We start from the raw sequence: 143,085 nt of genomic DNA, 5'->3' as shown, positions 1-143,085 counted from the left end.
CTCTGCCAAGCTTTTTCCTCTCCAGCCTCCCCTCTATGTAGTTACTGATTTTCAACAATATATTTACTGTTATTACTGACTAAATTCAAGCCTCCATACCAGACAACAGAGAAGGACAAGAGTGATCCTTGCTTCCGAAGAGTTCATGGTTAACGTGAAAGAATGTTATGCAGGTGAACAATGACCAAGCAGCGTGGTCCTGGCTGTGAAGAGGTGAGCACATGATGGAAAACACCTGAGAGGCTCCTGCACACCTGCCTGAATGGTGCTGGGAAGGCAGTACAAGGCAGGTGGGCATGAGCAGAAGCACGGAAGCATGAAGGTGGTTTGCCTCAGGGACAAACTAGGAGAAGGGACAGCACGTGCAAAGCCAGGGATGGTGTGATTGTTTGGGAGCCTCAGACACTTTAGCACTGCTGGGTCTAAACTGCAAGAGGAGGACTTCCCTGGCAGTGCAGTGGTTAAGACTCCACCTGCCAGTGCAGGGGACACGGGTTCCATCTCTGGTCTGGGAAGGCTCCGCGTGCCATGGAGCAGCTAAGCCTGTGCACTACAACTGCTGAGTCTGCAAGCTCTGGAGCCTGTCCTCTGCAACAAAAGAAGCCACCACAGTGAGAAGCTTGCACACCTGCAACAAAGAGCCCCCGCTCACCACAACCAGAGAAAGCAACGAAGACACAGCATTGACAAAAATTTTTCTTAATTAACTTAAAAATACATATGTAATTTCAAACCTTTATCTATGAAAAAAATTTAAAAAATAAACTAGGAGAGGAGCAGTGCAGTGGATGGGGCTGAAAAACGAGGCTGAGCATATTCTCTGGGCCTCCAAAGGTGAGTGGCAGCCCTTTCCTACAGCAACAGATGCCCTGAGTGAGTTCATGGGACCCACGACCCAGCCTTCCTCACCAGCGGTAGCTGTGATTCCCATAGGTACACTGGACGTCTTCCCAGGACACCTGCAAGGACAGAGACAAACCAGGTTAAGTGGCCAGAGAGTGATGGTGCTGCCAGCTGCCCTCCCTCCCCTAGACAGACCAGTCTGACTACTCCCAGGCCTGGTCACCCAGTGACAGGTGCTCGGCACACCAAGTCCCTCAGGTGCATTGTCTACACTTGGTTATGCTGGGCCCAGATTTTGTAACTCTTTCTAGAGCTTCTTGCCTTCATAGGTTAGTCCAGAGCACAAGGTTGCAGGGCCCTGAGCTGAGAATTCCAGAAACTGGGACGCTAAGCTAAGCAGACCGTAGCAGAGCTGTGAACCAGATAGGGCTCCATGCAGTAAAGGGCTTCAAATTTCACAAAGGCCCCCCTGCCACAGAAAACAGGATCTTAGTGTGTCTGGGTCACAATGGCCTTCCAGTCCTGGCTCAGAACCCATTAGAGATGGAGAACCCACGGCAAGAGGCAGTTTGGGAGGACGCTTCTCACCCAAGAAACATTGGAGTCGTTGAAGCAGAACCATTCTCCATCTTCAGAACTCCGGATGTAGGCACAGTAGTGACCATAGTCAGCGTTCCCCACGTGGGCGATCACAGCAAAGAGCTCATAGTGCCCTCCACACTGAAGGACACAAGGATAAAGGGACCCCCATCACACCTCCTCTTCCGACCCTCTGCTTCTCAGTGCCTCTCTGCCAGGCACTGGTGCGCCCAGGGCCCCAGAAGACCATCTCTGACCACAAGATGCTCATACCTAATTACAGCACAGCTGTGAAGCGAGGTTTCACACCAGGTTTACAGATAAATCTGGGAAGCAGTCTCTACCCCAAAACAAGAAGGAATGGGCAGTTGAGAAAAGCTCCCCAGAGACAATGTGCTTAAACTACCCTGAAGGATCTGTGGAGGGCATGGTGGTGGGGGATGGGGTTGAGGGATGGGGCAGGGGTGCAGGGACCCACTGAGGCCAAGTCAGGAGTCAAAACATCCCAGCAGCGGCAGCCTTGGAAGGCTCTGTGCAGAGGAGCAGCAGCATCAGATTTGTGTTTGAGAACACCAGAGTGAAGGCATATGAAAATGGCTTGAGAGTCCAAGTGAGGCAGAGTCACAGCTGAGAGCGGAAGAAGTGGGGAGAGACTGACCACCAGCAAGAAGCACCACGAAATGACAACAAGCATTATAAACATGATAATTACTAGCTAGCTTCCAGCATTTGGCTAAGTCTTCACATACATTACTTTTTTTATCCTAAAAGTGAACTAATATTTTATTTTTCCATGATTTACATACAATATTTCCTGGGAGCTCAGCTGGTAAAGAATCTACCTGCAATGCAGGAGACCCCAGTTTCTGGGTCAGGAAGATCTCCTGGAGAAGGGAACAGCTACCCACTCCAGTATTCTTGCCAGGGTTGCAAAGAGTCAGACATGACTGAGTGACTTTCACTTTCAAATACAATATTCTTCTACATATTACATCATAAAGCACCCTCAAAGAAAAAAATTACTTTGCGTTGTGAATTAAATGTTTCTTATTCCTCCTGACCAATTAAAGAGTCATATCTAGATGCTGAGTCTATAATTTTTTTCTTTAGAAACCTAAGCTTCATATGCTGTAAGAAAAATAATGAGCATAAATATATAATTTATGTGCTACAATATTAATAGCATACTTGAATTGTTATATGATAGGTGATAGACAAATGTATATATAATGTAAAATTTGAAAAGTGATATTTCCATTAGCAACACACTCAAATATTTTATGACATACTTGCTCAAGTGAACTACTTCAAAACAAGCTTAAACATTATTATTCTGGTTCTTTGTTAGATTTGTATTATTTATTGCTTTGCTAAAAGTTACAGCTTTTTATGATTTTACAGTGCTTTTAGCAGTCTTGTGATGACAATTTTATTAACTGCAGACATACTCACACACCTATGCTGTATATAAAAAATATGCCTAAATATGTTTAGCCACTGAGAGAAAACTGTCTTCACATCTTTCATGAGAAGTGTAAGAATTAGAAGCAGGAAATACTTTGCACTTCACTTAATAATACACCTTCAGGGACTTCCCTGGTGGCACAGTGGATAAGAATCCAACTGCCAATGCAAGGGACACAGGTTCGATCCCTGGTCTGGGAAGATTCCACATGCTGCAGATCTAACCTGCGAGCCACAACTGCTGAGCCCGGCTGCTGTAATTACTGAAGCCCACGCATCTAGAGCCTGTGCTCCACAACGAGAGAAGCCACCACAATGAGAAGCCCACTCACCACAATAAAGAGTAGCCCCTGACCTCCACAACTAGAGAGAGCCAGTACAAAGCAACAAAGACCCAGTAAAGCCAAAATAAATAAAATTAAAAAAAAAAATAAGATGCTATGGGAACTTCCCTGGAGGTCCACTGTTTAAAATAATAATAATACATCTTCAGAACAAGACATTCAAGGCTCATAAGACAATATGGTACGTCTTCATATAACATGATGCATTCTGAAATGGATTTTGCATCTGATGAGAGCTAATGACTAAATAGGATTCTATGTTTAGAGATAAATGTGATTCATATGCACTATTTCATTTAATATCCACAACGAACCTGTACACAGGGTGTTGGCATCAATCCCATTTTGCAGACATGGAATCTGAGCTCAAGGAGTAGAGTAACTCACATCAGATTCAGAGCTTATCAAGAGGTGGGACCTCCACCCAAGCCTGCCTGGCTCTGAGGCGCCAGCTTTTGACTCCAGTACTGAGGAAGTGGGGGACAGATTTGTGCAAAGTCAAGGAAAAACAGTAAGTCACTCGGCAACTGATGGATACAGTGGGGAGGAGTAAGTAGGGGGCACTGCAAGGATGAACCCCAGATTCTTGGCTTGGAAATTAGGAAGATGTTGGTGCTATAAAGTTACGCATGGAACAGAGGTGTCTGGGGATGAAGACAGCGAGTTTCTCAGGACTCAGCTGGAGGTGGACACCCTGGTTTGGGGATCAAGAGTGAGACCTGGGTAGGGGACAGCGACTCGAAAGTCCTCAGTTTCAGATGATCGAAACCATAAGAATTAATGAGAAGACATTTGAACAATGGGAAGAAAAAGGAATGCGATGAAAATTAAATACCAATAAAAATGGGCAGGAAAGGACCCAGAAGCAGAGAAAGAAGCCCCAGGAGAGAGGCCTGGAGGAGACAGATTTGAAGCAGAGCAGAATCAGTAAGAGAGCATCATGGTAAGGGAAAGACCAGCATAGTCACCAGGTTTGGGGTAATTAACCCTGCTCCCTTTGGTCTCAGAAAAGCTAGATAAGAGATGATTCTCTGTGAAAAGGGAACAGTGGTGAGAGTCTTCATTTTGGGCAAGATCTCCACAAGAGTCAGGAAAATTGTACTTTTCTTTTCAATACAGTCAAATAATGTCCCTTACCTGAGACTCTGAAATGGGATTATGAAGGGGAGAGGATGAGGGTGGTACAAACTGTGAAATGAAAATATCTTCTGCCTATTAATAAACAAGGAATGTCACAGCCACCAGCGATTTCTGGCCTCCAAATGTGAATGAGGGCTCCCCAAAACTGAGGTCCAGCAGATGCTGCCACCCCACAGTGACTGCTGTGGGGGGGAGGTGATGCAAGAAGCCAGGCAAACGAGGAAACAGGATTGGCTGAGGTGCTCAGGTCGCTGAGCTGCACATGAAAGGAGTGAATCCAAGCCTAGAGGCTTGCACCCATACACAGAATGCCAAACTCCTTAGCTTCATACCTGATCTGTGATGTTCAGACTGCCTGCTCCCTCCATTGCAAACTTGTATGTAGACTGACTCCCTGGTGGCTCAGATGGTAAAGCATCTGCCTGCATTGTAGGAGACCCGGGTTTGATCCCTGGGTTACAAAGATCCCCTGGAGAAGGAAATGGCAACCCACTCCAGTACTCTTGCCTGGAAAATTCCAGGGATGGAGGAGCCTGGTAAGCTACAGTCCATGGGGTTGCAAAGAGGTGGACACGACTGAGCAACCTCACTTGTTCACTGCCCTCCTGCCTCCTTGGAGCAGTTTTCTCAGAGCTACTGAGACACTGTCTCTGGGACTCTGAGTCCTAAATATTCCCACCAAATAAAAAACTCTCTACTTTCAGGTTGTGACTGTATTTTTTAGTCGACAAAACAAAGCTTTGTCCCTAAAAGGGAGGGCTCAAATCATTCTCTGTTCTCACGTGAGGACATTACACTGGGTTTTTAATATTACTCTGGGGCAAACTCTGGATGGAACTATCAGTTTACAGGAAATACAAGGAGAGAGGAAAGCGCCAAACAAGACCACCAGCCAATTCTGGACGTACATAAAACCCTTCAAACAAATGCATCTCAAGGAAAAGAAAAGGGAGAGAACAATAAAGAAACAGAACCTATGGAAGAAAGAAAGGCCAAGGGAGGGAGGGAGCAAACTGAGGCAAATGCAAGTGTAGACTTTATGTGGATCTAGATTCAGACACAGCAAACAACTTACAGGACAGTCAAGAGATCCACATACCAACTGGATATTAGAGGATATTACATAATCATGAGATGAAACTGGTCATGTTTGGAAAAAGTGTGCTTCTTCTTTAGAGAGACATGTGCTGTGCGCTTAGGTGCTCAGTCATGTCCAACTCTTAGAGACCTCATGGACTGTAGCCTGCCAGGCTCCTCAGTCCATGGGGATTCTCCAGGCAAGAATACTGCAGTGGGTGGCCATGCCCTCCTCCAGGGGACCTTCCTGACCCAAGGATTGAACCCAGATCTCCAGCATTGAAAGCATTTACCGTCTGAGCCACCAAGGAAGCCCTAGAGAGACATAATGAAATACTGGCAAATGACATGCATGGCATCTGAGATTTGCTTCAAAATAACCCAGTAGAGGTTTGGAGAAGGAAGAGGATGGGGTGCAAATAAAGAAAGACTGGTTGTGAGTCTGCACAACTGTTTAGGCTGTTGGTAGATAGGGAGACATTATATGTCTCACATGTCTTTTCAAGGTAAAAGAATTTTAAGATACTTCATTAGGTAGGCTGTGCAAGTGGAAATAAGGAAACTAGAAGGAAAGAACAGAATCCTATGCCCCAAACAGGGAAGGAAACCCTATTATAATAGGAGCCACTCAAACACATGGTCAGGCCTCAGTTTTTCAAAAAAAAAACACAAACCCATAGTTCTAGAGCATGGATAGTAAAGAGCTCAGGGGAACAAAACAGACAGTCCAAAAACTGACCCATGTATATATGGCAATAAATGTAGGATTTTAAACCTATGGAGAAAAGATATTTATGTCACTTTTCTCAGAATCTCCCGACAACTTACTAGCTCGAGACAACTGGATTCAACTTTACTCTAAATCAATTTGGCCCCAAGTGCTGGCTCCTTTCTTATCCCCAAGGCAAGTGTAATCTGTCGGGAGAAGGAAGCAAGGCTGGTGCTGCTTAGCACCCAGGATGTGGGTCACCTGTGGCACACCCTATGTAAAAGGAAGGTTCTGAAGTATGGTTTCTTCTGTCAGTACTGGGAGATAGCTGTCCAGTCATTAGAAATAAAGTCTTCTGAGTCTTAACAGAAATGCAGCTGCCAACAGCAACGCTGGTGGGAATGTGAAGCTAACAGCCCCATGGCTGTTATTCGAGAAGAGTCTAAACTCCTTATTGAAAGATCAGTGTTTCTTAAATGTGTGACTATGTTTCCACGAATCACACTAAGCGTTTGTGAGTGTTCCTCCCTGTGAGTCCTGAGCTCGGCCACAGAGGAGAGGATGACGCCCCAAACCCAAAATGCATCTCTGGTGTGTGTGATGCTGGGCAGCTCAGGGGAAGGAGACAGACAAAGGATGTGGTGTCTGATGGGGTGGGGAGGGAGACAGACAAAAGACATGGGCTCTGATGAGGCCAGGGTGTGTGTGTGGGGGGTGTGTATATGTGTGTGTGTGCGTGTTTGTGTGTAAGGAGCACGAGGGCCCTCACCTGCTCCTCAGCACTGCAGGGCTCTCCCTTTGTCTCAAGGAGCTTGGTTAGATCCAGATTCTGGGGGAAATACAATGAGTGGCAGACTTTTTCTGCCCGCAGGTTTCTGATGGAGAATCTCATGAGGTGGATGGTCAGTGTCTGGGGCAGATGGGTCAGTGTCAAGACCTGGAAAAAACACAGTCACCGTGGAGATGAGTCCCAGGCACTTCAAACAGGTCAATTCCAAGAAGCACCAGGGCCAACAGGATGTTCTTCCTCCCCAAAAAGAAGGGAGTGAAACAGCACCCCTCCTTGGAATCTGCTGGGTCTCCCACAGAAGGCTTGAGCAGCCCAGGGTTCCACAGGTGTCTGTAGGGGACTGTGGAGTCTGCTCCCTGAGCCCAGGCGAGGGTGGGCCTGAGTGTGGCTCTTGTGCCCTCCCCACCCCTACAGTGATGGGGCCCCAGGAGCGCATCCACAGCTCTGGGCATCAGAAGCCCCCAGGATCCTGGACCCAGCCTGGCGGATTCCCTCCCTCAGCATGCCCCCTCCCCAAGGGCCCGCACCCCCCACCCCACAGTCCAGGGAAGCCTCTGATCAGCAGCGAGTACCTGCTTCCAGAGAGTCTTCCTGCCACAGCTCTCACAGAAGCACTTGTCTTTGCTGGACAGCTCCTGGGGCTGGAAGAAACAGTGGAGAGCATCCTCCTGCCCCAGAGAGCAGGGAAAGCCAGGGTTACTCCACCTGGGGTCACCCTTTTCCCCACAGACAAGGGTTCTCCTCAGGTTCCCCTAACATCAGCCCGCGTGGTACACGTGCCAGGATCTCAGAGAGGATCTACTTGTTGAGGAGCAGGAAGGACAAGGGGAGCGGGAGGAGAGACTTATTTTTCCTGCAAATCAAAGGAGAACTAAGCAGACCCATGCTTAGGAAATGGAAATCAGTTTTTGAAAGCCAAGGGTGCATTAAAGAAGCAAGGGAGCGCTGACAACATTGGGCTGCAGGGAATAGCAAACTCCCCAGGAGGAACCTCACCAGCGTTTTCAGGGGCTTCCAGTGCATATCAAAGACAGACAGGGGGAGGGCCAGCATGCTGCTGTTTCTGCTCATCTCCGAGGTACATTCAAGACAGACAAAGGACTCCTTCAACCGGATGGTGTAGAGGGCTTGCAGCCTTGCCACCTGCAACGTGGGGCGGGGGGTAGGAGGAAGAGGGGCAAAGAGAGCCCGAGTGAACAGGTCAGCCACGTCCAGAGCTGGAGACACCACACAGAGCTCCAGAAATAGCGGCTGCCCCTGCCCCTGCTCACTAAGGTGCAGAGAAGTCACAGCGGCCACACTGCACGACTGTGGTGAGCATTCTACACGTTTCCTCTTGGTTTCCATGTGCACAAGGACAGCATCCTCCCTTTCTGAGCTCTCTGTTCTAGGACTTACCAAGTCCACGTCTGTGATCTGGTTCTTGATCAGGTTCCAGACTGTGAGGTAGAGCTGGGCAGCATCATGCTGGACAAACACTGGCCAAAGAGAAAAGCAACTCCCAGGGAGGGCCCATGATGCGGGTCATGCCCTCCTGCCCCAGCTGCCAGACTCAGAATTCATACCTGTTAACACCATTTCCTTCATACCTGTTAACACCATTTCCTTTGTGATACTTATCACAATTTGTACTCAGTGTTTGGGGGTTTTATTTTGTTTTGGCCTGTCTCTTCTCTCAATTGTCAGCTCCATGGAGGCAAAGACTCTGTCAGTCTAATTCCCTTACCAACTCAATAACCAGCACATAATCAGTGAGCATTACTTATTAGATCTTCCACCTAGGGATCGAACCCGGGTTCTCCTCCATTGCAGGCAGATTCTTTACCATCTGAGTCACCCAGAAAGCCCAGATGAATGGTTAATCAATCCAAATTCCAAGCTAATAATCCCAAAACAGGGATTAACAGGCTAGTAGCAGGTTGAACTGATGCTGTCTCCAGAGAATTACTTTCAGCAGGCTGCCTTCCCCAGAGCCAACACAGAACATGAAGAGGGTCAAGTCACTTTGCCAGGCAGAGACGTCCTGCCTCATCTGCCCATTCCAGAACCAGGAGTCCCAATTCATCTGAGAAATACCGGGGCCCTGCCCAACCTATAATTTCCTTCACTCCTGCTACATGCAGGTACTGCACAAGCCTGTTCCCAGGAAACCTACATTCTAGCAGAAGGTGAGTATCCATGTATGGACTCACAATTTAGAGAAGACTTCCCCAGGCATACAAACTGTTAGGAAAACTAGAGAAACATGAGCTATACCTGGGGCAGCAGAGAGAGGGTCTCTCTAAACCCACTCCTCCACACAAGCAACAAAACCAAGAGTTTACAAAAATCTTAGGAATTCAGGAAAAACTGCAGAGCAGGGACTGCGGCTTCCTCAACTTGGCTGGTTCCCACACACTCTTCAATGCTCTGCAGAAGGCTTGAAAACGAGAAGCCTTGCAGTTGCCACAGGCGACAGGCTGGGGCTGGACTGGGCACCTAGGAAAGCCCCTGGCCAGGAGCATTCCCACGATCTGACCTGTTTGCAGCAGCTCCAGGGAAAAGCCCATTTAAAGGAGGTTGCTGTTATTTAACCTGACTCAAAGCTGAAAGCCTGTAATATTCCCAGGGTGTCTGTGGAAAATGCTCAGCGACAATAAACAACTCAGTTACCTAAGGCAACCATGCCAGCCGAGGCAAGAAAAGCCTGGCCAGAAACTCAAAGTAAAGATCTTACAGTAAAAACAACAGCAAGAAGAGACCCCACTGTGGGGGTTTCTGATGTTCAGTGTTGTCACATTATCTAAAATGTCTAGTTTCTAACAAAAAATTCCAAGACACACAAGGAAACAGGAAAATATGGTGCACACACAGGAAGAAGAGCAATCACTAGAAACTCACTGAGATGCCCCAGATGTACTAGACAAAGACTTCAGATTAGTTTATTACTGTATGTTCAAAGAACTAAAGCATCCAAAAACCCAAAATAACTAAAGAATGAAAACAATGTCTCACCAAATAAAAAGTATCAATAGAGAAAAGAAACACGTAAAAGACCAAATCGAAATTCCTGACTAGAAGAGTAGAAGGACAGAAGTGCTCACCAGAAGTAGTCAAGAGCAGATCTGAGTTGGCAAAGGAATCATCAAACCTGAAAATAGGTCAACGGAGGTTATCCAGTCTGAGGAATGAAAGGAAAAATGAATGATGAAAAATGAACAGAGCATCCACCGGGTTCACTGATGAATTCAACCAAACATTTATGGGAGGAATTCTTCCAATTCCCCAAAATCTCCTAAGATAGAAGCAGAGGGAATACTTCCCAACTCATTCTATAAGATCACCTTCGCCCTAATACCAAGCCAGACAAAAACATTCCAATAAAAGAAAACTATAGATCAATATCTCACATGAACACAGATTCAAAATCTGTAAGATAATATTAGCAAATAGAATCCAAACAATGTAAAAAGAATTATACACCACAACCAAGACTTATCCCAGGCATGCAAGACTAGTTCAACTGGAAATCAATTTATGAACCTATGACATCAACAGGCTCTAAAGAATATTCACATGAGTACATTAATAGATACAGAAAGTCATCTGCCAAAATCCAAAACCCATTCATGATAAAAACTCTCAGCCAACTAAGAACGGACAGAACCGTCCTAAGATTGATAAGGAACATCTTCAAAAAACCTACAGCTAATATCACATTTAATCGTGAGAAACTAGCAGCGTTTCTTCCAAGATCAGGAAAATAAACAAGAAAGTTCCCTCTCACCACTCCTTTTCAATGTTGTATTGGAAGCCCTAGCTAATTAGATAAGAAAAGGAAATAAAGGGTATACTGACTGGAAAGGAAGATTTCAGAATGTCCTTCTTTGCAGATGACATGATCATTCACATAGAAAATGCAAAATAACCAAAAACTGCTGGAACTAATAAGTGATTATGGTTAGACTGCAGGCTACAAGGCAAATATATAGAAGTCAATCACTTTCTTATATATCAGCAATGAACAAGTGAGATTTTAAATTTAAAACACAATATAATTTATATTAGAGCACATAAAATGAAATGCTTAGATATAAATCTCACCAAATATGTACAAGATCGATATGAGAAAAGCTACAAACACTGATGAATAAAATCAAAAGACCTACCTAATGGAGAGATATTCCATGTTCATGGATACAAAGACTAAAAATTGTCAACATGCCAGTTCTTCCTCCTAACCTGATCTCTAGACTCAATGCAACTCCATCAAAGTTAAAAAAATAAAATAAAATAAAATAATTTTTAAAAAAAGATACCAGAAAGTTATTTCATGAATATTGATAAACTTATTCCAAAGTTTACCTGAAGAAGCAGAAGACTCAGAATAGCCAACATAGTACTGAAGGAAAAAATCAAATAAAATCAGACGACTAATATCAAACTACAGAGCCTCAGTTATCAAGACAAAGTGGTATTACAAAAGAATAGAAAAATAGAAAGAGCCCAAAATACATCAAAATAAACAATGTCAAAAGATTGAAAGGTCTTGGGAAAGACTGAAGACAGGAGGAAAAGGGAAAGACAGAGGATAAGATGGTTGGATGGCATCATCGACTTGATGGACGTGAGCTTAAGCAAGCTCCGAGGGTTGGTTATGGATAGGGAAGCCTGGCATGCTGCAGTCCATGGGGTCACAGAGAGTCAGATGTGACTGAACGACTGAATTGACTGAAACAATTGTCCACTGCTCTTTCACGATGGAAACCAGCGTTTTCACCAAATGTTGCTCAAATACCTGAACATTCACATGAAAAAAACCAATCTGGACACAGACCTTATATCCTAAAAAAGAAGAAAATGAACAAAATAGATAACAGACCTAAATTTAAAATGCAAAACTGTAAATAAAACTCCTTAAGACAATATAAGACTAAATCTACACGGCCTTGGGTTTGGTGATTATTTTTTAGATATGACAGCAAGGTATAATCAATAAAATAAAGAACTGATAAGCTGGACTTCATTAAAATTAACAATTTCTGCTCTGTCAGGAGCATGAGAAAGCAAACTACAGATTGACAGAAAATATTTACAAAAGAGATATTTTAAGAAGATACAAAATATACAAAAAAACTCTTCAAACTCAACACTAAGAAAACAAACAACCTAATTGGAAGGGCTGATGCTGAAGCTGAAGCTCCAATAATGGAGCCACCTGATGCAAAGAGCTGACTCATTGGAAAAGACCCTGATGCTGGGAAAGATTGAGAGGAGGAGGAGAAGGGGGCCACAGAGGATGAGATGGTTGGATGGCATCATCAACTCAATGGACATGAGTTTGAGCAAACTCTGGGAGATACTGAAGGACAGGGAAGCCTGGTATGCTACACTCCATGGGGTCTCAAAAGAATCAGATATGACTGAGTGACTGAATAACAACGAAAAAGGAACCTGAGCAGTCTCCAGTGTGAATCGGAGAGAGGACAGAAATATGTGAGGGAGATTAAGAGGCACAAACTTCCAGTTGCAAAATAAGTGAAGCACAGGTATTAAATGTACAGTGTGGGGAACCGAGTTAATAGTTATGTAATATCTTTGCATGGTAACCAATGGTAATTAGACCTATGGTGTTCATTTTGAAATGTGTAGAAATACTTAATCACTGTGTTGTGTAACAGAAAAAAATGAGAATATTGAGAGACAAATGAAAATAAAAACACAACATACCAAAATTTATGGGCTGCAGTGAAAGCAAAGCTGGAGGAAAAATTCAGACTACAAATGCTTATGTTAAAAAAACAAGAAAGATCTCAAATCCACGACCTAACTTACAATGCATGGAAACAACCTACACTTTGATGGAGTCCCAGAAGATGAGAACGGAAAGGGTAGAAAACTTATCTCAAGAAACAGTGGCTGGGACATCCCAAATCCGGGGAGACATTCAGACATTGAAGTTCAGGAAGCTTGTTGGTTCCCAAACATATTCCTCTCAACTAACTGTTCTCTAAGAAACATCATAATACTGTCAAAAGTCAGAGACAGGAACTCCTGATGGTGCAGTGGATAGGACTCAGGTTCAATCGCTGGTCTGGGAAGATCTCACAAGTCACAGAGCAACTAAGCCCATGGGCTACAGCATTGAGCCTGTGCGACAGAGCCTGGGAGCTGCAGTTGCCGAGCCCACGTGCCCCAGAGCCAGTGCTCCGCAACAAGAGAAGCCACCACAATGAGAAGCCCACACGCTGCAAGGAAAAGTAGCCTCCACTCCCCCAAACTAGAAAAAAGGCCCACGCAAAGCAACAAAGACCCAGAGCAACCAAAAATAATTTTTTTTTAATCAAAGAGATCTTAAAAGCCATATGAGAAAAGAAGCCTATCACCCCAAGGGAACCCGCTTCATAAGGTATCAGTACATTCTCAGCACAAACCTTACAGACCATGAGAAAGTAGGAAGGTATATACAAAGGGATGAAAGGAGAAACTGCTGATAAACAGAACGTTATCCGGGAACGCTGTCCTTCAGAAATGAAGGAGAGACACAGGCTTTCCCAGACAGAGAAAAGCTAAGAGATCATCACCACCAGGCCTGCCTCACAAGGATGGCTGAGAGGAGTTTGCCAGGCTGAAGTGAGAGGATGCTCACTGGAATAAGGAAAGAAACTAGACCAACTGAGCAAGAGAGGAGTACCTTCAACACGTGGCGCTGAAACAACTGGATACCACGTACAAAAGAACGAAGCTGGACCCCTACCTCACACCATTCACAAAATTTAACTCTAAGAGAAACACAGGTCTAGATCTAAAAGCTAGATGTGGGAAACCTGGAAGAAGACAAAGGAGGATGGTAAGCAATTATTAACAGGTAGAGGATTTCTTTGGGGAGATGATAAAAATTTGCTAAATTTAGACTGTGATGATAATTCCACAGCTTTGTGAAATCCTAAAAACCTCTGAATTGTATACTTTTAAATGACTAAATTTATAGTATGTGATGAATATTTCATTTGAGTCTGTTTAAAAAAAAAAAAAACTAAGCTATTTAAGAGTTTCCTTTCGTAGAACATGGTTTCTCCTTACGAATCCTGTATTCTATTTCTTTAGGATGCTTTACCTGCAGCTGAACCAGCTTTGAGGAGACTCCTAGGCTGACTTACTCCACTGAGAGGCAGGAAAAGAGTGAGTACGAAAGTAAAACATGAATAACGAAATAAATGCTGTCCCTGCGAGATGAGGGTTGTTTAAGGTATTTCAGATACACACACAGGCGTCCAACACAAGGAGGGTTTCCTTCCTGTGCACTCAAGGGCCATGAGGCCCCTCATTTCCTCCACTCTCCTCTCTTCTGCTCCCTCCCCCTCACCCCTCCAAGAGCTCCCCTTCCCCTCAGAGCACCAGGCCAGGAGCCAGAGCAGGAGGACCGTCTTACTCGGAATGTTGTACTTCTGCAGACAGTAGGCCAGCTCTGTGGGCTGCACCGCCTTCTTCCGGCTGTCCTGCATCTTCTCCAGCAGCAAGAGCAGCTGGAAGGGGACACTCCTCCTCTGCTCCTCAGCTCCGCCTGGCACCGTTATCCTGCCGGGTGAGAAGAGCCACAAACCTCCCTGTCCCCACTGTTCTCAACACCAGGGCCACACTAGAGTCACCTGGGAGAACTTTCAAAAATCTCCATGTCCGGGCCACTCCGCAGATGGACCACATCAGGATTTCTGGGGGCGGGGCGCATTTATCAAAATTTTTATTTCCCGGATGACTAAAATGTACAGACAAGGCTGAGGACGGCCATGTCAGCAAATCAGCTATAGAGCATCCTCTCGAGACGGGGCACCCTCTCCCCACCCTGCACGAGAATCACACCAAGATGAAGGGCAAGAGCAGTAGGTCCTCGGTCCTCAGCACACACCCAGCCTGAAGTCCTTCAAAGGGAAACAGCAAGTAAGGTCTAGTCCTGGGAAGGACACGGGAAGGAACGTCAGTGTATTCTGGCAATGATTTAATTACAGGCAACCTCCCGTGTCCATGAAACGGGAAAAGGAGAAAGCTCAAGGCAGAAAAGAATGAGCGATAAGGTGTATTATGTGAATATGCACACATTGGCATGGTGTTCCACTCAGTCACTGCTGGCTGAGCCTCAACACTTCTTGGCAGAACCCACTGAAAAGAAGGGTTTTCACAGTGTGTGTACTGTGTGTATATATACTCTGTGTGTGTATGTGTGTGTGTGTGTGTGTGTGTGTGTGCTGTTTGAGAAAAGTCAACAGACTCATGGACCCGCCTACTGATACTACCCCAACTTCCTTTTAACCAAATCAGTGGTTCTCAGTCTGGCTGCATTTTAGAATCATCTGGGGAGTTTTCTGGAAAGTACCCATCTTGGGCCCCACCCTAGAAACCCATGCAGATCCCAAGTGAAACCAAATATCTGGAGTGGGATCAGCATTTCACATTTTTTTAAACTTCCTAGATGATTACAATGTATAGTTCAGATTGTACAAAACAAGATCTCTTCTCTGGCAGCTTTTGAAAGAAGACTTCTCAAAGTCCAAATAACTGAATAACAGAATAAACAAAAACAAAAAACAATACACACATTTATCTGCCTTAACAATGGTCTTACCTCTTCAGTATCTTGGCAAATCCCACATTTCTAACAAGCACCTGGATCAGGGAGTTAAGACAGCATGTCTGTCCAATGTTGTGTAAACCGACCGGGCCTGCAAGGAGCAGAGGGAAGACACTGAGAGAAAGGCCCTCCATGGAACTCAACAAACACCAAACATTCTTCTCGGCCCTCATGAGGACGTGAAATCCTACAAAGGACTCCCAGGGGCACAAAGAATTCACTAAGGAGGTTGCAAACAAATTGGAAACGAAAGAGAAACACCAGCCTCTGAAAAGTGAAACAGCAGCCAAAGTCTCCACCGTCCAGGAAAGAGACACGCCACAACGAGGGGCATCATTCGCTGTCAAACTGGTAACAGTGCAGCAGTAAGAGCAGAGGAAGAGAAGACTACAGACAGCATCTGGGGGAGCTCGGAGCCCTGCCCGGCAGCTGCCCCACAGCGCTGGGCCACAGTGGGCATCCACGGGGTCAGGGCCAAGAACACCCTCCCAGACAACCTATTCCAGACCCTGGTGCAAACACCCTACCCAGGCCCTACCACACGGTGGGAGGAAATCAAGAGAAAGCTTGGGGGACCCACCTCATCTGAACTTACTTCAAGAGGCTGCAAGCTACCGGGAACTTCCGTGGATGTGGGAAAACCAAGAGAGCATTTCTCTGACCCACTAACCACCAACCTCCCCTCTCCCACCCACCCTGTGCTCAGCAGGCCCTACAAGGTGTGTCATTTAAGAGGAAGGGAGTCCACTTTCTCAGAGTTCCTGGGGAAAGGGCTCTGGTATACATGCTAGGGCAACAAGAACCAGGAATCTGGTCCAGCAGGGCCACAGATGTCCACTCCCCACTCAGCAGAAGCCCCAGGTGTGCGGGATTAAAGTGGTCCCCATTTTTCCCAACAAGCCTATGTGCTCAGGAGCTCAACAGTCCCCACTGCACAGCTGCCAAAGTGGAGGCACAAGAGAGCAGGCCTCATGGACCACACGGCTCCACGGCTTCAGGGTCCAGTGGACAAGCAAAGCGTTTCTATGCAGACAAAAGAGCAGAAGCGGGGTCTTGGCTGGTGGGCTTGGGCTTCCTCTGCCTCGTCCTTCTCAATGGGCTCTGCAGAGAAACGTGCAGACAGCCAGGACCGGCAGGGGTCCCGGCACGTACCCATCAGTGGTTGCTCCAAGGTCCCTGGACTGACAGCTGCTGCAGGCGTCTTCAGGACAGCTAGACCTCACTTCCCAGAAGAGCGCTCATGAGCTGGCCTTGGGAGGCCCTCTGTGAAGAGGAAGAACATCTGTGTGACCAGTTTTGACTTCTAACAGTCAGTCTTAGAGGGTCAGTGTCTGGGGAGACCAGCCACAAAGCTATAGGGCGAAAATCGACAACTCGGCGAGCACCATCCCTGTGGTCCCTCATCCCCACTGTCTCCTCATCAGGACCCATGGCCACAACCTCTCCCCCTACCTCCGGGCTCTCTATTCAGGCAAACGGCTCCACATTCACCAAGGGTCCAGGCCATACACCTGGGTCTCCCTGTTGCTCAATCCCAGGCCCAAACCATCGCTGGAGGCCATCAGTGCCACTGCCCGAAGGCTGTCTGCATGCTGGACCGGAGGAAGCCTGTCCTGGTTCCTCAGCGGGGAAGCCAGGGTGCTGTTGACGCCCCACGGGTGCGGTACAAGGACCATCCGGATACCTGGCTCATTGTACCCTGATGTGGGAACAGCTATATTGCCTGTGGTGGGAGGTGGCGACACCCAGACTCTGGAAGGGCAGAAGCCCTTCCCCAGGCCGACAGGTGTTGGTGGTCAACAGCCCCCCACTGAGGCCCCCGAGGAATTCATCCCAGTGAAGACAGCTGGCCCAGTCCCTCTCCAGGGGTTGGACAATGAGGGGCATGACGGCCTTACCACCTGCCTGAAGGTGTGATAGCTCTGAAGGGTCACCCAGTCCCGAGTTCCCCTTAGGATCAGCTGAGGCTTCTGTTGCAGAGTCTGGCAGTTCGAGTCCCCTCTTTGCCCAGCCTGCTGTGTTCACTTCTCCCTGCCCCCCGCCCTGGTGTCTTCCCAAGGGTGCTCCCCAGCACACCTCTCCCACGATCATCTCAGCTGGGATGACACCATCAACGGAGGAGCAAGTCAATAGCAGGTCCTCAGTCTATTGAGTTTTCTTAGACAACACACACACACACACACACACACACACAGTATATACTCTTCTTCTCAACAGGCTCCACCAAGAAATGCCGACACTCAGCCAGCACTGACTGGTAAATGTCCTTGGGAACCCAAACACCACGCCCATGTGTGCACAGTCACATAATAAACTTTATCACACATTCTTTTCTGCCCTGGGCTTTCTCCTTTTCCCCTTCTGTGGTCACGGGTCACTGACAGAGGCCTGTAATTTTGTTGCTATATCAGCACACAAGAAAATTTGTAAAGTGCTTAAAATGACTTGGGAAAATTCTTGTAACATGAGATAGAAAAAGCAGTACATTATCAACCATTTCACAATGATTCCTAATATAGCAACAAACACTGTGGAATAATCTGGTTGTTTTCAATTATTTACCATTACTTAAAAAAAAAAAAAATACAGGGAATATCTTTAGGTATAAAACCTTTCTCTACCTATCTGATTTTTCCTCAGTCAAACCAAAGGTCACAGATACAACAAAACCACAGCTGTAAACAAGGTCACGTGAACCAGAACCCACTTCCTCCAGACAGCACAGACTTCAGCTACCTGTGCATCCTCTCCAGGTATACTTGGAATCTCAGGAGTCTCAGAACAGGTCCCAAGCACCGTACCCTGTCTGTACCTTCCCAGAGTGCACACAGGTGTCTGCAGGGCACTGCCCAACACAGCGATCCATGCACAAAGGTTCCCTTGTGTCTACAAGCAGACTTGATACGGAAGTGGGATCTACGCCCAGGCCTCCCACTGCCTCCTGCCTTTTCATCTCATGGAGTTCTGCTGATAGGGCTTCAGCTTTGCCGGCAGCTCAGGGCTCAGGCCTGCCCAGAGTCTAAGCTGAGGCCACAACCCATACTGTTTGCTCAATTATTCCCCTTGTTGTCGTTCAGTCACTCAGTCGTGTCCAACTCTTTGTGACACTATGGACTGCAGCACACCAGACTTCCCTGTTCTGTATCTTGCAGAGCTTGCGCAAACTCATGACCATCATTTCCCTATCCTGATGCAAATAAGTCTGTGGCTTTCTAACTTACCTGACCATCAGATACAACCAGTCGCTAAATCAGTATTTGGGAGAGATTCTTAGAAATATAATTACAAGGTCACAGTGTACAAAGTTAAGGGTTTGCTTTTAAACATTTATTTGGCTGTGCTGGATCTTAGCTGTAGCATGAGGGATCTCTTAGTTGCAGTGGACAGGATCTAGTTCCCCAGCCAGGATTGAACCCAGGCCCCTTCATGGGGAACACAGAGTCTTAACCACTGGACCACCATGGAACTCCCCCTAAGGTTATTAATAAACGTAGCTAAACGCCTTGCACCCATCTGCACTTTAGCCACTGGCTGAGAGGCCTATTAGGACTCAGTGTTTAAATGAAGTGACCTAAATTCCCTGATGTTCACAAGGGCAAGTTTTGTGGGAAAAGTGGGTCTGGATCTGAGTTTATTATGAAGGAAAGGGTATGGTTTAAAATAAAGGACACCTTGGGACAAGGCAGGTGATGTGCAAAGAAGCCCAATGGTTGGGGGAGGAGCATGTGGGAAGAGTGTGCAAAGGACTCTGAGCAAATCTGCATAGCTGAATCTAAGTCAGGACTGGAAAAAATGTAGAGTTTCAGAATTTGAAGTTTTATAAAAAGTTAAGTGGTCACTAGTGGTCAGGGAACTGCAAACCTTGACCATAATGAGATACCATTTTACACTGTTAAACTGGCATCGGTTAAGAATTCTGGGGACTTCCCTGGTGGTCCAGTGGTTAAGAATATACCTTCCAATGCAGGGGACACAGGTTCAATCTCTGGTCAGGGAAGATCCCCCACGCCACAGGACAACTAAGCCCATATGACACAACTACTGAGCCCGTGCTCTAGAGCCAGCACTCCACAACTAGAGAAAGCCTGTGTGCACCACAACAAGGGCTCAGTTCAGGCGCTCAGTCGTGTCCGACTCTTTGCGACCCCATGAACCGCAGCACGCCTGGCCTCCCTGTCCATCACCAACTCCCGGAGTCCACCCAAACCCACGTCCATCGAGTCGATGATGCCATCCAACCATCTCATCCTCTGTGGTTCCCTTCTCCTCCTGCCCTCAGTCTTTCCCAGCATCAGGGTCTTTTCAAATGAGTCAGCTTTTCGCATTAGGTGGCCAAAGTATTGGAGTTTCAGCTTCAACATCAGTCCTTCCAATGAACACTCAGGACTGACCTCCTTTAGGATGGACTGGTTGGATCTCCTTGCAGTCCAAGGGACTCTCAAGAGTCTTCTCCAACACCACAGTTCAAAAGCATCAATTCTTCGGTGCTCAGCTTTCTTTATAGTCCAACTCTTACATCCATACATGACAAATGGAAAAACCATAGCCTTGACTAGATGGACCGTAGTTGGCAAAGTAATGTCTCTGCTTTTTAATATGCTGTCTAAGTTGGTCATAACTTTTCTTCCAAGGAGTAAGCATCTTTTATTTTACAGCTGTAATCACCATCTGCAATGATTTTGGAGCCCAGAATAATAAAGTCAGCCACTACTTCCACTGTTTCCCCGTCTATTTGCCATGAAGTGATGAGACTGGATGCCATAATCTTAGTTTTCTGAATGTTGAGCTTTAAGCCAACCTTTTCACTTTCCTCTTTCACTTTCATCAAGAGGCTCTTTAGTTCTTCTTCACTTTCTGCCATAAGGGTGGTGTCATCTGCGTATCTGAGGTTATTGATATTTTTCCTGGCAGTCTTGATTCCAGCTTGTGCTTCCTCCAGCCCAGCATTTCTCATGATGTACTCTGCATATAAGTTAAATAAGCAGGGTGACAATAGACAGCCTTGACGTACTCCTTTTCCTATTTGGAACCAGTCTGTTGTTCCATGTCCAGTTCTAACTGTTGCTTCCTGACCTGCATACAGGTTTCTCAAGAGGCAGGTCAGGTGGTCTGGTATTCCCATCTCTTTCAGAATTTTCCACAGTTTACTGTGATCCACACAGTCAAAGGCTTTGGCAGAGTCAATAAAGCAGAAATAGATGTTTTTCTGGAACTCTCTTGCTTTTTTAATGATCCAGTGGATGTTGGCAATTTGATCTCTGGGTCCTCTCCCTTTTCTAAAATCAGTTTGAACATCTGGAAGTTCACGGTTCAAGTAACAAGGGCTCAGTGCAGCCAAAAAAATTTGTGACTGAACCAAGTGTTGGAAAGAATGTAGATAAATACAATCTCTTACACACCACTTGGGGGGTGTGTAAAATGGTACAATCACTTGGGAAAACAATTTGGCATCATCTAGTTTCACTTAACTTCGACCCAAAAATTTTTAAGAGAAATTCTTACGTGCGTCCCTGGAGACATATACAAGAAAGTTCACATCAGTCCTGTTTGTACAGCAAAAACATGGAAACAATCCAAGCACTTGACCCAAAGGCAGAAGAATGAGTACATGGGCTGTAATAGATGTACACAGTGAAATTATACTCCTTAGCTGCACCTGAGTGAACATGTCCGGAAAGGGTAAATCTTAGAAACAGTGCTGAGTCAAAAGACAATTCTTAGAAGATAATATATAATATTTCTTTTGTAATTCAAACTCAAGGAAAATGAGATATTACATTGTTCAGGCATCAATGGGCACAGGAGATAAAGCTTCTTAAATGGATAACTATGATCAAAAAGGCCATTACCTCTGACAGGGAAGCAGAGGGAAGAGACAAGCAGAAAGCATGTACTTGCCAGTAATGTTCCAGCTAGGGGAAAGGGGTTCATAAACATTTATTTATAATTCACTAGCTAATGAATCGGAGAAGGCAATGGCAACCGACTCCAGTACTCTTGCCTGGAAAATCCCATGGACAGAGGAGCCTGGTAGGCTACAGTCCATGGGGTCGCAAAGAGTAGGAAACGGCTGAGCAACTTCATTTTCACTTTTCACTTTCATGCATTGGCGAAGGAAATGGCAACCCACTCCAGTGTTCTTGCCTGGAGAATCCCAGGGACGACGGAGCCTAGTGGGCTGCCGTCTATGGGGTCGCATAGAGTCGGACACGACTGAAGCGACTTAGCAGCAGCAGCAGCAGCAGCTAATGAATTAATTGGAACTTGGAGTCAAGGGCAGTAGTCTGAGGAGACAAGACACAGGCATGAAGACACAGGTCTGACATGGGCATGAAGGAGTCATTCACATTGCATAGCCCAGCAGGGAACACAGAGCTGACCTACTGCTGACAAATCTGAATCACAGATCACTCCCAGGATTTTTCCCAAAGACACTCAGTTTAATTAATTTAATTAAGAAGAACCCTAACCTTAAAGGCAGATTCCCTCAGAGCTCTGTCTCCAGCGAGAAAAGCAGAAGCCGAATCATGTGGGTGTGTCAGCCCTGCCACCTAGTGGGATGCAGGGGAATGACCGTGTAGACAAAGGCTGAAGACAGACTGCAGAGCAGAGTACCAAGTAGGCAGACCAGAGCACACACTGAAGAACAGATAGTAAAAGACAAAATACCAAACCCTAGATCTGACAGAAAGACCAGTCATTCCCATCTACAGACAGAGCTCTGGACGAAAGTGGCACCGTATCCAAAACGCACGCTAAACACTGTATGAAGACTTCCATTTTTCAGATGGAGTAGGAAGTACCAGAGCATGGCTTCACTTTATTATTATTCAGCTAAGATCCATCCACTCTTTGGCCTCAGCCTTTGAGAGCCCAACCACCAAACGCCCACCTCAGTGTCCCTCCTGGTGTCCCTGCACTGGCACATGATTGAATGGTCATTGTGGTCACCCCCCAGGTGACCAGTGTAACAAAAAAGGGGGGTCACCTGGATTAACTGTTAATATCTGAAGATCCAGTTGCAAATGATCCACACAGCTTAGGGTAGAGAATCTCATATACTTTCTATGTTGAGACATTAAAGCATAATTTTCACTGCAAAAGAAAGATGCTGCAACAGTGAATGGTTTGGACCACTAATTATATGCATAAAATTATCTTAAAATATTAAAAAAGGAAAAGAAATTGAAAATACATGTAGTAAAGAGAGTGAATAAGTTTGCTAAATAGCTTACAGAGAATATTTTATCTTTTTTGGCTTACAACTTTATGAAAATTTTTTATTGGAATATAGCTGATTTACAAAGCTATGTTAGGCAATTTTATTAAATTTTAAAGTAATTTAGAATAACAGAGTTAGATTGTAACAATTCTACACTTTGCAAAATTGTTCAGTATGTCAGACTTCTCATATTAAACAAAATAATCTCTAAGAATTGTATTTAAATTTTAATTATGTAATTCCAATTAAGTCATGAGTCTTTCAAGAAAAAAAAAAACATATCTGCAAATTATTTTTTTTGCAAATACTTCAAATCTTGTGTAGATGAATTTAAACCAGAACATCAGTTTTACCAGTTATCATCAGGAGGAAAAACTCCAAAAATATCTACAAAAAAATCAAGAATAAATCATTTTTCAATCCAGGTATAAGAAACAATATTAAAAAATCTGAAAAGAAACCAAATGCCAAAAACACAGTTTGTTCACACTTGTCAAACTTCAAAAATCAGACTATACACATGAATCAAGCACTCTTTTTAAGATCTGTTCTACTTGTGGAGGTTAAAAACGCTTGTCTGAATGATGACTTTAGATGGTTACTCAATTCAATGGTTGGAAATAAAACGCTTGACTTTTGACAGTTACCTAAACTATGAATCCTAAGGAGAACCTGCTCTGGAAAATATGTTTCTAGAAATAAATTTTCTGAATTACATTCTGCTGTACACATCAAATAAACAGTGATCATTTTAAATGTGCTACTTCTGTATCATATACACCAAGCATCTGAACAGGCAGAAACAACCAGAGCCTATTTTAAACAGCATGATGGGTTAATGGTGAGTCCAGTCAGATTCTCTCCTAAGAAGTTTGATTGAAGAATATTTATAGACTGGAAAACCAGTTTTTTAAATGTCAAAGTCATACAGTTGTCATCAACAGTGGAGCAAACAAGGTGAAGGCTATGAATGGTTTGGCAGTCACAGACATAGTCAGGGCTGGCTTGATGAGTACACAACCTGTGTAGCTGCAAAGACACACACAGAAGTGCCCGGTTTGGTTTAATGCTCCCTTGTTGCAGTCTTGAAATTCTTCACAACTGTTTAATAAGGAGCCCCATGTTCTTACTTTACTAGGGGACCCACAAATTATATGGCAGGTCTGGCATACAGTGTTTTGTTCACACCCTTCAGTATGTGTCCAGGAGGTAACTATAGCACAGAAGAATGCAACAAGAAATACTGGTCAGAGAAAGACAACGAGACAGTTTCGCCATCCTTCATCAGAGATTTTGGAATGGTTTTGTCACAAACTTACTGTAAGATGTTCAAACACTACTGAATAGCAGACACTATGTGATTAAAAGGCTACTCAAACAATAACACACACACTCACACAAATACGCCCTAATGCTGTAGTTTGCAGAACTTAGCACCTGCAGTTTGTTCACTGGAAAGTACTGAAGAAGTAGCCACACTAAAAGCCTTGTTGAGAATCCAAACGCTTCTCAGGGGACACCAGCTATAAGATCCTCCCGTTCTTCAACCCCAGCAATATACTGAAATTGGAGTGCATTTCAGCACAGGCGAGAGGCAGATGGCCTCACCTGTAATCAAACATTGAGTTTAACATTCAGTCCTTTAGTGTTCTGCCAAAAGGTGTAAAAGCTTTTCTGAATATGTAGTAATTTCCAATGTGTTTTCTCAATTAATGGATATTGAGAGTATGATTCTTATCTGAAGGGGAGGTTTTCTTTCGTTTTGCTAAAATACTGGCGACCACTTATCTAACATCTTGTCACTAGAAAGGCAGGTCTCTGGACCAGTGGCGTACGTACCACCTGAAGTCTGTTAAAGAGGCAGGACTGGAATCTGCATTTTGACAAGATTCCCGAGTGAATGCGCCTACGGTCGCATTAAGGCTGAGAGGCTATTCTGGACAAGCACTGACCAAGTTCAGGCTTCAGGGGGCTGACCACCGGCACAGAGGTGTGCGTGCAGACCAGCTACCTTCAAGTCATTTCATGAAGACTGTTTTCAGTTCAGTTCCAGTATTGCTCTCCCTAAAGGGGCATGATTTCCCGGCTGCTTTATTTCCATTTAAGGCGTCAGCAGTGAAGATCTCATAGTGTCACCTGGGCAGACACAGACGAGGTGCAGAGCAGCAGCTCCTCATCCACACATGGCCACGGGGAGTGGACAACCACAGTCAGCCTGGGCGCACACTTGGCAATGCGCACCACACCTCAAAAACGACTCCAGTGGACAGCTGTCATTTCTGCAGCCCAGTACCCCACTTTTTGGTAGCAGACTCACTTTTTCTTTACAAAAACTCTCTCAACTTTCAGACTATGAAGACTGGGTGGAGCCCACACCCACTGCCTGGCTCAGAGGCCTGGCCTCACAGGGCTCACGGTGGCTGTTTCTGCAATGGTCACACAACCCAATCAGGACTGATAATAATCAGCCTTTAGACTTCTTAGATGAGATTTTAGGCCAGAAGATTGTAAATCAGACCATCTTTCCCACTACAGGAAGAAAAAACCCCAGCCAAGGAAAAGGGCCAATGACAGGTAACAGAACTAAGAGACGGAGAAGAAGACAAAGTCCCAAGACGGCCAGCTGAGGCCCTGGACCAACCCAGCCTCCAGATGCCTGCCCCCAGAGGTCTCCACTCAGAATCCCCTCTGCTCTTTTTAAAATTAGCCTGAAATGGGTTCCTGATACTTTTAGCTGAAAGACTACTGGTTAACATGACTCTGCTCCAGGACTCTGGCTTCAAGAAATAGAGATCCATACAAAGATCTATGTGAAGACTGTTCACCAAAATTCATTTTTACAGCCTATTTTCTTTATTTTACAAATTACATAGTATGAATTCAATTTTATAAAACATAACTACACACATAGAGAAAAAAAGACTGAGACAAAATATATCAAAAATGTCATTAAAGGGTAATTCCAATTGGTTACAAATCATTTTTGTCTTTCCCTGAATTATTTCTCTTGATTTCTTACAATTAATATGATTTTAAACAAGCAATAAATCATATAAGGCATAGATTTAAAATCTTTTAAGGGAGTCCTTCTTAGCAATAGTGTTTCTATTCTAAGATCCAAAAAATTAGTGAATTAGGAATGAGAAGTTTTACAATTTTTTCTCAATCCTTTTATAAAAGGTGAAGGGAGGAGAACATAATAAACTCAGAAAATGCTAAATATAAGTGGCATAATTAACAGGCTCATGTTAAATGGCTCAGATAACACTCTCTCTTTTCTTAGTAAATATTTTCAATAGTCATAAACAGTTGTTCCCCTTATGAGGATCAGCCTAGGAAAGTTAAACTGACAGAGAAATGATGGCGGTTGACAATTCCATGAGCAAAACCTAGGACTTTGAGACCACATCGAAGGAAATCTGATGAAACAGTAGGAAGGGATCAGCCTGTTTTCCAGAGACATTACTTTGCAGTCTGCCAGACCTTGAAAATAAGACAGTAAAACCCAGTGGAGGTATCATCTGGAGAGGTGAGAGGCCAGATCCCAAAGAGCAAGAGAGAGAGGAGGGAAACTTCAGAGCTAGTCACAGAGGAGACAGGTAGGTGGGGCAAAAGAAAGCGAAACTTAAAGATCTGAGAAGGATGGGGAAAGTGAGCTAAGCAAGTGGTGACGGGGGAAAGGAGAATGGATATATTTTGAGGAATATTTTAACGATGCTGAATTTTCAAACTCAATGCCTGACTGAAAAATGGGCTCCAACACAGGATTCTTAGGGCAGTGAGACTATTCCTATTCTGTCTGACACATGGTGGATACACGCCATTATACATTTGTCAAAATTCATAGAATGCACAGAACAATGAACCCTAATGTAAAGCACAGACTTTGGATGATAACGACCTATGTTCATAAATTGTAACAAACTGTTTACAGTGGAGGAGGCTGGAGGGGCAGGAGGTATATAGGAACTCTGTGTACTCAATTTTGCTGTGAACCTAAAATTGCTCTGAAAAATAGTCTCCTATTTAATAAAATTTTAGGTTCCAAAGAACAAAACTAACTTAACTCACTCTTCCTAAAAGTTTCACGCTTATAAATGGGAGATGTGGAGGACAGAAACAGCTGGCTTAGACTAGGCACCATTGTTGCCACAGAAACAACCGGAGACTTCAGAGAAACAGCGTAAGACCCAATGTAGGAAACCTGGGCTGGCCCGGGGCTCTAACTGGGCTCTTCACTCACTACTAGACTCTCTGCAAGGAAAACCAAATCCGTCCTTAAATGCCCAAAGAGGAACAAAACCTACATGCCTGGAATGTGATGCAAGCCTCACAGTCCAAATCAAACCCATCATGGCAACAGATTCAGATCTCATATTTCATGTTTGTGTGTGCTTCTCCAGTAATGGTAATGCACTGGGCACACAGACTGAAGCACTCCAGATGAAACCTCTTTGCAAGCTCATCACCATATTTAATATAAAAGCATCTATACTGTGCAATGAATTTTTATTGGTTAAAAAAAAATTTAAGTTTCTTTTTTTTCCAGTTCCTTGATAGAGATCCAAAAACCAGGATGGAGCTGTGTACCTGTTAGCTGATGGCCTGTCTGGTTCCTATGAGCACAGCAGACCTCCTAAATGTCCAGGCTGAAGCCCCCACCTCACCCTCACAGTGTGACACCAAATGCAAAGTATGTGTCAGTCGCTCAGTCATATCTGACTCTTTTGTGACCCAGTCATGTCTGACTCTTTTGTGATACTATGGACTGTAGCCCACCAGGTTCCTAGGTCCATGGAATTCTCCAGGTGAGAATACTGGAGTGGGTTGCCATTTCCTTCTCCAGGGGATCTTCCCAACCCAGGGATCAAACCCAGGTCTCCCGCATTGCAGGAAGATTCTTCACTGTCTGAGCCACCAAAAAGAAATAATTTAAATATGTGCCCCTATTTCAACGATTTCAAAGTATAGCTACCTCAATGCCGTAAAGCATGAAAGTGAAGGCTCTGCTTTAATTTTCAAAACGCTTTAAGTCCAGATTTTCAGGGGTCATAGAATAGAGTTTTAGGTTTAAAGGTCTAACTTCAGACTAAAATATTCTGATTTGCACAATTTAACAAAATCTTTAAAATTTCTCAGTCTGTATGCCACTGACCCAGCAATTCTACTTATAGGAACTCTCCACAAATATGCTCATATTTTGCACAACTATGACTATAAATGATACTGTTGTATCATCCATACCAGTAAAAACGGGAAAGAACCTAAATGTCCATGGAATGTTTAAACAGAAAGACGTACCTCTCATATTTTTCACCAGTTTTTAAAATGAGGTGGACCTACCCTATCTCTTGCCATAGAAACATGTCTATAATATACTGTTAGGTGGGGGGAAAGCAAACTTACAGAGCAATTTTGGAGTTGTACATATAAAAATTTCTGGTAAGGTACCCAAAAAAATGATAGCGAGTTAGCGATTAAAAGAAACCTTATTTCTATCTCACAGATTTGTCTGCATTTTTTGGAATTTTTCTTACAAGCTTCGACAGTTTTGCCATTTCTTCTTTAATTAAAGTCATGCAAAAAGTCTAAATCAGTACATCAGCGTGGGAAAACTGCATCGATCCAATACACCTATTAATGAATACAGACCATTATTATAATCCGCGGAACCCAAATAAATTCTGTCAGTATCCACGAGGCAATGAGCAGAGCCCCGCCTTACCTTCCGTAGAGAGAAAGTTTCCAGTAAGTACCACCAAACTTGCCTTAAGAGCCGCGAAGCGTCAGACCCGCGCTGCCAAGTCGAATGCGGAGGAAGTACAGCCACAGTGTGGGGCCCTCCAGGAGGCTGCGGGGCTGGCGCAGCGGGCGACGCCCGGTCCGTCCACTTCGGTCCCCGCGTCTGTCCCCGCGCCTCCCTACTCACCTCGGTCCCCTACTTCTGGCCCTCTGGGTCCCCGCTCACCGGGCGCCCTTTCACCAGCACCTCTGTCCCCGCCCACACCCTCGTCCCCGCCCCGTCCCCGCCCCTACCCTGGCCCTAGGCTTTCGTTTCCTGCGAACTGAAAGCGAAACTCAGCGGAGGAAGCGCTCCTGAGCTCGAAGTCCGTGCCTCCGCAGTTGGTTTCGTGTTTAAACTTGCGCGCGGTTTGCAGAACAAGGCCTAAACTGGTTCCTAGAATAAGCTCTTGTTTGGACATTTTAAGATCTCCATAGTCATTTGGAGGTGTTTTACAGTCGTTTGGCATTTCGTTATTACGTGACAGCATTTTTTTTTCTTTCTTGAAGCAATGATGTAATTTCTTAAATTGGGTATCTTAAAATTGGATGGCTTGTAGATTCGATGACATACGGTAGATAGATGCAAGACGTAGCCCGCTGTCCTCTGGTACCCCTGGGGCGGCACGGGGGCTGGTTCGGGGAACCCGCTGTGACGCAGAGCTGGTGGGGAACAGAAAGTGAACTGTTCCACCTTAGCACCTCACGTACACTGGGTCCCTGAGAAATGCCAGGCTCCCTACTAAGCTCTAAACCTAATTCAGTCTATATGACAGGTTCCTAGTAGAGGCCCCATTTTTATTTCAGTTTTATAGGCGAGAATACTAATTTCCAGAGAGGCTAAGTGGGACTTCCCGGATGGTCCAGTGGTTAAGATTTCCCCTTCCAAAGCAGGGGGTCTGGTTTGGTCCCTGGTCTCCCTGGTTGGGGAGCTAAGATCCCACATGCCTCACGGCCAAAACACCAAAACATAAAACAGAAATGATAAAACACAGTAAAATTGGCCAACATCAAAAAAAAAAAAAACCTTAAAAAAAAAAGAGGCCAAGTGACTTGACTAAGGTCACAAGATTACAAGGGGTGAAGCCAGGATTCCAGAGGGTCTTAACCCTAATTCCCACTGCCATCCCTTCATATGAAATGACAGGTCGCTGAAACTAGGGGCTCACCAGATGGGCATGCAGAGAAGTTAAGGTTCAAGGACAAATGGACAACTTGCTCAGTTGCTCAGTTGTGTCCGACTCTTTGCCAACCTATGGACTGCCTGTCCATCACCAACTCCCGGAGTTTACTCAAACTCATGTCCATTGACTCAGTGATGCCATCCAACCAACACACCATTCTCCTCACACCTTCAATCTTTCCCAGCATCAGGGTCTTTTCACAATGAGTCAGTTCTTCGCATCAGGTGGCCAAAGTACTGGAGTTTCAGCTTCAGCATCAGTCCTTCCAATGAACATTCAGGACTGATTTCCTTTAGGACGGACTAGTTGGATCTCCTTGCTGTCCAAGTGACTCTGAGTCTTCTCCAATACCACCCTTCAAAAGCATAAATTCATCAGCGCTCAGCTTTCTTTATAGTCCAACTCTCACATCCATACATGACTACTGGAAAAACCATAGCCTTGACTAGATGGACCTTTGTTGGCAAAGTAATGTCTCTGCTTTTGAATAAGCTGTCTAGATTGGTCACAACTTTTCTTCCAAGGAGCAAGCGTCTTTTAATTTCAAGGCTGCAATCACCATCTGCAGTGATTTGGGAGCACAAAGAAATAAAGTCTGTCACTGTTTTTACTTTTTCCCCATCTATCTGCTTTGAAGTGATGGGACCAGATGTCATGATCTTAGTTTTCTGAATTTTGAGCTTTAAGCCAACTTTTTCACTCTCCTCTTTCACTTTTATCACTAGACTCTTTAGTTCTTCGCTTTCTGTCATCAACATATCTGAGGTTATTGATATTTTTCCCAGCAATCTTGATTCCAGCTTGTGCTTCATCCAGTCTAGCGTTTCTCATGATGTACTCTGCATATAAGTTAAATAAGCAGGGTGACAACATACAGCCCTGCTGTACTCCTTTCCCAATTTGGAACCAGTCTGTTGTTCCACATCCAGTTCTAACTGTTGCTTCTTGACCTGCATACAGATTTCTCAGTAGGCAGGTCAGGTGGTGTGATATTCCCATCTGTTAAAGAATTTTCCACAGTTTGTGGTGATCCACACAGTCAAAGGCTTTGGCATAGTCAATAAAACAGAAGTAGATGGTTTTTTGGAGCTCTTGCTTTTTCGATGATCCAACAGATGTTGGCAATTTGATCTCTGGTTCCTCTGCCTTTTCTAAATCCAGTTTGAACATCTGGAAGTCCACAGTTCACATACTGTTGAAGCCTGGCTTGGAGAATTTTGAGCATTACTTTGCTAACATGTGAGATGAGTGCAATTGTGCAGTAGTTTGAGCATTCTTTGGCATTTCCTTTCTTTAGGATTGGAATAAAAACTGACCTTTTCCGGTCCTGGGGCCACTGCTGAGTTTTCCAGATTTGCAGGCATATTGAGTACAGCACTTTCACAGCATCAGCTTTTAGGATTTGAAATAGCTCAACTGGAATTCCATCACCTCCACTAGCTTTGTCCATAGTGATGCTTCCTAAGGCCCACTTGACTTCACATTCCAGGATATCTGGCTCTAGGTGAGTGATCACACCATCATAATTATCTGGGTTGTGAAGATCTTTTTTGTACAGTTCTTCTGTGTATTCTTGCCACCTCTTCTTAATATTTTCTGCTTCTGTTAGGTCCCTACCATTTCTGTCCTTTATTGAGCCCATCTTTGCATAAAATGTTCCCTTGGTATCTCTAATTTTCTTGAAGAGATCTCTAGTCTTTCCCATTCTATTGTTTTCCTCTCTTTCTTTGCATTGATCACTGAGGAAGGCTTTCTTATCTCTCCTTGCTATTCTTTGGAACTCTGCATTCAAATGGGTATATCTTTCCTTTTCTCCTTTGCTTTTCTCTTCTCTTCTTTTCACAGCTATTTGTAAGGCCTCTTCAGACAGCCATTTTGCTTTTATGCATTTCTTTTCCTTGGGGATGGTCTTGATCCCTGTCTCTTGTACAATGCCATGAACCTCCGTCCATAGTTCCTCAAGCACACTATCAGATCTAGTCCCTTAAATCTATTTCTCACTTCCACTGTATAATCATAAGGGATTTGATTTAGGTCATACCTAAATGGTCTAGTGGTTTTTCCTACTTTCTTCAATTTCATTCTGAATTTGGCAATAAGGAGTTCATGATCTGAGGCACAGTCAGCTCCCGGTCTTGTTTTTGCTGACTGTATAGAGCTTCTCCATCTTTGGCTGCAAACAATATAATCAATCTGATTTTACACAGCACGTAATCTTTGGAGATTGGCCTTTTCACTTAGCTTAACCCTCTAGAAAATCATCCAGGTTGTTGAATGTATCAGTAGTTTGCATCTTTTTATTTTAGTGGACTACAGTTGGTTTATCCATTCATCTGTTGTAGAATATCTGGGTTATTTTCAGTTTCTATTACAAACAAAGGTACTATTAACAACTTTATGGGAGTTTTGTGTGGACCTAAGTTTTAATTTTCCTGGCATTATGTCCAGAAGAACAATTTCTAGTATAATGATACATGCTTAATTTTTAAAGAAATTGTCAAAATCTTTTACAGAGTGACTATACCATTTTACATCCCCACCAGCAGTATGTAAGTGATCCAGTTTTCATGCAAATCTGCCAACACTTAGTGTTATCACTATTTTTCGTTTCAGCCATTCTGGTAGGTTTATAGTAATATCAATCACTGGTTTTTCATCTAGTTTTAATGTCTCTTTAGATTCCTTTTCTCTGGAGTTGACTTTTTATTGTCCTATATGATATTGGCCTTTTTAAAAAAGTATATCCTTCTTGTTTCCCAAAATGTTCTTTAATTTGGGTTTATCTGCTTGTTTCCTACTGATAGGATTTGGGTTCCACGTGATTGACAGCCATGCTATGTACATGATGTATCCTCTGTGCCTTTAGTCAGAGGCCATCCAGTGACCATTGGTCTTGCTCTTGGTGATGATAACATCCATCCCAGGTTAAGAGGATGCCCACCAGATTTCTCCACTGTAAAGGTAATCCCCTTTTAATGAGTAATCTGAAGAGAGATGCTTTGAGAATATGTAAATATTCTTTAACTCATGAGAATTATAAAACTGCACACAAACACTCCATCTAAACCCCTGAACAAAGAAGCTTGCTTTAAAAAAAGAGTAGAGGTAGGGGTGGGGGCTGGGGTGGGGGGTAGGAGGCAGAGCAGAGAGAGGAGATCAAACCTCAGCCTCTGGCAGCAAAGCCACATCCTTGGGACACCCAGCCTTCTTTTGAGTTCTTGCCTGAAAAAGCCTCAAGGCTGTCAAAATAATTTACTGTCTGTTCTAACTGATACCAGGTGGTATGCCCCAGTTTCTCAGAGCATTTATTTAAAAAGGCTTACAACTGAGAATCCTTTCTGTCCCTTGGAGATGTATCCATACCTCCTTCAACTCAGGAGTGTCTTTCTCAAGGACCTGAGAGGTCTCAAGGACCTCTGAGATGTGGACCTCTATCCCCAGTCTCTGTGGGGACAGAACCCTCTCTGGGAGCCCTGCCAGCAGCAGACGCAGCTGATTACATTTACAGACCACTGTCTGTGACTTTTCAGTTGAGCCTCCTCCCCACTCCACCCCCATTCTCTTCTTGAAAGACCCAGTCCCCTCTGTACCAGTCAGAATGGAGTTCAGCTCTTTCCCTTACTGTCAGTGGTTACCAAATAAAATCTGTTTTCACTGTTTAAAGTAATAGCTGCCTTTATCTTCGAATCCCTAATGATTCTGCTGTGGTTCTTCTACATTTGTTAGTTGGCATTCTGCTAAAAACGAGGGCTTTCCCTTCCCCTCCTTCTCTTTGCTTTTCAGTTTCTTTGGATGCAAAAACTCGTTTATATTCAATGTGTACTTTCTTTGTCAATTTTGGTGCTCAATTGGCCACTAGGAGCTCTGTCAAACTGACTCCTCTGTCTTTATGACATATTTCCCATCATTTTTTGAGCACTTCTTTACCTTCTGGCCCAAGATATTCCAGGATCATCTTGTAGTAATACTTTTCTGACTCAGCCCTGAAATCAGCCAGTTCTCCAGTGAATCATAATTTCTTTTAGAGGGGAATGGCATTTAGAAACCAAGATACAAGCACTAGATGTTCTCAATGCTATGGTATGCCATTGGTTCTAAGTTCTTTCAATGGCAGAGCTAAGAAAACAAAATCGAGGACTTTTCCTGTGGTTCAGGGGTTAAGCCTTTGCCTTCCAGGGCAGGGGGTACAGGCTCGATCCCTGGTCAGGGAGCTAGGATCCCACATGCCTCTCAGACAAAAAAAACAAACCATAAAAACAGAAACAATATTGTAACAAATTCAATAAGCACTTTAAAAATGGCCCATATCAAGAAAAAAAAATCCAAAGGAGCAAACATGAGTTCATATTGAAGACTCCAAAGTTGAAATATGATCCACTGTTACAGAGTTGTTCTGTGCTCTATCCTATTTCGTAATTGTGTATTCCATCTTCTACTGAGAACTTTGGCTCCCATTAGTGTCAATATATTTATTTCTTTGCTTAATCTGAGAGCACACAGTGGGAGTTTCAGAATAGCTACACTGTCTATCAACGACAAACTTAATAAGTTCAAGGTATTTTTTTCTATTTGTTATATCTTTACACAGAAGATATATAATCAAAATACTGTGTTCAGTGCCATGGATTATATTTTTTTCTTCTATGTGGTTGTGGTATTCATTTGATACACAGTTTAATGTATTTATTTCCAGTGAAGTAGTTTCAGGATTCTATCTATATCCCAGGTGACTCTGCTATGCATGAGAGTACAGGAAAATAAAAGAAGATTACCATTAAGGGAACATTTCATGCAAAGATGGGCTCAATAAAGGACAGAAATGGTAGGGACCTAACAGAAGCAGAAGATATTAAGAAGAGGTGGCAAGAATACACAGAAGAACTGTACAAAAAAGATCTTCATGACCCAGATAATCACGATGGTGTGATCACTCACCTACAGCCAGACACCCGGGAATGTGAAGTCAAGTGGGCCTTAGGAAGCATCACTATGAGCAAAGATAGTGGAGGTGATGGAATTCCAGTTGAGCTATTTTAAACCCTAAAAGATGATGCTGTGAAAGTGCTGCACTCAATATGCCAGCAAATTTGGAAAACTCAGCAGTGGCCATAGGACTGGAAAAGGTCAGTTTTCATTCCAATCGCAAAGAAAGGCAATGCAAAGAATGCTCACACTTCTGCACAATTGCACTCATCTCACACGCTAGTAAAATGATGCTTAAAATTCTACAAGCCAGCTTTAGCAATACGTGAACCGTGAACTTCCAGATGTTCAAGCTGGTTTTAGAAAAGGCAGAGGAACCAGAGATCAAATTGCCAACATCCACTGGATCATGGAAAAAGCAAGAGAGTTCCAGAAAAACATCTATTTCTTCTTTATTGACTATGCCAAAGCCTTTGACTGTGTAGATCACCACAAACTGTGGAAAATTCTGAAAGAGATGGGAATACCAGACCACCTGACATGCCTCTTGAGAAACCTATATGCAGGTCAGGAAGCAACAGTTAGAACTGGACATGGAACAACAGACTGGTTCCAAATAGGAAAAGGAGTATGTCAAGGCTGTATATTGTCACCCTGCTTATTTAACTTATATGCAGAGTACATCATGAGAAACACTGGGCTGGAAAAAGCACAAGCTGGAATCAAGATTGCCGGGAGAAATATTAATACCTCAGATATGCAGATGATACCACCCTTATGGCAGAAAGTGAAGAACTGAAGAGCCTCTTGATGAGAGTGAAAAAGTTGGCTTAAAGCTCAACATTCAGAAAACTAAGATCATGGCATCTGGTCCCATCACTTCATGGCAAATGGATGGGGAAACAGTGGCTGACTTTATTGTTCTGGGCTCCAAAATCACTGCAGATGGTGACTGTAGCCATGAAATAAAAGATGCTCACTCCTTGGAAGGAAAGTTGTGACCAACCTAGACAGCATATTGAAAAGCAGAGACATTACTTTGCCAACAAAGGTCCATCTAGTCAAGGCTATGGTTTTTCCATTGGTCGTGTATGGATGTGAGAGTTGGACTAAGAAAGCTGAGTGCAGAAGAACTGATGCTTTTGAACTGTGGTGTTGGAGAACTCTTGAGAGTTCCTTGGACTGCAAGCAGATCCAACCAGTCCATCCTAAAGGAGATCAGTCCTGGATGTTCATTGGAAGGACTGATGTTGAAACTGAAACTCCAATACTTTGGCCACCTGATGCGAAGAACCGAGTCATTTGAAAAGACCCTGATGCTGGGAAAGATTGAAGGCAAGAGGAGAAGGGGACGACAGAGGATGAGATGGTTGGATGGCATCACCGACTCAATGAACATGGGTTTGGGTGGACTCCGGGAGTTGGTGATGGACAGGGAGGCCTGGCATGCTGTGATTCATGGGGTTGCAAAGATTTGGACATGACTGAGCAACTGAACTGAACTGAACCATCAAAAATGACAAGGGGTCTTTGAGCAAAGGAGAGGCTGAGCATATGGTCCAAGGGGCTTAGAAGGACAAAGCTACATATGAGAAGAGGAAACAAGATGTATTACAGAAATTCACTTGAATTCTGAGCATTCTATGTGAAAGCAAGGACTGAAGATGACAGACTTGAAGGCAAGATCAAAGATGAGGACAAGTAAAAGATTCTGGACAAGTATAATGAAATCATCAACTAGCTCAATAAGAATCCAGCTGCAGAAAAGGAGGAATTTAAACACTAGCAGAAAGAACTGGAGAAACTCTGCCACCTCATCGTTATCAAGTGGTACCAGGTGTAAGAGGCATGCCAGGAGGAATGCCTGGGGCTTCCATGGTGATGGAGTGCCTCCACTGGGCCCACCTTTGAAAGTGAGAGGCCAACCTGAGCATAAACACGTTAGCATTGTTCCACAGTAAAAGAACACATTTAAGGAGCCACATTTACAGCAAATTCAGTGACAATCATTAAGGCTGAGTTACTATACTGAATTACTGGCTTTCTTATTACTTAGGGAATATGTGTACAGGGAAAGGAAATAACATTGCACACAATTAACACTGTTTTGTAAAATGCAGTGTATTAAAATCTGTATTTAAAGTTAATGCACAAAAAAAAAGCTTATTAAAAAAGAAAAAATTGTTTGGTCTTGTCAAAGTTTTAAAAGGAAAAGAAAAAATCGCTGCATGAGCTCAACAGAAGATGACAGAAGGAAGAATTGGTGAATTTGAAGATTGAGCAATATAAATTATCTAATATTAGCAGCAGAGAGACTATAGCCTGAAAAACACTAACAGAGTCTCAATGGCTTGTGGTTGTTCAGTCACTAAGTCATGTCCAACTCTTTGCAACCCTGTGGACTACAGCATGCCAGGCTTCCCTGTCCTTCACTATCTTTCAGACTTTGCTCAAACTTGTGTCTATTGAGTTGGTGATATCTAATTATCTCATCCTCTGCCATCTCCTTCTCTTCCTGCCCTCAGTCTTTCCCAGTATCAGGGTCTTTTCCAATGAGTTGGCCCTTCAAATCAGTTGGCCCTTCAAATCAGTTGGCCAAAGTATTGGAGCTTCAGCTTCAGTATCAGTCCTTCTAATGAATATTCAGGACTGATTTCCTTTAGGATTGACTGGTTTGATCTCCTTGCAGTCCAAGGGACCCTGAAGAGTCCTCTTCAGCACCACAGTTCCTCGGTGCTCAGGCTTCCTTGGGGTCCAACTCTCACAGTATGTACATGACTAGTGTGAAAGCCATAGTTTTGCTTCTAGGGAACTTTGATGGCAAAGGTGGTACTATTAATATGATGAAAGATCTAACATTTCTGTTATTGAGTTATAAAAAAGAGAAGAAAGTGTGAAAGTGAAAACTATTCAAAGGTATGACAAGTTAAAAATTTCCCAAATTTGGCAAAAGACATAAACCTGCAGATTCAAGTAACTGAGTGGACTCCCAAGATAAGCCAAAGAAATCTACATTAATATACATTGTAACTAAACTTCTAAAAACAAAAGAAGAAAATAATCTTGAAAGCAGCAAGATAGAAATCACACCATATCTAAGGGACTTCCTTGGTGGTCCAGTGGCTAAGACTCCAGGTTCCCAATGCAGGGGGTCCGGGTTCCATCCCTTGTAAGAGAACTAGATCCCACATGCGGAAACTAAAAGTTCAAATGCCACAACTGAAAGATTCCAAATGCTTCAACTCAGACCCAGAACACGCAAACAAAATAATAAATAAAAAAAATATTTTAAAAAGTAATATTAGAGATAATTACATTATATATGAGGGAGAGTAAAAAAGACTTAAAAGAAAGTTTTCTACATTTCATTTAAACTAGTAAAATGTCAACACCAGCAGACTGTGATACCAGTTTAATGTAATATCTAGGACAACTGCTACAGAATATACACAAGGAGATACACTCTAAATCACTACAAATAAATCAAAATGGAATTCTAAAAAGGGTACAAATGACCCATAGGAAGGCAAGAGAAAGAAAACATAAAAACAAAGAGCATTTAAAAAAGGGGGGGATAGCAAAAATTAAATGGTAGATATAAGCCCTAACATAGTAATACTTATATTAAATGTTTATGATCTAAATACAATATTAATTTATGTATTTGGTAATTAAAAACAGATTGAGTGGGTTAAAAAAAATGAACCAATAATATACTGCATTTAAGAAACTCGCTTTAGGAAATTCCCTGGTGATCCAGTTGTTAGGAATCACCACTTTCACTTCAGGGCCCCAGGTTCAATCCCTGATCAGGCAACTAACCCATGGTCATGCATCCCTGGCCAAGCTGCAAGCATGGCCAAAAAAAACAAAAAAGAAACTGACTTCAAATATAATGATATAGTGTATAATACTGCTTACATGTGGAATCTAGAAAAATAGTAGAGAGGAACTTATTTGGAAAGCAGAAAAAGAGTCACAAATGTAGAAAACAAAATTATGGTTACCAAGAAGGGAAGTGGGGGCAGGGGTGGGATGAATTGGGAGACTGGAATCGACACATATATACACTACTGTGTATAAAACAAATAACTAATGAGAACCTACTGTATAGCACAGAGAACTCTACTCAGTGCTCTGTGGTGTCCTAAATGGGAAGGAAATCCAAAACAGAGGGGATATGTGCATATGTATAGCTGATTCACTTTGCTATACAGTAGAAACTGACACAGCAGTGCAAAGCAAATATACTCCAATAAAAATTAATTTTAAAAATATAATGGAAGATGGTGGAGGAATAGGACAGGAAGACCACTTTCTCCCCCACAAAATCATCAAAATAACATTTGATGCTGAGTAAATTCCACAAAACAACTTCTGCATGCTGACAGAGGACATCAGGCACCCAAAAAAGCAGCCCATTGTCTTTGAAAAGAGGTAGGAAAAAACATAAAAGATAAAAAGAGAGACAAAAGAGGTAGGGGTGGAGATCTATCTCAGGAAGGGAGGCTTAAAAAAGAGAGAAGTTTCCAAACACCAGGAAACACTCTCACTGGCAAGTCTGTGGCGAGCCTTGGAACCTCAGAGGGCAACATAACTGGGAGGAAAAATAAATAAATGATTAAAACCCACAGATTACATGCCCAACAGTAACTCCCAGCAGGAAAGCAGTACAGACGCCTGCATCCCCCACTAGCAAGCAGAGGCTGGGCAGGTAGGCGCGGGCTGCATTGCTCAGAGTAAGGACCGGGCCTGAATGCCCCAAGGGCAATCTGAGGAAACTAACGTGAGATAGCAAAGCAGACTGTGGGATAGCTACCCAACGAAAAGGCGAAAAGCCCTAACCTAAGACACTGCCAGACCCTCTCACAGAACAAAGGACTGACTAGAGCTAGCCGGCTGTGGACTGGCCCATCCCCCGCAGGAGACAGGCAGGCAAGGGCAGCCAGAGCCGGAAGGGTGCAATCACGGCCCCAGAGAGGCATCATCTACCAAACTGCAAGCAGACTTCATTGCTAACCAAGACTTCTTGGGATACTGGACAGTCGACATCTGCCTGAGAAGGTGCGCTGGTTGTACACCCAGAAAACCGAGCGGCAGGGACGGGGGAGGCAATAAGTCATAGCAACCGCGCTCACCAAACACCTGGTCACCTGAGCTACTCAGACCTAGGAAGGGCACCAAACGCAGGCCCAACCGAGTCTGCACCTTTGAGGAGTACCCAAGTACCTGAACCTGAGCAGCTTAGACCTGGGAAGTGCATGCAGCCCAGGGCTGGCCTCCGACTGTTCCCAGCGGAGCAACCTAGAGCCTAAGCTGTGTAGACAGGGAAAGCACACATGCCGTGAGTGGGGGCACACCCAGTGTGGCCGAGACACTGCGAGCACTCCCCACACACGCCAGTCTTATTTGTTTGCAGCATTCCTCCCTCCACACATCACGACTGAACAAGTGAGCCTAAAGAAGTGTCCACCACCGCCCCCTTGTGTTAGGGTGGAAATCAGACACTGAAGAGGCCAGGAAACATAAGAAGCTAAAACAAACAGAGGGAACCGCCTTGGAAGTGACAGATGGAGAAGTCTTGAGGCTACTGTAAGAATAAGACTGAAAACCAGAGGCAGGAGGCTTAAATCCAAATCCTGAGAACACCAGAGAACTCCTGACTCCAGGGAACATTAATCGATAGGAGGCCATCAAATGCCTCTGTACCTACACTGAAACCAAGCACCACCCAAGGGCCAACAACTTTCAGAGCAAGACATACCATACAAATTCTGCAGCAACACAGGAACATAGCCCTGAGCTTCAATATACAGGCTGCCCAAAGTCACTCCAAACCCATTGACATCTCATAACTCATTACTGGACACTTCACTGCACTCCAGAGAGAAGAAATCCAGTTACACCCACCAGAACACCGACACAAACTCCCCTAACCAGGAAACCTTGACAAGCCACACGTCCAACCCCATCCACAGTGAGGAAACTCCACAATAAAGAGAACTCCACAAACTGCCAGAATATGGAAAGGCCACCCTAACACAGCAATATAAGCAAGATGAAGAGGCAAAAAAATACCCAGCAGGTAAAGGAACAGGATAAATGTCCACCAATCCAAACAAAAGAGGAAGAGATAGGGAATCTACCTGATAAAGAATTCTGAATAATGATAGTGAAAATGATCCAAAATCTTGAAAACAAAATGGAGTTACAGATAAATAGCCTGGAGACAAGGATTGAGAAGATGCAAGAAAGGTTTAACAAGGATCTAGAAGAAATAAAAAAGAGTCAATATATAATGAATAATGCAATAAATGAAATTAAAAAAACACTCTGGAGGGAACCAACAGTAGAATAACGGAGGCAGAAGATAGGATAAGTGAGGTAAAAGATAGAATGGTAGAAATAAATGAAACAGAGAGGAAAAAAGAAAAACGAATTAAAAGAAATGAGGACAATCTCAGAGACCTCTGGGACAATGCTAAACGCCCCAACATTCGAATCATAGGAGTCCCAGAAGAAGAAGACAAAAAATAAAAGACCATGAGAAAATACTTGAGGAGATAATAGTTGAAATTTTCCCTAAAATGGGGAAGGAAATAATCACCCAAGTCCAAGAAACCCAGAAATCCCAAACAGGATAAACCCAAGGTGAAATACCCCAAGACACGTATTAATCAAATTAACACAGATCAAACACAAAGAATAAATATTAAAAGCAGCAAGGGAAAAACAACAAATAACACACAAGGGGATTCCCATAAAGATAACAGCTGATCTTTCAATAGAAACTCTTCAGGCCAGGAGGGAATGGCAGGGCATATTTAAAGTGATGAAAGAAAATAACCTACAGCCCAGATTACTGTACCCAGCAAGGATCTCATTCAAATATGAAGGAGAAATCAAAAGGTTTCCAGACAAGCAAAAGCTGAGAGAATTCAGCACCACCAAACCAGCTCTCCAGCAAATGCTAAAGGATCTTCTCTAGACAAGAAACATAGAAAGGGTGTATAAACTCGAACCCAAAACAATAAAATAAATGGCAACGGGATCATACTTATCAATAATTACCTTAAATGTAAATGGGTTGAAAGACTGGCTGAATGGATACAAAAACAAGACCCCTATATATGTTGTCTACAAGAGACCTGCCTTGAAACAAGGGACACATACAGACTGAAAGTGAAGGGCTAGAAAAAGATATTCCACGCAAATATAGACCAAAAGAAAGCAGGAGTAGCAATACTCATATCAGATAAAATAGACTTTAAAACAAAGGCTGTGAAAAGAGACAAAGAAGGACACTACATAATGATCAAAGGATCAATCCAAGAAGAAGATATAACAATTATACATGCACCCAACATAGGAGCACCACAATATGTAAGACAAATGCTAACAAGTATGAAAGGGGAAATTAACAGTAACACAATAATAGTGGGAGACTTTAATACCCCACTCACACCTATGGATAGCTCAACTAAACAGAAAATTAACAAGGAAACACAAACTTTAAATGATACAATAGACCATCTAGACCTAATTGATATCTATAGGACATTTCACCCCAAAACAATGAATTTCACCTTTTTCTCAAGTGCACACGGAACCTTCTCCAGGATAGATCACATCCTGGGCCATAAATCTAGCCTTGGTAAATTCAAAAAAAATTAAATCATTCCAAGCATCTTTTCTGACCACAATGCAGTAAGATTAGATCTCAATTACAGGAGAAAAACTATTAAAAATTCCAACATATGGAGGCTGAACAACATGCTGCTGAATAACCAGCAAATCATAGAAGAAATAAAAAAGAAATCAAAATATGCATAGAAACGAATGAAAATGAAAACACAACAACCCAAAACCTGTGGGACACTGTAAAAGCAGTGCTAAGGGGAAGGTTCATAGCAATACAGGCACACCTCAAGAAACAAGAAAAAAGTCAAATAAATAACCTAAAGTGAAAGTGAAGTTGCTCAGTCGTGTCCAACTCTTTGCAAGGCTGTGGACTGTAATCTACCAAGCTCCTCCATCCATGGGATTCTCTAGGCAAGAGTACTGGAGTGGGTTGCCATTTCTTTCTCCAGGGGAATCTTCCCGACCCAGGGATCGAACCCAGGTCTCCCGCATTGCAGGCAGACGCTTTAACCTCTGAGCCACCAGGGAAGCCCTGCACCTAAAACAACTAGAAAAGGAAGAAATGAAGAACCCCAGGGTTAGTAGAAGGAAAGAAATCTTTAAAATTAGGGAAGAAATAAATGCAAAAGAAACAAAAGAGACCATAGCAAAAATCAACAAAGCCAAAAGCTGGTTCTTTGAGAGGATAAATAAAATTGACAAACCATTAGCCAGATTCATCAAGAAACAAAGGGAGAAAAATCAAATCAATAAAATTAGAAATGAAAATGGAGAGATCACAACAGACAACACAGAAATACAAAGGATCTTAAGAGACTACTATCAGCAATTATATGCCAATAAAATGGACAACTTGGAAGAAATGGACAAATTCTTAGAAAAGTACAACTTTCCAAAACTGAACCAGGAGAAAATAGAAAATCTTAACAGACCCATCACAAGCAAGGAAATTGAAACTGTAATCAGAAACCTTCAAACCAGCAAACCTTCAAACCAGAAACCTTCAAAATCAGCAAACAAAAGCCCAGGTCCAGATGGCTTCACAGCTGAATTCTACCAAAAATTTAGAGAAGAGCTAATACCTACCCTACTCAAACTCTTCCAGAAAATTGCAGAGGAAGGTAAACTTCCAAACTCATTCTATGAGGCCACCATCACCCTAATACCAAAACCTGACAAAGACGCCACACAAAAAAAGAAAACTACAGGCCAATATCACTGATAAACATAGATGCAAAAATCCTTAACAAAATCCTAGCAATCAGAATCCAACAACACATTAAAAAGATCATACATCATGACCAAGTGGGCTTTATCCCAGGGATGCAAGGATTCTTCAGTATCCGCAAGTCAATCAATGTAATACACCACATTAACAAATTGAAAAATAAAAGCCATATGATTATCTCAATAGATGCAGAGAAAGCCTTTGACAAAATTCAACATCCATTTATGATAAAAACCCTCCAGAAAGCAGGAATAGAAGGAACATACCTCAACATAATAAAAACTATATATGACAAACCCACAGCAAACATTATCCTCAGTGGTGAAAAATTGAAAGCATTTCCCCTAAAGTCAGGAACAAGACAAGGGTGCCCACTCTCAGCACTACTATTCAGCATAGTTTTGTAAGTTTTGGCCACAGCAATCAGAGCAGAAAAAGAAATAAAAGGAATTGGAAAAGAAGAAGTAAAACTCTCACTGTTTGCAGATGACATGATCCTCTACATAGAAAACCCTAAAGACTCCACCAGGAAATTACTAGAGCTAATCAATGAATATAGTAAAGCTGCAGGATATAAATTCAACACAAAGAAATCCCTTGCATTCTTATACACTAATAATGAGAAAATAGAAAGAGAAATTAAGGAAACAATTCCATTCACCATTGCGACAAAAGGAATACTTAGGAATATATCTACCTAAAGAAACAAAAGACCTATATATAGAAAACTATAAAACACTGGTGAAAGAAATCAAAGAGCACACTAATAGTTGGAGAAATATACCGTGTTCATGGATCAGAAGAATCAGAATAGTGCAAATGAGTATACTACTCAAAGCAATCTATAGATTCAATGCAATCCCTATCAAGCTACCAACAGTATTTTTCACAGAGCTAGAACAAATAATTTCACAATTTGTATGGAAATACAAAAAACCTCAAATAGCCAAAGCAATCTTGAGAAAGAAGAATGGAACTGGAGGAATCAACCTGCCTGACTTCAGACTCTACTACAAAGCCACAGTCATCAAGACAGTGTGGTACTGGCACAAAGACAGAAATATAGATCAATGGAGCAAAATAGAAAGCTCAGAGATAAATCCACGTGCCTATGGACACCTTATCTTTGACAAAGGAGGCAAGAATACACAATGGAGAAAAGACAATCTCTTTAACAAGTGGTGCTGGGAAAACCAGTCAACCACTTGTAAAAGAATGAAACTAGAACACTTTCTAACACCATACACCAAAATAAACTCAAAATGGATTAAAGATCTAAACGTAAGACCAGAAACTATAAAACTCCTAGAGGAGAACATAGGCAAAACACTCTCTGACATAAATCACAGCATGATCCTCTATGACCCACGTCCCAGAATATTGGAAATAAAAGCAAAAATAAACAAATGGGACCTAATTAAAATTAAAAGTGTCTGCATAAGAAAGGAAACTATAAGCAAGGTGAAAAGACAGCCTTCAGAATGGGAGAAAATAATAGCAAATCAAGCAACTGACAATTAATTTCAAAAATATACAAGAACCTCCTGTAGCTCAATTCCAGAAAAATAAACGACCCAATCAAAAAATGGGCCAATGAACTAAACAGACATTTCTCCAAAGAAGACATACAGATGGCTAACAAACACATGAAAAGATGCTCAACATCACTCATTATCAGAGAAATGCAAATCAAAACCACAATGAGGTACCATTTCACGCCAGTCAGAATGGCTGTTATCCAAAAGTCTACAAGCAATAAATGCTGGAGAGGGTGCAGAGAAAAGGGAACCCTCTTGCACTGTTGGTGGGAATGTAAACTAGTACAGCCACTATGGAGAACAGTGTGGAGATTCCTTAAAAAACTGGAAATAGAACTGCCATACGACCCAGCAATGCCACTTCTGGGCATACACACCGAGGAAACCAGAAATGAAAGAGACATGTGTATCCCAATGTTCATCACAGCACTGTTTATAATAGCCAGGACATGGAAGCAACCTAGATGTCCATCAGCAGACGAATGGATAAGAAAGCTGTGGTTCATATACATAATGGAGTATTACTCAGCCATTAAAAATAATACATTTGAATCCATTCTAATGAGGTGGATGAAACTGGAGCCTATTATACTGAGTGAATTAAGCCAGAAAGAAAAACACCAATACAGTATACTAATGCATATATATATATGGAATTTAGAAAGATGGTAACGATAATCTTGTATACAAGACAGCAAAAGAGACACAGATGTATAGAACAGTCTTTTGGACTCTGCGGGAGAGGGCGAGGCTGGGATGATTTGGGAGAATGGCATTGAAACATGTATATTATCATATGTGAAACGAATCTCCAGTCCAGGTTTGATGCATGATACAGGGTGCTCGGGGCTGGTGCACTGGGCTGACCCAGAGGGATGGTACAGGGAGGGAGGTGGGAGGGGGGTTCAGGATGGGGAACACGTGTACACCCATGGCAGATTCATGTAAATGTATGGCAAAACCAGTATAATATTGTAAAGTAATTAGCATCCACTTAAAATAAGTGAATTAAAAAAATAAAAATATAATGATACAGATAGGTTGATAGTAAAACTACAAAATATATGCCATGCAAACAATAATCAAAAGTAAGCAGCAGGGGCTATATTAATATCAGATAGATTTTAGAGCAAAGAAAATTATGAGGAACAGAAAGGAATATTATATAATGATAAAAGGATCATTGATTGTGTTAAAGCCTTTAACTGTGTGGATCCCAACAAACTGGAAAATTCTTAAAGAGATGGGAATACCACCTTACCTACCTTCTGAGAACCCCGTATACAGGTCAAGAAGCAAGGGTTGGAACCAGACATGAAACAACAGACATGAAACTCCAAATTGGGAAAGGAGTAGACAAAGGCTGTATATTGTCACCCTGCTTATTTAACTTATATGCAGAGTACATCATGCAAAATGCCGGGCTGGATGAAGCACAAACTGGAATCAAGATTTCTGGGAGAAATATCAATAACCACAGTTATGCAGATAGCACCACCCTAATGGAAGAAAGCAAAGAGGAACTAAAAGCCTCTTGATGAAGGTGAAAGAGGAGAGTGAAAAATCTGGCTTAAAATGCAACATTCAAAAAATTAAGATCATGGCATCTGGTCCCATTATTTCATGGCAAATAGATGGGTGGGGGGGGGGGAATGGAAAAAGTAACAGACTTTATTTTGGGGTTTCCAAAATAACTGCAGATGGTGACTGCAGCCATGAAATTAAAAGATGCTTGCTCCTTGGAAGAGAAGCTATGACAAACCTAGACAGCATATTAGAAAGCAGAGACATCACTGCTGACAAAAGTCTCTATAGTCAAAGTTATGGTTTTTCCAGTAGTCTTGTGAGAGGGATGACCATAAGGAAGTCTGGGTGCTGAAGAATTGATGTTTCCAAATTGTGGCGCTGGACAAGACTCTTGAGAGTCCCCTGCACAGCAAGGAGGTCAAACTAGTTAATCTTAAAGGAAATCAACCCTGAATATTCATTGGAAGGATTGATGCTGAAGCTGAAGCTCCAATATTTGGCCACCTGATGTGAAGAGCTGACTCATTGGAAAAGACCCTAATGCTGGGAAAGAGTGAGGGCAGGAGGAGAAGAGAGAAAGAGGATGAGATGGTTGGATGACATCATTGATTCAATGGATGTGAGTTTGTGCAAATTCCAGGAGATAGTGAAGGACAGGGAAGCCTGGCATGCTGCAGTTCATGCGGTCGAAGAGTTGGACACGACTGAGTGACTGAACAATAACAACAAAAAGGATCATTCTATCAAGATCTAGAAATACTAAACGTATGTGCACCCAAAAGTACGGATGCCAAATTTCTAAAGCAAAAACTGATAGAATTAAAAGGAGAAATAGACAAATCCATGTTTATAGTTTGAGATTTCTCTCAGTAATTGATAAAACAACTAAACAGGAAATCAGCAAGTATAACAGATACACTCTATAATGACAGCAACCAATAGGATCTAATCAATATTCATAGAACACTTTATCCATCAACAGCAGAGTACTATTTCATATGCACAAGACAGACCACATCAGGCCACTGGCACAACATACCAAGGTTGTTGGACATACTGGCAGTACTGAGAAAGAAATGTATTGTACTAAATGCCCACATTAGAAAAGAAGAAAACTCTCAGATCAGTAAGCAAACCTCACACCACAAGAAACTGTAAAAAAAAGAGAGAAAAAAAGACTTCCCTGGTGGTCCAGTGGTTAAGACTCTGACTGCCAGTGCAGGAGACATGGGGTTAGATCCCTGGTCCAGTAAGATTCCACATGCCGAGGGACAACCAAGCCCATTGTCCTAGAGCTCATACTCCACAACATAAGAAGCCCCCAGAATGAAGAGCCCAGGCACTGCAACTAGAGAAAGCTCATGCACAGCAGTGAAGGCCCAGCGCAGCCATTAATTAAATAATTTAAAAAACCAAAGCAAGCAGAAGGAAGGAAATGATAAAGGGCATAGATCAATGAGATTAGAAACAGATACCCAAGGCGGGGTTGAGGGGGAGGGTGGTGGGGGAATCAGTGAAATGGAAAGTTTATTCTTTGAAAAGATCAATAAAATTGACAAACCTCGAGCAAGACTGAAGAGAAAAAGAAGACCAAACTGCCAATATCAGAAATTAAGGGATTCAACTACAGGTCCAGCAGATATAAAAGCATAAGAAATATGAACAACTCAATATACATAAATTTGAAAATTTATTTGAACAGGACCAATTCTTTAAACTGCATAAACTACCTCATTTCACCAATATGAAGGAGATAATTTGAATAATCCTATAACTTATAAAGAAATTCAACTTATAATTTTTAAAACTTCTAAAAAAGAAATATCCAAGCTCAGTTGGTTTCACAGAATTACACTTAATGTTTTAAAAATTAATGTCAATTGAACATGTATATTATCATATGTGAAATAGATTGCCAGTCCTGGTTCAATGCGTGAGACAGAGTGCTCAGGGCTGGTGCACTGGGATGACCCTGAGGGATGTGATGGGGAGGGAAATGGGAGGGGGCTTCCGAATGGGGAACACATGTACACCCATGGCTGATTCATGTCAGTGTATGGGAAAAACCACTACAATATTGTAAAATAATTAGCCTCCAGTTAAAATAAATTAATTAAAAAAAAACATCAATTGTACACTTCCAAAAAATAGAAGAGGAGGAAACTTTTCCCAACTCATTTTATGAGATCAGTATTACTCTGATACCAAAATAAAAAACAGCACAAAAAGGAGAAAACTGCAGACCAATATCCGTCATGAATAGAGAGGGGAAAATATGTCACAAAATATTAACAAATAGAATTCAGCAATATATAAGAATTCTACACCTTGACCAAGCAGAATTTTATTCCAAGGATGCAAAGCTAGTTTAATATTCAAAAATCAAGCTAAGCCACCATATTAGCAGGCCAAAGAAGAAAATCACGTGATCATATCAACTGATGCAGAAGAAGCATTTAACAAAACTCAATTCCTACTCATGATTTAAAACTCTTAGAAAGTAAGAACAGAGGAGAATTTACATGCTGTATGATTCCATTTACATAACATTTTCAATGTTAAAAAATTATAGAGATGTATACAAAATTAACAGATTAGGAGTTGCCAGTTGGAGAAGCCAATGGCACCCCACTCCAGTACTCCTGCCTGGAAAATCCCATGGACGGAGGAGCCTGGTAGGCTGCAATCCATGGGATCTCGAAGAGTCAGACACGACTGAGCAACTTCACTTTCACTTTGCACCTTCATGCATTGGAGAAGGAAATGGCAACCCACTCCAGTGTTCTTGCCTGGAGAATCCCAGGGACAGGGGAGCCTGGTGGGCTGCTGTCTACGGGGTCACACAGAGTTGGACACTACTGAAGCGACTTAGCAGCAGCAGTAGTTAAGGGTGCTTAGGAGAAGGGCGAAAGATCTTTGTGGCAAGAGAACAGTTTTTGGTCTTGGTGGTGTATAGTTATACAAACCCACACATTATGCAATAACATAGACATTCACACTCGTCGTACCAGAGTCACTTTCCTGGTTGTGATGTTATGTAAACTGTGGTCATTAGAGGAAACTGGGTTAGGTGTACACTGAACCTCTCCGGGGGTTTGCCTGGTGGCTCAGCTGGTAAAGGATCTGCCTGCAATGCGGGAGACCTGGGTTCAATCCCTGGGTTGGGAAGATCCCCTAGAGAAGGGAAAGGCTACCCACTCCTGTATTCTGGTCTGGAGAATTCCATGGATTGTATGGTCCATGGAGTTGCAAAGAGTCAGACATGACTGAGCTATGTTCACAACCTCTCTGTACTAACTTTGCAACTCTCCAGAATCTACAACTATTTCACAATAAAGCATTTGGTTTGCTTTTAATTCATGGGCCTTTTTATTCAGTTCAGTTCAGCTTGGTCACTCAGCCGGGTCCAACTCTTTGCAACCCTGTGGACTTCAACATGTCAGGCTTCCCTGTCCACCACCAAGTCCCAGAGCTTGCTCAAACTCAGGTCCATCGAGTCGGTGATGCCATCCAACCATCTCATCCTCTGTCGTCTCCTTCTCTTCCTGCCTTCAATCTTTCCCAGCATCAGGGTCTTTTCAAATGATTGAGTTCTTGTGCTCGCTTCGGCAGCACATATACTAAAATTGGAACGATACAGAGAAGATTAGCATAGCCCCTGCGCAAGGATGACACGCAAATTCGTGAAGTGTTCCATATTAAAAAAAAAACAAAACAAAAAACTCAGTTCTTCGCATCAGGCGGCCAAAGTATTGGAGTTTCAGCTTCAGCATCAGTCGTTCCAATGAATATTCAGGACTGATTTCCTTTAGGATTGACTGGTTTGATCTCCTTGCAGTCCAAGGGATTCTCAAGAGTCTTCTCCAACACCACAGTTCAAAAGCATCAATTCTCCCGCATTCAGCTTTCTTTATAGTCCAATTCTCACATCCATATATGACTACTGGAAAAACCATCGCTTTAACTAGACAGACCTTTGTTGGCAAAGTAATGTCTCTGCTTTTAATATGCTGTCTAGGTTGGTCATAGCTTTTCTTCCAAGGAGCAAAGGTCTTTTAATTTCATGGCTGCAGTCACCATCCGCAGTGATTTTACAGCCCCCCAAAATTAAGTCTGTCACTGTTTCCATTGTTTCACCATCTGTTTGCCATGGAATGATGGGACTGGATGCCATGACCTTAGTTTTTGAATGCTGAGTTTTAAGTCAGCTTTTTCACTCTCCTCTTTCACTTTCATCAAGAGGCTCTTCAGTTCCTCTTCAATTTCTGCCATAAAGTTGGTGTCATCTGCGTATCTGAGGTTATTGATATTTCTTCCGGCAATCTTGATTCCAGCTTGTGCTTTTTCCAGCCCAGCGTTTCTCATGATGTACTCTGCATGTAAGTTAAATAAGCAGGGTGACAATATAGCCTTGGTGTACTCCCTTCCCAATTTGGAGCCAGTCTGTTGTTCCACATTCAGTTCTAACTGTTGCTTCTTGACCTGCATACAGATTTCTCAGGAGGCAGATCATGTGGTCTGGTATTCCCATCTATTTAAGAATGTTCCAGTTTGTTGTAATCTACACAGTCAATGTCAAAGACCCTTGTTACAATTATACAGTGGAAGTGACAAATAGATTCAAGGGATTAGATCTGATAGACAGAGTGCCTGAAGAACTATGGATGGAGGTTCATGACATTGTACGGGAGGCAGTGATCAAAACCATCTCCAAGAAAAAGAAATGAAAAAAAGCAAAAGGGTTTCTGAGGAGGACTTACATATAGCTGAGAAAAGGAGAGAAGTGAAAGACAGAGGAGAAAAGGAAAGATATAAGCATCTGAATGCAGAGTTCCAAAGACTAGAAAGGAGAGATAAGAAAGCCTTGCTCAGTGATCAATGCAAAGAAATAGAGGAAAACAACAGAATGATAACAACTAGAGATCTCTTCAAGGAAATTAGAGATACCAAGGGAACATTTCATGCAAAGATGGGCATAATAATGGACAGAAATGGTATGGACCTAACAGAAGCAGAAGATAGTAAGAAGAGGTGGCAAGAATACACAGAAGAACTATACAAAAAAATATCTTCATGACCCAGATAATCACGATGGTGTGATCACTCACCTAGAGCCAGACATCCTGGAATGTGAAGTCAAGTGGGCCTTAGGAAGCATCACTATGAATGAAGCTAGTGGAGGTGATAGAATTCCAGTTGAGCTATTTCAAATCCTGAAAGATGATGCTGTGAAAGTGCTGCACTCAATATGCCAGCAAATTTGGAAAACTCAGCAGTGGCCACAGGACTGGAAAAGGTCAGTTTTCATTCCAATCCCAAAGAAGGGCAATACCAAGGAATGTTCAAACTATAGCACAATTGCACTTATCTCACATGTTAGCAAAGTAATGCTCAAAATTCTCCAGGCCAGGCTTCAACAGTACATGAACCGTGAACTTCCAGATGTTCAAGCTGGATTTAGAAAAAGCAGAGGAACCAGAGATCAAATTGTCAACAACCACTGGATCATAGAAAAAGCAAAAGAATTCCAGAAAAACATCTACTTCTGCTTTATTGATTATGCCTTTTTATTGGGTTGCCTTAAATTTACCAATTAACAGGGAAAGTGATATGTCCATTTTGTTGAGATACTATCCAGTACTAAGGAATGAGTTTGCATTTGCTCAAGTCCATTCTTGGTTCTGAGTTTTAAGTTTTTTTTCTTAAAGACTTCTAAATATTTCTTGTTATTTCTAAGAATTTCTACTTCTGCTGTTGTTTTAAATGGAGATTTTCTCTTCTGCTATATCCTTAGCTGGTTGCTGCTTTTGTAAAATGAAGGCTGTTAATTCTTGGAAGTTAACTCAATATCCAGCTCCCTTACAGATATCCTAACCAGTCTTCTTTCATAGGATTTTCCAAATGTACCATCAAATTATCTACAAATAGAGATAGTTTTACTTCTTCATTTCTGATTCTTCTTCTAATTACTGTTCCGGATCTAATTTCTTTAGCTAACACTTCAGTACCATTTAAATCGTCATGGAAGGGGACTTCCCTGGTAGTCCAGTGGTTAAGAGTCCACCTTCCAATGCCAGGGATGCAGGTTCAACCCCTGGGCAGGGAACCAAGATCCCACATTCCAAGGAGCAGCTAAGCCAGAGTACCACAACCAGAGAAAGCCCACAGCCCAAAACGAAGAGCCCTTGTGGCTCAGTGAAGACCCAGTGCAGTGAAAAATTGTTTTAAATTTAAAAACAAATACACAAATCATAGTGGAGATACTTGGTATTCTTCACCAGTGCCTCTTCTTAATCTTGGTGGAAGGCCTTCAGTGTTTCCCTGTTAAAATGCTGGCCTTTAGACTGATAGAATTCCTAATATTGAACCACGATTGAATTCCTCTATTAAATCCCTCTTGGTTGTGCTATATTTTTTAATGTGGTATGGACTCCGTTTGCTGATATTTTACTCCTGATTTTTGTACTGACATCACGCGCTTTTATCCCCATTGTCAGATCACGGAAGCTGCTTGGAGAGACTATGTCCTGTCTCAGTAACCTTGAGCCAAACAAACAGCCTTACCTTTTAGACTTGAGTGTCTAAGCCCCCACTACAATAGTTAGATGGTCACCTATCTGGAGTTCCATTCTGCATATTCACAAAAAAATGTAGATAAGTGAGGACTCACCTTTAGCTCTTGAGGACACTGTGTGCGTGGTAATTGTGAAATGAAAACATCTCCTTCCATATTAATAACAAGAAATGTCACAGTCATCAGTGATTTTGAAGAAGGAATTCATAGGGCCTGGACTCCATCTTAGGCCTGTTCACGCTGATAGTGCTCGGCCACCTTTCCAATCGACTTTGAACTCTGTGTTTAGTGCCTATGAAAACGACAACAGAAGGCTAAGACCCCCTCCAGACAGGGGAACCTTGAAGATCGTATCTAGGTTACTCATCGCCTAAGAAAAAACATACACTAATCACCCCTTCCTCTAGACAGGCCATAAATTTTTCTGTATCTATCAGAGTGTAACCTCGGGTTTATTGATTATTGGCTAATTGCTTGACTGTTTAAGCACATGAGCACATAGCACGTGAATGATGGGGTTTTTGGGATTGTATTTTCCTTGGTTTATGTAAGTCTCAAGGAATTTGGAGTGGTGGGTTCAGACACGTACACATGGGGTATAAAAGATTTTCACAAATGCTGGTCGGGGTCCTTGGCTAAGAGGAGACTCTGCCTTGGGCCCGCCAGTGTAATAAACTGCACTGCACTACCTGAATTGTCCTTCTGGGTGAGTTTGTTTCCCAGAACATGTGGCTACAACAATTTCTGGCCTCCAGTGGCAATGAAGGCTCCCAAAACTGCAATCCAGCAGATGCTGCCACTCCCCGCAGTGATTGCTGAGGAGCTCCGAGCCCAGACCGCAGGCAAATCTGTGGCTGGCAATGCTCCTTAGGTCTGGGGTGAGAACCCCATGGGGATTTTAAAAATAAAAGGCCTTGAGACAGTGGCCTGGCCCAGCCCGCCAGAGGGCGGGGTGGGGGCCAGGCAGGGACACTGGGATGTCGATTCTCGATTCTCTGGGGCTGTCCACCCACAGGGAGCAACCAGGCCAGGAGAGGCCCCTATTCCCTGCCTCCCAGCAGTGCTGCCCTCCCAAGGACACTCCCTCCTCGCCTATCCTAAACGTCATCTCAGATATTTATTCAGCACTTACTATGTGCCAGGACTCAGAGACCCTGGGCTGGGAACCTCCAGCCTCTCTTTCTCCCAGCTATGCCGCTCTCCCCAGAGCAGCCCTTTCCTCCATCTCTGACCTCAAGCCGGATGATTTATTGAGCACCTACTATGTTTCAGGCCTGTTCTGGCCATCTTCCTTTCAGCCTCTCTGGGCTTTTCTCCTCTTGTGCTCACACTCTCCCAGGCCTCTCCCTCATCTCAGGCCATTTCCTTCTGCCTCTCTCCCTTCTGGCCACGTTAACAGGAAGCAGCCTGAGAGGTCAAGGGCTGCTGGGCCTCCAGAGTCTAGTGTCTGCATACACAGGGGCCGGTTGACAGAGAGGGGAAGTGGGGGTGAGAGGGTAACAGGCAGGAAGACCAGGGGTCTCCAAATGGAGGAAACAGGCTGCAAGTGTCACAGTTTTTATCTCTCTCTTAAGTGGCTGGAGGAAACAAACTAGTGTTGTATTTTTTCCCCTTATCTATACAAATTTAAAAAGAGTTTTCTCTTAAAATTCTGTGTTGCCATAATAACACCTGGTTCCACATGAACTTAACTTTCTCAAAGCTTGAGCTTAACTTTTCTCAAACCTTGAGCTAACCAATACATTTTTCTCATGGAAATGTTTGTCTTAAGCTAATGTATTATGTTAATGTATTATGCTTTTAATTAATGTTAAAGTATTACGTTTTTACTCTAGACTCTGTCTTCAAGTCAGTTCACCTAAAGGCTCAGAACCGACTTGACAAACCAGTATGCTATACTCATACATCGTTCTCCTAATCTATGTTAATGAAACTATATCTTTGTTTGGAAATCTGCCTTTCTTCAAGATTCATGTCAATGGTTTTATGGTCCAGGATGACTCACCTGTTACCAATGTTATCTCAATGTATGCTGTGCGTGAGGGGCCTAGTGCCATTCTCTGAGTTTTGAGACATTTCCTTTCTCTAATTAGCAGACTGCTAGTAGCTATGTAACATCCGGCTAAAGACTAGCAGGGGGGGGCACTCCTTCTGCCCCCTTCTGATGTCTATGTCAGAAGCTTTCTCTCCTTTATACTTTAATAAAACTTTATTACACAAAAGCTCTGAACGATCAAGCCTTTTCTCTGGCCCTGGATGGAATTCTTCTCCTCTGGAGGCCAAGAATCCCGGTGTCTTTTGTGGTTCAGCAACAACCTTTCAGGGGGGTGGACTTCCTGTTTATGAGAATAAGAAGGACTCCCCAGGGAGGTGCCTTGGACAGGTGTCTTGGGCACCCCCTGTAGTCTAGTCTAGACCTCAGTCTCTCCCTGCAGGGGCCCCCAGGCAGCCAGCTCAGGCCAGGTACTGCCCTCTCCCCACTGCTGGGGAAGGCCAGAAGGAAGGAGGACTGAGTCTTTTCGGAATAGCCAGGAATGTGAGAGTTGAGTGTCCAGTGTCCACAGGAACCATCCCTGACTCCAGTAACCCAGCCCTTCTCCCTGTCTGCGTGCCCTACCCCATTCTCCTCCCCATCTCCAAAGCCCTCCCCTGCTTTGCCAGTGGAAGGGCCTGAAAGAGTGGGGAAGGAGGAGGCTAGGTCTTATCCTACCCCTGTGGCCCCACTGGGAGCTGAAGGCTCTGGCTGGACCAGGCTCTGGAGGTCTCAGTCCCCCATCTCTGGGTGGGGGTGATGGACCAGTAACTCCATCAGCCTCATCTTGCACACACCATGTTTTCCCCTGAGTCCTCCATGCCGGGAAGGATGGGGCAGGGCCCCCAGGGGGCTTGGGACCAGGCAGAGAAAAGTGGTACCAAGATGTCACTTCACACCTTCAAGAAGTATCACCCTCTGTTCAAAGCCCCAAGTCTGAGGAGCTGGAGTGGGGGCAGACAGAGGTGGGGTTGGCCAAAGCGTTTCGGGGGAAGCAAATAGTCCCCACCCTCCTCACCTCCAGGCAGTCCCTGCCTGTGGTTGCCCAACAGGAGGTACTGATTGAGGGCCTGAGGGTCATGGCCAGTGAAGAGGCTGGGCAGAGGGAGACCTGACCTTATCGTCTTCCCTCACCTAACCCAGAAGAAGATCAGTGACACCTGTTCTCTATCTCACCTCTCCCACATCCCACTCTCTTGCTCAGAGAACCTGGAGATAGACCTACAGGATACAGCATCCTTAGTGCTCAAGGCAGTCATCCCCTACTGGGCAGTGGGTGCCCCAGGAGCCAGCTATCCCAGAGAATGCAGTCAGGGAGGGCTTCCTGGAGGAGGCTACCCTCTCTACACGGAAGCCTAAAATTAGGAAGGATGTGCCTGACCTTGGAAACAGCTTGATCAAAGGCATGACATTTCCAGAGAAATGCTAGCAACATGATGGGCCTGGAAAAAGATTCAGATAAGCCAGCCAGGGGAGATTATGGGTGGAGTGGGGGACGAGATCAGTCTTCAGGGCCTCAAAGCCTGGACTTTCTGTGGCTCTGGATCTCCCTCTTTTGCCCCAGGCCAGAGGTGGAAGACTTGAAAAAGACAGAAGACTTTTCAGTTCCTGATAGACCTGCTCTGAGCCAGAGCATCTAGGCACTTCCCCACAGCGGTGACCCTGGGCAAGTTATTAACGTCCCTGGCTTCAGTTTTGGGCTCTATAAAATGGGGTTAAAGACAGGACCTGCATCAGAGGGCTGTTGGTGAATGGAATTAATTTAGCATAGCACTCAGGTGGCACCAGTGGTAAAAAAAAAAACCCACCTGCCAATGCAGATGACTTGAACCCTGGGTTAAGAAGATCGCTTGGAAGAGGAAATGGCACCTCACCCCAGTATTCTTGCCTGGAGAATCCCATGAACAGAGGAGTCTGGCGGGCTACAATCTATGAGGTCGCAAAGAGTCGGACATGGCAGCATCACACACAGCACAGCACCTGATACTGGGTGTGCTGTGTGCTAAGATGCTTCAGTTGTGTCCGACTCTGTGACCCCATGGACTGTAGCCCACCAGGCTCCTCTGTCCATGGGCTTTTCCCTGCAAGAATACTGGAGTGGGTTGCCATTTCCTTCTCCAGGGGATCTTCCTGACCCAGGGATCAAACCCACATCTCTTATGTCTGTTTCATTGGTGGGTTCTTTACCACTAGCGCCACCTAGGAAGCCCAACATAGGACCTGGCACTAGTGAATCTTTTTTAAAAAATTTATTTGGCTACTTCGGGTCTTAGTTGCAGCATGCGGGCTCAGTAGTTGCCGAGTGAGGCTGAGTTGCTCTGCAGCACGTGGGATCTCAGTTCCTCAACCAGGGATTGAACCCAAGTCCCCTGCACTGGAGGGTGGATTCTTTACCACTGAGCCACCAGGGAAGTCCCTCATGAGTCTTTTCGAGCTAAATATTATTACTAATTCGGAAAAAGAGAAAGTTGGTTTTCCCCCGAGGACATGACGACAGGTGGGCGGCAGGTGTTTGACCAGAAGAGTCTACAGAAAAAGACATGGTCCTCAGCCCCTGGGATCCCCAGGCTTGCGGGAGCCAAGCAACCCCCGGGGCTCTTATTACAAACACCTGCTTCCCACGCCCAGTCTCGGACCTGCCTAGGGTGAGACAGGCTGTGGGGTTTTTAAGGAGGCCTCAGGCCTGGGCCTTCTATCGGACAGGTGTGGGGAACATTCCTCTCGGATGACAAGAATTCACTCCCACTGCTTCCTCCTCAGGTTGACAATTCCTTCAAAACACACTTTTAAAAAATTGTGCTGTTTATTGAGTATGCCTCACCTATTCTACAGAGAAGGAAATGGCAACCCACTCCAGTGTTCTTGCCTAGAGAATCCTGTGAACAGAGGAGCCTGGTGGGCTGCTATCTATGGGGTCGCACGGAGTCAGGCTCAACTGAAGCGACTTAGCAGCAGCACCTATTCTAAACCTTTTCTGCGTTAACTCAGACAATCCTCACAGCAATCCTGTGATGTGTAGGTACTCAGGATGGCTCCCATCTTACTGACGGGGAAACTTGAGGCCTACGAAAGCTAGGAAACTTGTCCAAGGTCGCAGGAACTCTGTGACTTGTTAGGAGTCAGATTGGGACTTGAACCTGGACATAAGCCCTTAACCATTGGGTTGTAGTTTCCGCACCTGCCTCCAGTCCCTGGGCTGTTTGATAAGAGTCCTCCAGGTGTCTTGGGTCAGAGCTGAGGGTTCATATTTTTTGCTCCTTTGTCCTCTAAGATAGCAGTCCCTAACCTTTTTGGCACTAGGGACTGGTTTTGTGGAAGACAGTTTTTCCACAGACGGGGTAAGAATGGGGATGGTTTGGGGATGATTCAAGCACATTACACTTATTGCACACTTTATTTCTATGATTATCACATCACCTCCACCTCAGATCATCAGGCATTAGATCCCTGAAGTTGGAAACCCCTGCTCTAAGGGTGTGACCTTTGAATCAAGAAATGACCAGTCTTGCTTCAAACCACCTTGGGAAACAGAAAAATGGGATTCAACTTCCTGTGTCCTGCTTACTTCCTCTGGGTGGTACTGTCTCCCGGAACTGGTTTCCCTACCTCTAAATGGGGGTGCAGCACCTCCCTAGGTATCATCAACAAGTTAGAAGATCAAGGATGGGGAGGGGGGTTGTGACCTATTAGGCTGAGGGTTCTTTTGGACCTGGGAGTGGCCAAGGTGGGGTGTGGGAGGATTGGTGTCAGTCTAGGAGTTGTTCAAGTCACCTACCTCCAGGGCTAGTCCTTTTCTTTTTTCTTTTTTTATCTTCTGGCAGCATCACATGGCATGTGGGATCTTAGTTCCCTGGGATCGAACCCATGCCCCCTGCAGTGGCAGAGCAAAGTCTTAACCACTGTACCACCAGGGAAGTCCCCAGGGGGTAGTCCTTTTCCAGCTGGTATCACCAGGACTCCAGAGGCTGGGGGAGGCCACACAGTGGTGGGAAGAGAGGTTGGTGGGGAACCTGGCTTCTCCCTTCCTGCTTGGCACTCCAACATGCCCTGGCTGGCGGTGGCTCGTGATTCATCAGCTTTAAGCCCTGGTTTCATCAGTAATCAGGAAACACACCAGTAGAGAGCCTGGGGCATTTTCTGGAGGGTCCAGTGCCCTCCCAGAAACTGCGGAGCAGTGCAGGGGAGAGGAGAAGGAAGAGGTCTGGCCTCAGAAAATTTGCATAATGTATTCTTTTCTTTGAGGAGGCTGAGAAAGCTTCAGGACCTGACATCCCTGGAAACCATTCACTCATTCATTCTAGTTTACTGAACCCCTTATACTGCACCAGTTACCACAGACCCAGAGAAATAAAGTTATGAAGTTATCCAGAAGCTTCCTGATATGGAGATTACTGTATGATTGGCTAATTCCTGCACACTGCAGTGAGGTGCAGGTTTACCAAGTTCAGAATTCACAGAGGAGAGAGCCATTAATCTGGGTGGTTGTGGCATGGATAGGGGAGTGGGGTGAGATATTGGTAGTTCTGAAGCCCACATCAGGGAAATGACAGTGTGGGCTGCAATCAGATCCTTCTGAATGGTTCTTCTCCCATCTGGGCCTCAGTTTTCCCAGCTATGAACTGGACACAGTGATGGAGCCTGTCTCCTTGGGCTGTTATAAGAGTTAAAGGATTTCACTCACGTAAAGTACTTAGAACAGCCCCTGGTGTGTGGTCAGCACATGGGTCACAGCATGCCTGGCATGCAGGGAGAGGGCTTTCCGGTGAAGGAGCCTGTCCTTGCAAAGGCCAGGAGTGTGCTGCACATGGGTGTGATGGACATCGGTTGGGTGGAGTGAGAGGTAGGAAGGATCACTGGAAGTAATGTCCTTTCCTGTGGATACCTTCCTTAGGGCAGTGGGGAGCTACAGACGGTTTTTGAGCAGAGGAGTGACACAGGCAGACCTGAGCACCAAGGCTACAGACTGGTGATGGGCTGGAAGACCAGACTGGGGCAGGGAGACCAGTGAGGAGGTGGTACCAGGGTCTTGGTGAGACATATGGAGGCCTGAATGAGTAGCTTTGGGGATGGAAAAACCTGGAGATGAGGACCAGTGTCAAGGGAACACATAGCTGAACTGACACAATGACATTGGGTTGGCCAGAAAGTTCATTTGGTTTTTCCATGACATCTAACATCATCAGTCTTCCCTGGTGGCTTAGAAGGTAAGGAATCTGCCTGCAATTCAGGAGACCCGGGTTTGGTCCCTGGGTTGGGAAGATCCCCTGGAGAAGGAAATGACAATCCACTCCAGTATTCTCGCCTGGGAAATCCCAAGGACAGAGGAGCCTAGTTGGCTACAGTCTACGGGGTCACAAAGAGTCAGACATGACTGAGCGAGTAACATGCACAACATCAACAATACAATGAGTGAACAGACACCACACCGTGGGCTGGGGCAATGGAGGAGTCCACGTGTGTTGGGAGATACTGATTCAGAATATATTAATATACTTAGGAGAGGGTACTCAGGAAAGGCCTTAAAGGGTGTATAGGAGTTGTCCAGGGGACCCATGAGGGAAGGGCTGCCCGGACAGATGGAACCAAAAGCAGAAGACGTGAAAGCAGTGGGTTTGGGGAGGAAAGAGTGGGGTTCAGGAGTTAGGGGGCCTTGGATGTCATCTGTAGGCCACTGGAGTTGGGGGAAGGTCAGCAGACAGAGCAGTGGGAAGAGAAGTTCAGCATCTCTGTTAGCTTCTCATGGCTGTTGAAACAAATGAGGTACAGCCTGGGTACCTTAAGGCATTCTGCTTTAAAACAGTAGTGATTTATTCTCTCACCACAGTGTGGGCAAGGCTCTGCTCCCTCCCAAGGCTTCCAGCTTCCAGTGGCTCCAGGTGTTCCCTACTTGTGGCTGTAAGAGTTCAAACTCTGCATCTGTTTCCACATGGCCTTCTCTGTGTCAGCATCTTTTCTTATGAGGATACTTGTGATTGGATTCAGGGCCCACCTGGATAATCCAGGGTAATCTCACCTCAAGACCCTTATCTGAATTACATCTACAAGGACTCTTTTTACGAATAAAGTCACCCACAGGTTCCAGGTGAACCTATCTTTTGGGGAGTGGGGGTTACCATTCAATACATCACAAGGTCCTAAACTCTAATCCCAGTGCTTCCTCCCAGATGAAGTCTTTCCTCTTTCCCCTTCTTCAGGGCTGCCGGTCCCTCCAGTCGTGCCTCAGGCAGGACGCCCCACTGTTCACCCTTTCATCCCCAGGGCCCAGAAGTGCACGGACACGTGTGCAGAAGTAGCTCCTGCCCGCCTCCCTTCTTCCAGCAGCCAACGCCCTGAGAGGAGGGGACCTGGCTAAACCTGGGGGTGAGCGCCACCTTGTGTTCATTTGGAGCGCTGCAGTCCGAGGCTCCAGCCCGGTCCTTGCCCTGCGGACAAGTGGAGCGGTGCGTCCGCAGAGTTCCGGCTGTTCCCCTGCTCCACACACGTGGGTTCTGCTGGCCTCGGTGTGAAGTGGGGGACATAGCCCCCAGACCAGGATAACTCGGCTCAGAGAGGCTGTGACTTGCTAAGGTCTCACAACTTCCACTCCCGTCTGACTCCAAAGCCGCTCCGCAAAAATGAGACTAGTGCACCGGCTGGGGGCGGGACCTGTCCACCCTGGGGGCTGCGAGGCTTTTCAGGGTCTACGTTTGCCCACATGAAAGAGCGGCAGGGATGCACATGAGGCCCCCCACCCCCGGGCAGCCCCGTGCAGAGAAACCCGAAGAACCCAGAATTTAGTCTTTCACTGAAATGGTCTGTGGACCTCATTGCTTCTCCATACTTTCCAAACATTGGTCTTAAAAAACAAAACAAAGCAATTAGGTGTTTATTGTTTTTCTCTAAACATTTTCATGTGTGTGAACTATTTAATAACTTAAAAACATACTGAATTAGAAACTTTATGCAGGCTTTCAGTTCTCCTCTGAAAGGCAATAAGCTGAGCTGTTTCTTCCACATTTCTTCCAGGAATGATCCCTGCATATGATTATATATAAGTATGTATATATACACATATACACGCCCTTGCATGTATATTCTGGAGAAGGCGGTGGCACTCCACTCCAGTAGTGTTGCCTGGAAAATCCCATGGATGGAGGAGCCTGGTGGGCTGCAGTCCACGGGGTCGCTAAGAGTCGGAAACAACTGAGTGACTTCACTTTCCCTTTTCACTTTCATGCATTGGAGAAGGAAATGGCAACTCACTCCAGTGTTCTTGCCTGGAGAATCCCAGGGACGGGAAACCTGGTGGGCTGCCGTCTATGGGGTTGCACATAGTCGGACATGACTGAAGCGACCTAGCAGCAGCAGCAGCAGCATGTATATTCACACACTTCCATTTTTTAAAAAGTGGCAAGCAATCAACATTCTACATTTGCTTTTGTCACTTAATGACGCTTTTACATTTGATCCATATGATTGTGTGTTTGTGTGAATGAGTCATTCAGTCATGTCTGACTCTTTGCCACTCCATGGACTGTAATTCACCTGGTATGAATACTGGAATGGGTATCCATTCTCTTCTTCAGGGGATCTTCCTGACCCAGGAATCTAACCAGGGTCTCCAGCGTCGCAGGCAGATTCTTTACCATCTGAACCACCAGATATCTATATCTATATCTTAAGTGTATACAGGGTGAACACAACAGGCAGCCAGCACCCAGATAAATACATGAACACACACACACACACACAAAACACATGAACACAACCAGCTCCCCGTGAGTCTTCTCAGTGCCCCTTCCAACTCCCCGCAAATGGTACTAACTGTCCTGACCTCTGAGATTTTGATGTCTTTGTTCTCCATGTAAATGGCATCATGTCCTCTTTTGTCCTCTTTTGTAGGCAGCTCCTTTCACTCAACATTTTGTTTGTGGGATCCAGTCACATTGTTGCCCGTGGTTGTACATTATTTATCCTCACGACTTGTAATGCCCCACTGCATGACTACACCACACTCTATTTCATCTGTTTTACTATTCATGGACATTTGGATAGTTTCCAGGTTTTGCCCATTACAAAGAGTGTACTATGAATATTCTAGCTTAGTATGTGTCTTTTTGGTGAAAGTGTTGGATCTACACCTAGAGGCAGAATTTCTAGGTCAAAGGCCTACATGTGTTCTGTTTCGGCTTCCCAGGTGGCTCAGTGGTAAAAGAATCCACCTGCAGATGCAGGAGACCCTGCAGACGCAGGGTCGGGAAGATCCCCTGGAGAAGGGAATGGATACCCATTCCAGAGATTTGAACCTGAGTTTGATCCCTAGGTCAGGAAGATCCCCTGGAGGAGGAAATGGCAACCCACTCCAGTATTCTTGCTTGGAAAAAATCCCATAAACAGAGGAGCCTGGTGGGCTACAGTCCATGGGATGGCAAAGAATTGGACACAACTGAGCGACTGAAGCATGCACCCACACACTTTCTGTTTTAGCAGAAGCTGCCAAAAGGTTTTCCAAAGTGATGGTAACAGTTGAAGTTCCCACCGGCTTTGATTACTCCATATCTTCACTCACCCTTGATATTTTTGCCTTTTTCATTTTAGTCTATGTATAGTGCTATGGCATTGTGATTTTAATTTGCATTTCTCTGATTGCTAATGAAGTTGAATACACCTTTTCATGTATTTATTGACCGTTTGGGTATCCACTTCGATCTGTTCAAGTATTTTGCTTATTTTTCTTTTTAAAAAGTTTTGTTGGTATAGTTGATTTATTTTGCTATTAGGATGTCTTTTCATGTTGGGTGTTTTTGTATTGATTTGTAGGAGTTCTATGTATATTTCAAGCAGAAGTTTTTTTTGCTGTATATGCTCATTACAAACATCCTCTCCCATTTTGTGGGTCATCTTTTAACTTTTCAAAATGTATTTTTTGTTAAAGGAGGGCTTTTAATTCTGATATACTCCGCTAAAAAATTATTAGCTCCTTTGTTTATTGTTTAAGAAAACCCTGCCTCTTTCAAGGTCATGAAGATGTTCTCTTAACGCTTTCTTCTAAGTCTTTATTATTTCACTCTTTCACATTTAGGTATAGAATTTATTTATGTTTATGATGTGAGGTAGGGGTTATGTTAGGCTGGAAAAATGGTCTCCCAATGATGTGTACCTCCTAATTCCTGGAACTGTTACCTTCTATAACAAAGTGTCTGCAAGGTGATTAAAGGTTTTGAGTGAGAAAGATTATCCTGAATTAACTAGTTGGGTCCTAAATACAACCATGTGCATTCTTGTAAGAGGAAAGCAGAGGGAGATTTCACACACACACGGAAGCCCCTGTGAAGATGGAGCAGACAGAGATAGATTTGGAGTTGCTCGCCTTGTGACTAGATTGATATAACCATGAACCAAGCAGTGCCTGCAGCTCCAGAGATGGGAAGAGGCAAATAACATTCTCTCTGACAGCCTCCAAGGTGTTGGCTCTGCCAATTCATTAATTTTGGCCGAGTGATACTGATTCTGAAATTCTGATCTCTAGGACTGTGAAGGTATAAAGTTCTATGGTTTTAAGCCACAAGTTTCTGGTAATTTTTTTACAGCAGCTACAGGAAGCCATTAGAGGGATCAAGATACATTTCCCCCACGATATTCTATCTAGTTGACCCAGCACCATTTCCTGAAAAGATCATCCTTCTCCCATTGCACTGCTGTGTCATGTGTGTGGGTTTGTTTCTAGACAGTCTGTTTGTCTGCTCTTGAACCAATGCCACACCGTTTAAATTCTTGTTCCTACAGTAGTTCTTGATGTCTGGTACAGTAAGTTCTGTGGTTTTGTGCTTTAATTTATTTTCTTTATGTCAATGGCTTTTCCTTTGCATCTCCATATACATTTCAGAATCAATTTGGTAAGTTCAGGGGAAAAACTCTGGGATTTTTGAATTAGGATTGTGTTGAACCTTGCAATTAATTTGAGAAGAATTGATATGTTTATAATATTGAGGCTTCTAGTCCATGAAAATGATCTAGCTCTCGGTTTATTTAGATCATATTTAATTTCAAATAATGATGTTATTAAAAAATTGAGATACAGTGCACATACCATACAATTCATTCATTTAAAGTAGACAGGGTGGGATTTCCCAGTGTGGCTAAGAATCTGCCTTCTGATGCAAAGGATGTGGGTTCAATCTCTGGTCAGGGAATAAAGACCCCACAGACCAAGAAGAGCCCACACACTGTAACAAAGACCTAGTGCTGCAAAAAAAAAAAAGTGTACAAGGAATTCCCTGTTTGTTCAGTGGTTGGGATCCTGCATTTTAACTGCTGAGGGCTTGGGTTCAAGTCCCTGGTTGGGGAACTAGAATCCCCAACCACGTGGTGTGGTAAATGAAAACTGTGTACAATTCAGTGGGTTTTTTTTAAAGTATATTTACAAAATTGTACAATCATCACCACTACCTAATTCCAGAATATTTTTTATCACTCCCCAAAGAAACTCCATCCCCATTGGCAGTCATTCTCTACACTCCCCTTCCCCCAACTCGGCAACCATGAATTTCTTTTTGTCTCTATGGATGTGCATATTCTGGACTTTAAATATATAGAAGTGGAATCATAAAAAATGTGGCCTTTTGTGTTTAGCTTCTTTCACTTAGCATCATGTTTTCCAGGTTCATTCATGTTGAAGCATGTATCAGCACTTTCTCTCTTTTATGGCTGAATAATATTCCATTATTCAGGCAATGCCAAAGAATATTCAAACTACTGCACAATTGCACTCATCTCACACGCTAGCAAAGTAATACTCAAAATTCGCCAAGCCAGGCTTCAACAGTATGTGAACCATGAACTTCCAGATGTTCAAGCTGGATTTAGAAAAGGCAGAGGAACCAGATATCACAGTGCCAATATCTGTTGGATCATTGAAAAGGCAAGAGAGTTCCAGAAAAACATCTACTGCTTTCTTGACTATACCAAAGCCTTTGACTGTGTGGATCACAATAAACTGTGGGAAATTCTTAAAGAGATGGCAATACCAGACAACCTTACCTGCCTCCTGAGAAATCTGTATGCAGATCAAGAAGCAACAGTTAGAATCAGACATGCAACAACAAACTGGCTCCAAATTGGGAAAGGGGTACACCAAGTCTGTATATTGTCACCCTACTTATTGAACTTATATGCAGAGTACATCATACGAAACGCTGGGCTGGAAGAAGCACAAGCTGGACTCAAGATTGCTGGGAGAAATATCAATAACCTCAGATATGCAGATGGCACCACTCTTATGGCACAAAGCGAAGAAGAACTAAAGAGCCTCTTGATGAAAGTGAAAGAGGAGAGTGAAAAAGTTGGCTTAAAACTCAACATTCAGAAAACTAAGATCTTGGCATCTGATCCCATCACTTCATGGAAAATAGATGGTGAAACAATGGAAAGAGTGACAGACTTTATTTCTTTGGGTTCCAAAATCACTGTAGATGGTGACTGCAGTCATGAAATTAAACAATGCTTGCTCCTAGGAAAAAAATCTATGATCAACCTAGATGGCATGTTAAAAAGCAGAGACATTACTTTTCCAACAAAGGTCCGTCTAGTCAAAGCTATGGTTTTTCCAATAGTCATGTATGGATGTGAGAGTTGGACTATAAAGAAAGCTGGGTGCCAAAGAATTGATGCTTTTGAACTGTGGTGTTGGAGAAGACTCTTGAGAATCCCTTGGACTGCAAGGAGATCAAACCAGTCCATCCTAAAGGAAATCAATCCTTAATGTTCATTGGAGGGACTGATGCTGAAGCTCCAATACTTTGGCCACCTGATGCAAAGAACTGACTCATTAGAAAAGACTCTGATGGTGAGCAAGATTGAAGGCAGGAGGAGAAGGGGATGACAGAGAATGAGATGGTTGAATGGCATCACCAACTCTATGGACATGAGTTGAGCAAGCTCCGGGAGTTGGTGATGGACAGGGAAGCCTGGCATGCTGCAGTCCATGGGGTCGCAAAGAGTCGGACATGACTGAGTGATTGAACTGAATATTCCATTGTCTAGAGATACATTGTTTGTTCATCCATCCATCAGTTGATGAATATTTGGGTTATTTCCACTTTGGGGCTATTATTAATATGAGTAGAGCTGCTGCAAACATCATGTATACGTGTTTGTGCGGGCATATATTTTCAGTTCTCTTGGGTATTGTATATCTAGCAGTGAAATTGCTGAGTCATAGGGCACCTCTGTATTTGACTGTTTGAGGAGCTGCTAAACTGTTTTCCTAGGCAGCAGCACCATTTTACAATCCTACTAGCAAGGTGGCAGGGGTCTAATCTCTCCGCATCCGGCTAACACTTGTTACTGTTTGTCATTTTGATTATAGTCATCCTACTCGGTGTGAAATGGGATCCCACTGTGGTCTTTATTTCATTTTCCTAATGACTAACACATAATAATATTTTGTGTTTTTCAGAGTAGTGGTCTTGCACACCTTTTGTTTGATTTCGTCCTAGGAAATTGATATTTCTGATGCTCTTATAGATGGCTTCATTTTTAAAAAAATAGAATTTTCTTATTTTCCAGCAATTTTAGGTTCACAGAAAAATTGAGAGAAAAGTACTGAGAATTCTCACCTATTCCTTGCCTTCACATGCATAGCTTCCCCTACTATCAACATCTCATTGTTTTAATCAATGAAACTATGATACATCATCACCCAAAGTCTGTAGTTTACATAAGGGTTCACTCTGGGTGTTGTACATTCTACGGGTTTTGACAAATGCATAATGACATCCATCCCTCATTATAGTGCCACGTAGAACACTCTCACTGCCCTAGAAACCCTCTGTGCTCCATTTACCATCCTTCCTTCCCCCAACCACTAACCATTTTGCTATCGCCATAGTCTTGCCTTTTCTAGAATGTCATAAAGTTAGAATCCCACAGTATGTAGCCTTTCCAGGTTGGTTTCTTTCACTTAGTAATATGCATTTAACTTTCCTCCACGTCTTTTCATGGCTTGAGAGCTCATTTCTTTTTGGCACTGAATAATATTCCCTTGTCTGGATGCACCACAATTATCTAACTGTTCACCTACTGAAGGAGGTCTTGGTTGCTTCTAAATTTTGCTAGCTATGAATAAAGCTGCCATAAATATCCAGGTGCAAATATCTGTGTGCACTTAAGTTTTCAGCACTTTTGGGTAAATATTAAGAAGTAAAGTATTGCTGAATCATATGGTATAAGAGTACGTTTAATTTATAAGAAACTGTCTTATAAAAAAGCCATCTTCCGAAGTAACTGTGCCCTTTTGCATTCCCATCAGCCAAGAGAGAAAGCTCTTGTTGCTCACCAGCACTTGGTATTTTCAGCGTTTTGGATTTTGGCCATTTTCGTAGGTGCATAGCAGTGTTTCATTGTTGTTTCAATTTGCAAACCCCTACTAACACATGATGTTGAGTGCCTTTTCATATGCTTGTCTGCCATCTGTACAGCTTTCCTGGAGGTGTCTGTTCAGATATTTTGCTACTTTTTTTTTTCAGTTATGATGTTCATCTTCTTATTTTTTGTATTTTAAGAGTTTTGTATATTTTGGGTAACAGACCTTTATCAAATATGTCTTTTAGCATATTTTCTCCCAGCCCTTGGCTTGTCTTCTCATTCTCTTAACAGTGTCTTTTACACGTTTTCAATTTTAATGAAGCCCAGCTTATCAATGATTTCATCACTTACGTCTTTGATGTTTTATCAAAAAAGTCATCACTGAACTCGAGGTCATCTAAATTTTCTCTTATATTATCTTTTAGGACTTCAGTAGTTTCAGTTTTAAAATGTTTTATTTTTGTGGTCAGTGGAGAGAAATATAGTTGATTTTGACCCTATTTCTAGTTTTGCTAAATTCACACAAATTGTTGAAAGATGTGTGTTAAAGTCTCCTACCATGATTATAGACATCTCTTCCTCCTAGTTTTGCTTGCATTTTTTTAAACCACCTACTCTTTTTCTTTTTTTTAATTAGTTATTTGGCTGCACTGGGTCTTCGTTGCAGCATGTGGGAACTTTAGTTGTGGCATACAAACTCTGCAATATGTGGGATCTTGTTCCCTAACCAGAGATCAAACCCTTGGCCCCCTGCATTGGGAGCACAGAGTCTTAGCCACTGGACCACCAGGGAATTCCTCTTCACTTGGTTAATTATAATCCACTACCAAAGTGGATTCCATGCTCACCTCAGTACTCCATTTATGAGTTCCTTTATTTATTTTTTAAAATTTATTTCTTTGGCTGCACTGTGCAGCATGTGGGATCTCAGTTCCCCCACCAGGGATTGAACCCTGGTCCCTGGCATTTAGAGCACAAAGTCTTAATCCCTGGACCACCAGGCAAATCTAGCATTTGCCCTTATTTAGCGTTGCCTCTCAGCTGCTTGCACTCTAGCAGGAAGGGCTTCATAATTTTTTTTCAAGGGCACATATATGCTTTAAGTTTAAATGTAACAATACACAATTACCTCTAAAATATAAACATATAAAATAAAGCAAAACCAACTAAAACAATAGCAAGATATTCCAGTAGACTCCCCCTTGTACATAGTATTGGCTTTCATTACATCTCACCTTTGATCTGTCTTAGAAACGATGACTTGTACTGAGATTTCATTCAGAAAACTGGTTTCCACTTCGCCTCCAATAGACTGAGTAAAATGAGATTGCCTGCATCAAGTGTTGGGAAGCATGTGGGCCTCTCACAAACCACCAGTTGGAGTAGAAAATGGTCAAGCACGTGGCAGGACTGCTTGGAAATCTACTGAGATTGTACATATGCCAACCCCATGACCAAGCCAGCCGACTCTTGGCTGCGAATCCAACAGAGGTGCATAAACATGTTTATTAGAAGGGCATATGAATATTCATAGCAGTGGTATCTGTAATAGCGCCCAAACAGGAACTACCCAGCTGCCCATTACACAGTATATTTACAAAACAGAACGCTATTCAGTGATGAGACCAGATAATCTACAAATACACTACAGTCTACAAATTTAAATACCTACTAAAAATATGGTGTTGTATCTATCACCTACTACAACTATATGTACCTACTACAACTACTCCAACTGTGGTGTTGGAGAAGACTCTTAAGAGTCCCTTGGGCCACAAGGAGATCAAGCTAGTCAATCCTAAAGGGAATCAGTCCTGAATATTCATTGGGAGGACTGGCACTAAAGTTGAAGCTCCAGTACTTTGGCCACCCGATGCAAAGAACTGGCTCATTGGAAATGACCCTGATGCTGGAAAAGATTGAAGGCAGGAGAAGGGGATGACAGAGGATGAGATGGTTGGATGGCATCACTGACTCAATGGACATGAGTTTGAGCAAGCTCCAGGAGTTGGTAATGGACAGGGAAGCCTGGCGTGCTGCAGTCCATGGGGTCGCAAAGAGTCAGACACGCCTGAGCAACTGAACTGAACTGAACTACACATATATGTACCTACGTGGAAGAACCTCACTTCCACGTGGTGAATGTGGTGAATGAAAGACTCCAGAGACAAAGGAGCACAAGCTGGATGATTCCATTTCTATGAAGAACAAAAATAGATGAAACTAATCTGTGGCTACAGAAGACACAGTTGCCTCTTTTTATGTTATTTTTTTATTTTTAATTGGAGGGTAATTGCTTTACAACATTGTGCTGTTTTCTGCTGTGAATCAGCCATAGGTATACATATGTCCCTCCCTCTTGAACCATCCTCGTCCTATAGATCCCCATCCCACCCCTATAGAGCACTGGGTTGAGCTCCCTGTGTCATACAGCAAATTCCAACTGGTTATCTATTTTACATATGGTTATCTATTTTACCTATGGCGATGTATAGGTTTCAGTGCTACTCTCTCGGTTCATCCCACCTTTTCCTTCCCCAGCTGTGCCCACAGCTCTCTATATCTGAATCTCTATTCCTATGCTGCAAATAGATTAATCAGTATCAGTTTTCTAGACTTCATATATATACGTTGCAGTTATTGCTTAGTCATTAAGTCTTGTCTGACTCTGCAGCCCGCCAAGCTCCTCTCTCCACACAATTCTCCAGGCAAGAATACTAGAGTGGGTTGCCGTTTCCTTCTCCAGGGGATCTTCCCTACTCAGGGATCAAACCTACATCTGTTATGTCTCCTGAATTGGCAGGTGGGTTCTTTGTCACTAGCACCACCTGGGAAGCTATATATACATTAATATACTCTATTCTTCTCTTTTCCAAAAGTATGGAATACTTCACGAATTTGCCTGTCATCCTTGCAGAGGGGCTACATTAATCTGCTTTATATTGTTCCAGTTTTTTAGTATATGTGCTGCTGAAGCAAGCACGAGTAGTTGATTGGGCAACGGAAATGGTCAATGTCTTGATCTGGGTGGTGATCCCCCAAGTGGAGACATAGGTCAAAGTCTTTTAAGTGCCCACTTAAGATCTGTGCACCTTATCGTGTTTCATACCTAAGTAAACATTTTTCAGATCAGTTCAGTTCAGTTCAGTCTCTCAGTCGTGTCCAACTCTTTGCAACCCCATAAATCACAGCACGCCAGGCCTCCCTATCCATCACCAACTCCCAGAGTTCACTCAGACTCATGTCCATCGAGTCGGTGATGCCATCCAGCCATCTCATCCTCTGTAGTCCCCTTCTCCTCCTGCCCCCAATCCCTCCCAGCATCAGTCTTTTCCAATGAGTCAACTCTTCACATGAGGTGGTCAAACTATTGGAGTTTCAGCTTTCACATCATTCTTTCCAAAGAACACCCAGGGCTGATCTCCTTTAGAATGGACTGGTTGGATGTCCTTGTAGTCCAAGGGACTCTCAAGAGTCTTCTCCAACACCACAGTTCAAAAGCATCAATTCATCAGCACTCAGCTTTCTTCAGAGTCCAACTCTCACATCCATACATGACCACTGAAAAAACCATAGCCTTGACTAGACAGACCTTTGTTGGCAAAGTAATGTCTTTGCTTTTCAATATGCTATCTAGGTTGGTCATAACTTTCCTTCCAAGGAGTAAGCCTCTTTTAACTTCATGGCTGCAGTCACCATCTGCAGTGATTTTGGAGCTCAAAAAAAAAGTCTGACACTGTTTCCACTGTTTCCGCATCTATTTCCAATGAAGTGATGGGACCAGATGCCATGATCTTCATTTTAAAAAGCTTTAAAAAACGTTTTGAGAAAAAAAAAAAAAAACGTTTTGAGGCATATAGTCACTTGACCCAGGACTTGGAGACTGAGTCTGCCATGCACAGGCAGAGCAGGCTTCATGGCTGACACCTTGCTCCATCCCCAGTCACCTCCTGTGACAATATATTTTTTAAAATGTCTAGCATAGTATTCGGAGAAGGCAATGGCACCCCACTCCAGTACTCTTGCCTTGGATGGAGGCAAATTCCATGGATGGAGGACCCTGATGGGCTGCAGTCCATGGGGTCGCTAAGAGTCGGACACAACTGAGCGACTTCACTTTCACTTATCACTTTCATGCATTGGAGAAGGAAATGGCAACCCACTCCAGTGTTCTTGCCTGGAGAATCCCAGGGACGGGGGAGCCTGGTGGGCTGCCGTCTATGGGATCGCACAGAGTTAGACACGACTGAAGCGACTTAGTAGCAGCAGCAGCATAGTATTTGTCACCCCACACAGGCTCTGCCAGAAATCTGCCACTCCTCCATCAAAAGGTACTGTCCAGGCCCCGCCCCGCCCTCGCACCCTCAATCTGGGTGAGCCAGTGACTGTTTTGACCAATGAAGTGTGACAGCAGTGACACTGGCTGCCTTCCAAGGCCAGGTCATAAAGGGCGATGGATTCCTCGGGCTCTCTTTGGACATGCCATGTTGGAAGCTGGCAGCCCCAAGGCCGTGATGCTTAGAGACCATGTGGTAAGCCTGAGGAGCCCCAGCTGTCCAGCCTCTAGCTGCTTTTTGATCTCCACTGATGTCACATGAGCAACCCACTCTAGTATTCTTGCCTGGAGAATCCCATGGACAGAGGAGCCTAGCGGTCTACAGTCATGGGGACACAAAGAGTTGAACATGAGTGAACTGACTTAGCACACTGCAAGCTGATGGTGGGGATGGTGATCATGAGGGTGGCTACACCTGTACAGAGGCAGAGGGTATATGGGAACTATCTGTGCACCAGACTGTGTCTGAGTTCAAATTCCAGAGCTCCCACTTTCCAGCTGGGTGCCCTTGGGGGAGGTACTTAACTGGAGCCTCAGTGTTCTCATCCATAAAATGGGAGTAATAATTGTGGCTTCTTCCCAGCTCTGTCTTGAGGATTAAAGGAATTAATCTATGGAAAGTACTCAGTGTAGCCTGGCAAACAACAAGCATGCTGAAATATTCATCGTCAAAACAACCTTATTTGATAGGTTTTATTTTCCCCATTTTACAGATAAGGAGACTGAGGCACTGAGAGGGGTTTAAATGCAGGCTCCAGAGCCTGTGCCACGCTGCAGGTTCATTTCATCAGGCTACATTTACTGCAGGGGAGTTGGAAAATGAGGCCAAGAAAGGAGGTTCCTGCTCCCCAAAGTATGGTAACAAATGAGAGGCCAAGTAAGAGTTAAACCTGGTTTTCTCATCCACACTGAGGTTGCTCACTCTCCTAAAAACTTGTAGAAGTCAACAGGTTCCTGCCTGGGGCGGGAAGCTCAGTCTTTGGCCTTACCTGAGCCTAGGGCAATGACCTAGAGCGCCAGGGTGCGATGTCACAGGAGCGGCCAAGAGGAGCTATCCCACGTCCAAGGTCAGGGGCGACAGCCGAGAAAGCAACCCCAGGTCCAGGAGCGGCGGCTGCGTGGGGAGGGCTGGAAGGAGCTACTCCATGTTCAGGGTCAGGAGGGGCGACCTCCTCCAAGGTAAGGAGCAGCGGCTGCAGTTTGCTGGAGCAGCAGTGAAGCGATAACCCACGTCCAAGGGAAGAGAAACCCAAGTAAGACAGTAGGTGTTGCAAGAGGGCATCAGAGGGCAGACACGCTAAAACCATAATCACAGAAAACTAGCCAATCTGATCACACGGACCACAGCCTTGTCTAACTCAATGAAACTAAGCCATGCCATGTGGGGCCACCCAAGACAGCCGGGTCATGGTGGAGAGGTCTGACAGAATGTGGTCCACTGGAGAAGGGAATGGCAAACCACTTCAGTATTCTTGCCTTGAGAATCCCATGAACAGTATGAAAAGGCAAAATAATAAGATACTGAAAGAGGAACTCCCCAGGTCAGTAAGTGCCTAATATGCTACTGGAGATCAGTGGAGAAATAACTCCAGAAAGAATGAAGGGATGGAACCAAAGCAAAAAGAATACCCAGTTGTGGATGTGATTGGTGATAGAAGCAAGATCTGATGCTGTAAAGAGCAATATTGCATAGGAACCTGGAATGTTAGGTCCATAAATCAAGGCAAATTGGAAGTGGTCAAACAGGAGATGGCAAGAGTGAACGTAGACATTCTAGGAATCAGCGAACTAAAATGGACTGGAATGGGTGCATTTAACTCAGATGACCATTATATCTACTACTGTGGGCAGGAATCCTTTAGAAGAAATGGAGTCGCCATCATGGTCAACAAAAGAGTCTGAAATGCAGTACTTGGTTGTAATCACAAAAACGACAGAATGATCTCTGTTCGTTTCCAAGGCAAAACATTCAATACCACGGTAATCCAAGCCTATGCCCCAACCAGTAACGCTGAAGAAGCTGAAGTTGAACAGTTCTATGAAGACCTACAAGACCTTTTAGAACTAACACCCAAAAAAGATGTCCTTTTCATTAAGGGGACTGGAATGCAAAAGTAGGAAGTCAAGAAACACCTGGAGTAACAGGCAAATTTGGCCTTGGAGTACGGTATGAAGCAATGCAAAGGTTAATAGAGTTTTGCCAAGGTAATTCACTGGTCATAGCAAACACCCTCTTCCAACAACACAAGAGAAGACTCTATACGTGGACATCACCAGATGATCAACACTGAAATCAGATTGATTATATTCTTTGCAGCCAAAGATGGAGAAGCTCTATACAGTCAACAAAAACAAGACCGGGAGCTGACTGGCTCATATCATGAACTCCTTATTGCCAAATTCAGATTTAAACTGAAGTAGGGAAAACCACTAGACCATTCAGGTATGACCTAAATCAAATCCCTTATGATTATACAGCAGAAGTGAGAAATAGATTTAAGGGACTAGATCTGATAGATGGAGTGCCTGATGAACTATGGACGGAGGTTCATGACATTGTACAGGAGACAGGGATCAAGACCATCCCATGGAAAAGAAATGCAAAAAAGCAAAATGGCTGTCTGAGGAAGCCTTACAAATAGCTGTGAAAAGAAGAGAAGCGAAAAGCAAAGGAGAAAAGGAAAGACATAAGCATCTGAATGCAGAGTTCCAAAGAATAGCAAGGAAAGATAAGAAAGCCTTCCTCAGTGATCAATGCAAAGAAATAGAGGAAAACAACAGAATGGAAAAGAGATCACTTCAAGAAAATTAGAGATAACAAGGGAACATTTCATGCAAAGATGGGCTCCATAAAGGACAGAAATGGTATGGACCTAAAAGAAGCAGAAAATATTAAGAAGAGGTGGCAAGAATACACAGAAGAACTGTACAAAATAGATCTTCACAACCCAGATAATCATGATGGTGTGATCACTCACCTAGAGCCAGACATCCTGGAATTTGAAGTCAAGTGGGCCTTAGAAAGCATCACTACGAACAAAACTAGTGGAGGTGATGGAATTCCAGTTGAGCTATTCCAAATCCTGAAAGATGATGCTGTGAAAGAGCTGCACTCAATATGGCAGCAAATTTGGAAAACTCAGCAGTGGCCACAGGACTGGAAGAGGTCAGTTTTCATTCCAATCCTAAAGAAAGGCAATGCCAACAAATGCTCAAGCTACCGCACAATTGCACTCATCTCACATGCTAGTAAAGTAATGCTCAAAATTCTCCAAACCAGGCTTTAGCAATACGTGAACCGTGAACTTCCAGATGTTCAAGCTGGATTTAGAAAAGGCAGAGGAGCCAGAGATCAAATTGCCAACATCCTTTGGATCATTGGAAAAAGCAAGAGAGTTCCAGAAAAGCATCTATTTCTGCCTTATTGACTATGCCAAAGACTTTGACTGTGTGGATCACAATAAACCATGGAAAATTCTGAAAGAGATGGGAATACCAGACCACATGACCTACCTCTTGGAAAACCTGTATGCAGGTCAGGAAGCAACAGTTAGAACTGGACATGGAACAACAGACTGGTTCCAAATAGGAAAAGGAGTATATCAAGGCTGTATATTGTCACCCTGCTTATTTAACTTATATGCAGAGTACATCATGAGAAACACTGGGCTGGAAGAAGCACAAGCTGGAATTAAGATTGCTGGGAGAAATATCAATAACCTCAGATATGCAGGTATCACCCTTATGGGAGAAAGTGAAGAGGAACTAAAAAGCCTCTTGATGAAAGTGAAAGAGGAGAGTGAAAAAGTTGACTTAAAGCTCAACATTCAGAAAACTAAGATCATGGCATCTGGTCCCATCACTTCATGAGAAATAGATGGGAAAACAGTGGAAACAGTGTCAGACTTTATTTTTGGAGCTCCAAAATCACTGCAGATGGTGACTGCAGCCATGAAATTAAAAGAGGCTTACTCCTTGGAAGGAAAGTTATGACCAACCTAGACAGCATATTCAAAAGCAGAGACATTACTTTGCCAACAAAGGTCCGTCTAGTCAAGGCTATAGTTTTTCCTGTGGTCATGTATGGATGTGAGAGTTGGACTCTGAAGAAAGCTGAGCGCAGAAGAATTGATGCTTTTGAACTGTGGTGTTGGAGAAGACTCTTGAGAGTCCCTTGGACTGCAAGGACATCCAACCAGTCCATCCTAAAGGAGATCAGTCCTGGGTATTCATTGGATGGACTGATGCTGAAGCTGAAACTCCAATAGTTTGGCCACCTCATGCGAAGAGTTGACTCATTGGAAAAGACCCTGATGCCGAGAGGGATTGGGGGCAGAAGGAGAAGGGGACGACAGAGGATGAGATGGCTGGATGGCATCACCGACTCGATGGACATGAGTTCCGGTAAACTCCGGGAGTTGGTGATGGCCAGGGAGGCCTCGCGTGCTGCGATTTATGGGGTCGTAAAGAGTCCTACACGACTGAGCGACTGAACTGACTGACTAACTGAGCCTGGGTTTCCTTGCCTGCTCTGTAGAGTAAGAGGCCCCGCCCCGCTGGGCTGGATCCTGGGAAAGTAAGAGGCCCCGCCCCCTGGGCAGGTTCTTGGAGGAAGAGGCCTCGCCTACTGGGCTTGCGTGAGATGGTCGAGTTCAGCAGGGATCTGAGCTCTCTCTGTGAGCACTGCAGGCCAGTGGATGATTATTCACCAGCTTTCCTGGTAGGACCGCCCCCAAACCTCACCTCCTCCTCTGGGGTGGGGTCTGAGTCATGGGGACCACGGTGAGCAGGACTGATGGCTCGAAATGGTACAAGTCCCAGCAAGTGAGGGGAATGACGGCCCTGTGGGAACAGAAAGTGAGATTTCCTGCCCCTGAGTCTTTGCACTAGCTGTTCCTTCTGCCTGGACGGCCCTGCCCTTTCTTGTCTCTTCCCCAGCTTTAGGTTTTGATGCCCCCAGGGCAGAAGACTTGTTCTTCTTACCTTTGGGAGCAACTTAGTCTAAAGTGCCTGGCCCAGGGCACAAAGCAGAGACTGCAGACAGAGACTGGGCAGGGAACAGTGTGTGCAGGTGGGCCTGGGGGCATGGGGTGGAGGAGAGAAGGAGCGACTCTCGGTAGGCAACCCCACACTTAGTACAGCACCAACAATATCGTTCATGTGACTCCGCATGCCTAGCTGTTTGTTAATTAGGAGCTAATTCTGGAAATTGTTTAATACATAGATGTCCTGTATATAATAAGAGCTCAAAACTATTTGGTATTTGCTGTTGAGTGCCAGCTTTGTGTCAAGCCTGTTACATACTCATTCATTTAATGACAGCCTTATTGTCTCCACTGGCCCGGGTCACAACCTCACTGGAGTGGTCTGGCTAGAATTTGAACCCAGTTCTGCAGAATCCCTCATTTGGTTCCAGCAGCCCGAAGAGGAAGGCATGCAAGTCAGTGGGGCCCCAGTGACTCAGACCTGGCTGGTCCCCTGGCCCGCCCTTTCCTCCTGACTCAGCCCAGGCAGTTCAGCGGGCCTTTCTCTGGAATTCAGGGCCCCCAGGCAACGTTCCTGAGTGGCTGTCTCCTCTGGGATACACTCCCCGGAGAGCTGGCGGATGGCTGTGTTTCCATGGCAGCCTCGGCTGTGTCCTGCATCCCCCTTGGGGTCTCCATCTTCTCTCAGGAGGGTGGTCAGTGACTTGCTGGGGTCGACATCTCCCTCCCAATTTCCCTGTGATGCAGAGGGGCAAACCGAGCCAGAAGGGACCCGTGGTGTGGCTGGGTGATACAGCCATGGTTGAGGGTAGGGGTGGGAGTAGGAGAAGCTCATATTCAATTTCTGGCTGCTTTTTTCTGTCTTTGCCCAGCCCTGGACCCCTAAACGGGACCCTTCAGCCTAGCCCAGCTCCCAGCCCTGGAGAGGTGAAGGTCAGGCACGCACAGACCTCTGTAACTGACCTGAATGGGGACAAGCCTGAGTTGCCTTTCTACTCCGCTGCTGCCAAGAGAAGGTAGGGACATGGATACTCTTCTCCTTCTGGTCCCCCTGGAGTCTCCAGCTCAATAATGTGATGCTGGAGCATGGCTCCTGCCAGCCATTCCCTGCAGCCATTCTGCCTCTGGGTGCCCTGCGGTCCCTGTCTTCTGGAACCCAGGCTTACCCAGGCTACCAAAGCCTTGGCCCTCAGTTCCCCCAATTTCTATAAAATCGTAGTCTTATTTCCCCAGTTTCATTCAGATATAATTTGGGAGAAGGGGGGAGGAATCAAGCCATTTTATTGAGGAAGGGGTGAAAGGCTTGGAGGACAGTGAGATCTGATGTCCTTCTGGGAGGGGTCTCCCCCAGCCTCACAGTAGCTGAAAGTTCTTTCAGATATAATTGATATACAGCATTGCATTAATTGAAGGTGTGCAACACAATGATTTGATACATGTATAAATTGTGAAAGGATTGCCACAATAAGTTTAGTTCACATCCATCACCTCCCATTGCTGCAAATTGTTTTTTTCTTCCAAAGAGGACTTCAAAGATCTACTCTGGTAGCAACTTTCAGCTACACAAAAGGGTATTGTTAGCTATAATCACCGTGTTGTATATTTCATCCCCAGTGCTTATTTATCTTTCTAACTGGAAGTTTGTACATTTTGACTCCCTTCACTCATTTTTCCCTGCCCCCAGCCCCCACCCTTGGCAACCACCAGTCTGTTCTGTTTCCATGAGTTCAGTTATTTTGGTTTCCACATACAAGCGAAATCACACAGTACTTGTCTTTGTCTGACTTATTTCACTTGATGTAATGCCCCCAGGTCCATCCATGTTGTTGCAAATGGTAGGATTTCCTTCTTTTTTTTACAGCTAATGTAAGGTGATAGTTTTAAATACCCTTCTGGCCCAGATTCCTGTGATTGGTCAGAAAAGACTCCCCAGCCTCCTCCTTCTTCCCCACCTCCATGAAATAGGTCTCAGAGAAGCAGGGCCCCTCTGGCCTTCTGCACAGAGCGACCCTAGGGGGATCCTGGGCAGTGGGAGAGGAAGAGACATTGTTAGATGAATTCAATTGAGCATGTGCATTAAGGCCCCTCAGATGAAGCGTAGAGAAAAGTTAGATTATGACTTGCCTAGAATCACAAGCATGTGCTATACTGGGATTGAACCCCGGGGCAGTCTGGTTCTTGTGTCTTGAAGCCCATCAAAAGGAGTTCTCCCCGTTGCCAGGTCCATTCATCAGTCTCCTACTGAATACTTACCATGTGTCAGGTCCCCTGCTGAGTGCTGCCACGTATGCATTGATGTGACCCAGGCCCTGCACTTGGTGAAGAGATGGCCAGACAAGATGAGATCAGTCTCAGGGGTGGGATGGGGAGCCCGGGTCCACCGCCCACATGCACATTTCCTGTCTAGCAGGCAAGAGAAATCAAGGCTCCAATTCCCGGAGTGCAATCAGAGGCTGCCTAAGAGGAATGGAGAAGGTGTGGGGCTGGGACCCTTCCTGAAGGAGTGAACGAAAAAGGGCATGCTTGCTTCTGTGGGCTTTGAGGCTGATTTGAGGGAGACGATAATAATCTAGTACAGCTGATCTTTGAACAACGTGGGGGTTAGGGGCACCCACCCCTTTGCAGTTGAAAATCCTCTTAGAACTTTATAGCCAGCCCTCCATATCCTAGGTTCTGCATTCTTGGATTCAACCAACAAAGGATGATATACTACTGTAGTACATACTTACTGAAGAAAATCTGCATATACATGGACCTGTGCCAGTTTAAACCCATGTTGTTCAAAGGCCCACTGAATTACTACAGATAAAAGGGACGTCTTGACAGTCTCCTGAATGGCCTTCTGCCCTGTATCTTTCCCCCATTCCCTGCCTTCTCTGATCTCCTCTCCTGTTCTTCTCCACTTCTCATCCTCACTGTTCTTGGAACATTCCAGTGTACTCCTGCTGATCAAGACATTTCTGTTCTTGGAGCAGAAGCAGGCAACAAACAGGTAAAGTCACCCAGGAATGGGGAGATGTCTGATGGAGAACACAAGCAGAGTGGCTTGATGGAGTACATAGGAGCCGTGCAGGGTGAGCTCTGCCTGTGTGCCTGTGTGCTCCTGTGCCAAGGGAGGTGACCTTTGATCCAAGACTTGAATAACGAGAAGGAGCCCTCTGCACGAGGAGCTGAAGGACAAGCATTTCAGGCAGAGGGAACTGGCTGAACAGAAGCCCTGAGATGAGAAGAGCTTACCAGTTCCAGGAACAGAATGAGGCTAGTGAGTGAGGGAGGCAGACGGAAGAGATGGGGTGGGGCAACTGGCAGGGTCTAGGAGCAATTTACATTATATTCCAGTTTGGTAGGAAAACCTCTGGAGGGTATCAACTGTTTTTAAAGTGATCCCTCTGGCTGCAGAGTAGACTATAGTCTAGCACCCCATGAGTGGGCAGGTTAGCGGCTTGGAGCATCAGCAGGGTCAGAGGTGGTGGGACATTGGATTGGTTTGCAATATGGGGACTTTGCTAGGAAGCAGAAGAGCACTGATTGCCCAGTGCCCATTTCACAAATGAAGGAACTGTAGCTTACAGACAGTCTTTGCATAGGGGGAACCATTGTGTCCACTATACAGATGTGGAAATTGACAGGGAAAGGAATTAGCTCAAGGAGACATAATTAAAGTCAAATGTAGGCCCCAGGGCACTTTCTCTGCTCCTAAACAGTCTTGCTCTCTAGGTGTGGCTGGAATTACTCACCACCTGACTTCTGCAGACAAGGAAATTGAGGCTCAGAACAGCACTCTTGACAGTGAGCCTGGGTTAAGACCCAGGGCCCCTAATGTGAGGTCTAGACCCTCTGTCTCCCTACCGCAGTTCCTGCCTTCCTGGTGTGACTGTAGTGAAATGAATGTAGCAAACCCACCAAGGACCTAACAGGAGGTGATGTTGAATTGCACACTTCCACTCCCAGTGCTGGGGATGCCCAGGGACAGATGAATGAGGGGGCTTTGCCTTGTGGGGAGGGCAGCTGTGTGCCTTCTTGTCTCCCACTCAGCTGGAGGCCCACTGTGGGCACATGTGTGTGTGTCTATGAGTGTGTGTAACTGTATGTGAGTATGACTGTGCTGCCCACAGCAACGACAGCCTCTCTGGGACTGCTGGGTCTCCAGCGACCTCCTGCTGGTCACTTCTTTGTCCACTTACCTGCAGGCCCCTTGGTTTCTGTGTCTTATCTCCAGGCTCTGCTTAGGCTTCTTAATGAGGAAATAATTAACCACAAAAGCATTTTCTAAGACTTTCATCCCATTCTCCTGGTCAAGTTAAAAAGTATTCACAATGAACAGGGTTGCTAGTGGGAGGATGACAGGAAGCCAAGGGCCCCTGGGGCCACTGGGAGGAAGGCCTGGTGTGTGCCTGGGCTCAGAGCCTGGGGCTGGGCCCTGGCCTGGTCCCACTGCTTCCTCACTGTGTAAATTTGGTCAAGTTCCTTGCCCAACTAGGCCTCTGCTTCCTCCTCCGTGAACTGGGGAATTTGCACTAGAATCCAGTACTTCCAAAGCATTTCCCCCCAATGAAAACCGGTGATCTCCAAAACAAAAAAAAAACAAAAAAAAAAATGGTTAAGTTTGGGAAACAACACTAGAGTATATAAAGGTAAGCCCGTTTCTTGACCACATTTCTTGGCCTTCATTTGTTGAAAACTTTTATTTCTTTGGATACATAGCACAAATGCACATGGCATTAAATTCAGAGAGCATGGAAGGAGTTTGGGGAACTCACAGCTCTTTCCTGCCCCTCTGCTCCTCACTTTCAGCAGGCCCCACTGGCAGTATCTAACCCATGGAGAGATGGTATCGCCATGCCAGCTGATGTGGGTGTTCACTTTATTGTGGTAAGTGACTACCACAAGGGGGTTGGGGAGTGTAGATTCCTTGCTTGGACTACAGCACCACTCCCAAGTGTTTCTGGGTCTAGCATCTAGAGGAACACCCTTTGGGAAATGGGTTTTCATGTTCTCCAGTGAAACTATGTAGGAGGGACCTGGCTGGTGTCTGATCTCTGAGAAGGCAGCCATAACTCCTGTCTTTTGCTGCCCACCCAGGGGCAGCCCTTTAGATTGAGAGGAGGTGCCAGAACTGGCAATTTATTTGGGGACACAGAGACAAGGGTAGGTTGGAGGCTGGACTGGGATCCGCATCTGCTCCCGGAGCAGTGCTCTCCCAGCTGAGCCCAGCCACAGAAGTGCTCAGGGCCTGGGAGAGACCCTGGGGACGGGGGTGGCCTGGCTCCACACTGCATGGTCATTTCCTGAGACGAGCAGATAGAATTGCACTGAGTGTGTGGCATCTGCACGGCGCTGGGGTGATGTATAGGCTGTGTGGGACGTTTTAACTCCGAGCACACGGTTTGCTAACGTGCCATGTGCCGGTGTGACCGGTATGCCCTGTGGCCGCCATGTACGCTGCGACCCGAAGTCAGCGCCAGGTGCCAGGTGCGAGCGGCGGACTGAGCGCCGGGGAGCCGACGCCGTGTGCCCAGTGCGCGCGGGAAAAGGTGTGTGGCAGCGCGCTGGAGAGTGTGAGCGTGCGTGTCCCGCCGGCACCGCCCCGCCCCGAGGCCGGGCAGGTGTGGGCGGGCCGCCCGGACCCTGCCGAGCCAGGGCCGGGAGAGCCGGCGGGAAACAGGAAGCGGGGGGAGGCGCGCGGCGGCCGGACGGCAGGGAGCCGGGCTTGCGGGCGGACGTGCGGGTGGCTGGCTGTCCGGACACTTAGCCTGGACCCTGGCGGCGATGTGGGGAGGTCCGGGCAGCCCGGTTGGTGGCGGGGCCGGGGGCGGGGCCGGGGGCGCCGCCGACCCCGCCCCCCTGCGCCGCAGGAGCCGCCGCCCGAGCGCCGACCCCGGAGTGCGAGGCGGCTCTGGCGTGCGGGGTGAGTCCCGGGGGTTCGGGGCCCGGGCATCCTCGGGGCGGACGGGGCGCGGGAAGCCGGGGGAAAGCGGAGGGGATACGAGGGGTCCTGCAGACGACGCCCGGAGCTGGGATCGGTCGGCGCACCCCGCCCCCAGCGCCCGCGCTGACCCTCGCGCGCCTCTGGCCCGCAGACCCCGAGGACGCGGCCATGCCGGGCGGAGCCGAGGCTGGGGAGGCCGATGAGGAGGCTGGGGCCGGCTCCGGGTCCGAGGCGGAGGAGGACGCGCTGTGGGAGCGGATCGAGGGCGTCCGGCACCGGCTGACGCGCACCCTCAACCCGGCCAAGCTCACGCCGTATCTGCGCCAATGCCGGGTCATCGACGAGCAGGACGAGGAGGAGGTGCTGAGCACCTACCGCTTCCCGTGCCGTGTAAACCGCACCGGTGAGCCGTGGGGGGCGCGGGGTCGGGCCTGAGCGGGTGGGGCCGGCCTTCCCTGGGGCCTTCTTGGGGCCGACCGGCCAAGGGCTCTGATGCCCCGGACCTCGCTCTCCACATCGGTGGGGTGGGATGGTTGCTGTGTCCGCCATCCTGCCTCCTTTAGCGTGTCCGCGTGTCCACACCGCGCCTGGATTTCTCTCCCGCCTCCTCGGCCCACCTTAGAGTAAGGGGTTGGCTGTAGTTGCGGTTCAGGCGGGGCTTGGGACCTCCCGGTCACAGCTGGTGGACTTGGCCTCGTTCCTGTGTCCTTTGCCGCGTTCCTGTGACCTTTGCTTTCATAGGTTCTCCCTGTCCCCCGCTTTCTGTGTGTCACATACTTCTCGGAGAGTTATTTTTCTTTATTTTCCCATCCCAGTTTTTTGAGGGTGCCTTCTCCCGTAGGTTGTGCCTGAACGGAGCTGGCGAAGCAATGCGGGTCTGATGGTGGAATTTCAGGCACTGGTCAACGAGAGATAGATATTTTGGTTTGCCTTTGAGAATGGAGGGGGCTTTTCTGTGCTGTTGTAAAGGCAGGCGCTGTTTGCTGGCCCTGTATCTGTGTGGAGGGCAGGCAGGGGCTTGGGGAGCTGTTGAAACACAGTTACCACTGGTGGTGGAGGGGGAGTGGGTCCTGATTCTCCTGGCTGCAGCAGACAGGCTATCTCCTCTGATGTGTTGAGTCAGGTCCCTGTGTGTGTCACTGGTTCAGAGATCTGGGGAATGTGGGCCTTGGAGTAGTCGGGGTGGGGGGCGGGGAGCAGACGGGAGAAAGCAGCTAGGCACTGGGGGCAGCCCTCACCTTGACCCCTGGACACCCACCCCCAATTCTCCAGGGCGCCTGATGGACATCTTGCGCTGCCGGGGGAAGAGGGGCTATGAGGCCTTCCTGGAAGCCCTGGAGTTCTACTACCCCGAGCACTTCACACTGCTCACTGGCCGAGAGCCTGCCCAGCGCTGCTCCATGATCCTCGGTGAGTGGGTCTGCAGTGGGTGCCAGAGCAGATTCCTTACCCCCTCCCTGTGAGGGGGCACTCCCATTGTGGCCATTGAACAGGCAGGGAAACTGAGGCACAGAGACAGCTGAAACTGTCTGCCCAAAACCTCCCCAGCAGGCTGAGTGTGGGGCTGGGTTTGTAACACAGTTAGAGTCTAAATTCAGAGCCCACACACTTAAGGTAGCTCTTTGCCCCTGAAATTGTTCTCAGACATGTATGTGGCCGACATGTACCAGTTTGCAGTTTCTTCTGTAAAAAATTCAAACATGCCATGAGACGAGAATAAACAGCAAAGATCTTTACTTCTTCCTTCAACTCTGCTCTGCTGGTAACAGTTTGGCAATTATACACACATGCACACACATATACAGGGGATCATCTTACATGTCTTGTTCTGTATTTCATTTTTTCTTGGAACAACTGGTTTTTGTGATTCATTCCCCCACCACCACCAGTGTGATTCTGTTATGCTTGTTTTTAATGACTGCATCGTGTTTGTTAGTGATGTGCCATAGTCATTTAACACATCCTCTATTGATGTGTTATTTGCAAATATTACAGTGCTGGGAACATCCTTCTAGGTGCATCTTTGTGCACATGTGTGTCTCAGGAGAAGTTCTGAGAAGTCAGATTTCTTAGAGAATATGTAGCTTCCCTGGTGACTCAGTCTGTAAAGAATCTGCCTGCAGTGCAGGAGACCTGGGTTCGATCCCTGTGTTGGGAAGATCCCCTGGAGATGGGAATGGCAACCCACCTTCAGTATTCTTGCCTGGAGAATCCCATGGACAGAGGAACCTGGTGGGCTGCAGTCCATGGGCTCGCCAAGAGTCAGACACGACTGAGCAACTAACACATACACAACATGGGTCCCTCTAGCAGTGTATGAGCACCCTTTTTGTTGTACCCTCATTCATCCTAGGGATCATTTAAAAATATTTTTTTGTGTGGTTAGATATGTGAAAAATAATATGTTGTTGTTTTAAGTTTGCAGTTTGTTGAAAGATGTACTCAGCTTACTCAACAGTTTAGTTAGCCTTGGGCAAATGACTTGACATTTCTGTGCCTGGGTTTGTCTCTCTTTGAAATGGGTTTAATAAATAGTACCTACCTTAAGTGTTGTGAAGATTACATAAATTAATATACATATGTAGACCAAAGAGTAAAGTCAAATGTTAGTGGTACCACTATTATTGTTGTTACTATTATTGCTAGTGAGTTGGAGGGGACTCCCAGGTGGCACAGTGGTAAAGAATCCACCTGCTAATGGAGGAGATGCAAGAGACACGGGTTCGATCCCTGGGTTGGGAAGATCCCCTGGAGTAGGAAATGACAACCCACTCTAGTATTCTTGCCTGAAAAATTCCATGGACAGAGGAACCTGGTGGACTACAGTCCATGGGGCCACAAAAAGTGGGACACAACTGAGTGACTAAGCACAGCTCAGCACAAACATAGGAAAATACTTTCCTCATTGCATCTCTGCATGCATACATGCTCAGTTGTGTCCAACTCTTTGTGACCCCATGGACTGTGTAGCCCACCAGTCTCCTCTGTCCATGGGGATTCTCCAGGCAAGAATACTAGAGTGGGTTGCCATTCCCTTCTCCAGGGGATCTTCCCAACCCAGGGATCAAACCCAGGTCTCCTGCATTGCAGGTGGCTTCTTTACTGTCTGAGCCACCAAGGAAGCCCATGAATACTGGAATGGGTAGCCCATCCCTTTTCCAGGGGATATTCCCTAACCAGGAATTGAATCGGGCTCTCCTGCATTACAGGTGGATTCTTTACCAGCTGACCCACCAGGGAAGCCCTTTCCTATGTTTACCAGTCATTTTTTTGTTTGGGAATTTGCAATTTGATAGTTTCTGGCCATATTTTTATTTTGTTGTTTGCTATTGATTTGTAGGAGCTCTTTATATAGTGTGACTCTGTGTCATGTGTTGTATTTTCTCCCACTCTGTTACTTGTCTTTTAACTTTGCTTCTTACATCTGTCATCATTCAGAAATCTCTTATAGTTTTTTTATTTTTGCCTTGTTTAGGAAGCCTTTCCCTGTCCCCACATTGTAAAAATGGGTTCCCAATATTTCCTTCTAGTGTTTTTCCGGTTTGGGTTGTTCTGTGTGGTCTGCCATCTTGCTGGATTTTATTTGCCTGAACTGACTTTTCTCTGCCCTGTCCTTGGCAGATGAGGAGGGGCCTGAGGGCCTGACCCAGTTCCTGATGACAGAGGTGCGGCGGCTGCGGGAGGCTCGAAAGAGTCAGCTGCAGCGGGAGCAGCAGCTGCAGGCCCGAGGCCGAGTGCTGGAGGAGGAGCGGGCAGGGCTGGAGCAGCGGCTTCGGGAGCAACAGCAGGCTCAGGAGCGCTGCCAGCGGTTGCGGGAGGACTGGGAGGCAGGGAGCCTGGAGCTTCTGCGGCTTAAGGATGAGAACTACATGATCGCCATGCGCCTGGCACAGCTCAGTGAGGAGAAGAACTCAGCCGTGCTGCGCAGCCGGGACTTACAGCTGGCGGTAGGCCCTGGGGAGGTTGGGGTGGGGTGTGCTATGGGCAAGGGGCAGCTTTGCAAAAAATGATGGTAATATGGTAGCCGGCTGGTGTCCCAGAGCCACCATCTGCTGGCTACTGGACCATGGGCAAGTCCCTTCACTCTGTGCCTCAGTTTTCTCATCTGTAACATGGGGATATTGATAGTGCTTATTTCATTGAGTTATGACTGTGGTTCTCAACTGGGGTTGATTTTGCTCCCCCTGCCCCTAGCAACTTTTGGCCATGTCTGGGAACACTTTTGATCATCACAACCAGGAGTGTGTTACTGGCGTCTAGTGAGTAGAGGCCGGGGTTACTGCTAAACGTCCTTGGAGCCCAGGACAGCTCCACAACCAAGAACTGTCCAGTCCAAAAGGTCTGCAAGTGCTGTGGCAGAGAGACCTTGAGGTAGAAGGATTCCTCGGATTTAAGATACAGAATTTAAGACATGTACAGGGCCTGGTGCAGGGTTAGTGCTCAAAACCTGGATTACGGTTAGCCATTGTTATTGATATTATTAAGTATGACTCTATGCTATGTAGGTTACACGCATCATATCATGTAATCTCACAAAGATACCGTGCTCCATGTTCTCGTTTTAAAGTACAGACACAGGTGTAGATTGTAAAGGGACTTGCTTAAGGTCACAAAGCAGCAAGTGGCACAGCCTGGATGTGAACCAGGTCTGCCTGGTGCCCCTGCTGGCTTCTGCCTTATGATGCTGTTCCTCTTGCTCCCATCCAGATGAAATCTCACCCAGTTCTCCCTATAAGCGAACGAGGCCATGCCTCTTACAGGCTGAGCAACTGAGCCTCTCTTTCTTGGTGTCTTTTTGGGTCTTCACATGGGGATAAAGCTGGGATTTTACTGCTGCAGAGAGTTGTCTCAAGGATTTGACAGTGCCTGTGGCCAAGCCAAGAGATGCAGGGTTTGATCCCTGGGTGGGGAAGATCCCCTGAAGGAGGAAATGACAACCCATTCCAGTATTCTTGCCTGGAGAACCCCATGGACAGAGGAACCTGGTGGGCTACGAGTGAAGTGACTGAGCACACACGTGGCACACAGTAGGCTGTCCTTGGCAGTACTGTACAAGGTTCCATTGGGGGATTTTGATGGTGGGATCTGAAGCCCCCTGACCCCTGAGCCTCAACTGTGGCTGGGGCACCCCAGGGGGTGAGAGGTGGCCGTGGACAATGGGTCACACGTCCACGATGAGCCTGTAAGCGTGAGAGCACTGGTGTGCTGGAGCCTGTGACTGTGGGTGCCATTGGGGGTGGGGGTGGACATCTGGGGAAAGGACTGGGGGTTGTTGAGGCCACAGGTTCATGGACCCAGGCTGCCAGGCCCACTTGAGCCTCAGGTTCCTCATCCTTGAAGTGGGAAGTCACGGTGCAGTGACATCATAGCAATATAGCACCTCCTGTGTAGTAGGCATGGTCCTCTGGGCTTGATGTCCATCAACTCCTGTAATTTCCTGGGAACTCCACTGGATTGGGGGTCGGGTAGAGCCCTGTTATTATCCCCATTTATGAATGAAGAAACTGAGGCACAGACAGGTTGGTTGGAGTACTTTCCCAGGGTTCCAAGATGGAGAATTTCTGACTCTACTCTGGGCACTTCTGGGAGTCGGGTGAGGTGGGGAAGGAGCCTGGTGGGGAGAGCCTGCTCAGAGAGGACAGTGTGATGGCCTCTGGTCCCTGGGTGTTGGGAGGGGCTGTGGCCAGCACAGTTTGTCTCACCCTTGGGTTGCATGTGATTGTAAGTTGGGTCTGCTGAAGTGGTGGATATGTGCATGTGACTGGGTGGGGGGTGCCTTGTGTGTGTGTGTGTGTGTGTGTGTGTGCGCGCGCACACCTGTCTGGAATCTCCTGGGGTTGGGTAGAGGGATGAAGAAGAGGTGTTGGAGGTTCTCTGTGTGTCAGCGTTTCAGCTCTAGGTGCACATAGTATGTGTGTGCTTAGTCACTCACTTGTGTCCAACTCTTTGTGACCCCATGGACTGTAGCCTGCCAGGCTCCTCTGTCCATGGAATTTTCCAAGCAAGAATACTGGAGTGGGTTGCCATTTCCCTTCTCAAGGGGATCTTCCCGACCCAGGGATCAAACCCACGTCTCCTGAGTCTCCTGCACTGCAGGCGGATTCTTTACCACTGAGCCACTGGGGAAGGTCCAGGATGGCCCTAGGGGTAAAGAAATCTGCCAGTGGGCAGAGAACAGCTGCTTTTTTCCGGTTTAGCTGGTGGAGGGTAAGGGATGAAATTCAATTAATAGATAAGCTTTTCTTTAAATGTAGCTACTGTACACTTGCCTTAATTTACTGGAGCTTTTCCACAACCACTTAACAAAGGTTTTGCAGGTGGAGATGAACAGAGCAGCTGATGATGCTTTTTCTTGGCAGCTTGGGTTCCCTCCGCCCGCACCGCCCCCCCCCCAGACAGGTGTGTGGTGGCTGTGATTTAATACGGTATTTTATAAGGTGCAAATTTAATGAGCTATTATTTCTAAGCAACATAAACTTAAAGGAATGAACGCTATAATTTTGTGCTAAGTGAGTTTGTACACCAGGATTAAATGCATCTGTTACTTCCTGGTGTTTGGCGGAGACTCCCAGGTGCCTTGTCCCCTGAGCTCATCTGGGAAGCCTGCCGGCCTCGGGTCAGGCAGGAGGTCGGGGTGTGTGGCTGTAGTTTGCTGGAGAGGGTGTGACCACATTTGCCCTTGTAACTAGCTGTCTTTCTCCGGCGGCTCACAAAGCGGGTTTTGTGAGGGGAAAGGAATGTAAGAGTCATGAATTTCTTTCTGAGTCCTCTGCGGAGGAGGAGTGGGCTGTTAATTCGTGGAACTGCCTGACCCAGGCTCCAGATCCTTGCGTGTGTGGGGAGGGGGGTGGAGAATGCTATGCCAGGCTCTGGAGGCTGGGAGGCTGTGAGTCCTTTCCAAGCAAGGCCAGGGCACTCCTAGGGCACCAGATGTCAGCATGCCTGAGTGTAGCCCCAGAGGTCACTGTGTCTTTTTCCAACAATGACTTCATTTCGTGGCCTGCCACCTGCTGCTCTAGCCACTTCAGACCCCACATGAATTTGGAAAATCACTTGGGCTAAGTACACTCATAATCCAGCCAGCTGGTCGTACATCTCTGCCATGGCCACCACTCAGCCACCCACACAGCCCCCTTGGCCAGTTTCTGGCTGCCCACACTGAACTGGTAACAGTCGGGGGAGGGTCCTAGGATTTTATTCAAAGCTGTAAAAATAGCCACTGTTACACCCCCAGCAGTTCTGTAGTTTAAAGGCGTCTGTCCACCTGCTGTCTTGTTTGATGCCTGCAATGACTTTGGGAGGCAGGTGGTGGAGCAGGAGCAGGGGGATTGAACAGGCCCATTTTACTGATGGGGAAACTGAGACCCAGAGGAGGTAAGTGACTTGCTCAGGATGACAGAGGGTAAAATGGTACAATTGAAACCTGGACCCCAGATTTGAAATTTGTATTGGGAGTGAACCAATAGCATAACCATCCCTCATGGAGGCTCTGGTAGGAATATCTCTAAGGGAGGATCAGACTCATGGCTGTTCTGTGCATATATGTTGAGCAGGGAGGCTTTCTGAGGGGGGACATCTTGGCTCTTGGGCTGGGTGAGACTATCAATACTGTCTTCCTCCTTATTCCCCTGGGAGATGAGGAGACTGAGGCACAGAGAAGGGACCATGACTTGCCCAGGGCCACACGGAGTTAGAGGCCGAGCTGGGCCCAGCCCCTGGGTCCTCCTGTTCTTGGTGCAGCCCCCCTTCCCGTCCATTATGCTGGTGCTGGGCTCAGTTGCCTGTGTTCCATGTCAGAACTGCAGGACAGACAAGTGTGTTGTGATCTGGCCCATCCACCCACAAGTCCTTGAGGCAGATTCCCCTGGGACGGTGGCTTGGCCTCGTCATATTGATCCAGCCTATCGCTTCTTTGTAGACATGTCCAGGGAGGATGCCTGCTCGGGCCCCTCTGGGAATAGGGGAGGCACCCCGGACTGCGGGAGCGGGACCTCTGTCTCCCCTCTGGCCTGGCTGGTGCTCCCTCCCTGAGCTGACCCGTGTCCTGGGCCCCAGGTGGATCAGCTCAAGCTCAAGGTGAGCCGGCTGGAGGAAGAGTGCACGCAGCTGCGAAGGGCCAGGGGGCCACTCCCTGGGGCCGAGGAGAAAGAGAAAGAGCCCGACAGTGCGGACCTGGTCTTGGAGCTCCGTGCTGAGAACCAGCGGCTGGTGGCCTCGCTGCAGGAGCTGCAGGAAGGCCTGCAGCAGGTATGGGGGGAGGCCGGGGGGAGGCGAGACCCTCCTGCTCACTTGTCCCCCTGAGGCCTGGAAAATGAGGATTCTAGATCCAGGGATCTGAGATCTGGCTGACCTCTTAAGCTCTGAGTGGAGGTCCCCAGCTCTCCCTGGGTGTTGAGTCTGGGGTCTGGGGCTGAGGGAGGGGGGACTCAGGAAGCCTCTGAACTCCTTGAAACTGTGCATCTGATTTTGTGTGTGAGCGTTTTTCTGGGGAGTGGGCCCCCAGTTTTCCTTGAATTTGTAAAGGAGTCTGACCATGGAAAGGTTGAGACCTCTGAGGTCTGGGTGGCCCCAGGGCTTGCTCAGTGTCCTGTGGCAGGTCAGGGACAGCATGGGCCTGCCACCTGGCCATTACTCCTCACAGAAAGTGGGGGAGGAAGCTAGGACTCTAGTGTATTTTATAGGGTTGGGGGTGCCTAGCTAGGGTGTGGGTCTGGGGACTGGATCTTCGGCCCATGGTCTACCTGCCTGGGCCAGGCTCAGACCCTATGAAAACCCCTTGTCAGGCCAGAGGAGGGGGGTGGAAATAGGCCTTGGAAGTATTACCCATCTTCTGTCCTGGCTAGCTGGTGGGGGGCCAGAGCAAGAGAGAACAGGCCTGGTTCTTGTTGAGGAATAAGATCCTGGTCCAACTTGTCTGAACACGCCCTCATCCACTTACCTCATTTGTACCCCAGATGCTCCCTGGAGGGTGGGCAGAGCTGCTGAGGCCACACCCACTCAGCAGAAGGGGAAGCCAGGGTTCAGAGAGGCCAAGGCTCTCGGCCAAAGGGGCAGAGCTAGTGGGCTGGGGCTGAGGGCTATGTGTCCCCCCTCACCCCACACTCAGGATGGGCCCGGAGCCAGGGCTGAGGCAGCACTGAGCTCTGACACCCGCCCCCGCAGGAGGCAAGCCGGCCAGGGGCCCCGGGCTCTGAGCGCATCCTCCTAGACATCCTGGAGCATGACTGGCGTGAGGCGCAGGACAGCCGGCAGGAGCTGTGCCAGAAGCTGCATGCTGTGCAGGGGGAGCTGCAGTGGGCCGAGGAGCTGCGGGACAAGGTGATGTCCACGTGCCCCATACACCCCCTGCCTTGCCCCCACTTGCCTTTTTGCTCACAGCCTGGGGAAACTCCTGGAGGGGTGGGGGGGTGGGCATCACCCGTTTACTTAAGCCAGCTTTCCCCTAGCATCTGCTGTGTGCCAGGTCCCGTGCCAAGAGCTGTGCATTCGTTTGTTCTCAAATATGTGTTGAGGTCCATCTGTGAACAAAACAAAGGTCCCTTCTCCTGGGGAGGACAGATTCTAGCAGGGGAGACAAACAGGACACCTTATTCGTAATCCACAGTCTCTCACTTCATGTCACGGAGGGTGATGAGTGCTGTGGAGGAAGCAGAGTGGGTTAAGCGGGCAGACTGCAGTTGAAATGAGGAGGCCCAGGTGGGTTGGGATGGGTTGTTGTTCCCATTTTACAGATAAGGCAGCTGAGGCCCAGTGAGATGTCAGTTATCAGCCCAGGCCACCCAGCTGGAGAGGTGGGCATTCATTACTGGGGCTCAGGCCTTTCCCTGGACCTGCTGGGCTCCTGCCCATGGTCCCCAGCCCTGGAGTCTGACCAGGGTGTGTCCCATCCCGCTCCACCCTGTCGTACCCACAGTATCTGCAGGAGATGGAGGACCTGCGGCTGAAGCACCGTACGCTGCAGAAGGACTGTGACCTGTACAAGCACCGCATGGCCACCGTCCTGGCCCAGCTGGAGGAGATCGAGAAGGAGCGGGACCAGGTGAGCCCCACCTGCTGTGTGCCCAGTCCTCATTCCCATCCAGGGGAAGATGGGGAGAGGCAGACAAACAGCATACTCAGCAGTTTAGGATGGGGCAAGCAGGCCCGGAGAAACAGACAGGGGACCTGAGCACTGAGGTGTGCCAGCCCTGCCCTCTCAACACACCTGCCTCACTGGGCTCCTGGGACAGGTATGAGAGCTGGTGTGGGTGGCCTTGGCATCTGAATCCCTGTTCTCCCCACATCAAGAGCGAGGCTTTCAAATGTTTGTTGGTGAAGAGATTCTCAAAAGTTCTGGCTCCCAGGCCCTGGGTACCATTCCTTCACCTCCTGAGGGGTGGGCCAAGGCCCCCAGCCCTCCTCATCTGAGCTCCCCGTGCAGCGGGGAGGGCAGGAGGTCTTGTCCTTGTTCGAATCCCTGGAATCCCTGGAGCAGTTGGTGTCTACACGTGCGCGTGGGCCTTGGGGGGCCTGGTGAAAATGCAGATTTCGGGTTTCAACCCCGGACATACTGAGTCAGGTGGTCTGGGGTGGGCCCAGGAATTTGCACTTCACCTGGTTGCTCCTAGCCCCTGAGACTCTCACCCCTGCTCCCTCTGAGACAATGGGTGATAGGTCCCCGTGGCCACGGACCCAGCTCTTGGGCACCATGGTCTACATTGTGTGGAAAAGCTCTTTGGGTGCACTGGGCTGGGTTTTGAACCCTGGAGGCTGGGAATAAAGTCCCCCATACAGTGTGTCCCGTAGAAGAGTTTTGAGTTGTTTCTGGGAAATGGTACGAGCCTGGACTCTGCAGCTGTGTCCCTGCTGGCCTGGTGTCCCTGTCTGTAAAATGAAAATAAGGAGACTGTCTTAACTCGAAGAGTTAGTATGAAGATTAAATGAGCCAATATTTAGCACAGGGCACAAGCGTGTAGGAAGTTCTTAATAAACATTAGCTGCCGGTCCTGTTGCTACCCACCGCTCCACCCCCTGGCCTGATCTGAGAGATCAGAGGCCAGGACAGCTGAGCCAGCATGTCACCTTCGGCTCCTGGCCCCAGTTCCCTCCTTGCCCCCTCTTGCCAGGCCATCCAGAGCCGAGACCGTATTCAGCTGCAGTACTCGCAGAGCCTCATTGAGAAGGACCAGTACCGGAAGCAGGTCCGAGGCCTGGAGGTGGAGCGGGATGAGCTGCTGACGGCGCTCACCAGCCTGGAGGGCGCCAAGGCCCTGCTGGAGGTTCAGCTACAGCGGGTCCAGGGGGGCCCCCATCTCAAGGTGAGCAGGGTCAGGAGTCCAAGCTGGGACTCTCGGCCAGAGTGAGACCTGGTGAGAGACCTCAACTGGAGGTGGGGACGTGGGGGACTCATTGGGAGTCCTCACCTGGGCCTGGGAAGATGCAGGCTCTGGGAGGAAACATGTGGGTCCTGGCTGGAGTCGTCATTCGAGGTCAAGAACATGCCAGTCTTGGAGGGGGCTGTTGGCCAGGGTGGACAAAATGCAGCTCGGATGGGTGGGGGTTGGTGTAACAGGGAACACGACAGGAGTGTAGGGGCCTCTGGGTTTCTGAGGTTATACCTGGGGCACGAAAAACAGCTTGAAGCTTGTCTTATCATACACTTGGAGAACCCCAGCTCCCTGAGGGCTGGCAAGCATCTTAGAATGCAAAATGTGTGCCCTAGAAGTTCCTCAGAGACTGACTAGTACAGTTGCCTCATTGCACAGGGTCCAGAGAGGGTCAGAGGCTTGCCCAGGATCACATAGCCACCCAGCAGTGGAGCCGAGCCCCCAGATCCCTTATAAATCAGACACTGGCTCTCAGATCTCTGCCAAGATAGGAAAAGAAAGGATTTTCCTATTTTGTGTGTGTGCTTAGTTGCTCAGTCATATCTGACTCTTGGTGACCCTTTGGACTGTAGCCCACCAGGCTCCTCTTTTCATGGAATTTTTCAAGCAAGAATGCTGGAGTTGGTTGCCATTTTCCTCCTCCAGGGGATCTTCCTGACCCAGCGATTGAACCCACATCTTCTGTGTCTTCTGCATTTGCAGGCGAATTCTTTACCCACTGAGCCATCGGGGAAGCCCCTTTCCTATCTTGGGTTTGCTTAAAAGAGGATCAGTCCACCAGGAGTGTAGTACCTGAAGAAACAGAACAAAAGAAGCATAAATCTGTGATTTTTGACTTTTAAATATCCTCAGTGGTTTACTTTGCCCTAGAAGTCCTACAGGGTGGTTCCCTTACTTGCCTACCTCGAGCCTGGTTCTCTCAGTCTCAACTTTTTTTTTTTTTTTAATTAAGCTTTTTGTTTTGTATTGGCATATAGCCAATTAATAATATTGTGATGCTTTCAGGTAGACAGCAAAGGGACTCAGCTATACATATATGTGTATCCATTCTCCCCCATACTTCCCTGCCCTCCAAAATGCTAGAGGACATTGAGCAGAGTTCCATATACTGTATAGTAGGACCTTGTTGGTTATCCATTTAAAATATAGCAGTGTGTACATTGTTGACCCCACACTATCCCTTCCCCCCTGTCTCAGCTTTTGATTCCTAGAATGTGTCAGTCCTGCCTCAGGATCTTTGCTCTGACTGTTCCATCTGCCTCCCCAACTTTAACACCTACTTATCCTTGAGTTCTCAGTTCGAACCACACTTTGCCTGGAAAGCACTCTGATGGCCCCCTGGCCGGGTGGGGCCTTTGAGTGCCTTCCCCACCCTAGGTACCTTCCTTCCCAGCTCTTTTGGAAGCTGAGCCTTAATTCCTTCATCTGCCTGCCTGTTTATAGTTTGTCTTCTCCACTAGGCTGTGAGCTCCATGAGGGCAGGAATGCAGCTCCCTCCTTCCCCACCTCATCCCTGTTTCCAGCACTCGGGCGTTGAGAAAATGGTGGTGGCTGGCCCCGGCCCAGCGCTGCTGACTGCTCCCTCTCCCCTTCCTCTCCAGGCCTGCGCCTCTTCCCATTCCCTGTGCTCCAACCTCAGCAGCACCTGGAGCCTCAGCGAGTTCCCATCCCCGCTGGGAGGCCCAGAAGCAGCAGGGGAGGCGCCTGTCGTGGGAGGGCCTGAGCCCCACACCTCGGTAAGACGCCTGCCCTAGCCCAGATGTGGGGGGTACAATGGCCATCATATTACTACTGACACACAGGGGGCTCTCCAGTTTGCTGACCATTCCATTTCCCACGAGAGGGAATTGAGGCCCACGAAAGCCAAGTGCCTTGTTGAAACCCCCAAAGAAGCTGGCTCAGTGCTGGGCCTGGGCTCGGGTGCCAGGAGACCTGGAGAGCCATTCACATCCCAAACTTCGCAGAGCCTGCCCATCCACTCTGGGCTGTAGTTCCCGTCTGTGAAATGAGCACAAACTTGGCACCATGAGCTGTGGACGGGTGCTGTGGGGGTGACTAGGTCCTGCTGTGACTTTGCAGGAGGAGGCCACGGACAACGAGAAGGAGATCAATCGCCTCTCCATCCTGCCCTTTCCGCCCAGCGCTGGCTCCATCCTCCGCCGGCAGCGAGAGGAAGACCCCGCACCCCCTAAGAGGTAAAGGGAGAGGCCCAGGGTGGGCGGTGGGCGGGGTGCTACTCTTACCTCCAGAATCCCTGATGCCAGGGTCAGGTCCAGGCTGTCAGCTCCCTTTGCTGCCCTTAAATGACTGGAGCTATGGAAACCCAGGTCCCAGGAGTCATATGTGTAACCAAGGGGTTAAGACAAGGTCAAAGGGCAGAGTGGGCTCAGTCCCTGCTGAGCACCCTGGCATGAGCGTCACTGGAGGTTAAGCCTGAAAGAGCCTTAATCCAGGGGGAAGCCTGGGTGTTCAGGACTAGGAGACACAGAGGAGGTTCTCAGGGATCAAGGATCTCAGGCAAGAAAGGCTGCAGGTTCAGGCAGCAGCAGAAAATGGGGGCCAGATAAACTGAGCCATATGATTGGTGCCAGGACTGAGGGTGGGAGATAGTCTTCCACCTGGCATGTGTCCCTGGTCATTGGCTTGATGTAATGAGTGAACCTGCCATGATGAGTGTGCAATGGGAAGGTCATGGTCTAGTGTGGGAGGCAGACCCTGGAGCTACAAATGACAGTAGAAAGTAGGGTTGGGATGCAGCATGAGAGGTCAGGGCAGGCTTCCTGGAGGGAGACCAGAAGGGGTGGCCTTCTAGGTGGAGGAACATGGGCACAGTTACAGTCAGAATATTAGCTTCTTGCCCTGTGACTTTAGGAGTCTAGCCTGCATGTGCTTGGGGGTTGCCAGACTTTGGGGCAGCACGGGGACAGGAGCAGGGGGTGGGGCTGAGTGCCCACTGCGCTCAGTGCTGGCCCCTCTGCCCTCTCTCTGCCCAGGTCCTTCAGCAGCATGTCAGACATCACAGGTAAAGGCCCCGGGACTCCCTGGGGAGGGCTCATCTGGGAACCCACCTGAGGCCTGTGCTACCTATGCTGCCTTTGGCCTGCGTCCCCTCCCTGAGGCTCTGCTGTCCCCTGAGCAGAGAGGCTCTGCTCAGGAGGCCCTGAGGCAGTTGATTCCCACCTCTCACCCTGACCCCATCCTGGTCCTCTCTCCTGGTGCCAGCTGTGCTCTGTGGAGCTACTCAGTTCCAGCCCGCCCTTCCCCTTCTTCCAGGAAACTGAAGGGTCCCCCTGGTCGACTCAGGCCCAGCCCTGAGCCCTTTGAGTCCAGTGCCCCAGGGCCTCCAACCTGCCAAGGTCTCTGGGCCCTGAGCCATCTCTGGGCTCAAGGGGCAACCCCCTTCTCATGGACCCAGCCCTCCCTCACGGCTCTGCTGGCGCCCCTGAACCTCACCCCTCCTCCCCAGGGAGTGTGACGCTCAAGCCCTGGTCCCCGGGCCTCTCCTCGTCCTCGTCCTCCGACAGCGTGTGGCCTTTGGGAAAGCCGGACAGCCTTCTGGCCAGAGGCTGTGGCCTGGATCTCTTCAACAGGTACGGCAGTCTCCTGGGGCAGGGTGGAGCTGGGGGGCTGGTTCGGATCCCCGGAGAAGGGTGAGCAGGGGTGGGGTGGGAGGGAGCAGCAGCGAAGCCCTTGCCTCATGCCTCTGTCCAATTGTTGGGTTTTTGCACAGAGGCAGACGTTGAATTCGTATGCTGTCACCATTGTCTGGGAGGCTTGGGCTGGTTATTTCGCCTCTCTGGGCCTCAGTTTCCTCATCGGGGTAAAGGGCACAGCAATGTCTTCTGCAGGTGGAATTTGGAGGCTTAGGACTTGTGGCAGCCAAGCACCCCGCTTTGCCAGGCGTGTGGTGGGTGCTTGGTAGGTGGCAACTGTTACTTGTACTGCTTGCCTGTCCCTGCTCGGATCTCCCAGCAGACTTTGTGCTGAGGGCGGGGTGGGGTGGTGGTAGTTTGTCATTTGTAGCTCCCTGCAGCTGAGCTGGCCCCATGCCATGACTGGAGACATGAACCTTGGCAGCTCCCAGCATGCTGCAGGCCATGTGCTCTGTCCGTTTTGGTGGATGCATGGCTTTCCTGGTCAGTGATCTCAGGAGGACAGGCAATGGGAGAGGCTGATCTGAGAATGTGGCCTTTGAACGCAGCCAGGAGAGAGCAGGCCAGGAGGGCAGCTGGGTGATAGGAAGAGGAAAGAACAGAGGCTGTCCAAGGACAGGCCTGGCGTTTGGTGGTGACTGGCGCGTGAAGGCAGGGAAGGGGGAAGGGGGAAAGGTGAAAGTCAAGGCTAGGGCAGGCTTTGTGAGTCAGGCTGGGGAAGTGTGGTGCTGTGCACCATGGGAAACCTGGGCGGCGAGGCGGGTGGGTGATGGTGCTTAGCTATTACTAAATGCAAGGCCGGCTCCTGGCTGCTTTAGAACATTCCCTCTTTCCTGGGACGCCGGCTCTATTATGATTACCCCATTTTTATAGAGGAGGAAACCGAGGCTCAGAGAGGTTAAGCGACTTGCCCGAGGTCACACAGCTGGGACGTGCCAGGACCAAGGTCCAGAGTGACCTGACCAGATTTGGGTTTTGGGGAGGGCATAGGAAGCAGTGAATGTCAGAGCTGGAATGTGGGGATGCTGGTTACAGAGGACAGGTCGCACAAGAAATCAGGGCAGAGCAGCACCGGGAGCCTCCTGCCTCCCGAAAGCAGCTTGGCCAGGCCCCTGCCCCCACTCTCACCCTTAGGCACCGGGCCCAGAGTGACATTGTTTCTCACTGTGCAGGACGTGCTTCTGGGGGAAGGGGCGGAGGCGCCTCCCTTCCTGCCTGCCTGGCCCTTCCTCCCTTCCTCTGCTCAGGCCTGCAGCAGGGGTCCTGGCTGTTGTCCAAGGGCCTCTGGGATGCTGCAGAGGGAGCTGGAGGTTCTGACCCATATGATCATGGGACCACCTCTGATGCCCACACAGTTCCTGGGGAGGAGGGAGATGGGGGAGGAACACAGATTGAGGGGTTGGGGCAGGGTTGGTGGACTAAGAGAGAAGGGGGTGGGCTGATGGGAGTTCAGGGATGTGAGAGCCCTAATGGACTGGGGAGCACTGTTTGCACATGTCCTGGGCGGGAAGCAGGGTTACAGGTCAGAGCACAGGCGGGATCCAAACAGACTTGTGAGCCAGCTGAAATCCTGGCTCTGTCACTTGCTACTGGGGGGCCTTGAGCAACTCATTTAATTTCTCATTACCTCAGTTTTCTGCTCTGTAAAATGGGCTCACAGTAGTATCTGTCCCATGGGGTCATTGTGGAGGTTCTAATATTCTTACTAGAGTGCTAAATGCAGTGGCTGGCTCATAGTGAGTGGGAAGTTAGCTCTTAGCTATTATTGGTGCTGTTGTGGCTTGCAGTAGCCCTGCAAGCCCCATATACAGATGATAATGAGGCTCAGAGTCAGGAATGTGTCCCATGGCCTCTTGGTGGTGGAGCTGGGGATTCCAGAGTCCCTTCCTCTCATCACAGCTACTTGAGTTGTTTTTTTTTTAACTTTTGTTTGTTTTTGACTGTGCTGGGTATTCGTTGCTGCACACAGGCTTTCTCTAGTTGCAGCAAGAGAGGCCTATTCTCCAGTTCTGGTGTGCAGGCTTCTCATTGTGGTGGCATCCCCTGTGGAGCTCAAGCTCAGTAACTGTCACGCACGGGCTTAGTTGCCTCATGGCATGTGGATTCTTCCCAGAACAGGGATCAAATCCATGTCCCCTGCCTTGCCAGGCAGATTCTTAACCACTGTACTACAAGGGAAGTCCCCACTGAAGCTGCTTTAACTTCCACCTGTGTTGAGTGGTCCCTGTATGTTGGGCGTTGCAGCTCTTCGCTCTCCCTTGCCCCTCTTGGCTCCCAGAGTCTTGGGCCAGGGCAGAGGATGGTCAGGCAGGTGGTAAAGAGTGAAAGTGAGATGTTGGGTGGGGAGGACACTGGGAGAGTATTGGGGTGCTGTCTCCTGGGCAGGGCCATACCTGCCCGCTCTTGTCACAAAGACAGGATCTCCGGCATTGGCCAACCTCGCACAGGGAAGGTTTGGGTAGGTCATTGTCTAACTCCACCACCCACCAGCTGTGTAACCCTTGGCAATTGTAACTTCCCCTGGCTTCAGTTTGCCTCTTCTCTTATGTTGGGGGAATAACAGATGGCTTCCGTGGTTGGGAGGATTCAGTGAGGTAATCTGTGTGACGTGCTTACATCTCAGCTTCAAAGGTCCCTGACCTATGAACCTAGGGATCTTCCCACAGTGCCCCAGGGTGTAGAGCAACACTTACCAAGCCACCTAACTCATGATGCTCAGGGTTGGCAGAGTGAAGGACTTGGCCCAGTACCTGTTGTTCCCCTGTGACCTGACTCCTGAGCTGACACTGGGGGATAGGATTGGGAGCCCTCTCCTGGTGGATGGGGACCCCCATCCTTCCCACAGGCAGGACTGGGATCATCAGATCTTGTTGCAGTTGCCAGAAACCTAAGAGTTCCTGAGAGGTTGGAGCAGGCAACCCCTGCCCTCCACCATGTTCCTTTTTCTTCCCCACACACTTGACTGCTGAGGTCTGAGTCTGAGAGACCTGATTTGGATCCTGCCCCTGTGAGCCCCCAGGTAGTAGCTTGGGGCTGTGGAGGCTCAGAGAAGTCACTTGGTCCCTCAGGAAGGTAGGCGAGGGCATCCTGAAGGAGAGGATGCCCAAGCTGGGTCTCTGAGCCTGAAAAGGTGGAATGGCTGAGGAATTGCCCTAATGCTGGAATTGCAAGGAGGGGGCGTGGCATGCAACCAAGGGTAGGGAGTGAGCAGATGGACCTGGAGGGCCTGAATGCAGTCTTCTCGCTGGGCCCTCACCTAGAGAAGCCAACAGTGGTCATCTGTCTATGGGTTTGAAATTGGGTCAGAGGAAGCTGGACCACAGAGAGGTGACTTGTCCTGAATCACACCTGGTGATAGCGAATGTCTAGTTTTTATCCGGCACTGTTCCAGCAACATCCAGTGTTTAAACTTACTGAGTTGTACAACAAGGTAGATAGACACAAATGGAACTGCTGAGAACCAGAGGCGAGCAGCCAGGCCTCCTGGCCCCAGAGTTTCTGCTGGTGCCCTCCACACCACTTTTCTCAAACTCTTCTGATGGTATCCCGCCACAGGAGAAACCCAGTTCAAGTGCCTGGAACAAAAGGGTCACGGGAAGATAGTTGGATTTACTTGAAGGGAGGCAGGCTTATATTTTCTATTTCATTCCATTCAAAAACAGTGCTGGTCATGACCCAGTGAATTTCATAAACCATTTAGTTGGAAAGCCCTGGAGCCCTCTGGTTTCCACCTCTACCTGCATTATCTCTATATTTGTCTAAGCCTCACGCTCACGGTGGGAAATGAGTGTCATCATCGTCCTTGCTTTATGGATGTGGGGATAGAATCAAGTGGCCAGCTTGCTTCCAAAGGCTAGAGCACAGTTAGTACTGGGGTTGGAGCTGATAGCTGTGGCTTCAGCCATCCAGCCATTGGGCAGCATAGCCAGGCCCAGCCTCAGGCCTCCCATCTCTGTCCAGGCCTTTCTGTGCCCAGTCGATATGGCCAGGACAGTCCTGGGGCTGAAGGAGCCTGTAAAGGCAGCCCAGATGTCCCCAGCACCCATGTCTATCCCTAGCCCCAGGGTCTCGGTCCTCTATTTTGATTGAGGGGGCAGGAGCCAGGCTGGACTCCCAAGGGCCAGGGTCTTCCCCTGCATGGGTACTGATTAGGTTAAGGTCTTTGCAGCCTTGCCCACCCTGGGCAGGCAGCAGGGGGCAGTGTGGCTGTGTGGCTGAAGCTGCCAGGGTAGATGAGGAGGTGAGTAAATGCCCAAGCTTTTCCTGGGCTCCCTCTCTATTTGGGGCACACCCACAGAGCATGACCTCTTCCCTTCCCCAGAACCACGGAAGAGGGGTCATGGGGAGACTTGTGGTCAGTTCTCTCTGAGTCTGGCCACAGGGCTTCATCACTTCTCATCCAGGGATAGGCAGAGTCCTCGTATGATAGGGATTTGGTGACTCTGTCCTGACAGTGGTACCCACTGACCACCAGAGGAAGGTCAGATACCTTCATTCCTTGCCCTCCATAGGCTGGCTCCAGCTTGCCTTTCCTGGGAGCTGTTTCCCAGGATGTTAAATTAGTTAATTAGGGCAAGGAGTTTAGCATGGTGTCTAGCACATGGGAAGCACCCAGTGTTTGATGCTACTGTTATTATTGTTATTAAATTCTTCTGCATTGTATCCTATTGTCCACACTTCTGCCTATACCAGCTGTTTGGTCTGGAACCATAGGGTTCTGTCTGTTCCAGAAGTACTTCTGTTCTTTACCCTCATGTAGCCTAGCTGCTGCTTCCTCTGGGAAGCCCCTCCCCTTTATGCTCCTATTGCCAGCAGTAACCATCCCTGATCTGTTATGATTTAAGGGTGACCTCCTGCCCTAGACTATGAGCATAACAAGCTTTTATTAGTCATCTGCCAGATGTGCCAGACACTTGTGATTGGTGGTAGGGATCCAGAGCCAAACATGATAGAGGGCTGATTCTCAAGGCATTTTATTGAGGGAGGAAACCAAGGGGAAAATAGAAAAACGGGGTGCTCCAGCAAGAAGCTCCACCTCACTGTGTGCAGGGGTTTGAGGGGTTTGGGAAGGAGAGGTTGCTTTTGACCTGAGCTATGAAGGATAAGCAGAATTTGCCAGGCAAAAAAGAAGGGAAAGAGCCTTCCAGCAGGTGCAGTGGCCTGGGGTGGCAGCCCTGGCATCTTTGGGGCATCACTATAGTTCTCCAAGAATATTGAACTGAATCAACATACTGACTAAACGCTAATTCAATCTCCTTTCTCTCTGCTCAGGTCTCTGGCCATCCGAGTGTCTGGCTGGAATCCCCCGGGGGGACCTGAGCCCCAGGACAAGGGCCCAGATAGCCTGTCATTCCTCGGGGACAGCTGGTCTGGGGCTGTTGTGCGGAGGGTGCTATCTGGACCAGGGTCAGCCAGGGTAGAACCAAGAGAGGTGAGGCCTCGCCCCTCTGAGCTGGGGCAGAATCGGTACATTAGCTGGGGCTGGGCGCCCTCTGATTGGTGGATCTAGATCATTGGGCAGAGTTTCTGGAGATTGGTCGAAGCAGAGGAGGGCTCATCGACTAGCCCCGCCTCAGCCAGCATTAAGTGAAATCTGATTGGGCAAGGGCTGAGAGGTGGGCAGACTGATAGCACCTGGACAGATCCCCACCCTTACACGTGGAAAAGACCAGACTGAGCTACGCTCGGTGGGGAGGCCGGTTGCAGGGAGCAGGGTCTGACTGGGCACGCACCCTGTGAGGTGGGAGCATCAGAATTTTGAGACATGGTCACCCCCACACGTGGTGTTCTTCAGCCCCAGGGCTGTCCTGGGAAGTCCTGGGAAGCTAGCTCAGTTCCCTCCCTGTCTGGGTTTTCTCTCAGCCAAGGGCAGAGGCCGCTGGTTTGGAAGGGGCAGGCCTGGAAGGCGAGGCCCAGCAGAGAACCTTGCCCCGGAAACAGACGTCCACACTCCCACTGATGGACTTCAAGGGTAAAGCTGGCCCGGGGCGGGCAGGAACTGAGGACTCAGGAGTCCTGGAAGGTCAGAACTGAGGGCCCACGAGAAGGCTCCTCCAGTCCATGGTGTGGGTTGGACAGCCGCGGCCTGGGAGGGGGATGCCTCGCCTCCTGACTCCTGTCAGTGCTCTTCCCTCTGCACCGCTGCCTCCTTGCTAGTTGTCTCTTCTTATGCTCTTCCTCTGTCTTGTCCTCAGTAAGCAACTTACAGTGAAAGGAGCAGTGGATAGGAGTCCAGGAACCTGGGTTTGGGTCCTGGTTCTGTTCCCAGTGGGCTTGGTGGCTTGGGGCCCATCCCCTCCCTCCCTGGTCCTTGGACTCTCATTTTAAGAAGGGGAAGGTGTGACCTCTCTGAGGCTAATGCTTGACTTTCTCCTTCCCTTGTCCTTACTGCTGCCCCCTGCCTTGTCCACACTCAGCCTGCCAGTCCTTCCACGAGGCCCTGGACGCCTGGGTGAGGGAGCCAGGAGCTGAGCCCTTCTACATTCGAGCCAACCTCACCCTGCCTGAGCGGGCTGACCCCCACGCCCTGTGTGTGAGAGCTCAGGAGATACTGCGGCTGGTGGACCCGGCATATAAGCGACGGCAGGAGTGGTTCTGCACGCGGGTCGACCCCCTCACTCTGCGAGACCTGGACCGGGGCACCGTGCCCAATTATCAGAGGTGACACAGCCCGTGGCCCTGGGAGCCGGGACTGGGGTGGGGGACTCTCTCTCTCCTCCCGCAGTCCCTCGCCATCCTCTTGGACAGGATTGGGGGAGGGGGCTAGAGGAGAGAAGGTGAGGAACTCCCTACCTCCCTACAAACTCATGACATGACCTCCCTTCTTCCCCTACCCCTTCCCGCCAGAGCCCAGCAGCTCCTGGAAGTTCAGGAGAAATGCCTGCCATCTAGCCGACACCGGGGCCCCCGCAGTAATGTAAGCTGGGCTGCGGAGGACAGGGTGAGGGCTTGGGGAGGGGGTGCCAAGTCAGGGGCGCCAAAAGGGAGAGGGCAGGCTCCATTCTCTGGAAGCTGGGGGAGGAGACACCACCCATTTGGTTGCTCATCTTCTTGGTGAGCATTTTGGTTGCGTCTTCACCCAGACTTGGTTGATCCTATCCCCAGCGTGTCCATCAGAGAGAACAGCAACAGGGCTCCACTCCAGGTAGTTGAGAGGGGGAAGTGAGGCAGTGTGCCTGGTGCTCAGGAGCATGGGTGGCATGCGGTGGGCACTTAATGATAGTCACACTCCCTTCTCTGATCCCTGGACCATGCGCCTGGGCAGAGCAAGGCTCAGAGAGGTTAAATATTTCAAGAGACCACGGTACTAGAGAGAAGGTGGAGAACCTGGGCTTTAGAGCCAGGCCTCCAGAGTTTGCATCCCAGCTCTGCTCCTTCTTTGCTGTGTGACCTTGGATGACCACCTGACCCTCTCTTGAGGCTCTGCTTCATCATCTGTAAAATGGGGAACCCATGCCTGCCTCGTGGGTTCATGCATGTGGGATCTGGTTAGCGTTTGTCCCGTTGTCACATTATTTGACACCTGTCAACTACTGATATCCATGGGGTCGCAAAGAGACCTGACTGAGCAACTGAACAACAACCACCACGATTGTTACAATTAGCGGTGTCAATTTTGGTTTTTCTGTACTCTTCCTACACTGCTGATTAATTGGAAGAGACCCCAGAGTTTGTCTCTTACATCTTATTAGGTCCTTCTGGGCCTCGATCTCTGATCTGTAATGTGGGGGCAGACCTAAGGCTCCTCTAGCTCTAACTAGCTCTAGCAGCCTTACTTCCCTGGATTCCTAGTGATGGTCACCCTCCTCTGTCTCAGGGGCTGTACTGAGCCAGGTGGGGGCAGGGGACAGCCAGATAGAGAGGGGGTTCTTGTGCTGACCCGTGAGACTAGACAGTAGGGCCCTTTCTCCCTGAGGATGGGACGGAGCTGAGCTCTCAGGTGCCCCTCTTTTTCTACTCCCTGACCAGCTAAAGAAGCGTGCCCTGGACCAGCTGCGACTGGTGAAGCCCAAGCATGTGGGGAGTCCTCCTGGGGACTCCCCAGAGCAGCTGCTGCTGGAGCCCTGCTCAGGTGCGTGCCCAGGTGCGAGGGTGCAGCCACTGCCTACGGGCTCCAGGAATGTGCCCATCTGGGTGTCCTTTGGCCTTGGTGTTCCCTTTGGCCTTGAAGGGCTTGTGGGAGGGTTCCAGTCGGGGGCAGGGTGCCGGCCAGGGACCTGGTGGGAGATGGGCCACCAGGATGGAGGGAGCTGGTCTGTGTCCAGGTGTGACCAGGGGTGAGGCACGGAGAAGCATGGGCCTGTTTCTGTCTGGCACAGCATGCACAGCTGTGCCTTTTGCCTGTGTATGGTGGCAGGTGCCATGATGACCCCAGAGAGAGTTCCTGGAGGAAGGAGGATGAAGGGTTAGGGGGGCCCAGAGGAATGAATAGCAATTCTGAGGGTAAGGCTGGTTAGGAAAGGTTTCCTGGAAGGGAGATTGTCTGAACTGGGCCTTTCAAGGATGAAGACGACTTCATGCCAGGCAAAAGGCAAAGACTCGGAGGCATAGCTATGTGTCGTATGCTTGGAGGACACAGAGTACAGCAGGCGCAAAACTCTTGTCATGCATTGTGCCAGAGGGGAGGGGGAAGGGAAGCAGGGGAGGGGCAAGGTAGGAGGGGTCCCTGCCCACCTGGGAGCTTGGGAAGGCTTGACCTGGGCTCTGACAGAAGAGTTAACTGGGCCACCAGGGCATGCAGAGTTCCCATGATTACAGCTGCTGATCTGTGAGGTCGGAATAGAGCTTGTAGTGAGGGGATCTGTGGCTTGCTGCTTCCCCAGCTCCGGCAGGGCTGGGTCACCCACGTGGAGGATGTGGCCTTCTTCCTGAGAGTTGTGGGAAGTCACTGGTGCATTGAACACAGGGGAGTTACAGGATCTGACTTCAGCGTTGAAGCCTGCCTCAGCTGCCGAGAGGAGAATGGCCTGTAGGGGGCACGGGTGAGGCCTGGGATGGGGAGGAGGACAGTCCCAGTGAAGTCCAGCAGCGGGTGTTAGGAAGGGAAAGAAGATAGGGGCCTTGACAGGAGGCACTGGGGTCCTGAGTATTGAGGGGGCTGGCCATTCCAGCAGCGAGGACCTCGTGCCCTGGCTGCACCCTCATCTCGTCTACATCCTGTCCCCTCCCGTGCCCAGAGCCAGAGCGGAGCCTCAAACCCTACAGCCTGGTGCGGCCCCTGCTGGTGTCTGCTCTGCGGCCCGTGGTGCTCTTGCCTGAGTGCCTGGCGCCCCGGCTCATCCGCAACCTCCTAGACCTGCCCAGCTCCCGGCTGGACTTCCAAGTGTGCCCAGCGGGTAAGCCTGTGCACTTGAAGATGGGAGGGCGGGGTGGCACCATGGGGCAGTCAGGCCCACTGGCCCTTCGTTTGTGCCTTTCTCTGCTTTGCAGAAAGCCTCTCTGGAGAGGAACAGTGCACACTGTCAGCGCCCGGAGCCCCCAAGGCCCGGCCTGCCGCCCCCAGTCTAGGCAGCAGGATCCGTGCCATCCAGGAATCTGTCGGGAAGGTGGGTGCTTGGGGTGGGGCATGGGGGTGGTGCCCTCTGGGCCCAGGAGCAGAGGATGACCCTGGGCAAGCCCCTTCCCTTCCATGGGTGTCTTTGCACCTGTGAAATGGGTGGCCTGGGGCACTCTGCCTCAAGTGGCTCACCCTGCAGAATTTGGCTGATACATCTGATCTGTTCATCCTTGTCTCAGACTTGCTGCTCCCCTGGGAGCCACCTGGGGCTGCCAAGGGTGGGGTCAGCGCCCTCTGCAGATCGGGGTCTAGGGAAAGTGACTTATTTCCCTGGGTCTTGGGCTTTCCCTTCCAGTTCTTTCCTTATTGCCAAGGTGGATGGGGAAGCTGGACCCTGTAGGGGGATGTTTTAAGGGGGCCCAGTCAGGGGGCAGGGAGGCTAGGGTCTCTGGCCTGGGAGTAAAATGTAGCCTTGACCACCCCTCCCCCGAGAAGAAGCACTGCCTGTTGGAGCTGGGTGCTCGGGGCGTGCGGGAGCTGGTCCAGAACGAGATCTACCCCATCGTCATCCATGTGGAGGTGACCGAGAAGAATGTCCGGGAAGTCAGGTGAGTTGGGCCGGAAGGAGGGGTAGGGACCCTGTGCTTCCTCCTGTTTGGATGCCTTGCTCTCTCTCTCTCTCCATCTTTTCGTTTGCCTTCTGTCTGTCTCTCTGATTCCCTCTGTCCGTCCTCCCTCTCTGACTCTCCATGTCTTAGTCCATTCCTTTCTCTCTGTCTCACTGTCTGTCTTCATCCCCTACTCTGACCACAGCCTGCTGTCCTCTCTCGGCAGGGGTCTGCTGGGCCGGCCGGGCTGGCGGGACTCTGAGCTGCTGCGGCAGTGCCGGGGCTCAGAGCATGTGCTCTGGGGGCTGCCCTGCTCCTGGGTGCAGGTGCCCGCCCACGAGTGGAGCCACTCGGAGGAGCTGGCCAAGGTGGTGCGGGGTCGTATCCTGCAGGAGCAGGCCCGCCTTGTGTGGGTGGAACGTAGCAGCACCAGAGGCGGCGGCAGCAGCAGCAGCAGCGAGGCCTGAGGGCCCCCCTGGAATGCCTGCGCCTTCCTCACACACTCCAGAAGCCACCACCGGGAACCCTGGTCTGCAGTGGAGCCGGGTCCTCCCCATCCTGAGCCTTCCTCAACCCTGGAACTCGACGTAGGGCCCTCGGCTCTGGGCTCTGGGCTCTCTCACCCATAGGAGCCCCTGGCCAGAGCTCCCTCCCACCCCTGGACTTGCTGCTCTGGGCCTTCCCCTGGCCCTGTGTCTCCACGGACCCTTCTTGTGGGTCTCACACACACATCTGTGTCCTGTCCCTCATGGCGCTCCTCAGAGCATCTGCGTTCTCAGTCCTGTGCGTTGGTTTGCACACTCAAGATCCCACAGAGTGGACTCGAGTCTGCCCCTCCCCTTGTCTCACGAGGTCTCCTGGCTCCACAGCCTCTTATTATTTTTTTTTGGCCTCACTGCGTGTGGCATGCAGGATCTTTGTTCCCTGACCAGGGACTGAACCTGTGCCCTGTGCAGTGGAAGCACAGAGTCTTCATCGCTGGACCGCTGGGGAAGTCCTCCACAGCCTCTTCTGTTCACAGGAGCCCCCGGGCCTGTGGTGTGGGACACCCAGCCACGCAGCTGGCATTTCTTGTGTTCACCTCCACGGGGCGTTGTGGCTTCCCCAGTCCACTGTCACTTGTGCCCCTCGTGTCTTCCAGTCACATGTGTGTCTGTGGTTCTCCCCTGTGTAAATGCCATGCCCCCCACCCCCGTGACCCTTAGGACACTAACCCGCGTGTGTTCCTGGTGAGCACACCCGAGGACCATGTTCTCACAGCACCTGCGCCCCTCCCTGCCCTGCCTCTCAGAGGGATGGGTGGGGAGGGGGCCAGCCACTCTGTTACCGGAATGTACAGCTTGTGGATTTTTAATGGGCTTTTTTTTTTCCCCTCAGAAGCTGCACATTATGGAACATTAAACAGTTTGTCATAGAAGCTGGTGGCCTTTTGCTTGCTTGCCTCCCTGGCCTGGGCCCCCTTCCCCTCGTCCCACTTGTTGCCACCCCCAGCTCAGGTTGATGCCACCTTTCAGGTTCCTGCTCGCTCACGGGGAGGGTCAGATTTCTCTCCTGACTCATCCTGGAGCTGCCTGCCATCTGTGCTGGCATCACCTTACCTGCCCCCAAATGACTGGAGGAGGGCCCCACAGATGGGCCACCCCTGTACCCAGCCCTGCCTGTGTCTGATCGTCAAAGAGATGTCTCCTGGAGCGGGGATACCTGGAGTGGTCTGAGGCTAAGGGCCTCGGCCACTGAATCCAGAAGACTAAGAGCAAACCCTCAGTGTACTGCCAAGCCCGTGAGACTGCTTCACTGGAGAGGATGAGCACTTCCAGTGGGAGATATCTAGGCAGGCTTACTGGAGGAGGTGCTGCTTGAGCTTGGGGTGTGGGATTCCTTTCTTCAGGAAGCACTTAAGGGACTCGCATGCCTATGTTGTTCCTGGTCCTCCTAGGACTCTCCTCAGTCACAGTGATGAACTTGGGCAGGCTCCAGGGAGTTGTGGGGAGTGGATAGACTAGGTGGAGGGAACCTCAAGAGCAACGGCTCAGTGGCAGGAAACGGATTGAGATTGGCCACTGGGGAGTGGTAGGAAATGAAGCTGAGAGGTCCAAGTCCAGGGGTTGGGGGCTGCTTACATTTGAAGTCTGGCTCAGATATCATTTCCACAAAGCCTCCTGATTTTCCCAGGCCTTGGAAATTCTGGGCCATGCCATGCTCTGCTTTGTGGCCAGATGGTGGGTCTCTATGGGTGGCTATTGGCTCCCTGGCCATGGAGACTGGGTTATGATCACTGGGGTAAGCAAACCACCCCCTTCTTGGCCCAGTGCTTGGTCTATGGACATACGAGCCTGGGTGAAGTTGCAGGTGCCCAGTGGCTGGTCCCATGTTAGGTGCCCTTTCCATGGGGGGTGGAGAAGCCCACCAACCCCAAGTCTTATTTTGTCCCCATCTTATAAATGAAAGTGAAGTTCAGAGAGGTGAAGTAACTTGTTCAGAGTCACACAGCTAGGGATTTGAACCCTGGTCGGTATGGCATGAAGCATGGGTTTATCCCTTGGAGATGCCATTCTGTGAAGATGGGCTGTGAGGGGGCCTGGCACAAGGCTGGGCCATAGAAGGGTGATTCAGAAGGGTTGGTTTTCCTTTTCTCTTCCTCTATAGCGCTAATGCAATTCTCCACGCATCTGGTATTTCCTGTGTTTAACAAGAAAAGTTTGAGTGCCTACCATGTGCCAGGTTCTGTTCTAGGTACTAGGAATTCAGTGAATAAAAAGAAATCCCTGCCCTGATATTCTCATGAGGAAGACAGACAATAAATATATAGGATGTTGGAGGATGAAAAGTACTTTTGGAGAGAACACTGCAGAAAAGGGGCCCTGGGAAAGAGCCTGGAAAGCTGGGAAGGAGGGGGAAGGAGCTGCAATTTAAATAAAGTGGTCTGGGAAGGCTTCATGTAGAAGATATTTGTGTAGACTTGAAGGAGTTAGGGTAATGGGGGAGTTAGATCTCTGGATCTCTAGACCTGGCAGCCTGGGTAGAACTAATTATTTTGAGAGTCCATAGAGTTGGGTCACTGATTCATTTTATTAACTTCCAGTGAATCTCATTTTTCATTTTTAAAAATCCTAATTATTTTGATCCCTTCTTTACAAAGAGGTAAAAATCACTTTAAAATACTTAGTAGTAGTATAGTATGAATTTATTGTCTGAAGGTCAGTGATTTTCTATAAAATCATGAAACTGTAGCTTAAAGAGAATTGTCTCTTCCATCTAGTCTGAGATGTGAATGCTAAGGCTTTCAGGTTTTTTGGTAGCATTATGTTGGTAGAACCAGTTGATTTGATAGGCCAGTTGATTTGTTTCTCAGGACCAATATCACAGGTAGCTCGGTGGTAAAGAATCTGCCTGCAGTGCAGGAGACGCAGGAGACTTGGGTTTGATCCCTGGGTTGGGAAGACCCCCTGGAGAAGAAAATGGCAACCCACCCCAGTATTCTTACCTGGACAATCATCCATGGACGGAGGACCTTGGCGGGCTACATTCCATGGGGTCGCAGGGTTGGACACAACTTAGCGACTAAACAGAGGCCCAGGCAGGAACCATGGGCAAAGGTCTTGAGGTGGACGTGTCCCTGAACTGGTCAGAAGCCCACTGGGTCTGGAGTGAGGAAGCAAGAGGAGAAGAGTATTAGCTGGGACTGGAGGTAACAGGGGCCACCCTTACAGGGTCTGCAGGCTGGTGTTGATCCTTGGCGTTTGTGAAGCCATCAGGGTTCTAGCAGAGGGAGGACAAGACATGAGTGACCTTGTACCAAACATGATGGAGGGATTTCTTTGGTGGTCCAGTGGTTAAAAATTCACCTTGCAATGCAGAGGACATGGACTCGATCCCTGACCTAGGAAGATCCCACATGCCAAGGAGCAACTAAGCCCGTGAGCCGCAACTATGGAGCCTGCGCTCTAGAGCCCACTAGCCAGAAGAAGAGAAATCCCTGCTCACTGTAACTAGAGAAAGCCTGAGCGCCACAATGAACACCCAGCACAGTCAAAAATAATTAATAAATTAATTAACTTTAAAAAAAGACAAAGGTGGTAGCTGCAGAAAGCCCTCTGTCCACTGGGCTGGCTGGGAGAGAGGAAGCAGTAATGACTGCCGAGCAAGATGGACTACGGTGGGTCACAGCAGGACAGGGACCCTCAGGGGCCTTCTGTGGGCCAGACAAGGGCCAGAGACCTGGGTTCACCAGCTCTGTGGCTGAGCTGCTGGATCAGCTTGGATCATTCTGAGCTTTATATGTTCAGCTATGAACTGGAAATAATTCTAGCTCTGTTGTGAAGACCGAAGAAACTGGGCTAACCATTGTAGGGGCCCCAGAGGCTGGGAGACTTCCTGGAGGAGGGCCACTTGAGCCTAAGCCTTAAATGGATAAAGACCTACTGTACAGCACAGGGAACTCTGTTATGTGGCAGCCCAGGTGGGAGGGGAGTTTGGGGGAGAATGGGTACACATGTATATGTATGGCTGAGTCCCTTTGCTGTCCACCTGAATCTATAAGATCTTGTTAATGGGCTATGTGCTTAGTTGCTCAGCCGTGTCCGACTCTTTGTGATCCCATGGACTGTATCCTGCCAGGCTTCTCTGTCCATGGGATTTTCCAGGCAAGGATACTGGAGTGGGTTGTCATTTCCTCCTCCAGGAGATTTTCCTGACCCAGGAATCAAACCTGCATCTCCTGTGTCTCCTGCATTGCAGGCGGATTCTTTACCCACTGAGCCATTGGGGAAGCCCTTAAAAGGCAAATAAAATTCAGCCTGGTAGAGGAAACGTGGGTGAGGATGGCCAGGGCTAGAGGAGGAAGGGGTGCACCCAGGAGGAGGAACTGTGTGAAGCCAAACCTGGGAGGCTGGCCACCGAAGATACTGGGTGTTGAATGAGCTAGGCCCACGGTCTCCGGGGAGTGCGAAGGCTGGAGGGCCCCTCCCTTCCATCTGGCACGGAGGGGTAGTTGTTGCCCCCACCCTCACCGCAGCAGCTGGCAGAGCCGGGGCTGTGCCTTCTGCGGGTGCCTTTTCCAGCCACCTCTGGGCTCCCCAGGGCCGGCCCCGCCCCTGGGCTGCGCTGGAAGCAGGGGCGGGGCCAGGCGCCCCAGAGCCGCTGGCGGGAGGGCTGGGGAGCAAGCAGGTGGAGGGCTGGCGGCGGCGGGGCTACGGTGGCTCGGCCTGCGGGTCCGGAGCTCCGACTCCCACCTCTCCCCTCCCGGCCCGCCCGCCATGCCTGCCAGCCCTTTGCCTTTGCCGGGGCTCCCGCCTGACCAGCCTCCCCTCCCCGTCTGGTTGGGATTTGGGAGCTGAGCCGTCTGGGGCCCTAGGGCCAATGCAGTGCCGGCTCCTCCGGGGCCTGGCCGGAGTCCTTCTCACCCTTCTGTGCATGGGGCTCCTCTCCCTACGGTACCGCTCAAGCCCGTCCCCGCAGCGTGTGCCCGACACCCCCGAGCTGAGCCCGCCAAGCCCTCGGCCCTCCGAGCTGCAGCTCCACGATGTCTTCATCGCAGTCAAGACGACCCAGGCCTTCCACCACTCCCGCCTGGAGCTGCTGCTCAACACGTGGGTCTCCAGGACCAGGGAACAGGTGACAAGCGGGCGATTGCGGGTCCCAGGAGTGGCCCCTGGTCTGAGGGTCACAGAGGCCTTTCTACCGCTGACCTGGGGGTTCTCTGGCGGCCCCACAGGAGAAGCTGCTCTCCCACCTGCCCTGCCTGGACTGTGTTCCCGCTCCTCCTCTCTCCCAGGATGGGGTCCCCTGTGGCTGTGAGTCCCTCACTAGCCCAGGAGCCGGGCACTCCTGACGCCCACTGCTTGGTCTTTTGGGGGCCAGGCTACCCTGGGCTCCTACGTCCCTTCTAGGGGTCCCTTCATTCCCTGGTTGTTCTGGAGCAGGCTTCGTGCCTGCCCACCCTGGCCTTGGGGGCAATGGTGGGTGTTTGGCAGCTGGACAGAGGCCTCTGGGAGGTCCTGACTTTTGACAAGAGCCCTGGCCAGGCTGCCCCCAGGCCAGGCTCTGAGTGCTGTCCTTTGCCCTGGCTGAGGGTTCAGCACAAGGGCTGAGCCCCTGAGGATGGGACGGTCTGGGTGGGGCCTGTTTGGGGAGAGGGGTGAGGGGCATCCTTTCAGAATTCCTGACAGCCCCTGCCGTCATCCTCTGCTGCCAAGGGTGTGCCCCGAGGCAGTGGCATCTCACCTCCTGTGCTCCATTTCTTGTGGGGCAGTTTCTGAGGGATAGATGAAGTGGGTGTGTGCTGTGGTGAAAGCAGTGATGAGCGAGAGGCCTGCCTGGCATGTATGGTGGGGATGTGTATGTATGTTCACATGCGTGTATGCTCACACGCATGGAGCCAGTGCCATGACAAGAGGTGTGTGTGTGACGGGGTATGGCTTTCTGGGGAGGCAGCTCTGAGTCCCCTCTGGCTCTTCCAGCCCCATACCCAGTGCCCTCCTCAGGCAAAGTCAGTGATTTGGGGGTGTTGGGAGTCATCTCTAGGCGGGTAGAGGGGCAGATTCGCTTGTGTACGCGCGCATGCGCGCGCGCGCACACACACACACACACACACACACACACACACACACACACACACACACACACACACACACACTGTCCCTACTTTGGCGGCTGGCTCAGTGGGAGGAAGTGACGAGCCTTTGGTGGGGGGGTTGGTGATTGGAGGCTTCTGGAGACCAAGGAGGGGGGAGGTGGTGCCTGGAAGAGGCCAGGGCCCACTGGGGAGGGGGCACCTTTACCCTGATTTCCTGGTCCTGATATCCTGCCACCCTGGATTAACCCTTTCCTTGCTGGAACCCCCAACACCCCCCCCCCCCGCCGGACTCTTCCCTGGGACGCTGCGCATCTTCTCATCTTGGGGGAGAGTCTAGTTCCGCTTGCGGAAGCCACCAAGCCTGGCCCTCCCTGCAGACCTTCCTGTTTATGGTGCTGTCTGTGTGTACCCGGGAGCGTGGCCTCACGTGGTCGGAGGCCCTTTCCTGTTTCGTCTTGATCGCTACGATGGTGCCCGTGCTCTGGATGAAGATACTGAGGCCAGAGAGGAGGAAGAGCTTGCCAGCATCACCCCAAAGGCCCAAAGGGCAGAGCTCAGTGGGCCCACCTCTAGGCTGGGGTCCCTCCTTCTCTGCTGAGACTGGGGACCACAGGGCTGCCTGGTCACTTGGGCTTTTAGCCTGAGTGTTTGGGCCTGGCAGGACTAGGCAGGCAGAGGAGAGGCATGCAGACACCCTCTCTGTGCTCTGAGGTCAATCCCAGATGCTAACCAGGCAGCCAGAGGGAGTACCTGCCAACTGCTCGGCATCTAAGGGACAGCATATCGGTGCATTACTCTACTGAACCCTCACAATAACACGAGTGGTAGGTATTGATATTCCCATTTTTCAGAGGGGGAAACTTAAAAATTCCCATTTGTAAGCAGAGGTAGGAGATGTATTCACTCAGCTGGACATTCCCACTTCCTCCTCCCCTGTCCCTAGCACAAGGGGCAGACTCTAGAAATCTTGTCCTTTAAGGCAGATCTGAAAAAAAAAGGCAAGACACTCAAACTGAGGAAGAAGAGAAGAGACAGGGAAACCCACTCTCATCACTACATCTGGGCCCCCTTCATTTCCACCCTTTGGCTCATCTCTCCCTGTGACCTCGGCCAAGGCCGTCCCCTTTTCAACCCTCGGTTTCCCCAGCCGCACAGGGCAGGAAGGTATTAGAGCCTCTCTCAGCTCTGCCATCAGGAGCAGGCCTGAGCTGGTTAACTCCAGGGCTGGGCACCAGCTCCAGCTGGTTAAGGGCAGCCGGGTGGCAGGTGGGCCTTTGTGGCAGCGGGCTGGGGCTCATGTGTGGCCTTTGTCCCAGGCACAGGGGGCGGGCTTGGGGGAAGCATGTTTTGAGATGCAGAGGAGCCTTTCTCTTCCTCACATTCCTCGAGGGCAGGGGTGGGGGGAGGAACGAGAGCCCCACATCTCCCCTTCTCTGCAGCAGATGGCCCCCGGCACCCCCTCCCCTGACCCCAGCGGGCTGTCTGTCCTTTTGTTTTCCTGCAAGGTTTTAACCATTGTCAGGATCCCTCCTTGAAACAATCAAATGCAACCCTCTGCTCAGAGAAAACTCTGCCCACTGTTCTGTGCCAACCTCAGAATTCCCGGGGACTGAAACACCAGCCTCATGAGTCCTGCTTAGCCCCCAGACCGTGCTGCGGGGACCCCTCCTTCCCCCTCTCCTCACTAATTCATTCCCAGGCATTCCCTGGCCCATTTGGCCCACACTCCAGACTGGAGAGAGTTCCACTCTCTGGTGACTGTTTGGTGGCACAAGTTTGCCGGAGAGCAGGGCAAGAAAAGTCTGACTTACTTTACAGGCTCCCCCGGGGGCTGTGTTGAAAACAGCCTGGAGAGGAGCAGGACGGAGCAGAGAGAACAGGGAAAAGGTGACTGCAGCAAAGCAGGCAGGAGGTGACAAGGAGGGGATGGACCGTGGGCTGACCGTGGAGGCTGTACCCCAGGGAGAGGGTGTACCCCAAGCAATTTGAAAGTTCAGTCAGTTCAGTTCAGTCACTCAGTTGTGTCCGACTATTTGCGACCCCATGGACTGCAGCATGCTAGGCCTCCCTGTCCATCACCAACTCCCAGAGTTTACTCAAGCTCATATCCATTGAGTCGGTGATGCCATACAACCATCTCATCCTCTGTCTTCCCCTTCTCTTCCTGCCTTCAATCTTTCCCACCATCAGGGTCTTTTCCAATGAGTCAGTTCTTTGCATCAGGTGACCAAAGTACTGGAGTTTCAGCTTCAGTCTTTCCAATGAATATTCAGGACTGATTTCCTTTAGGATAGACTGGTTGGATCTCCTTGATGTTCAAGGGAATCTCAAGAGTCTTCTCCAACACCATGGTTCAAAAGCATCAATTCTTCGGTACTTGGCTTTCCTTATGGCCCAACTCTCACATCCATACATGACTACTGGAAAAAGCATAGCTTTGACTAGATAGACCTTTGTTGGCAAAGTAATGTCTCTGCTTTTTAATATGCTGTCTAGGTTGGTCATAACTTTTCTTCCAAAGAGCAAGCGTCTTTTAATTTCATGGCTGCAGTCACCATCTGCAGTGATTTTGGAGCCCCCAAAAATAAAGTCTGACACTGTTTCCACTGTTTCCCCATCTATTTGCCATGAAGTGATGGGACCAGACGCCATGATCTTTGTTTTCTGAATGTTGAGTTTTAAGCCAACTTTTTCAATCTCCTCTTTCACTTTCATCAAGAGGCTCTTTAGTTCTTTAGTTTGAAAGTTGGGTGGATAAAATTTGCTGACAGACTGGATGTGGGTGTGAGAGAAAGAGAGGAGGCATGGTCACCCCCAAATGTTGGGTCCCAGTAAGATAGGGTAGAGGGAGAGAAGCCCAGGTCTGGGGGTGCTCAGGTGCTCAGTGTCCTCAGGCTGGGTCTGAGTACCTGCTGGGTGGGGCTCCTGGGGGGAAGTCTGGCTGCGCTGGGAGCTGAGAGTGGGGAGAGGTCCTTACCTCTTGCCAACCACACAGCTTTGCTTCATCACCTAGCCTTCATTTTGCCATCTGCAAATCACAACGCCTGTCTGGAGGGTCAGTGAAGTCATGAGGGATCAGACATGTGAAAGCTGTGGGTGGGGTGCCTCTTCAGTCTGGGAGGTGTGTGAGGGCCCTAACACTTGCACAGGGAGTTTGGGTGACTATGAAAGTTGTGACTATCTCCCCAAGTGGTTCGGTGTCCCAGCATGTGCATCTATCTACTGACACACACGTGTATTCGTGACTGTGGAGTGGCCAAGTGGAACTGTGATGTGTGTATGGTTGAAGAAAGTGTGATTCTACCAAGGGTGTGCGACTCTGGTCTGGTGGGTGTTGGTCTGTAAGGGGGCTGAATGTGAGACTGATGGGCTGATGTACAACTCGAAGCTGTGTGTCTACAAAAGCTGGGTTGTGTGTGTTGTATGGGGGAGGGGGTTGGGTAGCTGAAAAAGTCCTCTTGTCCTAAAGGAGTGTGTGACTGTGACAGGAGTGTATTTCCATCACTGAAAGAGGACAGAGGTCTGCTGTGTGTGTATCCACCTGAACTTGGCTGTGGGCTGACCCGGGACTGTCCTTGGCTGACCCCTACCCTGCCTCTTTTCTCATTCCTAGACGTTCATCTTCACTGACAGCCCGGATGAAGGCCTCCAGGAGAGACTGGGTAACTCGGGGTGGGATGGGGACCCCTCAGTTGTTGTCAGGGAAAGCTGGGGTGGCTGCCTGGGGGTCTCCAGGAAACACGACTGTCTACCCTTGATGCACAGGGATTCCCCCTTTGCCCAGGAGGGGAGCAGGAGTCTCCCCTGGAGACGGTAAGGCCGTGAACACCTGGGTCCCAGCTCAGCGTGCTGTCCATTAGTTTCAGGATTCTGGGCAGGCCAGCCCTCCCTGACTTGTTTCCCCGGTGTAAAATGGGAGTGGGTGGACTGCTCCAGGCTCTCTGAGGCCCTGCCTTGCTCTGCTTCTCACACTGTGCAGGGCTGTGGGGAAGAGCTGGGCTGACTTGTCCTTACTTCTCCAGGGTCCCACCTTGTGGTCACCAACTGCTCTGCGGAGCACAGCCACCCTGCCCTGTCCTGCAAGATGGCTGCTGAATTTGATGCCTTCTTGGCCAGTGGGCTGAGGTGAGTCTACCTTGGTCTTCACCTTGGTCTTAGGGGGCAGGCGTGACCTTTGCCTCAGGCTACTCAAGACATCCCATGTCTAAATGGGATGTCTTGTCAAAAAAGTAAAGTTCTGGATCCTGTGAATTGAATCACATGTAGGGCCTTCTGGGATCTGTCTCTGGTCAGACCATCTGCGTTCAAATCCTGCCATTCTGGCTGTGTGACCTAGGGCAAGTGCCTTAACCTGCCTGAGTCTTGGTTCCCACCTGAGGAATGGGCACAACTTCCTCATGAGCTTACAGGAGATGCTGCTGGCACAAGGCTAGGCCTTAAGTGTTAAGCCCACTCCAGCCCATATCTGTTTGTTGACTGATTGTGAGGGTGCAGGGAGGGGGAGTCTGGTTGACAGGCAGCTCTTGGGAACCCCTTTCAAGTTCAAGGTCCCCCATTCCATCCCCATAGATGGTTCTGCCATGTGGACGATGACAACTATCTGAACCCGAGGGCGCTGCTGAAGTTGCTGAAAACCTTCCCCCAGACCCGCGACGTCTATGTAGGCCGGCCTAGCCTGAATCGGCCAATTCACGCTTCGGAGCCGCAACCTCACAACCGCACAGTGGGTCCCTCGCTGCCTCCTTTGTGAACTGGCCGCTGGGTGGCGGGGCAGGGCCCTTCGGGGGCGGAGTCGGGGCGGGGTCCTGCAGGGGGCGGGTGGATTTTCTGGGTTTCAGAATTGCCTGCATCACTGTGTATCTCTGGGCTGGTGGCTTCTCCTCTGATACGGTCTCCTTCTTTATGAGACCGAGAGAGGAGAGAGAGAGGAGATTGACATAATGCAAGGAAAGCAAAGACTGGCACCGAGTAGGGCCTCAATTACTGAGGAGCAGTGGCTTGTCCTGGTCATACTGTGAGCATGGTGGGGTGAGCTGAGGTCTCCAGGCTCCGCAATCAGGCTTCTAGCCACCTGGTATCACCATGTAGTTGGACGGATTGTTAAAATGCTGAATATGTTGGGCCAGGTGGCAAATTGCGGCTGCCGGGAGCCCCTGAACTCTCCCTTCCCCTAGACAGCTTTCCTCTCTTCAGATTTCACTAATCACCCACAGAGGTATTGGCACCTGGCACAAGAGGGTCCCCAGCACCCGCTTCAGCTCCAGACCTGAATGGACAGATTTAGGTTGCCAGATTTAGGAAGCAAATAAACAAAACCCCAGGGTATTCATTAAATTTGACTTTTGGAGAAATAAGAATTTTTTAGTATACGTATATCGCATGTTTTTCCCCCTGTCCCCAGAACCCACCTGGATTCCGGTGTTGGGGTGACCCAGGCCCCTAGGGCACCCTTGGCCCCCATGAGCAGGAAAGCCATGGGTCCCCCTCTCTAGAGGCAATGTCTGGAGCGGGAGCTGTGCCCACTATGGGGCTTTCTCCCTCTCAGGGTCACCATCTGCTTCTCGAGGGAAACCAAGAGCAGGAAACACAAAACCTTAATTATCTGCAGCTCATCAGCCTCTGAGCCCTAATTAAATCCTTCTGGGCCCTGAGGGGTGGTGTGCATGAGCAAGCGGATGCCAGATGAGCCGAGGGGTCCCCCAGGTTCCCATACCACCTCTCCCTGACCTAAAGATTTGAGAGCTTGGCTCTGAAACCTAACTCCCAGAGCTCATTCCCTAGCCCCGCTCCCTCCTGGCTTTGTGACATTGACTGAAGTCATCTTGCCTCTCTGTGCCTCAGTTTCCTCATCTGTAGAATCAGTGAAAACAGTCACTACCTCATAGAGCAGTTGTGAGCAAAAGAATTAAATGAGGTCACCTATTCAAGGGCCAGGATCTCCTGGAGAAGGAAATGGCAACCCACTCCCATATTCTTGCCTGGAGAGTCCCATGGTCAGAGGAGCTTGGTGGGCTACAGTCCATGCGGTTGCAAAGAGTCAGACATGACTGAGCGACTAAGCACACAAATATTCAAGGGCTTGGAATGCGATCTGGCACATGGTAGATACTAGTGAGTGTTTTCCACCAGTACCCGATTCAGCTCCATGGGATTCTGAAGAGTCAGACATGACTTGGCGGCTGAGCACGAGCACCTGACTCAGCCCAGCCTCACCTCTGAGCAGTGTTTTTCCTGTGCTGGGCACAAGACCCTGCTGGACACACCCACTCCTCAAGCCCACAATGTGCACCAATGCCCTCCTTGTCAGACACCCCACCAGCAGGATCCTAGGACTGCTCCAGAGTGTCCTGGCCAGTTCAGAATGTGGGTGTCCCCCCAGGGTAGGATGGCAAAGGGGGAAGGAGGTTTGGCTTGGGGTCAGTCCCAGCTCTGGGACCTTGGCAGGTGACCTCAGTTCTGTGTACCTCAGTCACCTGATCTGTAGCAAAGGGCTTGACATGGTCAGTGCTTGGGGCTAGGCGCTCACATGATCACTGCTGATGTTACTGTGGTTCTCTGGGAGTGGAAGCCCTGCTCTCATTAATTCATTAAACAAGCGTTTATTGGGCACCTCCTGTGTGTTAGGTCCCAAAGAACCCATTCATTCTGCCTAGTTGAAGCCTGACTTCTCTCTAAGAGGGAAGAGTCTCTAGGAGTAAACTCGTAGAGATCTCGGAGGAGGAAGACACTTCTGGGCCCGGAGAACCATCGGATTTCAGAACTGGAGCCAATGTTGTGCTCACAGGTGACATATCTGAGGTCCAGAGAGGGGCAGGGACTCTTTGAAGGTTATACAGCTGTACAGTGGAGGGGGGAGCTCAGTGTCAGACTTTCCAACTTCCCATCCAGCGCTCTTCTCACTGCTGAATCATGGGAGATAACCCAAGCCAATGCAACACACATCAGTGAAGCATCAACTGTGGACCTGGGAGAAGGTAACCTTAGGGCGCTTTGACTAAGAGATGGTACAGTTGAAAAGGTACAGTGTTTCTCAAAAGCCTTGAAGAAATTCCTGGGTGAATTCACAGGTCCTCACAGAGGAGGTAGAAGAGATCTTGGGCCATGGTGATGCTAGGCAAGGGCTGAAAACGGTTTACACTCTAAAAGGGTGGTATTGGTTCGGATGTCAAGGGCTTTACAAGCTGATCGATAAACCCACTAGTGTTTACCATGTGCCGGATCCCATTCCAAGCCCTTGAGTGTTTGCCTGCCCTTCTCTTTTTCCTTCATGGGCATAATTTAAGGTTATAACAAGACTCTGCATGCATGCTAAATTGCTTCAGTCATGTCCAACTCTCTGTGACCCTATGGACTTTAGCCCACCAGTCTCCTCGGTTCATGGGATTTTCCAGGCAAGAATACTGGAGTGGTTTGCCATGTTCTCCTAGGGGATTTTCCCATCCCAGGAATCGAATCTGTGTGTCTTATGTGTCCTGCATGGGCAGGCGGATTCTTTACCACTAGCGCAATCTGAGAAGCCTCATAGCAAGACTCTAGAAAGATGTGAAATATAAAGCTTCTGAGCCAACATGGCTTCTGAGCCATGTTGGTTGTGAGTAAGGGGAGGCCTGGCTGTTGCCCCCACCCCTAGGCTCACCCTACACTTTGGCTTTCCCCATCTTCCCCCACAGAAGCTGGTACAGTTCTGGTTTGCCACCGGGGGAGCTGGCTTCTGCATCAACCGCAAACTGGCTTTGAAGATGGCCCCCTGGGCCAGGTAAGCAGAGACCTTCAGGAAGATGGGGGAGGTAGAGGTGTGCAGAGAGGAGGGATCGGCTGGTGTGTGGGTGGGGTGTTTGTAGCAGAAGGGGCTTGAGAGTGAGCTCAGGAGACACTACCTCTCATTCCCACTGCATCAGAGTTACACAGTTAGTGGTGAGCAAGTCACCTGTTACCTTGCCCTTGGGGGTACACTGCTTAGTACACTCTGCTACACACAGGCAAGATGTGTAGTCTCTAAGAGCCTCAGTGCCCCATCTGTAAAATGGACCTGATAATACAGTGACCAGTGGTTTTTGTAAGGGTTAAATGAGAAAGTGCCTGGGCTGGCACCTGGTAGGAGCCCAGTCAATATTAGGTTCCGTTTTCAGCCCTCTTCTGACCAATCACTGTCACAAGGGAGGTGAAGGCCAAGTGGAGGAACACTCAGAGGAGGGAGTAGGGCCTTCTACATAGGGAGAGGAGGGAAGGCTTCCTGGAAGAGGTGGCATTCGAGCTGGAATGGTCCTAGAAGAGTGGTGCCAGACTGAGGGGGATTGTGAGAGTAGTGGAAGCCCTCGGTACTGGGTAGGAGTACTGGTATTCTAGAGAGGGCATGACAAAGGTCTCTTGAGGTCTGCTGGGTAGTCTGTTACTGTTATTAACAGCCACATCAGTGTCACCACCTTGAATTGAGGGTTGACTCTGAGCCAGGCCTGTACTTTGCTAAGATTATCACAGCCCCCAGGGAGGAAGGGGCGTTGGCCTTATTTCTACTTGGCTGAGAAAACTAAGTTGCTGAGAGGTTAAGTAAGTGATTGGTTCAAGGTCACCCAGGCCCAAGGTCTCTCAGCTGCTGGGTTTGGCTCTAGGGCCTGCGTGATATGCCTCTGCAGCAACCTGCCCTGCCCTGCCCTGCCCTGCCCTGGATAGGGGTGCCCTCAGGAGGTAGTTTGTGTCCTGACTGGAAGCAGGAATGCTGTCCTAAGGTCTGTTGATAGCAGGTGTATACACATGACCAGGGGTCTCCCTGTGACCCGGATACCCCATCTAGGCTTCTGTCCCCCTCTATAGTACATTTGTGTGAATTAGAAAAAAGTACCCGCTCTGGGCAGTGCGGCCCCCGGGCACAGCCTGGGGAAGGTGACAAAGGATGGGATTCTGTACCTGCTCGACCCCTTTCTCAGGCATCTTGTGCAGTGGAGCAAGCTGCCCAGCCTGGTCTCTAGGGCGTTCATGGGGTGCACAGTCAGGTGATGCCCTTGCCAGGAACACTGCTCCTCCCCCGCTTGGCACCTGGCTGACTGCAGATCATCCTGTAAGACTCTGTTTAGAATCTGCTACTGCCATGATTAAATAAAGAGCAAAACAAAAGGCTGCCACCTCCTCTGGGAATCTGCTTTGCCCTCCCTGTGTCCCCAGGCCTCGTGCTTTCCTCTAAGCACTAGTCCTCATTTGCAATGACCTGCTCATGTCTCCCTCCAGCACGGAGGCTGCTGTTGAGGGCAGGAAGCATTTCTTTCCCATCTCTGTGTCCTCAGCTTCTGTGTCATCAGTGGCTGGCACCAGGTAGATGTTCAAACTCAAAAATGAATGAATGAGTGGATGAATGAATGAAAAGAAAGAGAGAAAAGGAAAGGATACATTTATAAAAGGCTTCATCTCACCATTTCGCCACTTAATCCTCACAACAGCTCTGGCTATTATCATGCCCATTTTACAGAAGAGAAAACTGAAGCTCTCCGAGGTTTATAACTTGCATGAGGCTACACAGTATGCAGGGGGCAGATGCTAGAGCTGCACTCTTCTCTTCCAGCTGGCTGTGGTGGAGGGAGGGTTTTCTGGGAGACAGGAAGGGCTCTACGTGTCAAGGGCCTTAGGCCAGTGGCCGCAGCATGGCTCTGTCCTTCAGTGGCTCCCACTTCATGGACACATCTGCCCTCATCCGGCTGCCTGATGACTGCACCGTGGGCTACATCGTTGAGTGCAAGCTGGGTGGTCACCTGCAGTCCTGTCCCCTCTTCCACTCCCACCTGGAGACCCTGCAGCTGCTGGAGGCTGCCCAGCTCCCGGAGCAGGTGAGCCAGCCATGGGGCAGGTGGCAATGGGGGAGGTGCGTGTGTGTGGGGGCTCTCTCCTTTAATGGGGAAACTGAGTCCCAGCGTGGCAAAGGACCCCCTTACGGGCACGCAGTGACTCAGTGCTCTCCACCTCTGACCCATAAGGGTTGGCATTTGTGGTGCTAATGTTCTTTGATCTGGTTCCCAAATGCCAGCTGGAGGGACCTGCACAGATGAGAGAAAGCTCATCTTGAGATTCAAACCAGGCCCCTGAACACTGCATCCATCCTTACCACACCCTGTGAAGGGGCCAGTCCTGCACTTTCAACGGCCTCCTCCTTCATCAGAGCCTACCTGGCCACTACTTACTGCTTTTCCTTCCCACACAGGTGTTACTGGGAAAGACCAGGTCTTCAGTAGGGATGACCCATGTGTAATGTCAGGCTGGGGGAAGGGTGGGTGCCCCTCCCATCACCTGGCAGATAGTGACTCTGCTGAGGTCCAGCTGCCTCTGCCTTGCAGATACTGCCCTCCAACTCATGGGTGTCCAGTCCCATAGGGGGTCCTGGCTGGGAAGGCCCCCAGGGAGATTCTGTCTCATGGTATGAGTCAGAGCCCTTTTAGCTGCAAAGGACAGAAAGGCAATAGACTAATTAAACAGAAAAGGACATTTATGGGTCTGTGTACCTGAGAAGGTGAGGGTGTGGATGACTTGCTAGATCTGGTGAGATCTGGGTGCTCAGATCCCATCCCCTCTCTCGTGTGTCCTCCCCTATGCTGGCCTCATTCTCAGGCAGGCTCGCTACTTGCGCTGGCAAGATGGCAGCCCCACCCCACCAGTGAGAAGAGAGCTCCTCCTGTCAGACCGCAGGGCTGGTGCTTATTGGTCACATGGCTCACTTGGGTCACATGACCTGTTTCCTACCAGAGCCTAGAGCTAGTGTTGATTGACCAGACCTACAACTGGGGTGCAGGTTGGTCCCATTAGGACCACAGCCAGGAAAGAGGGGCAGATTTTGAACAGGCAAAACCAGGGTGTTCCCTAAAGTTTGGGGTTTGAGCCCCTGCTGTGCCAGACACCACACTGGGGGCCTTATCTTTTTTAACTCTCTGGTTCCTCATAACATTCATAGGGGATGGAGCTTAACAGTATTCCCATTCTACAGATGGAGAAACTGCGGCCCAGAGAGTGGAACTAACTGTGGCTAGTTCAGGACAGAGAGGGACTTGAACCCTGGTGGGTGGCCCCCAAATCCACAGTCTTTAATCACTGTGCTTGACTGCCTTTTGACTGGAGTCGTCATCCGCAGCCTCATTGCTTGTGGAATGAGCTGAGGGATTGCTAAGGCCCTAGAGTAGGTCTCAGGAAACTTCCATCCAGGTGTGCAACTTCCTGGAAAGGCACCTTCCCCTCTTGAGCCTCAGTTTCCCAATCTGTAGATGAGGGGATCATTCCAGCCTCTTTGGTAAATGGGACTGTTGGGGGCACCAATGGGATTATGGGAGAATGGGAGGGGATGGGCCCCCCAGTGAAACACCCATTACTGATGGTGGAATTTCAGGTGCAGAGACAGGCTTTCTGTGCCACTGAAAATGTCTTAGGCACCTTCTCTGTTTCTACCAAAATGCTGCCCCCTTGTGGGGTCCCTGGTGAGAGACTCCTCCCCACTGCCCCGCCCTGCTTCATTGCCTTCTCTACTTCTTTCTGCGCAGGTCACCCTTAGCTACGGCGTCTTTGAGGGGAAACTCAATGTCATTAAGCTCCATGGCCCCTTCTCGCCTGAGGAGGACCCCTCCAGGTGGGTCTGCGGGCTGAAACTGTAGGGTGGGAGGACTGAGGCCTGAGTGCAGGGATAGAAAGACACGGGAACCAGGAGGGAGGGAAGTGAGAGAGGCTAGTAGCTGATAGCATGGAGCTGGGAGTGGATTTCAGTCCCTGCTCTGTCATTGGCTTACTGTGTGACCTTGGGCAGGTGCCTGCCTTGCCTCTCTGTACCTTAGTCGCCCCATTTGTAGCACAAGGAGGCTGGGCATCAAGGATCTGAAGGGGATCTCCCAGGCCTGATCCTCTGGGATTCTTCAGTAACCTCTAGAAGACTGAACTGTGTTCACTGAGCAAAGGAGATGCTCTCATGGAGAAACTCCAGGCACTCATTGGAGAAACTCCACACCTAGGGAAATTAAAAAATTTTTTCTTAGGCTCTTCATTTCTTGGATGATACTTTTCCATGGACAAAGGGTTGGAATGAGGGATAAAATGCCACCTAGACACCTCCAGTTCTCCCTGCAAACACACCCCGGGGAGATTAGGGCTACTCAGCTCAGCCCCCTCCATCCCATGCCCAGCCCCGATTGCTGTGGAGCCGTTTAGAGCCTGGCCTATGACATATTGTGGCAGGAGAGTAAGACCTACTCAAGGAAGTAAAAGAAGCCAGTGTGACTGGAACATGGGAGAAAAGAGGAGAGTGGCATCAGATTGATTTGGGGAGGTGGCATCCCCCCCATCCCCCGGGCCTTCTAGGCTCTGTCCAGACTTTGGACCTACCTGAAGTGCGTAACCCATAAGGGAGCACACACTCTTGCCCCTGAAATCCTGCAGAGCCATCTGTTTGGAGGCAGAGGTCTCACCACTGTCCCAAGGCTGCCGGGCCCAGGACTGTGTTGAACAAGTTGGACGTTGCAAGGAGACAGAATCTGGCTCAATACGAAATTGAAAGAAAACTCAAGTTTCAAAAGGAAAAGAGCTGCTTTCTAATGGAGTGAGCTTCTCATCAGTAGAAGTGTGCAAGCTATGGCTGTATGTCAAGAGATTTAAAACTTGGTGTTAAATTCTCTCAAAGCCTAAAGATTCTAGAATCCACAGGTTCCTGCTTGATGGGGACTCAGGTCACTCAGAGGCTATGGCCTCAGCTCTTCATGGTTTCTCTGGCTTTTGAAGTCTTTACCCATCAGTGGTTCTCAACCAGGGACCATTTTGCACCCCTGCCAAGAGACACTTGGTAGTGTGTGGGGACATTTTTGATTGTTAAGACTCAACGAGGACTTCCCTGTGGATCCAGTGGCTAAGACTCCGCACTCTCAGTGCAGGGGGCCCAGGTTTGATCCCTGGTCAGGGATCTAGATCTCACATGCTGCTACTAAAGATCCTGCATGTTGCAATGAAGATAGAAGGTCCTGAGTGCCACAGCTGAGACCCAGCACAGCCAAATAAATAAATTAGATAAATAAATATTAAAAAAAAAAAAATTTCAGAGGATACTGCTGGCATCTGGCGAGCGGAGTACAGGGCTGCTGCTAAGCACCCGCAGTGCCCAGGACAGTCCCCACAACAGAATTATATCTGGCTCCTAATATTCACAACGTGCCAAGGTGGAAAAACCTTGCTCCAAACCATCTCTGTGACATGCTCCCCCGGGAACCCTTGGGGGTGACTGTCTTGTCCATTTCTGGTCTCTCCACAGGTTTCACTCCCTCCATTGTCTCCTCTACCCGGATACTCCCTGGTGCCCGCAGCTGGTGGCCTGATGAACCCTGAACCTCTGGGCAAAGAGTGGGCTGAGGCTCTCTGGTTGTCCTTAGCCTCCCAGGCAGCCTTGAGGGCTCGTAGCAGGTCTTGTGTGTGTGTAGGGGGGCAGTCCCTGGCATGACCTCTGAGAGATGAGCAAGCCCAGGATTGGATGATGACTGGTGCTGAATGCATCTCAAGCCCCTGGGAGGCGTGTTGCACAGCCCAGGATTGGGGGCACCAAGTAAGGGCCAGAGAGGCCTCAATGGCTGGGCCTCCATGGGTCCTGGGTGGCTGAACTGAATGAGGATGGAGGGTCCTTAAGCTACTTGGGCTCAGGAATCCTAACCCTTCAGAGAATTACCTTGGCCCCTGAGTGTGCAGAGCCCGCAGCTCTGGTCTCTCAGTTCCTCTCCTGGGATCAAGCACTGGGCCACTTACTCCTGACTTCCTTGGCTGGATCCTCAAGCACTGAGGGGACCCAAGTGGAAGAAGGTCAGAATCCAGAGTCTGTGGCAGATAATGTTGTTGCTGACCAGTCTCCAGCCCCTGCTCCCCACCTGATGTTGTTTGGAGCATCAGCATGTCCAGACCCAGATGATGAATCAGAATGGGTCCAAGCCCATCATGATGTTCCTGTTGCTCACTTTCCCAGCTTCCCTTGCTATTAGGAGCTACTACATGGCCCAGCTATGGCCAGAGCCAGATCTCTGTCTGTTAGTGAGAAGTAAGCAGAGCCAATAGAGAGGCTTCTGGGGAAGGTTTTGTAGCCCTATACCCCATCTTCCTACTGCAAATGTGGGTGTGATGTCTGGATCTAGGGCAGCCACCTTGCTGCCATGAAGGGAATGCCAAGACAATCATTTCCACAGCTGTCCCTTCCAACATCTGGTTCTGTAAGAAGATTAAACCCTTATTTGTTTAAGCCTTGCTTGGTTCAGTTTTCTGTTACATGCAGTCAAAGTCATTCCTGAGCAGGACGGGAGGATCTTTCATCTGTCTGTCTCAGATGTTGATTTTGGGTCCCCGAGCTAGACAGCCCTGCCCTGCTCTTGCTGGCTGTGTGACCTGGGGGAATCTGCTTGGCCTCTCTGGCTTGTTTGCTCATTTTATAGATGAGAAAAGGAGTACTTGCTTCACGAGTTGTAAGTGAAATGATGCAGGATTTGTAAAGGGCACAGCACAGAGTCTGGTATGGAGAAAGGAACGGCCCCGTGAACAGTGATGGCTGGTAGTGTGTGCTGTGTCGTGGTGTGCTAGGATGTATAAGGGTGGGCCCATGCACCCTTCTATGCTTGTCTGTGCCTAACGATGTATGTGAGATGCACAGATGTGTGTGTGCCTCTGTCACACCTCTGTGTGAGTGATATGCATGTGAGTGAATATATGTGTGTCATGAGGTGCTGGTTTACTGAGGACAATACTTGCTTTTTATCTGCCTTCAGGGCCTGGGTTGAGGTGGCTAGAGAATCAGGGAAGGCAGAATGGAGCTGAGGGATTCAGCCTCTGCTATCAGATAAAGGGGCACTTTGACAGCCCAGGTAGGAGCTAGGTAAAGGTAAGTGTCCCAAAGAATTTGCATGACTGAATGAAAGTGATCATGGTGAAATTTCAGGCCTGGTGGTGTCTGTGGGGAGGGCTAGGAAGAGGATGTGTTTGCTCGCAGCCTGCATCATGCTCAGAGATGTTAGGGGATTGGGGGTCACAGTGGAGCTCAGGGCAGTGGGGAGGAGGGAGCAGAGGTCCAGAGGGACAGAGGGGCTTTGATCCAGGCAGCCAGGGCTGGGGGCTTCTTTGAGGCATGTCCTCCAGCCCTCGAAGGACCTTGTCCCTGCTGCAACTCTGTCTGGGCCGATGGAACCACCGAATACTGGAGCCTTGGCCCCTTCTTTTCCAAGGAGGAGTCTGAACTCGAGAGGAGCTGCCCTGTGCTTGTTAGGTGTGGGGCTTTCTTTCTTTCTGAGTTGACCTAATGCTGGGTGTGTGGGATGCGAGCCGAGTGGGGCGGCTTCTGGGCTAACAGCCTGTAGGGATGGGATGGTGTACTCTACAGCCGCCGTCCTCTCCACCCCGTGCGTGGAGGGCTGCCGGCTGGCCCGCTTTTAGAAGCAACAGCAGATTTACGGGTTGTTCCCAGATCCTGAGGGTCGGGTGGAGGGAACAGGACTCGGGCCATCTGCTGCCTCCATTGTCCCAGAATAGCTACGTAGGGCGGGGAGCAGAGTCAGCAAGGATCAGAACTGGGATAGAGGAAGGAGGGAGCCTGGGATTAACCCCTTGTGAGTCTGTGTGGGAAGGGGGAAGCTGCCTGTAGGCTGTGCTAGAATGACCTGCGTGGGCCCCACAGGCAGGGGCTGGGAGCATGGTGGGGAGGCAAGGTTGAACCACCTTGTCTTGGCCTTGCCGTACCCCTCAGGCATGTATTACTCCCATTTTACAGGTTAGGAAACTGAGGCACGGAGAGGGAGAAGGCCCTTGGTCCAGGTCATGGGGCTTTTAGGAGCCAGGGCCAAGGTTTGAGACTCCACAGTGGTCATCAGTGCAGGACAACCATGGAGGGTGGAAGAGCCTCCTCAGACTGGCCTCGACCCTCCTTTCTTCTTCTGCCTCTCAGCCCTTGGGCACCTGACTTCACCATTCACTGGCCTTACCTGTGAAATAGAGTGACCTCTACGTAGCCTGCAGGTGTGGTTTTGAGATGCTGCACAAAAAGCTCCTGGGGCAGGTAGTTCCTCAGTAACCACTGTCTCCCAGGTCTCCCCGAACTCAGTGTTCTCAGCTGTAAAACGGAGTGAAAAGGGCGTTACCATAGCAGCCTCCTCGCTGGCCTCCCCTCAGACCCCCCTCCGCCTTGCTCCTCGTTACTCCTGGTAGGTGCGCAGTTTCTCTGTCTGCCCCAGCTCTCCCTGGAATGGCCCCCAACTCTGCATGGCTGGATAGCTCTTGTCAAGCCCCAGCATCCTCTCTTAGGGAGGCTTTCCTTGATCACCCACCACCAAGTGGCTGCCTGACTGCCATCACTTCGCTCTGGGGTAGCTCCCCAGGTGGCTCTAAACCTTGCAGGCATGCCTTTTGTTGGTGCATCTGCTTGCTCATGTATTTGTTGCTCGCCCCTGTCTGACTGTTACGTCTGCAATCCCAGGGATCGCATTGGTTTTGCTCACTGCTACTTGCTACCTGGCACACACACAACGAATATTTGTGGGATGAGTTGAAAAATGGGTGAGTGAGCTTCTCAGAGCTCTTCCAGCTTGTCAGTTTTAAGATTCTATGAAAGGTGCTAAAACCCCTTGGGGACAAGATGATGGGGAAGCTTTATAATGGAAAGATCAAATCGGTAACATTGACCATTTTTTTTAGTATCATGCACAAAGGAAAAAATTTGACCTTAAGTGCTCCTGTTATGGTGCACTAGAAAGGACACAGCTTCACCCAGGAAGTGTGCTTGCCAAAGCAACTGACCCCACATATCAACCCTATCGATCTAAATATCAGTCTCCAGGAAATGGGGGGAGGACACAGTAGAACATGTTAAATGACACCATGAGGGTTCAACCAAGCAAATCAACAATGGGGACAATTCTACAGACAAAGACCTGGTTTCTTCAACAACTAAAATACCATAAAAAAGGAAGGAGGAAGGAATGTTAGACATTAAAAGAGATTTAAGAGTCATAGCAGCAAAATACAGTGCCAGGATCTTGTTTCAAATAAATGGATCCTAAAAAGACATTTTTTGAGAAAAATAAGGAAATTTGAAAATTGACTTCATATTAGATAGTCTTAAGAAATTGTTAATTTTATTAGCTGTGATAATGAGGTTACTTTTTCAGAAATATTCTAATATGTGAGTGATGTATTCTGAAATATATTTGGGTGAAATGATATACTGTCCATAATTGTTTTTAAAGAGATGCTTGGGGGCAAGGAATGAAATAGGGATTTAAAGTGGGGATAGTTGTTGAAGTAGGGTGGTGGGCAAACGAGGATTCATTCTTGCTATTTCCTTTATTTGGGTGTGTGTTTGAAATTTTCCATCATAAAAATAAAATTAAATAAATAAGAGGGCTGTGGATATTCTATTTTGCTAGCTATGGCCCTCCCCTTTCCTTTTTTTAACTTTCTCCCTCCCCTCCCCCTTCCCCCATGTCCCACATTCAGGCCCAGAGAACATCTGTTCTCATCAGAAACTGCTGTCCTGACTCTACTTCCTGTTCTCCCCACACACCAGAGAAAGGAGAGGCAGACCTTGACTGGAAGCTGGTCCCTTCGTGATTTGCATTTTGTCTGTTTCCTGGCTTCTCTGAGGCCCATCCTGATTTCTTTTGGTTCTGAGCACTGGTCCCAGCTGCTTCACAACCCAGCAGCACTTTCCTTGGGCAGTCACAGTGACAGTCACAGCCATCACTTACCACTCCCCCTAGTCATCCATCCAATAAGAGTTTACTGCTCAACTCCTCTGGTGGGAGTGTCTGGGATCCCTGTGTTAGAGATTACACAGCAGAGTCAGGTGTAAGCCCTACTAGGGAGCTCAGATCCCAGTTGGAGCAGTATTGAAAACATGGCTTATCATGTAATTGATGATGAAATGTGACCATAGGGCAGAAGGAGGACTCAATTCTAGGGGCAACAGGAATCAGGAAGGTCTCCACCTGGAGCCAGGAAGATGTCAGACTGAATGAAATGCATCACATCTTGCCTTGCAGATTAGTCTAGGGAGACTCGAAGGAAAGTGAAAATGTTAGTTATGGTTGTGAGTACTACTGTCTTCATGTGCCTACTTATCTCACCTTGCAGGGTAAAGGTGAAGTATGTATGTACCCAGCACTGTGTCCGCATGAAACACAGGGAGTTCTCACCCTCGTTCCCTTCCTGCGTCTCCTCCTGAATGACTGTGTAAATTCTCCCCAGGGCAGAGACCCTGCACAATGCATCTCTGTGCCTCATATTATCTGGCACAGTGCTGGATACATAGCACACACTTCATGCAGACCAAAGACTAGGTAAGTGATTCAACCTCAGGCGAGTACCAAACCGGCTGTATTAGAATCACAGGTGCTTGGTAAAAACAGATTCCAAGGCCCCATCTTAGATCCTCAGAACTCACGTCTCCAAAGAAGGGGCCAAGGAATCTGTGTTTTTACCTGGTTTCCAAGAGGATCTAAGTAGTTCCTGGCTTAGCAAACACGGTGGGAGTTGAGGGGAGTTCAGCACCATGGACAGAACCTCACACTGCTGCCCCTATCTCCTCTCTTTCCTGGGATCAGCTGGGGCAAGGACATTCTATGTGTGTATGGGACAGGAGTTAATGGTCTAGCCCTGATGGGGGCCATAAGACATCTGTGGCCTTGGCCCTCATGTGACACAGCCCTTGTCTGTGCTTCAGGAGCGAGTTTTGGGGTAGGCACTGGTCCTGCTGTGGGAGACAGCTCTGACTGCTCAGGGAGAGGCAGGATAATGAATATCCCCTCTATTTCTTTTACAAGTTATAAGTGACCCTCATACTGTGCAAGCAGCAAAGCATGAAGCCTGAGCCAGTGTGAACAAATTAATCCCCCAAAGGTGGTTTGAGCACCTACTGTGTTCAAGGGCTGTGCTGATAGCCAGGGGGCACCTAAGGATGAACAAGATACAGCTGCCTCCCCAAGGAACCCACAGCTTGTCAAATATGGTTCATTGACTGTTAGAAAGCAGAGCAGCCTTGAAGATAACCAGACCCAGAGTCAGCGAGTGTGCTTACTGGAGAGGCAGCCTGGGGAGTGGAGAGAACAGACATGTGGCAGAAAAGGCTTTTGGAATTTGAGACCTTGCTCTAGCACTGACTAGATGTGTAGCCTTGTGCCTGCTGTTTAGCTTTCAGAATCTCAGTTCCCTAATCTGAGGAGTGGGAGTGATTACATCCTTCCGTCAGCCCGGTCCAGGGGCACAGCCCCAGCACCATTCACTCACTCATAGATTCACATTCATTCATTCACATTACATTTATGCCAGGTGAGCTGACAGTCACTGTGAAGGTGCTTGAGAGTCAAGGTGCTTGAGAGATGGCATGCAAGGGGTGTAAACTGGGGTGGAGGGTAATACTCCTGGCCTCCAGTGAGATGACATTTCCAGCCTCCCTTATAGTGAGAGGCCGGCCATATGACTGAGTTCTGGCTGATGGATGTGTCCAACTTGCAGGCCTGGCCCATAAAATTCTCCTCTATGAGATGATCTGTCTCTGTCCTCATTGCTGGCTGGATGGAGAGGACTTTGGGTTATAGGAGCCTGGAGATGGGAGGAGCCCAGGTCCCAGAATCTCTTTGTGGAAGTCTGTCCATCAAACAGCTGCACTGAATTGTTAGAAGAACCAGAAACAAACTGGTGTTGAGTTGGGGTCTTGGGCTGTTTGTCACCGCACTTAGCCTGTCTGTGCTCTCTGTCTGCGCTCAGTCATGTTTGACTCTTTGTGGCCTGCCAGGCTCCTTTGTCCATGGGATTTTTTTTTCAGGCAAGAATACTGGATCCTCCTTCAGGGGTTCTTCCTGACCCAGGGATCGAAACTACATCTCTCACATCTCCTGCATTACAGGTGAAGCCATCCAGGAAGCCCCAGCCTACCCTGACTAATACTAATACAGGGAGATACAGCAAACAGGTAAACAAATAAACAGGAGTTCTAGAAACTTATGGAGTGATGAGGGCCACATGCAGGAAGGAGATCTTTGGAGGACACATTATGAATTTATTCTTAAATTCTTCTAAGCTTAACAAGTAAACTTTTAGCCTCTCAATGGTCCTGGTCTAAAATTCTCTAGCTTTGTCTGGCTAACCTCCTTCTCAAGCCTTCTGAAACCCTGTCTTGCATGATCTATGTCACTCTTAACTCCACCTTCTGGATTTTATTTCAAGGACCTGCTGTTTGTTTGTCTTTAATTTTTATCTTTAATTTGGCCCTGCTGGGTCAGAAACCTGTCCCTTCATGCTACATAGCTCCAGTGACCTTTCTCTCTCCCACCCATATCCTGGCCTTCTTGGAAAAGTCTCCAGATGGATCTGTGTTTCCCTCTCTCCAGCCCATTGACCCTCCCCAACCCCAGCTTTGTTCAGTATTTGGGTGTGAGCAGATCTGCATCTTTAATGATTTTATAGAAGCAGGATACAGACCATGAGACTGAAAACATCCAATTTACCAGTTGGTTTGCAAGAGACATTTATGTAGTTCAAATCTGTTTTATTTGTATCTGATTATTTTTAAAGTAAATCAAAATAAATTCTAATACATTAGTAATATGTTCACTGTGCCATTTACCCATTGCTGCATAACAAACTACCCCAAAATGTAGTGGCTTAAAGCAGTGACACCACTTATTTTGCTCATGCATCTGTGATTTGGGCGGGTTTGGTAGGAAAGTTCATCTCTGCTCTGCTTGGTGTCCACTGGGGCGGCTCCGGCTGAGGTTGGATCATCTGAAGGCTCTGACATCTGATGCCTGGGTGGGGAAGGTTCAAATTGCTATTGTCATTCTCTGTATGAGGTCTCTCTGTTATGACATTTCAGGGTAGCTGGACTTCTTACATGCTGGCTCAGAGCTTCCAGCCAAGAGAGTAAGCTGGGTTGTCTCTTATGATCTGGCTTAGGAAGTCTAGCAACATCAACCAAGGCCAGCTCATATTCAACGAGAGGGCTGGCCCCACCCTTGCATTTAAGAAATTACATTATTAATTTTTAAAAATGTGTTAAAATATATAATATGAAATTTCCATTGTAACCATTTAAGTGTACTTCAGTGATATTAATTACATTTACAATGTTGTACAAACACCACCAAAACTTTTTTGTAATGGTCATCCATGTTGTAGCATGTATCAGAACTCCATTCCTTTTCACAGCTGCATACTATTCCATTGCCTATATATGTCACATTTTGTTTATCCCTTCATCCATCCACGGACACTTGGGTTGCTTCCACCTTTTGACTATTGTGAACAATGCTGCTGTGAATGATGATGTACAAATATCTGTTTGCATGTCTGCTTTGAATTCTTTTGGGAATATACCCAGGAGGGCAATTCCTGAATCATATGGTAATTCTGTGTACCTTTTTTTTCTGAAGAACTGACATACTGTTTTCCACAGCAGCCATTCCATTTTACATTCCCACCAGCAAAGTGCAAGGGTTCAAATTTCTCCATATCCTCACCAGCATGTTTTCTGTGTGTGTGTGTGTGTGTGTGTGTGTTTAAGTAACAGTCACCCTAATGAGTATGAAGTCTCGTCAATGGGTATGAACCATCTCCCTGTGGTTTTAATTTACATTTCCCTCTTGAGAAATTTTTATGCAGGTCAGGAAGCAACAGTTAGAACTGGACATGGAACAGCAGACTGGTTCCAAATAGGAAAAGGAGTTTGTCAAGGCTGTATATTTTCACCCTGTTTATTTAACTTATATGCAGAGTACATCATGAGAAACGCTGGACTGGAAGAAACACAAGCTGGAATCAAGATTGCCGGGAGAAATATCAATAACCTCAGATATGCAGATGACACCACCCTTATGGCAGAAAGTGAAGAGGAACTCAAAAGCCTCTTGATGAAGGTGAAAGTCGAGAGTGAAAAAGTTGGCTTAAAGCTCAACATTCAGAAAACGAAGATCATGGCATCTGGTCCCATCACTTCATGGGAAATAGATGGGGAAACAGTGTCAGACTTTATTTTTCTGGGCTCCAAAATCACTACAGATGGTGACTGCAGCCATGAAATTAAAAGACGCTTACTCCTTGGAAGGAAAGTTATGACCAACCTAGATAGCATATTCAAAAGTAGAGACATTACTTTGCCAACAAAGGTTCATCTAGTCAAGGCTATGGTTTTTCCTGTGGTCATGTATGGATGTGAGAGTTGGACTGTGAAGAAGGCTGAGCGCTGAAGAATTGATGCTTTTGAACTGTGGTGTTGGAGAAGACTCTTGAGAGTCCCTTGGACTGCAAGGACATCCAACCAGTCCATTCTGAAGGAGATCAGCCCTGGGATTTCTTTGGAAGGAATGATGCTAAAGCTGAAACTCCAGTACTTTGGCCACCTCATGTGAAGAGTTGACTCACTGGAAAAGACTCTGATGCTGGGAGGGATTGGGGGCAAGAGGAGAAGGGGACGACAGAGGATGAGATGGCTGGATGGCATCACTGACTCAATGGACATGAGTCTGAGTGAACTCCGGGAGTTTGTGATGGACAGGGAGGCCTGGCGTGCTGCGGTTCATGGGGTCGCAAAGAGTCGGACACGACTAAGCGACTGATCTGATCTGATCTGAATGGATAGTGATTTTAAGCATCTTTTAATATGCCTATTGCCATTTGTATATCTTCTTTGGAGAAATGTCTTTTCAAGTCCTTTGCCCACTTTTTAATTGGTTTTTTTTCTGTTGTTCTTGTTGATGAGATCTCATTCTTTTTTGCAGTCATGTAGTATTTCAAAGAAGAGTTATACAGTTCTTTTACTAACCAGTTCTCTATTGATGGCTATTCAGGTTGTTTCCAATCATATGTTGTTCAAGCAATGCAATAACGAATTTTCTCCTACAAATGTTATCATGCTCAGGTGTGAGTATATTGGAAGAGAAATCCTTGCAGTAGGATTGGTGAATTAAAGAAAAGTTGCATGTGTCAGTTTGGTAGATGCTGTCCAATTGCCCTTGAGAGAGTATGCACCAGTTTATACTCTCTGTAGCTATGTAAGAGAGCAAGGTGCAGCTTTAAAACTAACACATAAGTTTTCAGCATTATGTCAAAGATTTCTTCTTCCTTGGGGATGCTAATCTGACATTTCCTAATACCGATTAAAATGTTGGCCTAACACTGCACTCTGTTAAGGGATTTGCAACTTAATTGCATTTGTTCATAAAATGGAATTAATATCAAAAACTTGCCATCAACAGTGATTTTTGACCCTGTGCTATGACAAATCTATTCATGTTTTATGTTTTAAAAATCTATTCAAAGTTAAAAAACTGCTTCTTAATACTATTAAAATGATATTTAAAAAATCAGACTCAATCTCAATATGTATGCCAATCTTCCCAAATAGGATACAACTTATTTTTATCCATTTTTCCCCCAGAGGTATAGCCATGAAAATTCATGCCTGGAAACTCTTTTCTGTTGTCAGTGGTATCTAACAAGATCATGGAACAACTCACACATCAAATATTAACTCAACCTGCACTTTTTAGGTGACATGTGGATTTAGAAGCAAACAGCATGCTTTCCATAGCCAATGCCAAACCCCTCCCTCCTCTGGATTCGAATTAAGAAAGTAACTGAAAGCTGTTGTGATAAAGCCAGGATCCAATTAAAACAGATAAACAGACTGTGGCCACATTAACTATAATATATTAATATATGTTCGTAATTAACTAGACACAGTTTTCAAGAAGAAGGGGACTTTTTTCAGAGGCGAAAACTCCTGTAAATGAAGAACTAACATGTATTAATAGATCAACTCAGGACACACATTCTATATGTTCTTCCTGGCAACTAATGTAATATTTATATTAACTGATAATAAAGATATATGTCAAATAAGACTTGATGTGCAGGGTGAGTAAATGAGAAACACTTAGTATGTTAAAACCATAGTAAATACACAATTCACTTTGTACTGTGTGTCAATGTAGAAACTAGTTTACGTAAATAATAACTCACTTCTGTTTCTTTGCATGATGCCTTCAAGTTCATCTAGTCCAACTTCTTACCCAACAAAGGAACCCCGGATCACCCAAGCACTGCTGATTCCTCCAATGATGACAGTTTGACATTATCTCAAATGGCAGCAAAGCCATGATGCATCTTAGAAGTCACCTAAATTGGGTGCTTTGGGGCTTTCCCCTCCTCTGGGAGCTGTCCAGAACACACTGGCTTCTTCCTCACCACCTGAGATTCACAGACACATAACAGCCCAGAGATTTTTTTTTAAAAAAAAAACAACCTCCCCAAGCAATTTGAGTTTGAAGCAAAGTTTGGGATCATCTGTTTCTACTTTACAAAGACCATCATCACCTGCTGGTCATCTCCTCATTCGTTTGTCACACGAACTTTTATTGAAACTTTTTTTGAACTTTTATTGAACCTTCTATGCTAGGTCCTGAGGATACCCATATGTTACTTGCCTAATTTTTTTTTGCACCTAAAGACATTTTGGGGTGAATTAAAAAAAATTTTTTTTAATGTGGTCCATTTTAAAAGTCTTTATTGAATTTGTTACAATATTGCTTCTGTTTTATGTTTTGGTTTTTTTGGCCACAAGGCATGTGGGATCTCAGCTCCCAGACCAGGGACTGAACTCTGACCCCTGCATTGGCAGGGGAAACCCTAGACCACTGGACTGCCAGGGAAGTCCCAAGACATTTGTTTTAAACAGAAAGTTTATATAATGGATTTGATGGGCCAGATCTATTAAATCTATCATACTTCAACATAGGCACATAATTCTTAAAATAAATAAGAATTACCTAAAAGGTACACTACTATCTAAAAAGTAAACTACGGACTAAAGGTCCGTTGTGTATTACTTGTGATATTCATACCACCTTTCAGGAAGCAATTCACTTCTGTATTTGTTCACTCATTCTTTCATCCATCCATCCCATATTTCCTGAGCTCCTCTGATGGGCCATGCTTGATACTGGGCATCCTCCCCTGCCTTCTTGCTTCACCATGCCTAGTGTCCATCAGTCACCCAGGAGCCTTTCATTCTCCCTGCTGCTGGAACCAGAATGGAGACGTCCTCACCCAAAGCAGTCAGGCCCTGACTGCTGACCTGGGGTTGGAGTCCCAGTGGGTAGTGTAGGCTATCACCACCAGGGGGCACTCCTGCCTCACTGCTGGCTTCTCACCCAGGCCAGGGCCAGAGCAAGGTGGGCCTGGCTGGAAGGGGAGGATGGCTGGCATGATACTGAGGGGCACCAGGCCAGGCTTTTGAAGAGCCTTATGGGATAAGGAGGCATGGAAATGGGGCCCCTGTACTCAGATTCTAGGAAATTTTCCCTCTCCTGACAGGGGAAAAGAGCACACAGTTCATTTATTTACACAGGAGCAGCTGGTGACAGCGGCCCTCGATGAAACCATCCTGCCATTTGGTGAAGGGCAAGGCCACCCCGTGTGCAGATACTGAGCTCATCATAAGCACCAGACAGTGTACCTACAGCTGATCCGGAACCTGTCCTCTACCTCAACCCTCTGCTGATTCTTTCCTGGGCGAGGAGAGGGCTGATGAGGGCCAAGGGGGCCTCTCCTGGGGACTGGGGCCACCCTGATCCCCACGTACAGCCAGGAAGACAAGTCCAGGTGGATGGGGCCTTCTACAACTGTTCTTCCCCTGGGCCTCAGTTTTCCCTTCTATAAAATGGAGCTGAAATAATTTCTGCCCTATCTGCCTCTCTTGGGAGCGTGGCTGTGAAAACTGCTGCAAACAGCAAATAATAGATTTGAAGAGAAACAGGAGAATCTAAAATGGAACTTGGAGCCCCTCCTCTCTGCTCCTTCCTGCTTTGGAATTTGCTCCAATTTGTAATCTGAGTGAGTAAGTCTGTGCTTCACCACGCCTTGCTGGAGCTGGCAATCAGGTGCGGTGGTGGCTTCTGCCTTGCCCTGCAATGACTTGTCTCTAATTGCTCTAATCTGTGTTTTCACGCACTCGCTGGAAAATGAGAAGAGCCGCCAGCTCCACGGAGGAGAGGAGCTGAGGTGTGAACCCCAGGCAAGGGGGAGGGGGAGGCGTGCAGCCGAGCACCTACTGTCTGCAGCCCCTGGGAGCGGATGTGTGCGAGGGTGACGATTCCTGGGGAGCCCGAGTACCTGGGAAAGGGGATGGGGGAGGACAGGGAACCCCGATTAAGTCTGTCTCCCAGGGAGAAGAGGACTGAGGGCAGAACGCTAGCTGGGCACAGGGCAGAGAGACCCAAGGGAGCAGTCTATGGGTGAGTGTTTTCTCCGTGTGCGAGTCCCCCTTGTTTCTGGGAGTGTGCAGCTGTGGCTTTCTCTGAGACAGGATGATTCCATGTGGTCTCACCTGATTTGTCTTGCCTTTGGGAGGACAGTTCAGTATGCGTCTGTGTCTGGTGTTTTGTCTCCGAATGTGTGTCTGCACGTGAGTGTGTGTGATAGAGAGTGCGGGTTGCATGTTACCACCGCTAGCAGCTGGCTCCGTGGGACTTAGCTTCCAGTTGCAGGGCTTTCTTGCTGAGCCTCTGGGAACCCCACCTTGGGCAGAGGTGCTGGTGCAGCTGCGGGTGGGATGGTGCTAGCCAGGATAGCCGCTTAAGCCCCTCCTGCTGGGGTAAAGCGATTATCTGTGTGTGCGTGCGTGTGTGTGTGTGTGTGTGTGTGTGTGTGTGTGTACTTCTATAGGTGGGTAAGACTGAGCTCTCAGCCTTTAGGGGTTGCAGAATCCTCAACTACCCCCAAAAAAGGTCCAAAAATTCGCCCATGGTGTTTCCTTCCCTCCCTTCCCTTGCCAGGATTTGCTCCCCGTGGCTGACCTGGATATGTGCATTTACAACAAGACCAAGATGCTCTGCTCCTAAATTGCTTCTCCTCCTAGGGGTTCTCTGGTGCTAATGGTGGCATTTCAGTCAGTGTCAGAGGGGAGATGGCTTGGGATGTAGGGCGCTTCCTGGTGCTGCCTTGGTGACATGGGACAAATTGAGATTCTTGACCTTGTGTTTGACAAATGAATTGCGTATAATCACCAGTTAGTTTTACCTGTGTAAACCTAAGGAAGAGGAAAAGCTTTGGGTTGCTCCTCCTGGTGCCAGGAGACTCTACACAAGATTAATTATGATCAGAAGCAGCAAGTGTGAAGTCCACTGATGAAATGTTCCAAAACTGGTGAGTAAATTCAGTTTCCCATAACAAACACGTGATAAAGAAAGAGAGTTCTCAGCAGAAACATGTCAACAGTGGCTAATACTTAATATCTCCTCCTACATATCAGGCACCAAGCTCTTCCCAGGTCAGCTCTTGAAACCCTCAAAGCCACCGATTTTATTTTTTGGTTGTGCGGCATGGCATGTGGAATCTTAGTTCCCCAACTAGGGATCGAACCCTGACTCCCTGCATTGGAAGCATGGAGTCTTATCCATTGGACTTCCAGGGTGCCCATTTTAGAGATGAAGAAACTAAGGTACAAAGAGGGTAGAGAATTTGCCTTGAGATCACACAGTTCATGGAGCAGGAATTTGAACCCAGGCTGGCTGGTACCCTTGCCTACTAACAAGGTTATGAGTTGTAGGACAGCCCTATAGGGTGGGCTCAGT

The 143,085-nt window shown here is 47.9% G+C and overlaps 3 protein-coding genes and 2 non-coding genes across 11 annotated transcripts in view; 3 read left to right on the top strand and 2 right to left on the bottom strand.

The window, feature by feature from the left end:
- USP18 (ubiquitin specific peptidase 18) overlaps nt 1-15,643 on the bottom strand; it is a gene marked incomplete at its 5' end in the record, with an annotated part of 16,350 nt that extends 707 nt beyond the window's left edge. The window contains 8 exon segments of the mRNA NM_001017940.1: nt 910-959; nt 1,432-1,563; nt 6,926-7,093; nt 7,519-7,614; nt 7,943-8,089; nt 8,345-8,424; nt 14,358-14,503; nt 15,546-15,643. Coding sequence (NP_001017940.1) covers nt 910-959; nt 1,432-1,563; nt 6,926-7,093; nt 7,519-7,614; nt 7,943-8,089; nt 8,345-8,424; nt 14,358-14,503; nt 15,546-15,643 — 917 coding nt within the window.
- Nucleotides 15,644-50,191: 34,548 nt separating this feature from the next.
- LOC112446901 (U6 spliceosomal RNA) lies at nt 50,192-50,298 on the top strand. Its single transcript, XR_003034979.1, has one exon. It is a non-coding gene; the product is annotated as a U6 spliceosomal RNA (small nuclear RNA).
- Nucleotides 50,299-71,419: 21,121 nt separating this feature from the next.
- LOC112446845 (U6 spliceosomal RNA) lies at nt 71,420-71,528 on the bottom strand. Its single transcript, XR_003034935.1, has one exon. It is a non-coding gene; the product is annotated as a U6 spliceosomal RNA (small nuclear RNA).
- A 5,975-nt stretch (nt 71,529-77,503) lies between these two features.
- CARD10 (caspase recruitment domain family member 10) lies at nt 77,504-110,335 on the top strand. 7 transcript variants are annotated; one of them, XM_024992553.2, is made up of 24 exons: nt 77,504-77,601; nt 78,739-78,882; nt 82,664-82,738; nt 83,322-83,400; nt 83,947-84,198; nt 85,068-85,205; nt 87,417-87,742; nt 91,851-92,042; nt 92,958-93,113; nt 93,709-93,834; nt 94,901-95,092; nt 96,763-96,897; nt 97,241-97,356; nt 98,155-98,183; nt 98,628-98,751; nt 104,086-104,245; nt 104,677-104,836; nt 105,231-105,474; nt 105,661-105,730; nt 106,783-106,885; nt 107,991-108,149; nt 108,244-108,359; nt 108,806-108,918; nt 109,145-110,335. In XM_024992553.2, exons 3-24 carry the CDS (start codon nt 82,706-82,708, stop codon nt 109,383-109,385), a joined length of 3,264 nt encoding a protein of 1,087 aa, XP_024848321.1. In that variant the 5' UTR covers nt 77,504-77,601; nt 78,739-78,882; nt 82,664-82,705; the 3' UTR covers nt 109,386-110,335. The 7 variants fall into 7 exon arrangements, 6 of the variants coding, with proteins under 6 accessions (XP_024848321.1, XP_024848320.1, XP_024848324.1 ...); XM_024992552.2 differs by having other exon boundaries at nt 82,661-82,738; XM_024992556.2 differs by lacking the exons at nt 77,504-77,601; nt 78,739-78,882; nt 83,322-83,400 and having other exon boundaries at nt 82,679-82,738.
- A 3,777-nt stretch (nt 110,336-114,112) lies between these two features.
- On the top strand, nt 114,113-129,717 carry MFNG (MFNG O-fucosylpeptide 3-beta-N-acetylglucosaminyltransferase). Its single transcript, NM_001101051.1, is given in 8 exon segments — nt 114,113-114,531; nt 119,106-119,154; nt 119,515-119,617; nt 120,062-120,215; nt 123,163-123,248; nt 125,142-125,307; nt 127,003-127,088; nt 128,751-129,717. Coding segments are annotated over 8 exon segments (963 nt in total). The 5' UTR covers nt 114,113-114,276; the 3' UTR covers nt 128,815-129,717.
- The last annotated feature ends 13,368 nt before the right edge of the window (nt 129,718-143,085 follow it).

Source organism: Bos taurus, chromosome 5 (assembly GCF_002263795.3).
Source record: "Bos taurus isolate L1 Dominette 01449 registration number 42190680 breed Hereford chromosome 5, ARS-UCD2.0, whole genome shotgun sequence".
NCBI lineage: Eukaryota > Metazoa > Chordata > Mammalia > Artiodactyla > Bovidae > Bos > Bos taurus.
Note: the sequence above shows the minus strand (reverse complement) of the source record. Positions and strands in the feature narration are given on the sequence as shown.

Coding starts and splice junctions, on each gene's coding strand:
- CARD10 (XM_024992551.2), top strand. CDS start 83,286: ATGCCCTGTGGCCGCCATGTACGCTGCGACCCGAAGTCAGCGCCAGGT. Junction 84,199..85,067: donor GTGCCGTGTAAACCGCACCG/GTGAGCCGTGGG, acceptor CCAATTCTCCAG/GGCGCCTGATGGACATCTTG. Junction 95,093..96,762: donor AGGGGGGCCCCCATCTCAAG/GTGAGCAGGGTC, acceptor CTTCCTCTCCAG/GCCTGCGCCTCTTCCCATTC.